This window comes from Oncorhynchus clarkii, chromosome 12 (assembly GCF_045791955.1).
Source record: "Oncorhynchus clarkii lewisi isolate Uvic-CL-2024 chromosome 12, UVic_Ocla_1.0, whole genome shotgun sequence".
NCBI lineage: Eukaryota > Metazoa > Chordata > Actinopteri > Salmoniformes > Salmonidae > Oncorhynchus > Oncorhynchus clarkii.
Genome location: NC_092158.1, coordinates 86,859,656 through 86,997,731, shown reverse-complemented (window position 1 = coordinate 86,997,731; position 138,076 = coordinate 86,859,656). Strand labels below are relative to the sequence as shown.

Below are 138,076 nucleotides of genomic sequence, written 5' to 3'. Positions count from 1 at the left end.
AAAATAAATACATTTGAACTTTTTTAGATAAATAGCTTCTGCTTGTTAGTTTATTGAAAATAGATGCCCTTTCTTTATTATTGAATTGTAATTTCAGTTTGCTTCCTGAACTGACTGCCTTCAATTCGAATTGACCACAACCCTGTTGTTAAGAATCTAATCGTCTTTTATCCAATGAAAAGTGAAAACATATTTATGACTTTTTTGTTTCTCAACAAAGAGACGTCAACATAGCTGTGATAGTGATACTAGTTGATGAAAGGTAAAGGAATGTTTTGTTGGTCTTTGTTGTCCCGGCAACATGTGCTAATATCTGGTCTGACTGACCTTTCCGTAGCTGTTGATGATCAAATGGTCTTAGCATGATGAAAACATCATGATCTTCTCCGGACACTGATACGTGGTTAGACTGATCTTTAACTGACCTAAGTTAACCTTTCCATAACTGTTAACCATCAAATGGTCTCTGTTGTCCCGGAAGCTCAGTCCACTGACATGGAGTTGAGGATCCTGGTGGTGGGGTCCAGTGGACCGTCTCAGTTCTCCCTGACCAACTCTATCCTGGGGAGGGAGGAGTTCTCCAAGGAAGTCACCAGCATCGTCCAGAGCAGGAAGAACCTGGGGGACCTGGCCGGGACGCGTGTTGCTGTGGTCAACGGACCCAACCTCTACGGGAAGCACCTGTCCCGCACCAAGATGAAGACGGAGATGAAGAGGTGGCCGTAATGTTGTGCTGTGTCTATGCTCTTCTGTGTCATGTATTCTGTAGTGTTAACGTCTGTACCCATAAGAAGAGGTGACGTTAACATGATTGATTCTTGCTCACAGTTGACAGAAAGTGCAGAAATGCTAAATGTAACATATTAATACTACAGGCCATTTAGCAGACACTTTTATCCAAAGCCACTTACAGTCATGCATGCAGACATCACATACGGGTGGTCCTGGGAATCTCACAATTCTGGAGTTGCAAGAGCCATGCTCTACCAACTGAGCTACAGATACGACACAATACAACACAATACAATACAATACAATACAATACAATACAATACAACACAATACAATACTATACAACACTATACGATACAACACAACACAATACAATACAACACAATACAACACTATACGATACAATACAACACAATACAACACTATACGATACAACACAATACAACACTATACGACACAACACAATACGATACAACACAATACAACATTATACGATACAACAAAATACAACACTATACGATACAACACAATACAACACAACACAATACAATACAATACAACACTATACGATACAACACAATACAACACAACACAATACAATACAATACAACACTATACGATACAACACAACACAATACAACACTATACGATACAACACAACACAATACAACACTATACGATACAACACAATACAACACTATACGACACAACACAATACAATACAACTGTTACGATCTACTAGGTGTGGTGGGTGGAATCAGGCGCAGAGAGCAGGGTTCAGTCGTTTTCCTCAGATTTATTCCCCAGCGCAACAAAAACAGTCACGCCAACACACAGGGCGTAAATACGTTGCTAGTCCAAAACAACAACAGGACTAAACAGTCCGGAGAATAAATACAATAATAAATCACACCAACAAAACACAGAGTAACAAAAACAAGCCCGCACAAATACCCAGCGGGCCTAGTGCCCCTAAATACCCTACAAACAAATCCTAATACAAAACAGGTGTACCCAATTAACCAATAACCCAAAACAAACGGAAAGGGAATCGATGGCAGCTAATAGGCCGGCGACGACGACCGCCGAGCACCGCCCGAACAGGAAGAGGCACCATCCTCGGCGAGGTTCGTGACAGTACCCCCCCCCTGACGCGCGGCTCCCGCAGCGCGCCGACCCCGGCCTCGAGGACGACCCGGAGGACGAGGCGCAGGGCGATCCGGGTGGAGGCGATGGAAATCCCTCAAGAGGGAAGGATCTAAAATGTCCCTCCCCGGTACCCAGCACCTCTCCTCCGGACCGTACCCCTCCCAGTCCACGAGGTACTGCAGGCCCCTCACCCGGCGTCTCGAGTCCAGAATAGCTCGTACTGTGTACGCCGGGGACCCCTCGATGTCCAGAGGGGGTGGAGGGACCTCCGGTACCTCACCGTCTTGTAGGGGACCAGCTACCACCGGCCTGAGGAGAGACACATGAAACGAGGGGTTAATACAATAATAAGAGGGAAGTTGTAATCTATAACACACCTCGTTTATCCTCCTCAGGACTTTAAATGGCCCCACACACTGCGGCCCCAGCTTCCGGCAGGGCAGGCGGAGGGACAGGTTTCGGGTCGAGAGCCAGACCCTGTCCCCTGGTGCGAACACCGGGGCCTCACTGCGGTGGCGGTCAGCGTCTCTCTTCTGCCGTTCACTGGCCTGCCTGAGAGAATCCTGGACTGCCCGCCAGGTCTCTCTAGAGCGCTGTACCCACTCCTCCACCGCAGGAGCCTCGGTCTGACTCTGATGCCACGGAGCCAGGACCGGCTGGTAACCCAGTACACATTCGAATGGCGACATATTCGTGGACGAATGCCGAAGAGAATTCTGGGCTAACTCTGCCCATGGGACGTACCTTGCCCATTCGCCTGGCCGGTCCTGGCAATACGACCTCAGAAACCTGCCCACTTCCTGGTTTACTCTCTCCACCTGCCCATTACTTTCGGGGTGATAACCAGAGGTAAGGCTGACCGAGATCCCCAGACGCTCCATAAACGCCTTCCAAACCCGAGATGTGAACTGGGGACCCCGATCGGAGACGATATCCTCTGGGACCCCATAGTGCCGGAAGACGTGGGTAAAAAGAGCCTCTGCAGTCTGTAGGGCCGTAGGGAGACCAGGCAATGGAAGGAGACGGCAGGACTTAGAGAACCGATCCACAACGACCAGAACGGTAGTGTTCCCCTGAGAAGGGGGAAGATCAGTAAGGAAATCTACCGAGAGATGGGACCATGGCCGTTGTGGAATCGGGAGGGGCTGTAACTTCCCTCTAGGAAGGTGCCTAGGAGCCTTACTCTGGGCGCATACCGAACAGGAAGAGACATAGAGCCTCACATCCCTAGCTAAGATGGGCCACCAGTATTTCCCTCTAAGACCCCGCACTGTCCTATCGATCCCCGGATGACCCGCAGACGGTAGTGTGTGAGCCCACCGAATCAACTTATCACGGACACCAAGCGGTACGTAACTTCTGCCAGTCGGACACTGTGCAGGCGCAGGTTCAACCCTCAACGCCCGCTCGATGTCCGCGTCCACCTCCCATACCACTGGGGCCACCAGCCGAGAAGCAGGAAGGATGGGAGTGGGTTCGATAGACCGGTCCTCGGTATCATAGAGACGGGACAGTGCGTCGGCCTTAGTGTTGAGGGAACCTGGTCTGTAAGAGATCGTAAATCTAAAACGTGTAAAGAACATGGCCCACCTAGCCTGGCGCGGATTCAGTCTCCTCGCTGCACGAATATACTCCAGATTACGGTGATCAGTCCAGATGAGAAAAGGGTGTTTAGCCCCCTCTAGCCAGTGTCTCCACACCTTCAGGGCCTTTACCATAGCTAGTAACTCCCGGTCCCCCACATCATAGTTCCGCTCTGCCGGACCCAGCTTCTTAGAAAAGAAAGCGCAGGGACGGAGCTTCGGTGGCGTACCCGAGCGCTGAGACAGCACGGCTCCAACCCCAGCCTCGGACGCATCCACCTCCACTATGAATGCTAACGAAGGGTCCGGATGCGCCAACACGGGAGCCCCAGTGAACAGTGCCTTCAACTGGTTGAAGGCTCCATCAGCCTCTGCTGACCACCGCAAACGCACCGGCCCTCCCTTCAGCAGTGAGGTAATGGGCGCCGCTACTTGGCCAAAACCCCGGATAAACCTCCGGTAGTAATTGGCAAACCCTAAAAACCGCTGCACCTCCTTTACCGTGGTCGGAGTCGGCCAATTACGCACGGCGTTAACGCGGTCACACTCCATCATCATCCCCGAGCTGGAAATGCGATAACCCAAGAAGGAAACGGCTGGTTTGGAGAACACACATTTCTCAGCCTTGACGTATAGGTCATGCTCCAGCAGTCGCCCAAGAACCTTGCGCACCAGGGAAACATGGGCGGCGCGTGTGGCAGAATAAATCAAGATGTCATCAATATAGACTACCACACCCTGCCCGTGCAAGTCCCTGAGAATCTCATCTACAAAGGATTGAAAGACGGCTGGAGCATTTTTCAACCCATACGGCATGACGAGGTACTCATAGTGGCCTGATGTGGTACTAAACGCTGTTTTCCACTCGTCTCCTCCCCGAATACGCACCAGATTATACGCGCTCCTGAGGTCCAGTTTTGTGAAGAAACGCGCTCCGTGGAATGATTCCACCGCCGTAGCGATGAGAGGTAGCGGATAACTAAAACCCACTGTGATCGAATTGAGACCTCGATAATCAATGCACGGACGCAGACCTCCCTCCTTTTTCCTCACAAAAAAGAAACTCGAGGAGACGGGTGACATGGAGGGCCGAATGTACCCCTGTCTCAGAGCTTCCGTGACATATGTTTCCATAGCCAGCGTCTCCTCCTGTGACAGTGGGTACACATGACTCCGGGGAAGTGCAGCGTTCTCCAGGAGGTTTATCACGCAATCCCACCGTCGATGGGGTGGTAATTTGGTCGCTTTCCTCTTACTAAAAGCGATAGCCAAATCGGCATATTCGGGGGGAATGCGCACGGTGGAAACCTGGTCTGGACTCTCCACCGTCGTGGCACCGATGGAAACTCCTAAACACCTCTCTGAACACTCGTCTGACCACCCCTTAAGAGCCCCCTGTTTCCAGGAAATAAGGGGATTGTGAATAGCCAGCCAGGGAACCCCCAACACCACCGGAAACCCAGGTGAATCAATAAGGTAGAAACTGATCCTCTCCCTATGATTCCCCTGCGTTACCATGTCCAGCGGAATCGTGGCCTCCCTGACCAGCCCTGACCCTAGCGGTCGGCTATCTAAGGAGTGCACGGGGACAGGTGGGTCTATCTGCACTAACGGAATACCCAATTTACGGGCGAGTCCACGATCCATAAAACTCACAGCTGCGCCTGAATCGACTAGCGCCTTATGCTGAAGAGAGGGGAAAAATGCAGGGAAAAAAATTAACAAAAACATGTGACCAACAGGGGGCTCTGGGTGAGTTTGGTGCTTACTCACCTGGGGTGGCCGAGGAGCGCTCTGCCGACCATCTCGACTCCCAGAGGGACTCCTCCAACACCGGTCCGAAGTGTGTCCTCTCCGTCCACAATAGGAGCAGGAGGAGCCCCCTCTGATCCCCCTAGATGCAGCTCCTCCCAACTCCATCGGAGTGGGAGTGGGAGAGCTGGACGGTGGAATTAACAGGACCCCTTCTGAACGCCCGCGGGCAGCTAGCAGGTTGTCCAATCGAATAGACATGTCTATTAGTTCATCCAGGGAGAAAGTTGTGTCCCTGCAAGCCAGCTCCCGGCCGACGTCCTCCCGGAGACTACACCGGTAATGGTCCATCAGGGCCCTGTCATTCCACCCAGCACCAGCAGCTAGGGTCCTAAACTCCAACGCGAAGTCCTGCGCGCTCCTCGTCTCCTGTCTGAGGTGGAACAGTCGCTCACCCGCCGCTTTACCCTCTGGTGGATGATCGAACACTACTCGGAAACGGCAGGTGAACTCCAGGTAGTTGTCCCGAGCTGAGTCTGGACTGTTCCAGACTGCGTTAGCCCAGTCCAGGGCCCTGCCCGTTAAACAGGAGACGAGGAGGCTCACACTCTCCTCACCCGAGGGAGCCGGACGCACGGTAAAAATCCCTGGCACCCAGCAGCCGCTCCATCGTACTCCCTCGGGGGGGAGAGACGTAGTGCGCCGGACCCAGAGGACGATGTAGGTGGAGTAGGTGGTGTCGGGAGTGGGGGAGCTGGGGTAGATGTCGGGAGACCACTCCTCTCCCATCATTCCATCCTCTCCATCATCTGGTCCATCGCGGTACCAATCCGATGGAGGACAGCTGTATGGTGATGAACGTGCTCCTCCATAGTGGGGAGAGGAGTGGTCGCTGCTCCTGCTGACTCCATTTCAATGGTGCGGGCTTCTGTTACGATCTACTAGGTGTGGTGGGTGGAATCAGGCGCAGAGAGCAGGGTTCAGTCGTTTTCCTCAGATTTATTCCCCAGCGCAACAAAAACAGTCACGCCAACACACAGGGCGTAAATACGTTGCTAGTCCAAAACAACAACAGGACTAAACAGTCCGGAGAATAAATACAATAATAAATCACACCAACAAAACACAGAGTAACAAAAACAAGCCCGCACAAATACCCAGCGGGCCTAGTGCCCCTAAATACCCTACAAACAAATCCTAATACAAAACAGGTGTACCCAATTAACCAATAACCCAAAACAAACGGAAAGGGAATCGATGGCAGCTAATAGGCCGGCGACGACGACCGCCGAGCACCGCCCGAACAGGAAGAAGCACCATCCTCGGCGAGGTTCGTGACAACAACAAAATACAATACAACACAACACAATACAACACTATACGATACAACACAATACAACACAACACAATACAATACAATACAATACAATACAACACAACACAATACAACACTATACGATACAACACAATACAACACTATACGATACAACACTATACGATACAACACAATACAACACTATACGATACAACACAATACAACACTATACGATACAACACTATACAACACTATACAACACAACACAATACAACACTATACGATACAACACTATACAACACTATACGATACAACACTATACAACACTATACGATACAACACTATACAACACTATACGATACAACACAATACAACACTATACGATACAACACTATACAACACAATACGATACAATACAACACAACACAATAAAAACATATTGTTCTTTCTGTATTGTCTCCCTGCAGGTGAAATTGTAAGTGTTTAGGCTGCACCTTTTCAGTAAGGTGTTTTGCAGCCTTTTCATGTGATGTAACACTGTAAATAACATGTGATTTTATTTAGGTGCAAGTGTCTGTCAGCCCCCGGCCCTCACGCTCTGCTCATGGCCTTTGACCTGGAGCAGATCTGCCCCAACGACGTCAAGACGCCCAAGCTGATGGTGAAGCGTTTCGGTGAAGATGCACTTTCCCACACCATAGTCCTCCTGGCCTACGAGGGGGACGTCGACATTCTGGCCCTGGAGAACCGGGTCAGCACCGACTGGCACCTCCGGGAGCTCGTTGAGCAGTGCGGCGGGCGCTACCACGTCTTCAACAAAAACTGGAGGGACCGTTCTCGAGACAAGGAGCTCCTCCAGAAGATTGAACGGATGCTGGCGACCCTGGGCGGGCAGCACTACACCAGCCGCTCTTACGGGCAGGCGGAGGAGAGCGTGAGGAAGGAAGAGAGGAAGCTGCTGAAGAAGAGAGCGGCGGAGACGGAGGAGGCGTGGAGGGAGCTGGAGCAGCAGTACCGCGGGGAGGCGCTGCGCTGGCAGATGGAAGCCTACAACAACAGCGTGGGAGCAGAGATCAGGGCTAAAGCCGAGATGGACAACGGATGGTTGAGGACGTCGCTCGCCGTAGGGGCGGGGTTGGGGCTGGCCGCGGGGGCCGCCATGGGGATGGCGATGGGGGCGGTGGCGGGGGCGATGGGGATGACGATGGGAGGGGCTTTCGGAGGGTTGATGGGCGGCTCGGCGGGTGGGACGGCCCAGGTAGCGATAGAACACCTGGAGGACAGAGTGGGACCACACGCTACTAACTTCAACACTGTTTTCATCAACCGCTTCTTCAGACCACCACGTTCATGACATGGAGGAAGTGTTAATGACTGGAACCTGGACACATACATAGGTAGTAGTTACTGGAACCTGGACAAATACATAGGTAGTAGTTACTGGAACCTGGACATAGGTAGTAGTTACTGGAACCTGGACAAATACATAGGTAGTAGTTACTGGAACCTGGACAAATACATAGGTAGTAGTTACTGGAACCAGGACATAGGTAGTAGTTACTGGAACCTGGACAAATACATAGGTAGTAGTTACTGGAACCTGGACAAATACATAGGTAGTAGTTACTGGAACCTGGACAAATACATAGGTAGTAGTTACTGGAACCTGGACAAATACATTGGTAGTAGTTACTGGAACCTGGACAAATACATAGGTAGTAGTTACTGGAACCTGGACAAATACATAGGTAGTAGTTACTGGAACCTGGACAAATACATAGGTAGTAGTTACTGGAACCTGGACAAATACATTGGTAGTAGTTACTGGAACCTGGACAAATACATTGGTAGTAGTTACTGGAACTTGGACAAATACATAGGTAGTAGTTACTGGAACCTGGACAAATACATAGGTAGTAGTTACTGGAACCTGGACAAATACATAGGTAGTAGTTACTGGAACCAGGACATAGGTAGTAGTTACTGGAACCAGGACATAGGTAGTAGTTACTGGAACCTGGACACATACATAGGTAGTAGTTACTGGAACCTGGACAAATACATAGGTAGTAGTTACTGGAACCTGGACAAATACATAGGTAGTAGTTACTGGAACCTGGACAAATACATAGGTAGTAGTTACTGGAACCAGGACATAGGTAGTAGTTACTGGAACCAGGACATAGGTAGTAGTTACTGGAACCTGGACACATACATAGGTAGTAGTTACTGGAACCTGGACAAATACATAGGTAGTAGTTACTGGAACCTGGACAAATACATAGGTAGTAGTTACTGGAACCTGGACATAGGTAGTAGTTACTGGAACCTGGACATAGGTAGTAGTTACTGGAACCAGGACAAATACATAGGTAGTAGTTACTGGAACCAGGACAAATACATAGGTAGTAGTTACTGGAACCTGGACATAGGTAGTAGTTACTGGAACCAGGACATTGGTAGTAGTTACTGGTACTGGTAGTGATTGTGTGATAGATTGTCTCTCTATCTGACTCAACTCTAAACCACTGCTGCAAAAATGCTGCATTTCGTGACGGAAACTCGGGAACCTAGGAGTGAACATTAACCTAAGTTTAACAGCCTGGTTAATTCTGATACTTTCCAAGTGGGAAACTCAGGTGTCATCTCTCTATGAGTTTTCAAGTACTAGTTACCTAGCAACAGTATGTGTGTGTACCTGTATAGAGAATATCCTCTTACCTCTTATCGCAAGTCAAGGTAGTATTTTAGGATTATACTGAGTAGATATAGGTTCACTAGAAATAGTTATACATGAGGCTATTTATTCAGTAGACTGCTCTATGGACAGGTTGAGGCTATTTATTCAGTAGACTGCTCTATGGACAGGTTGAGGCTATTTATTCAGTAGACTGCTCTATGGACAGGTTGAGGCTATTTATTCAGTAGACTGCTCTATGGACAGGTTGAGGCTATTTATTCAGTAGACTGCTCTATGGACAGGTTGAGGCTATTTATTCAGTAGACTGCTCTATGGACAGGTTGAGGCTATTTATTCAGTAGACTGCTCTATGGACAGGTTGAGGCTATTTATTCAGTAGACTGCTCTATGGACAGGTTGAGGCTATTTATTCAGTAGACTGCTCTATGGACAGGTTGAGACTATTTATTCAGTAGACTGCTCTATGGACAGGTTGAGGCTATTTATTCAGTAGACTGCTCTATGGACAGGTTGAGGCTATTTATTCAGTAGACTGCTCTATGGACAGGTTGAGGCTATTTATTCAGTAGACTGCTCTATGGACAGGTTGAGGCTATTTATTCAGTAGACTGCTCTATGGACAGGTTGAGGCTATTTATTCAGTAGACTGCTCTATGGACAGGTTGAGGCTATTTATTCAGTAGACTGCTCTATGGACAGGTTGAGACTATTTATTCAGTAGACTGCTCTATGGACAGGTTGAGGCTATTTATTCAGTAGACTGCTCTGTGGACAGGTTGAGGCTATTTATTCAGTAGACTGCTCTATGGACAGGTTGAGGCTATTTATTCAGTAGACTGCTCTATGGACAGGTTGTGGCTATTTATTCAGTAGCCAGCTATACTGCCTTCAGAAAGTATTCACACCCCTTGACTTTTTCCACATTTTGTTGTGTAACAAGGTGCGATTAAAATGGATTTAATTGTAATTTATTGTCAACGATCTACACAAAATACTCTGTAATGTTAAAGTGGAAGAAAAAATCTAACAATTGTAAAGAAATGATGGAAAATGAAACACTAATAGATCTTGCTTATTTAAGTGTTCAACCTCCTGAGTCAATACATGTTAGAATCACCTTTGGCAGCGATTACAGCTGTGAGTATTTCTGGGTGAGTCTCTCAGAGCTTTACACACCTGGATTGTGCAATATTTGCACATTATTCTTTCTAAAATTCTTCAAGCTCTGTCAAGTTGGTTGTTGATCATTGCTAGACAGTCATATTATAATCTTGTCATAGATTTTCAAGAAGATTTATGTCAAAACTATAACTAGGCCACTCAGGAACAGTCTATGTAATTTTGGTCAACAACTCCAGGGATTTTTTGGCCTTGTTTTTAAGGCTATTGTCCTGCTGAAAGGTGAATTTTTCTCTCTGTGTCTGTTGGAAAGCAAACTGAACAAGGTTTTCCTCTAAGATTGTACCTGTGCTTAGCTCTATTCCATTTATTTTTATTTAAAAAAAAACTTCCTAGTCCTTGCTGATGACAAGCATACTCTTAACATGATGCAGCCACCACCATTCTTCAAAATATGAAGAGTGGACCTCATCAAATCAAATTTCAACGGTCACATACACGTGTTTAGCAGATGTTATTGCGGGTGTAGCGAAATGCTTGTAATGACAATTTAAAGTTTGTATCTTTTAGAGACTGTATCCATAATATAGTGAGGTCATCAGAGTTGGGTTTTAGAGAAACTGGAGACATTATCCTGGTCCTCAATGAGGCCCTTCAAGGTTGAAGAGGAATCAAGAGAAATCTTCAATCACCAACATACATTGATACTTTTGCCTCTTAATTTTTGCCCCTTAATGTTATCATTAGACCATAGTGTTATCATTAGACCTTGATGTTATCATTAGACCTTGATGTTATCATTAGACCTTAATGTTATCATTAGACCTTGATGTTATCATTAGACCTTGGTGTTATCATTAGACCTTAATGTTATCATTAGACCGTAATGTTATCATTAGACCTTGATGTTATCATTAGACCGTAATGTTATCATTAGACCTTGATGTTATCATTAGACCTTGATGTTATCATTAGACTTTGGCGTTATCATTAGACCTTAATGTTATCATTAGACCGTAATGTTATCATTAGACCTTAATGTTATCATTAGACCTTGATGTTATCATTAGACCTTGATGTTATCATTAGACCTTGGTGTTATCATTAGACCTTAATGTTATCATTAGACCGTAATGTTATCATTAGACCTTGATGTTATCATTAGACCTTGATGTTATCATTAGACCGTTCTACTACAATGTTGTTGATCCATCCTCAGTTTTCTCCTGTCACAGCCATTAAACTCTGTAACTGTTTTAAAGTCACCATTGACCTCATGGTGAAATCCTTGAGCGGTTTCCTTCCTCTCCGGCAACTGAGTTAGAAAGGACGCCTGTATCTTTGTAGTGACTGGGTGTATTGATACACCATCCAAAGTGTAATTAATAACTTCACCATACTCAAAGGGATATACAATGTCTGTTTTTTTATTTATCCATCTACCAGTAGGTGCCCTTCTTTGTGAGTCTTTGGAAAACCTCCCTGGTCTTTGTGGTTGAATCTCTGAAATTCACTGCTCAACTTAGGGACCTTACAGATCATTGTATGTGTTGTGTACAGAGACGAGGTAGTCATACAAAAATCATATTAACCACTATTACGGCACACAGTGACTTATACAACCCATTATGTGAATTGTTAAGCAAATATTTACTCCTGAACTTATTTAGGTTTGCCATAACAAAGGGTTTGAATAATTATTGACTCAAGACATTTCAGCTTTTCAATTTTGTATTCATTTGTGAAAATGTGTAAAAACATAATTCCACTCTGACATTATGGGGGTATTGTGTCTAGGCCAGTGACACAACACCTACATTTCATGCATTCTAAATTCAGACTGTGACACAACATGTACATTTCATGCATTCTAAATTCAGACTGTGACACAACATGTACATTTCATCCATTCTAAATTCAGACTGTGACACAACAACACCTACATTTCATCCATTCTAAATTCAGACTGTGACACAACAACACCTACATTTCATCCATTCTAAATTCAGACTGTGACACAACAACACCTACATTTCATCCATTCTAAATTCAGACTGTGACACAACAACACCTACATTTCATCCATTCTAAATTCAGACTGTAACACAACAACACCTACATTTCATCCATTCTAAATTCAGACTGTGACACAACAACACCTACATTTCATCCATTCTAAATTCAGACTGTGACACAACACCTACATTTCATCCATTCTAAATGCAGACTGTGACACAGCATGTACATTTCATGCATTCTAAATTCAGACTGTGACACAACAACACCTACATTTCATGCATTCTAAATTCAGACTGTGACACAACAACACCTACATTTCATCCATTCTAAATTCAGACTGTGACACAACAACACCTACATTTCATCCATTCTAAATTCAGACTGTGACACAACAACACCTACATTTCATCCATTCTAAATTCAGACTGTGACACAACAACACCTACATTTCATCCATTCTAAATACAGACTGTAACACAACAACATGTACATTTCATCCATTCTAAATTCAGACTGTGACACAACAACACCTACATTTCATCCATTCTAAATTCAGACTGTGACACAACAACACCTACATTTCATCCATTCTAAATTCAGACTGTAACACAACAACACCTACATTTCATCCATTCTAAATTCAGACTGTAACACAACAACACCTACATTTCATCCATTCTAAATTCAGACTGTGACACAACAACACCTACATTTCATCCATTCTAAATTCAGACTGTAACACAACAACACCTACATTTCATCCATTCTAAATTCAGACTGTGACACAACAACACCTACATTTCATCCATTCTAAATTCAGACTGTGACACAACACCTACATTTCATCCATTCTAAATTCAGGCTGTGACACAACATGTACATTTCATGCATTCTAAATTCAGACTGTGACACAACAACACCTACATTTCATCCATTCTAAATTCAGACTGTGACACAACAACACCTACATTTCATCCATTCTAAATTCAGACTGTGACACAACAACACCTACATTTCATCCATTCTAAATTCAGACTGTGACACAACAACACCTACATTTCATCCATTCTAAATTCAGACTGTAACACAACAACACCTACATTTCATCCATTCTAAATTCAGACTGTGACACAACAACACCTACATTTCATCCATTCTAAATTCAGACTGTGACACAACAACACCTACATTTCATCCATTCTAAATTCAGACTGTAACACAACAACACCTACATTTCATCCATTCTAAATTCAGACTGTGACACAACACCTACATTTCATCCATTCTAAATTCAGACTGTAACACAACAGCACCTACATTTCATCCATTCTAAATTCAGACTGTGACACAACAACACCTACATTTCATCCATTCTAAATTCAGACTGTGACACAACACCTACATTTCATCCATTATAAATTCAGACTGTGACACAACACCTACATTTCATCCATTCTAAATTCAGACTGTGACACAACAACACCTACATTTCATCCATTCTAAATTCAGACTGTGACACAACAACACCTACATTTCATCCATTCTAAATTCAGACTGTGACACAACAACACCTACATTTCATCCGTTCTAAATTCAGACTGTGACACAACAACACCTACATTTCATCCATTCTAAATTCAGACTGTAACACAACAACACCTACATTTCATCCATTCTAAATTCAGACTGTGACACAACAACACCTACATTTCATCCATTCTAAATTCAGACTGTGACACAACAACACCTACATTTCATCCATTCTAAATTCAGACTGTGACACAACAACACCTACATTTCATCCATTCTAAATTCAGACTGTGACACAACAACACCTACATTTCATCCATTCTAAATTCAGACTGTAACACAACAACACCTACATTTCATCCATTCTAAATTCAGACTGTAACACAACAACACCTACATTTCATCCATTCTAAATTCAGACTGTGACACAACAACACCTACATTTCATCCATTCTAAATACAGACTGTAACACAACAACATGTACATTTCATCCATTCTAAATTCAGACTGTAACACAACAACACCTACATTTCATCCATTCTAAATTCAGACTGTGACACAACACCTACATTTCATCCATTCTAAATTCAGACTGTGACACAACAACATTTACATTTCATCCATTCTAAATTCAGACTGTGACACAACAACATTTACATTTCATCCATTCTAAATACAGACTGTAACACAACAACATGTACATTTCATCCATTCTAAATTCAGACTGTGACACAACAACACCTACATTTCTTCCATTCTAAATTCAGACTGTAACACAACAACACCTACATTTCTTCCATTCTAAATTCAGACTGTGACACAACAACATGTAGAACAATTCAAGGGGTGTAAAAACACTTTCTGTAGGCTCTGTCTACGGACAAGTTGGCTTTGTGATTCATACCGTTTATGTCCTACCAGTAGGTAGCTACAACAACGTCCTACCAGTAGATGTCACGCCAAGTCGTAGGTAGCTACAACAACGTCCTACCAGTAGCTGTCACACCAAGTCGTAGCTAGCTACAAAAATGTCATACCAAACATACAATTCCTAATAAAATGTACATATTTAGGAGTGTTTTTGTAAGATGTGAAACTGTAAGATCCCTATGGGGTTTCTGTTATGGATCTCCATTCAGTTCCTAATAAATTGCCTGACCATTTGCTGTACTATATTTATTGTGTTGAAACACAGATCTGATCTTCTACATACTAAACTGTACAGTCTCACAGACCGGTCAGCCAGGAGAGACTGACTCCCTAGCAACGTTGGAGTCTGTCTCTCCTGGTTGACCTGTCTGTGAGTCTGTCTCCATAGCAACGTAGGAGTCTGTCTCTCCTGGTTGACCTGTCTGTGAGACTGACTCCCTAGCAACGTTGGAGTCTGTCTCTCCTGGTTGACCTGTCTGTGAGACTGTCTCCCTAGCAACGTAGGAGTCTGTCTCTCCTGGTTGACCTGTCTGTGAGACTGACTTCCTAGCAACGTTGGAGTATGTCTCTCCAGGTTGGCCTGTCTGTGAGACTGACTCCTTAGCAACGAAGGAGTCTGTCTCTCCTGGTTGACCTGTCTGTGAGACTGACTCCCTAGCAACGTTGGAGTCTGTCTCTCCTGGTTGACCTGTCTGTGAGACTGACTCCCTAGCAGCGAAGTAGTCTGTCTCCCCTGGTTGACCTGTCTGTGAGACTGACTCCCTAGCAACAAAGGAGTCTGTCTCTCCTGGTTGACTTGTCTGTGAGACTGACTCCCTAGCAACGAAGGAGTCTGTCTCTCCTGGTTGACCTGTCTGTGAGACTGACTTTTTTTTGTCTGTCATGGGTTCTGCCACACAGTGTGTAAACACACAACTGGTTCTATCACACAGTGTGTAAACACACAACTGGTTCTATCACACAGTGTGTAAACACACAACTGGTTCTGCCACACAGTGTACACACAACTGGTTCTGCCACACAGTGTGTAAACACACAACTGGTTCTGCCACACAGTGTGTAAACACACACCTGGTTCTGTCACACAGTGTGTAAACACACAACTGGTTCTATCACACAGTGTGTAAACACAACTGGTTCTATCACACAGTGTGTAAACACAACTGGTTCTATCACACAGTGTGTAAACACAACTGGTTCTATCACACAGTGTGTAAACACACAACTGGTTCTGCCACACAGTGTGTAAACACACAACTGGTTCTGCCACACAGTGTGTAAACACAACTGGTTCTGCCACACAGTGTGTAAACACACAACTGGTTCTGCCACACAGTGTGTAAACACAACTGGTTCTATCACACAGTGTGTAAACACACAACTGGTTCTGCCACACAGTGTGTAAACACACAACTGGTTCTGCCACACAGTGTGTAAACACAACTGGTTCTATCACACAGTGTGTAAACACAACTGGTTCTATCACACAGTGTGTAAACACAACTGGTTCTATCACACAGTGTGTAAACACAACTGGTTCTATCACACAGTGTGTAAACACACAACTGGTTCTGCCACACAGTGTGTAAACACATAACTGGTTCTATCACACAGTGTGTAAACACACAACTGGTTCTGCCACACAGTGTGTAAACACATAACTGGTTCTACCACACAGTGTGTAAACAAACAACTGGTTCTGCCACACAGTGTGTAAACACACAACTGGTTATATCACACAGTGTGTAAACACACAACTGGTTCTGCCACACAGTGTGTAAACACAACTGGTTCTGCCACACAGTGTGTAAACACAACTGGCTCTATCACACAGTGTGTAAACACACAACTGGTTCTGCCACACAGTGTGTAAACACACAACTGGTTCTGCCACACAGTGTGTAAACACACAACTGGTTCTGCCAGCAGCAAATGTTTTATCGAACAAGGAAGGTCAGTTAATAACAAACTCTAATTTACAATGACAGCCTACCCCAGACATATTGTGCACCTCCCTCTGAGACCCCCAATCACAGCCAGATGGGATACAGCCTGGATTTGAACCAGGGAATGTAATGACATCTCCTGCACTCAGATGCAGTGCCTTAGACCGCTGGGCCACTCGGGAGCTCTAAAGGAAAAAACAAGGTGTCAAACACTTGGTGAGTTAACTTTTCTTGAGTGTAGATTGAACCAATGGAATAGTCTAAAATGAGTAAACTATGCACATCCGGGGAACCCGTAATGCATCCTGATTGGCTGATATCACTTTCGATTTGACTCTAAATTATAAAGTTGACGTTCTAAAGCCTACAGTTCAAACCGATTTGATCAGATTTGTATATGCCTATATCTTCTCATTTAAATTATATCGTGAACTGGATTATTATGCAACGATAAACGATATAGTTTGTTATTTTAGCGTGTGTGAATGAATAAAGTTTCGGAGCGCTCGACCGAACGACGTTGTTGACAGAAATGAAGACGTAGAATTCTCCAGTCGGCAAATTCCGTAAGTAATGGACGTACATGATTCCTGCGGTAAAACAGTTATTTCTATTGGTTGAATATTCCTGTCCACTTTATTATAATTATCCTATGTATATTGTTATATGTCATGTTTTTCTTTCTTTCTGTGAAGTACTTGTGATGGTTTCGGTGTTCAGTAACTGTACAAAGCGGTGCATCGTGCCCTTGGGCCTGTACACAAAGCCTTATGAGATATTCAAATATACGTTCTGATCACACTAATTATCAGGCTACTAATTTCCTGCACATTAACCATATACACACCGTTGTTTTAATAGGTTAAGCTGCACAACTATGGCATCCAATGAGCGTGAGTATCATTCCTTATTCGATACATTGTTGGATCCCATTGGGCACAGACGTCAAACCAACGTCCATTCCACCACGGTTCAATGTAATTTAATTGAAATAACGTGGGAAACAACGTTGATTCAACCAGTGTGTTCCCAGTGGGATATTGCAATTGTTATTGCTGAGTAGGTCTGTATGTAGTATATAAGTATTATAGTATATTATACTGTATTATAGTATATTATAGTGTGTTGTGTTTGTGTATGCTGACTTCTCTAAATTAATTTCCATGTAAATAACAACAAAGTATATTTAAGCAATAAGACCAGAGGAGGTGTGGTGTAATGTACTGTAGCTAAGGGCTGTTCGTACAGACGACGACGCAACACTGAGTGTCTGGACACAGCCCTTAGCAGTGGTAAATTGGCCATATACCACAAACTCAAAGGTGCCTCATTGCTATTATAAACTGGTTACCAATGTGATTAGAGCAGTCAAAATAAATGTTTTGTCATACCTGTGGTATACGGTCTGATATACCACGGCTGTCAGCCAATCAGCATTCAGGGCTCGAACCACCCAGTTTATAATATACTTTATATTATAGTGTGTTGTGTTTGTGTATTTGTTTGACTTCTCTAAATGAATTTTCCATGGAAATGGACAGTAGAGTATGTTGTATGGTATGTCAGGAAGGGATCTGGGTTTACAGTATATTTAGTAGGTCTGTAACTTAACATGTTTTCATAGGTTCTCAACCGAAAAGGAGGAGGAAGAGCAGCATGGAGGAGCCCCCTTATTGTGAGTTCTATACATTTTAGTTTTGTATTCATCTGTACATAAATAAATACTTGTGATGGCCAAGAGAATAGTGCATGCTGGTCTAATTGTGTACTTTTATTGACTGTTGGTTGTGTGTGTGTGTGTGTGTGTTTGTCAGTGTCAGGCGATGCAGAGTTTAGAGTCCTTCTCTTTGGGAGAAGTGGCCGCAGTCAATTTTCTCTGGCAAACTTCATTCTGGGGACAGATGTGTTCAGCGATGAGCTCTGCCACATTACAGAGAGTCAGAGACACAGGAGCGAGGCGTTCGAGAGAAAACTAGCTGTGGTCAACACTCCAAACCTCTCTGAGTACGAGGCATCCCAGAAAGAGCTGAGAAGAGTGTTCAAGTTGTCTGTGTGTATGTCCTCTCCTGGTCCCTACGTCGTTCTCTTTGCATTCGACCTGAACAACATCTCACCAAGTGCAGCAAGCATCCTGGAACTCGTCACAAAGCATTTTGGGGACAGCATCTTGAACCACATGATGGTTGTGGTGTGTCATGTAGAGGAGAAGGAGGATTCAGCTCTGGAGGAGAAAGTCCAGACTAACAGAGACTTCAGGGAGCTCCTGGAGAAGTGTGGCCGAAGGTATCACCTCTTCAATGAGAGGAAGGCCCGGAGAGATGAGAAGGTTTCCAGACAGCTCCTTGGGAAGATGGATGACATGGTGAGGGAAAACGGATGCAGATTCTACTCCAATCACCAATACCAGGAAGCAGAGGAGAGAATCCAGAAAGAGGAGCGTTTCATGATGAAAGGGAGAAAGAAAGAGATGCTGACAAAGAGGAAGGAGCTGGAGAGCAGGTACACAGGGGAAGGTCTTGAAAAGGAGCTGCTGCAGTTTGAGACCGGGATAAGAGTAGAGAACCGAGCGAAGGCTGAGAGGAAGATCTCAGAGGTACTGGGATTTACTCTCACAGCAGTTGACTATGCTGCTGCAGTAGGTAAAGGGGCAGCTCTAGGGGCTTTATGTGGAGCGGTCGTGGGGTTTGAGGGTATGGCGGTGGGAGCCGCTGTAGGTGCCGTCGTCGGGGGGGGCATAGGAGGTGCTGTCAGTGCGGCATGGGGTTACCTCACAAACACTGCTGCACAAATGAATAGACGTTGAGACAATGCTGCTTACATCGATGATGCATTGCACAGTTTAACAGATTGTGTCATTTTGGTGTCGTTCCTGCCCAGTTTAACAGATTGTGTCATTTTGGTGCCGTTCCTGCCCAGTTTAACAGATGGTGTCATTTTGGTGCCGTTCCTGCCCAGTTTAACAGATTGTGTCATTTTGGTGTCGTTCCTGCCCAGTTTAACAGATTGTGTCATTTTGGTGCCGTTCCTGCCCAGTTTAACAGATTGTGTCATTTTGATGCCGTTCCTGCCCAGTTTAACAGATGGTGTCATTTTGGTGCCGTTCCTGCCCAGTTTAACACCACTGTGTAGAGGTCTGAGGCCAATCAGTTCAGTAATACATTTTATTTGTCAGTGAGAAAATATTCAGAGATGTATGTTTTGTAGATATTAGACGCTGTTGATTTGTTTTTGGCTGCTGATCTGGTGATGGTTTCTAGTCGGTTATTTTAAACAGATTCATTGTTAAAATACGTAATCATGAATAAAGGGAAGATCCTTTAACGATGGAATATTTAAACACGTTATAAATGTACTGTTGTTTTTGATGTCTTTGGAATTCCCAATAAATCTGTGTACATTTAAATAGGAAATAAATATAAATATACATTCTAAATCCATTTTAAATAGGTATGTAAATATAAATATACATTCTAAATCCATTTTAAATAGGTATGTAAATATACATTCTAAATCCATTTAAATAGGAAATAAATATAAATATACATTCTAAATCCATTTAAATAGGAAATAAGTATAAATATACATTCTAAATCCATTTTAAATAGGTATGTAAATATAAATATACATTCTAAATCCATTTTAAATAGGTATGTAAATATACATTCTAAATCCATTTAAATAGGAAATAAATATAAATATACATTCTAAATCCATTTAAATAGGAAATAAATATACATTCTAAATCCATTTAAATAGGAAATAAATATACATTCTAAATCCATTTAAATAGGAAATAAATATAAATATACATTCTAAATCCATTTAAATAGGAAATAAATATAAATATACATTCTAAATCCATTTAAATAGGAAATAAATATACATTCTAAATCCATTTAAATAGGAAATAAATATACATTCTAAATCCATTTAAATAGGAAATAAATATAAATATACATTCTAAATCCATTTAAATAGGAAATAAATATACATTCTAAATCCATTTAAATAGGAAATAAATATAAATATACATTCTAAATCCATTTAAATAGGAAATAAATATGCATTCTAAATCCATTTAAATAGGAAATAAATATACATTCTAAATCCATTTATGAAAGTTACAGAGTTATTCTTTAATTTTATATTACTGCTGCTGTATATGTCTCTATTTTGCCTAATAAATTCCTTATTTAAAAAAAATTAAAATAAATCCCTGTTTTTGCTTCCCTGTGGTATTCGTATTGTGTTAAAGCACATATCTGATCTTCCATTGCATACTGTACTGAAACAGTCTGACAGACAGTTCAATCAGGAGAGACCAGTCTGTCTCCCTGTAGGTTCTCTTTGCTCTTTCAGCTTCAACTCTTCCATCTCAAAGACATTCCACTTCATCTTTCCACCAGCCGTCCCTCCAGCACTCCTTCACAGCTAAACTCCTACACGGCTAAACTCCCTCCAGCACTCCTTCACAGCTAAACTCCTGCACGGCTAAACTCCTACACGGCTAAACTCCTTCACGGCTAAACTCCTTCACGGCTAAACTCCTTCACGGCTAAACTCCTTCACGGCTAAACTCCTTCACGTCTAAACTCCTTCACAGCTAAACTCCTACACAGCTAAACTCTTTCACAGCTAAACTCCTTCACAGCTAAACTCCTTCACGGCTAAACCCCTACACTGCTGCACAAATCCACTCTAGCAGGGCTCTGGTGTCCAGCCTTCCACAATGACTACTGGATCTCTGGCTGCAGAACCTACTGATACTGTACTGCACAGTACCTCTCTCTCATCTCTCTGTCTCCTCTGTCTCTGTGTGTGGCAGTTGAGGCTGGGGACGAGGCTAGCCACCACATAGTCTCTTCCACAGGCTCAACTGATACAGTACAGAGAGACAGCGCAGGCTAGTGGACGAGACTAGCTACTACAGGGCTAGCTCTGGTCCAGGGTGTTAGTGAACCTTCAGGAAGGCTCAGCGTTAGCAAGCCACACTAACACACCCTGGACCAGAGCTACTGCAGAGCCCGGTGCTGCTGTTTGACAGCTCTAACACCCTGGACCAGAGCTGTTTGACAGCTCTAACACCCTGGACCAGAGCTACTGCAGGGCCTGGTGCTGCTGTTTGTCAGCTCTAACACCCTGGACCAGAGCTACTGCAGGGCCTGGTGCTGCTGTTTGTCAGCTCTAACACCCTGGACCAGAGCTACTGCAGGGCCCGGTGCTGCTGTTTGTCAGCTCTAACACCCTGGACCAGAGCTACTGCAGGGCCCAGTGCTGCTGTTTGTCAGCTCTAACAGGGTCTTACCTAAGATTTGCCCCTTCTCCCCAAGTGTGCACTTGTTAACTTCACTTTTACTTATTTTAAATGAATATAGGAAATACAGAAATACGTCCTCTAGCCTATAGTCCATGGCTCCACCAATCAAATGCTTTTAAGTTTGTGGGGAGTGGTGAAGTGCACACTTCAGGAGGAAGGAGAGATAATTGGGACGTAGCCAATGTCTAAGGTTACAGACTCCTCCCAAAGCAAACGCCTGATTGACTGACAACAGCTGAACACACCTGGATTAAACCCCACCCACAAGCACCTTTCTAGGAACTCACACCTGTCACCTGGTCTCTGAATACAGGAAGAGACTCAGACTGACTAGCGACCGAAGCTCTGAGCACCTGGAAAGGAATAAGTGGGACAGGTAGGTTTAACTTGTTAACATCGTACTAAACACAGGTTGTAAATATTGAACACAGCTTGGGAACAATAAAGCTTATTCTAATCAATCCTCCTTGTCAGGACGTCGGCTCTCTGTTCAGAACAGTACGTGAAACATCCGTTTTCTTTTATATCATGGTTACGACTGAACAGGTCAGGACGTCACTCTTCTCAGTTCAGGAAGTCCCAACTTTATAGGTACTACACTGTTTGTTTTTAACTGGTAAAAGAGAGAAAATACAATACCGCTTTGAGGTAAAACAAACAGTTGTGATTGTAGTGAGAATAACAGCTGGAAGAGGTCATGCAGGTGTTGAGTGTTGTGTTGATTCCTTCATTATGTAACAGAATACTTGGCGTTACCTGTTCTACTGCATACCAAGGAATTTTACACTCTCTGTCTCTCAAACACACAGACAGAGAGACAGACATACACAGACAGACAGACAGACAGACACAGACAAACAGAGAGACAGAGAGACAGAGACAGACAGACAGACACAGACAGACAGACAGACACAGACAGAAAGAAAGACAGACAGACAGACAGACAGAGAGACAGACAGAGACAGACAGACAGACAGAGACAGAAGGGGGGGAATAAGGGGGGAATAAGTGGGGGGGAATAGGTGACATCTACCCTCTTTCTACATGTCCTTGTTCTGTATGTCGTGTTTTGTAATATTTGTTTTGTACCCAGAACTCTGGGTCTTGTTGTTCCTGTCTGCTCTTTTAATAAACAATATTTGAACGAAAATATAGGCTGCATCCTAAATGGCACCCTATTCCCTATGGGGCCCTGGGTCAAAAGTAGTGCACTATCAAGGAAATAGGGGGGACTAAGTGGGGGAGATAAAGGGGGGGAATATGTTGGAGGGGCATAAAGGGGGTGAATATGTTGGGGGGGAATAAGTGGGGGATAAAGAGGGGGAATATGTTGGGCGGGGGGAATAAGTGGGGGGATAAAGGGGGGGAATATGTTGGGGGGGATAAAGGGGGGGAATATGTTGGGGGGGAATAAGTGGTGGGGGATAAAGGGGGGGAATATGTTGGGGGGGGAATAAGTGGGGGGATAAAGGGGGGGAATATGTTGGGGGGGAATAAGTGGGGGGGACAAGGGGGGAAATAAGTGGGGGGGTATTTATTCCCCCCTTATTCCCCCCTTGACCCCCCCCACGTACTCCCCCCCTTTACCCCCCCACTTATTCCCCCCCAACATATTCCCCCCTTTATCACCCCCTTTATCCCCCCCAACATATTCCCCCCCTTTATCCCCCCCACTTATTCCCCCCTATCCCCCTCCCCCCTCCCAACTGCTCAGGTGGCAGGACCATCACATGCTGCCCAAAGGTAGATTAAAATATTACAATTGAGAGTGCGTTAATAAATACAAATTCCCAGCGCCGACTCGTCCAAGTAGGAGAGGAAAGGCTGCCAGATTTGATCAAATGTTGATCATTTATTGTTCAGAATATATCTCATTCTTTTTAAGTGTACAGTGTTTGCCAATTCACTGAGCCATAATTTGGGCGCTTCCCTCATTTTCCAAAACAACAAGATTTTTTTTGTTGCAGAAATTAGACTAAGAGATGAGTTGTTTTTGTGGGTTGGATCCGTTTAGGGAATCAGACACTCCCAGGATTATCAGAAGCGGGTCTGGGTCTATTGAAGTCTCCAGAACTTCAGGATTATCAGAAGAGGGTCTGGGTCTATTGAAGTCTCCAGAACTTCAGGATTATCAGAAGAGGGTCTGGGTCTATTGAAGTCTCCAGAACTTCAGGATTATCAGAAGAGGGTCTGGGTCTATTGAAGTCTCCAGAACTTCAGGATTATCAGAAGAGGGTCTGGGTCTATTGAAGTCTCCAGAACTTCAGGATTATCAGAAGCGGGTCTGGGTCTATTGAAGTCTCCAGAACTTCAGGATTATCAGAAGCGGGTCTGGGTCTATTGAAGTCTCCAGAACGTCAGAGGGGATCCTAGATGCACACTATATTTAAGACAAAATACTGTATGTTCCCTCTAGTCAGTGTCAACATCTTAACTTCAGTAGCCCTCCACTGTCCTTGGGTTTCAGAACCGATGAGTTTTATAAACCTCTGTCCTTCTTCAGCTTGTTATTTATCAGCAAAATGGGAAAGAGGTTATTGAATGAATCAGTCTTTGTTATTTCACCTTGGAAAGTATGGTTGTATTATATTCCTTGCTGAGAGAAAACACTGCCTTAGGAAAGTATTTTTCGTTACAGCCTTATTCTAAAAGGAATTAAATAAATAAAAATCCTCAGCAATCTACACACAATACCCCATAGTGACATCACAATACCCCATAGTGACAAAGCACATTTTTGGGGGGGCAAATTTATTAAAATCTATGAACCGAAATACCTCATTTACTCAGACCCTTTTGCTATGAGACTCAAAATTGAGCTCAGGTGCATCCAGTTTCCATTGACCATCCTTGAGACGTTTCTACAACTTGATTGGAGTTCACCTGTGGTAAATTCAATCGATGAAAGGCACACACCTGTCTATATAAAGGTCCCACAGTTGACAGTGCATGTCAGAGAAATAACCAAGCCATGAGGTTGAAGGAATTGTCTGTAGAGCCCCGAGACAGGATTGTGTTGAGGCACATATCTGGTGAAGGGTACCAAAACATTTCTGCAGGTCACCAAGAACACAGTGGCCTCCATCATTCTTAGATGGAAGAAGTTTGGAACCACCAAGACTCTTCCTAGAGCTGGCCGCCCTGCCAAACTGAGCAATCAGGGGGAGAAGGGCCTTGGTCAGGGAGGTGACTAAGAACCCAATGGTCACTCTTGACAGAGCTCTAGAATTCCTCTGTGGAGATGGGAGAACCTTCCATAAGGACAGCCATCTCTGCAGCACGCCATAAATCAGGCCTTTTTGGCCAGATGGAAACCACTCCTCAGTAAAAGACACGACAGCCCGCATGGAGTTTGCCAAAGGGCACCTAAAGACTCTCAGACCGTGAGAAAAAAGATTCTCTAGTCTGATGAAACCAAGATTGATCTCTTTGGGATGAATGCCAAACGTTACGTCTGGAGGAAACCTGGCACCATCCCCACGGTGAAGCATGGTGGTGGCAGAATCCTGTTGTGGGGATGTTTTTCATTGGCATGGACTGGGAGACTAGTCAGCATCGAGGCAAAGATGAACATAGCAAAGTACAGAGATATCCTTGATGAAAACCTGCTTAAGAGCTCTCAGGTCCTCAGACTGGGGCGACGGTTCACCTTCCAACAGGACAACGACCCAAAGCACACAGCCAAGAGAATGCATGAATGGCTTCGTGACAAATCTCTGAATGTCCTTGAGTGGCCCAGCCAGAGTCCGGACTTGAACCCGATTGAACATCTCCGGAGAGACCTGAAAATAGCTGTGCAGCAACGCTCCCCATCCAACCTGACAGAGTTTGGGAGGATCTGCAGAGCAGAATGGGAGAAACTCCCCAAAAAGCAGGTGTGCCAAGCTTGTAGTGTCATTACTAAGAAGACTCAATGCTGTAATCTCTGGGGTCTAAATACCAATATTTAAGTTTTTTTGTTCTTAATAAATTTGCAAAAATGTCTAAACCTGTTTTTGCTTTGCTTTTCATTATGGGGAATTGTGTGTGTAGCTTGAGGGAGGGGGGGACGGGACAATTTAATCAATTTTAGAATAAGGCTGTAATCAAACAAAATGTGGAAAAAGTCAAGGGGTCTGAATACTTTCTGAAGGCAGTGTAACCCAACTGACTAGTTGATTAAGTTGAACATTGAAGCGAGTGAATACTGTGGCTTTTAACGCACACTCTCCTTCCATTGGGGAAAAATGAATGGGGGAAACCTTCAATAACTTGTTTAATTTTTTTTTATTTTTTTAAACTGTACCAGGGAACTCTGTCTGGCCAATCAAATGGAAGTGAGAAGAACATGAAGGTATTCCGAGAGACCTGACATTACATTTCATCTCTATATTGATATGTAATGGGGTGCAACTTTGGGTTTTTAGAAGTGAGGGGACGACAATGATAAAACTGGGGGGGGGCATGATATATATTTTCCAAACAGTCTACGCGACCGCTCGGAGACGTCCGCATGGTCCTAAAGCACACCGGTGCCTCGTTTTTGTATCACATTACAATGGTAATGGGCGGAGATAAAAATGCAATTTCAGAATGTGGGGTGGGGGGGCATGCCCCCAGTGAAAGTTGCTTCCCTGTTAATGAGAGACGGTACACTACAGGTTTCTGTTACTACAAAGTGTTTCATGCTCAATCTCGTAGTATGTTGAACTTGGACCTTTTAGAAAAAGGGGAATTGGAAAGGTCGAGAGATGGATCATAGGGGCAGAGGGAAAAGAGGGGTACGGAAAGGATGAGTTGATTGATTTCTATGGTGTTCTTCCAGGGCATGGCATCTACCATCTCTACCATCAGCCTCGTCTCCGAGAGGCACTTCCTGTGCCCGCTGTGTAAGGACATCTTCAGCAGTCCCGTGACTACTCCGTGTGGCCACAGTTTCTGTCAGGACTGCCTGTGTGGGTACGTCCCCCCTTTATCTTACGATTATAAAAAATTGAGGTCTAGGGTGTCTGATATCGTTTGTTGAACTTTATTGAAAGCATTGCAGAGGATCCGTACGTTGTTGTTCACTAGCTCTGAAGCTCAAATAGTGCATGAGTAAAACATGGACTGGAGTACTGAGAGCATCATCAGAATAATAAAAACATGGACTGGGCTCATTACAGGTACTGGACCCGGCACCGTTCAGACTACTGTCCCCTCTGCAAGAGGTTGTTCCATTCCAGGCCAGACCTTAGTATCAACCGCATCCTGGCTGACGTCTGTGACAACTACAGGAAGACACGGACTGAGAGCCCTGAGGAGAGCCATGACACGGTACTCTAGTGACCTTAGTGCAACATATTGTGACATTAAGAGGTTCAAGAGGCTACGGTGTACCTGTAATAGATACCTTGGTGTCATGATACCTTGATGTAATCCTCTTGATGGCATGATACCTTGGTGTAATCCTCTTGATGTTATGATACCTTGGTGTAATCCTCTTGATGTTATGATACCTTGATGTCATGATACCTTGGTGTAATCCTCTTGATGTTATGATACCTTGGTGTAATCCTCTTGATGTTATGATACCTTGGTGTAATCCTCTTGGTGGCATGATACCTTGGTGTAATCCTCTTGGTGTCGTGATACCTTGGTGTCATGTTACCTTGGTGTAATCATCTTGATGTCATGATACCTTGGTGTAATCCTCTTGGTGTCGTGATACCTTGGTGTAATCCTCTTGATGTTATGATACCTGGTGTAATCCTCTTGATGTTATGATACCTTGGTGTAATCCTCTTCTGCAGCCACAGGTTGTAGACATTGACCAGATGATCCAGGAGCGACTGAAGAAAGTCGACAGACTCAGACACTCCCTGCAGCTCCTCAAAGTGAGTCCCGATCCCAAATGGGCCCCTAGCTCCTACACCAGGGCTCTCCAAGCCTGTTCCTGGAGAGCTACCTAACTCCAACTCCAGTTATAACTAACCTGATTCAGTTTATCAACCAGCTAATTATTAGAATCAGGTGCGCTAGATTAGGGTTGTAGTGAAAACCTACAGGATGGTATCGCTCCAGGTACAGGGTTAGAGAGGTCCTACAGGATGGTATCTCTCCAGGTACAGGGTTAGAGAGGTCCTACAGGATGGTATCTCTCCAGGTACAGGGTTAGAGAGGTCCTACAGGATGGTATCTATCCAGGTACAGGTTTAGAGAGGTCCTACAGGATGGTATCTATCCAGGTACAGGGTTAGAGAGATCCTACAGGATGGTATCTCTCCAGGTACAGGGTTAGAGAGGCCTACAGGATGGTAGATCTCCTGGTACAGGGTTAGAGAGGCCCTACCAGATGGTATCTCTCCTGGTACAGGGTTAGAGAGGCCCTACAGGATGGTATCTCTCCAGGTGCAGGGTTAGAGAGGCCCTACAGGATGGTATCTCTCCAGGTACAGGGTTAGAGAGGTCCTACACCCTACGCCCTTATGTAGATCTAGATGAGTTAGACAAATCCACCACCCTTACCACATACATGTTTTGTCCAATCACACCTTATCATCTTAAAGTGATGTGAGATACAGACATGTATTTTATCCAATCAGAACTGATGTCTGAGATATTGACATGTCTCTTGTCCAATTAGAACTCGTCTGAGATATTGACATGTCTTTTGTCCAATCAGAACTCGTGTGTGAGGGAGGTGCGTGAGAGCCAAAAGGTGTTCTCTGCCCTTGTCAGTTCCATGGAGAAGAGCCACAAGGCCGTGGTGGCAGCCATTGAGGAGAGACAGGGGGAGGAGGAGGTCTGTAATGTACAGTAATACTCTGATTTATTTATGAATTTATAAACTTAGATTAAATATAATAACAGATTGGATTTCTTTACCTCCTTTCTTGTGAATGAGTTACAAAAAGCACTTTACATAGTAAGGGGAAAACTCACCTCATCCACCACCTATTGACAGAATACAATGTGATTATCAATATACCAAATGTAACAATGTTTGTGTTTCTTTAGAGGATTGTTGAGAAGCTGGTGAAGGAGCTGGAACAGGAGATTCTACAGCTGAGGAATGGAGACACTGACCTGAGGCCTTGTCATTCTCAGCAGAGCCATGATGAGCTCTGTGGTGGTGGTGGTGGTGGTCAGAAGAGTGTTGCAGTGGTAAGCATGGCGTAGGGTGAAGTCGCCCCTAGACGCTAGTTTTGGGCCAGTTTAGCATTTTCTCCAATAATGGTTAAGGTTTAGATTGAGGGAAAGGAAGCTGATCCTAGATCTGTACCTAGGGGAAACTTCACCCCAGAGCGGTAATCATATACTTAAGCAATAAGGCCCGAGGGAGTGTGGCATATAATCAATATACCAGAGCCAAGGGCTGTTCTTATGCACGACGCAAAGCAGAGTACGGACTGGATGCAGACCTTAGAACTGGTTACCAACGTCATTAGAACAGTACAAATACATGTTCTTTCATACCCGTGGTATACCACGACATTCAGCCAATCAGCATTCAGGTCTCGAACCACCCAGTTTATAATGTCTGATATACCTCGGATTTCAGCCAATCAGAATCCAGGACCCAAACTACCCGGTTTATAATGTAGATTAGGACACAGTAGGTCTACATGATGATCTTTACTTCATCATGTCTTCATTTCCATTAACAGAAACAGAGTTTCTTAATTATCATGACTTAATTTCCAAAAAACGTAACAGTTTCTATCATGACCACAGAAGAAAAGACTTGAACCCTTAAACTAGTCCCCCAACCACTTATATTTCATCTTAAAATATAATATAAAATATAAAAAATATTGTCCTCTATGAACGTTGCAGAGCACCACTTCCACCACCGGCTACTCTGAGAGGAGGGACTGGTCCAAGGTTTCCATGGAGACAGACCCCTGTATGGGCGTGACCAGGAGAGCAGTGTCAGACCTGATGGACGTGGTTAAAGGAGAGCTCCGTAGACTCTCTAAAGCTGGTCAGTATTTACACTACAGATACGATCATGTCATCCTGGATCCATCTCTTACTGTTCTACATCCACCCTCAACACTTTAGTAGACCACATGACTTGTGTTGATTAAACATCTGTCAGCATCTGCTAAATGATTACAGATCTGTTTGTCTTGGAAAAACTCTTATGGAACTGTTATCTTTAGGGTGAGTGAAATGTCAGATCTGTTTGTCTGGGAAGGATTCTTATGGAACTGTTATCTTTAGGGTGAGTGAAATGTCAGATCGGTTTGTCTGGGAAGGATTCTTATGGAACTGTTATCTTTAGGGTGAGTGAAATGTCAGATCGGTTTGTCTGGGAAGGATTCTTATGGAACTGTTATCTTTAGGGTGAGTGAAATGTCAGATCTGTTTGTCTGGGAAGGATTCTTATGGAACTGTTATCTTTTGCAGAGCTGAAGAAAATACAGAAATACACAGGTATGTCTCCACCTGCCCAAAGAGTTAGATACGCCATAATATCTATTTTTTTGTTGTTCTTAAAGGACCAGTGCAGTCAAAATTCAGTTTTTCTGTGTTTTATATCATATTGTACAACAGCTGATGAAACTAACACTGTAAAAGTGTGGGAAAGTGTTATTTCCTGACTGTATCTTAATCAGCAGGTGTGCGTGGGCGGAGGTTTAGGCTTTCCATTGTGACATCACAATGTGGTAAATTGGTTAATAGACTAATAAGAAAGAGAGTTCCAAACCTCTCTGCCAATAACAGCTAGTCTTCAGTTTTCCCCTCCCCCCCTCAGACCACTCCCAGACAGTCCTAGCCAAAATCTTGCTTGAGAAATACTTTTCAAATTTGTGCCCATTTTAATGGAAATACATAATTATTACTCAGAAAACAATTTGATATTGAATTAAGAATGGCGGCGTTGGGCCGTCAAAGTATTTGTTTTACCAAGGTGAGTTTTCTGTTGCCATGGCACTTATATGTTTCTCTCTCCATCCTCTACCCTAGTAGACATCTCCCTGAGTCCCAAGACGGCCCACGCCTTCCTCTCGGTCTCAGACGACCGGAAACAGGTGCGACACACAGACAAACACCAGGAGGTCCCAGACAACCCCAAGAGGTTTGACCGCGTGGCCAACGTCCTGGGAAGAGAATCCTTCAGCAGCGGCAGGTACTGTAATGTCCCTCTTTATACTGTTTGCCTATATAATAGAATTCTATATCTATGTATCTATAGTATCATAAAGATCTATGATCATATATCTATGGTTCTTAGAACGGCTGTCAGGCCGTCTGATATGGTTTGTTTGTTGAACTTTACTGAAACTATTCACTCATGACTCTTTACCTTAACTAGTGCTGTAGTAAAACATGGACTAGATTTCAATACTAAGCTCATCAGTTGTATTGATGAAAACATGGACTGGACTTCAATACTAAGTTCATCAGTTATAATGATGAAAACATGGACTGGATTTCAATACTAAGTTCATCAGTTATAATGATGAAAACCTGGACTGGACTAGAATACAAGGTTCATCAGTTATAATGATGAAAACATGGACTGGACTTCAATACTAAGTTCATCAGTTATAATGATGAAAACATGGACTGGATTTCAATACTAAGTTCATCAGTTATAATGATGAAAACATGGACTGGACTGAAATACAAGGTTCATCAGTTATAATGATGAAAACATGGACTGGATTTCAATACTAAGTTCATCAGTTATAATGATGAAAACCTGGACTGAACTAGAATACAAAGTTCATCAGTTAGAATGATGAAAACATTGATTCCATTCCAGGTACTACTGGACTAATGTTGATTCCATTCCAGGTACTACTGGACTAATGTTGACTCTATTCCAGGTACTACTGGACTAATGTTGATTCCATTCCAGGTACTACTGGACTAATGTTGACTCCATTCCAGGTACTAATGTTGATTCCATTCCAGGTACTAATGTTGATTCCATTCCAGGTACTAATGTTGATTCCATTCCAGGTACTACTGGACTAATGTTGACTCCATTCCAGGTACTAATGTTGATTCCATTCCAGGTACTACTGGACTAATGTTGACTCCATTCCAGGTACTACTGGACTAATGTTGACTCCATTCCAGGTACTACTGGACTAATGTTGATTCCATTCCAGGTACTACTGGACTAATGTTGACTCCATTCCAGGTACTAATGTTGATTCCATTCCAGGTACTACTGGACTAATGTTGATTCCATTCCAGGTACTACTGGACTAATGTTGATTCCATTCCAGGTACTACTGGACTAATGTTGACTCCATTCTAGGTACTAATGTTGACTCCATTCCAGGTACTACTGGACTAATGTTGACTCCATTCCAGGTACTACTGGACTAATGTTGACTCCATTCCAGGTACTACTGGACTAATGTTGACTCCATTCCAGGTACTAATGTTGACTCCATTCCAGGTACTAATGTTGACTCCATTCCAGATACTAATGTTGACTCCATTCCAGGTACTAATGTTGACTCCATTCCAGATACTAATGTTGACTCCATTCCAGATACTAATGTTGACTCCATTCCAGGTACTACTGGGAGGTGGAGGTGGGAGAGAAGATAGAGTGGAACCTGGGCGTGGCCAGACAGTCCATCAACAGGAAAGGGAAGTTTACAGTCAGCCCAGCCAATGGCTTCTGGACACTGAGCCTAAAGAGCGGGGGTCAATACGTAGCTAACACCTCCCCCACTGTCACCCCCGTGGGCCTGGAGCAGAAGCCCAGGAAGGTGGGGGTGTTTCTGGACTACGTGGAGGGCCGAGTGTCCTTCTACTGCGCGGAGACTGGGGTTCACATCCATACGTTTACAGATGGCTTCACTGATAGACTACATCCACTCTTTAGTCCTGGGAGGCAACATGGGGGCAGGAATATCGCTCCTCTGACTATTAGTACTGGCTTCTGTAGCATCTGAGCCCCCTGACTTAACCCCCACGCCTGGAATAGTCATTTAATCATGTCATTATGTAGCCTAATGTAGAATAAGGCTCACTCGGTCCTCTCTCACGTCTGCATTTTGAGTGGGATAAACCGGCTTCTTTCCTAATATTGAGTTAATGCAGTGTCTGTGTTATCAGGCAATGAGCTATAATTTATTTTAATTATAATTTATGACAGCATATATGACCCCTCAAATGTATATTTTTTACAAAGTGTTGACTTTTTAAAAATTCTGTGCATCATTAAAAAATCTGTAAATTATTCACATACATTCTAGTTCTAGAATGTCTGAGTCATTTCATAAACCATGCTGCAGGCCCTAACTATTTGTTTGATAACAAGAAACCTTGACCATTCATGTATCAACCTTGTCCAGTCATGCTACCTAGCTAACAGCGGGCCACCTAGCTGGCCACCTAGCTGGCTAACAGCTGGCTAACAGCGGGCCACCTAGCTGGCCACCTAGCTGGCTAACAGCTGGCTAACAGCTGGCTAACAGCTGGCTACCTAGCTGGCTGGCTAACAGCTGGCTACCTAGCTGGCTAACAGCTGGATAGATACTCCAGGTGATGTGCTTGAAAGGTAGGATCGATCATCTCTTTTTCTAGTTCCCCTGTGACTGTCTGGCGCTCCTAACTTCTTAAAGGTCCAATGCAGACATTTTGATTTAAATGTCAAATCATTTCTGGGTAACAATGAAGTGCCTAACTGTGATTGTTTTCATTTGAAATGGTCAAAGAGAAACCAAAAAATTAGCTTCTAAAAAAAAAGAGCAATTTCTCAAACAATAATTTTGCTAGGACTGTCTGGGAGTGGTCTGAGTAGGGGAGGGGGAAACTGAAAACTAGGTTTGGAACTCTCTTTCTTATTGGTCTACCACCAATTTATGAGCTGGTGATGTCACCAGGCAGGCCAAAAATCCATCCCACCAGAACAGGCTGTCATTTCAGACCGGCTTTTTAAACAGCTCGTACACTACAAGGGCGTTATCAGAAATTTCACAAATTGCACAGATTTATTCCAACCTCATAGTGTGGAAATATATATAAACACAGAAAGGTCTAGTTTTTGATTGAACTGGGCCTTTAAAGTTGTCAGCACTACACATGCTCCCACCCACTACAAGACTATCCACTACAATACCATCCATCCACTACAAGACCATCCATCCACTACAAGACCATCCATCCACTACAAGACCAGCTATCTACTACAAGACCATGGTGTTTACCTACGGAGCAGCAAGGTGAACTGCCCCTCCTTGCCTTCAGGCTCAAACCCTACACCCCAACCTCCCGAGTGGCGCAGCGGTCTAAGGCATTGCATCTCAGTGCTAGAGGCATCACTACAGACCCTGGTTTGATTCCAGGCTGTATCACAACCGGCCGTGATTGGGAGTCCCATAGGGTGGCGCACAATTGGCTCACAGTCGTCCGGGTTAGGGTTTGGTTAAATAAAAAAATAAAAAACCCTGAGTACTCCGTTCTGGTGTCTTGGTCCTCCCACCCCTAGGGGAGGGCAGCTCCCACTCAGCCCAGTCAAAGCTCTTCTCTGTCCTGGCACCCCAATGGTGGAACGAGCTTCCTCATGAAGCAGCAGAGTCCCTGTCCATCTTCTGAAAACGTGTGTACCTCTTCAAAGAGTATCTTAAATAAGACATCCCAGTCTTATTTCCCCTCCAACTTAAATTAAACTTCTCTTTTCCTACAAGCACTGACCTTGCTGATAACTACTTCAGTGAGTTGAGTGTCCCACCTTGCTATTTTAAGATGAATGCTCCGACTGTAAGTCACTCTGGATAAGAGCGTCTGGTAAATTACTTAAATGTAAATCGTAAAGAAAGTTTTATTTCGATCCCTGTCTGTTCTCCCAGTACTTCCTGTTTCTTTCGTGGGTTAGTTGAATTCCCGTCGTTGATCAGCATGGTTAACGGGTTGATGGTTGGTTACCACAGCTACAACGGTCCTTTCGTAACTTCCAAAGGTCAAGTTAAAGGCAGGTCTTTAGGAGACAGGAGACATGTGAACAGGAGGTAGAATAAAGGGAGAGAACTGAACTAGAGCCCTCTGTGACCCGCCTCAGTCACCAACTTCAGTTGAACACATAAAACATTAGAAACAGGGAGATGAAAAGAATGGAGCACATCAAAGAACAAGCGAGGCGAAAAGATGAAAAAGAAGACAGAATGGCTTGTTGGCCTGGATGGATGGAGGAATGAATGGATGATGGTGTGGGGGTGTCGGAGAGAGAGAACAGCAGTGGAGAACAGAGTGTCATTGTACTTGAACACCAGGCACTGGGAGACACACACACACACACACACAAACACGGCTACACACACTGTCACACACGCTTACACAGACACACTGACAGACACACAAGCGTATGCTTCTACCCACTGCCACACAGACTTGCACTAGCTGGCATCTCAGAGGGCAGCCCTCTCTCCAGTCCTGTCCTGTCCTGGGTGTTGAAGCTAGCTGGATGTTGAAGCTCTTCGCCCCTCTGCAGAAGCCAACCTGACCTCTCAGGTCCTCGTTCGTACCTGTGGACTGAGCTGAACCTTCAAGGCCTCTGTCTCTGCCTCCCCCTGAACCAGCCAACCGGTTACCTACATCCACCTCTGACCTATACAACCACAGCTCCACAGGACTGCTGAAGAACACGCTGCTTCTCCAACGACTGCTTGGAAGAGGAGAGGAGATCCATCACACTCCATCTGAGGTGACTAATGTACTCTAATGTATTGTTTGTGTATTGAAAATACTACGGCATTAGTAGAGTCAACAAAAGCATTGTGGTATTGAAACCTTCCACCTCAAGGTTAAGAATGTGCATTCCGTAGCTTGTTGGACCTGTCTGTGTCAGGATCTCACTGTCTATTATACTAATGTGTTTATTCTCTTTTAGGATCTCACTGTCTATTATACTAATGTGTTTATTCTCTTTTAGGATCTCACTGTCTATTATACTAATGTGTTTATTCTCTTTTAGGATCTCACTGTTTATTATACTAATGTGTTTATTCTCTTTTAGGATCTCACTGTCTATTATACTAATGTGTTTATTCTCTTTTAGGATCTCACTGTCTATTATACTAATGTGTTTATTCTCTTTTAGGATCTCACTGTCTATTATACTAATGTGTTTATTCTCTTTTAGGATCTCACTGTCTATTATACTAATGTGTTTATTCTCTTTTAGGATCTCACTGTCTATTATACTAATGTGTTTATTCTCTTTTAGGATCTCACTGTCTATTATACTAATGTGTTTATTCTCTTTTAGGATCTCACTGTCTATTATACTAATGTGTTTATTCTCTTTTAGGATCTCACTGTCTATTATACTAATGTGTTTATTCTCTTTTAGGATCTCACTGTCTATTATACTAATGTGTTTATTCTCTTTTAGGATCTCACTGTCTATTATACTAATGTGTTTATTCTCTTTTAGGATCTCACTGTCTATTATACTAATGTGTTTATTCTCTTTTAGGATCTCACTGTCTATTATACTAATGTGTTTATTCTCTTTTAGGATCTCACTGTCTATTATACTAATGTGTTTATTCTCTTTTAGGATCTCACTGTCTATTATACTAATGTGTTTATTCTCTTTAATCATTAGTATGATACTGTAATTTATAAACTAGGTGGTTCAAGCCCTGAATGTTGATTGGCTGAGAACCGTGGTGTACCGTATACCACGGGTACGACAAATCATTTCTTTCTACTGCTCTATTTACGTTGGTAACCAGTTTATAATGGCAATAAGGCACCTCGGGGGTGTGTGGCATATAGTCAATATACCATGACTAAGGGCTGTAATCCAGGCACTCTGCGTTGTGTCGTGCTTAAGAACAGCCCTTAGCTGTGGTATATTGGCCATATACCACATCCCCCCCAGGCCTTATTGCTTAAGTATCTGATGCCTATTCTTTTTTTAAACAATGTGGCATGAAACTAGAGAGGGGAAACTAAAGATAAAGGTCCATCCCCTGTTAGACAATATGTTAATCATAGTCTTATTTCATCACCCCACTGGGCACAGACGTCAGTTCAATGTCAAGTTTGGATTTACATTTGGTTGAGTTGTCAACTAACCGTGAATTCAACTTGAAATGAACAACAGATGTCACCATGTCATTGGGTTTGGGTTAAAATACTTTTTGATCCGATAAGTTTTCCACGTTGATTCAACGTCATCACGTAGATTTTTTGTTGTTGTTGAAATGACGTGGAAACAACGATGATTCAACCAATTTTTGCCCAGCGGGTTAACCTCTATCAATTTTGCCGATACAAGTAGTGATTGATCCATCTATTGTATCAGTCCAGCTGTTATTTCTCCCTGTGTAATTAAGAACAGAGTTAAACCGAGCTGGGTCCTCAGTCAACAGAGCCTGGGCCCACTGTACCAGTCCTGTATGAAAGCCCTGCTGTGTTCCGATCCTCCTCATGTTTTTCTGAGATAACCCAGTGTTCAGGCCAGGCAGTCGTAGCAGCTCGTAGCTCCAACACCCACAGCAGCACAGTCAATGGAAACCGTTCTCTCTCTGCTCCTTCGGGTCCACACTGGAATCCAGTCACTCTCAGCCCCCCCCCCCCCCCCCTGCCTGTTTACAAATAGTTATGATAAACATTAGTTACAGTAGCTAAACACTGGGATTATTTGGACTTTTAAATGTTTATTAATGCTATGCTAATCTGTGTAGGATTCAGTAGACTGGGTGAATGGTACTTATGACTGACAACACAGCTCTTATCTCTCTCAGTAGATGCCTACTGGACAACACAGCTCTTAGCTCCCTCAGTAGATGCCTACTGGACAACACAGCTCTTAGCTCCCTCAGTAGATGCCTACTGGACAACACAGCTCTTAGCTCCCTCAGTAGATGCCTACTGGACAACACAGCTCTTAGCTCTCTCAGTAGATGCCTACTGGATAACTTTTATTTGTATTGCTTTGAATCTTTTTAAGGAATTTATCTTATCAACACTTTTTTCTAGCTAGCTATTTGTGTAGGTAGCTATCAAGTAAACACAATGATTCATGATATGATTTGCTATTATTCTGGTGGTTTAGAAGTTCATTTGCATAAGTGCAGTTCAGAAATGTCCTCAACTGGATCACTATACTAACCACTGCTTTTATTTCATCTGGTTGTTAGGACGTTCGGCCTCGTCTGTCCCCAGTTGGCCTCCACATCAACCAGAGAGAAGGAGAGGGGCAAGAAGAAGAGGAGGAGGAAGACATCTGTTTTTCAAGATTTCGGGGGTGCATAGACTTTCCACGGCTTGGGACTATTTTAGTGAGACAAAGAGAAAGGACTTTAACATCCCAGTAACAACCAACGTGGTACAAATACTTACGAAAATCCAGCCAAATACCGGTAGACATCGTCAACCGTCACCACAACCGTTACTACTGCCACAACAACAACAGCCTGACACCTTAACCATGGCAACCACCGGCATGCAGCTCCTGGGCCTGATCTTGTCTCTGGTTGGCTGGGTGGGCGGCTTCCTGGTATGCTCTGTTCCGCTGTGGCGCGTCACTGCCTTCATCGGCAACAACATCGTGACGGCTCAGATCATCTGGGAGGGGCTGTGGATGACCTGCATCGTCCAATCAACGGGCCAGATCCAGTGCAAGGTGTACGACAGTCTCTTGGCCCTGCCCAGCGACATGCAGGCGGCCCGGGGCCTCACCGTGCTCTCCGTCCTCCTCTGTGGCCTGGCCCTGGCTCTAGGTGTGGTGGGGGTAAAGTGCACCAAGTGTATTGGTCAGAATAGTCTGAAGGCTCGTATTGCAAGGATCTCCGGCTTTCTGTTCGGCATCGCTGGGTTTCTCTACCTGGTTCCTATCTGCTGGACGGCCCACTCCATTATCAGGGACTTCTATGATCCCCACGTGGCCGCGCCGCACAAGAGAGAGCTAGGCCCCGCCCTATACCTAGGCTGGGGGGCGTCGGCCTTGCTCCTGATTGGTGGGTCGCTGCTGTATGCGGGGTCGAGTCCTCCCGGCATCCCCGGGTCTCCGACCTTCAGCAGCGACAGCAGCCCCCGTAGAGGACCTGCTGCTCAGGTCAAAGGTTATGTCTGATCGGAATGCCACAAAACCCCATGATTCCATGATTCCGAGATTCTATGATTCCATGATTCCGCCCTGACAACATGAAAAACCCTCCTCTCTTAGTATTTATACTTTTTAATACTTTGGAATGTTAATGTTGTTATTATTATTCGGTGGTGCTTTTTGTCATTCTTTCAAAAGATGCACTAGGAGGTTATGAAGGGAATTGTGAAATCATTTTGCTATTTCATGTGTCCCTGTTGTCCTCCGATAACCCTATTGTCTGTCAGTCTGTCTGTCTGTCAGTGTAAAACCCAATAAAATCATCAGCCTTTCATTTCCTCTCTGGGAAACTCCTCTGTGTGAATTCATCTATTCTGGGATACAGTAGCCTGTATTCGCCTCAAACCAAAGGATTAGGATGGTCACCAAGAGTAAATGTCTTGGCATTGTAGTGGGCCAATGGAACATGTTGTCATGTCGTCACCATTGTGACCTGTGAGTGGTGGTGCAGATTGGAACGGAACAATGGAACAATGGGGAACTGTGTATGTGTGTACGTCTGTGAGTGTGTGGTGTAGCGCTGATGGAGAGAGCACCAGCCAAGGGCCTTTTTCCCAACCAGCTACCACTCATCCTCCATCTCCCATCAGGTCATCACTACAGACTGTACAGTTATCTCCATGTTTCAATGTCTCCAGTCCAGTCTAGATATCAAAACTGGGCTCCTGTCCTCAGTTCTTCGGGGACACTGCCTGCGTCCCAAATACCACCCCATTCCCTATACAGTTCCATGCTTTTGATGGAAGCATAGAGCTCTGGTTTAAAACTAGTGCACTACAATGGGCTCTGATCAAACAAAGTGCACTATATAGGGAATAGGGTTCAATATAATTTAAGACTCAGACTCCAGTCCAGTCCAGTCCAGCAGAACCAGGCTCCTCACAAATGATTGGCTGACAATGACATCATCGGGTGATGATGTCATTGTTATCGTTGCCATACACCGTAAGACAGGGTTCGTCAGCAAGGGGTGTTTGCCTCGGGGCCCAAAAGGTTTTCAGAGCTAATGGTTGGCGGGCCGGAACACAATTAGCATATAACAGGAGCAAAGTTAATAGAGGCATACAGCACAAATGGAACAACGTTGTTTCTGAACACATGATTCATACGTAATACATTTAATGACAATAACATAATCATTTTGAATTGATTAAACTCCTAAAATCACCAATGTCTTCTTTATTCAGTTGTTATTGTTGTGTATGTCTCTGTGCGTTGATTGGCAGGGGAAAAACAGCTCTAAGAATAGTCTACTGGAGGCTACGCTAGTTTTATTGGCAGGGAAAAACAGCTCTAGAATAGTCTACTGGAGGCTACGCTAGTTTTATTGGCAGGGAAAAACAGCTCTAGAATAGTCTACTGGAAACTACGCTAGTTTTATTGGCAGGGAAAAACAGCTCTAGAATAGTCTACTGGAGGCTACGCTAGTTTTATTGGCAGGGAAAAACAGCTCTAGAATAGTCTACTGTAGGCTACGCTAGTTTTATTGGCAGGGAAAAACAGCCCTAGAATAGTCTACTGGAGGCTACGCTAGTTTTATTGGCAGGGAAAAACAGCCCTAGAATAGTCTACTGTAGGCTACGCTAGTTTGATTTACGTCAACATTCCTTCAGAACAATTACCTTCCATCTACTGGAAGATCTGATGTCAAATCTCCAAACTGTTGATTGAGTACATTAGAAGAAATGACAAACATCTCTCCATTCAAACGGTAAGTGTGTGTGTGTGTGTGTGTGTGTGTGTGTGTGTGTGTGTGTGTGTGTGTGTGTGTGTGTGGGATGTGTGGAGCGCCAGTAATAACTATTGTATTCATGAGACATAGTTGACATCCTTCAGATTCTACAGTTGCAACGCTGTTATAGCTACTTTAATTATGATAAGACATTTCATAAGATCTATCCATCTTATAAATGTGACAACCCATCCAGCCCTACCAGCTAACAGTAGAGACTAGTAGAGACAGAGACACAATGTCACTGTATGGAGCATCAGCAGCACAGCCACAACAATGGCCTCCAGTGTTGTGAGTGCCAGGTAGTGACTCATACATAGAAATATAATCCACAGAAAAGGGCTTGGAACCTCTAACCCTGGAAATTTGACTGGTATATGGATGGGTACACTCACATTGGCTGCCAGTCCACCCATAATGCCATCATTGACTTGAATGGGGTGGGTCGTTCTATGCATTCTGCTTCTATGTACTCATCTATGACCTAAGTAGACCTATGTATACCAGTGTAGGGAGGAGGAGAGTGTGATGAAATATAGCAAGGCAGTTCCTCTTATTCCTCATAACAATGTGATGGAATGGATAGATGGCTGGATAGGGCCTGATCAATACTTGATGACGTAGGCCAATACCACAGGAGGCTGCTGACGGAAGGATGGCTCATAATAATGGCCGTGATTGCGCAAATGGAATGGCAGCAACCAAATGGAAACCATGGAAACCATGTGTTCTATGTATTTGCTACCCGTCCACCCCAACTAAAGTGCCACCAACCTCCTGTGGCCTAGACACATAGAAGGCTGCAGCTCCAACACTTAACGATCCCTCTCTTCTCTTGAACAAATTTCATGTCGATTAAATTGGCTCACACAGATAGACTGTGAATGGGCTTCCGATTTGTTCTCTAATTTAAATGTCTCCCTGTATTTCACTGTATCAAACTGAGTAGAATTTAGGCGAACCAGCTGATCAGAAAACCGCCATTGCTGAGGATTTATTGAGTACCCAGTAAGGCTAGCTTGTTGCACCGTCATAAAAATGTTCCTCTGTCAAACGTAATGTTATGGAACCCATGTCCACTTGAATGAACTGTACACAACCAAGTCCCCCTGTACAATCCCCTCTTCAGACTCTAGGAGGCAACGTCACAATACCGTTAGGAATAGACGGACTTCACCACCGAACCACAGAGTTTCTAAACCCGAAACAGGAAGTAGGAAGTAGCAAATAACTTTACAGCTGGCTAGCGATCTATACAGTGGATGTGTTAAAATAATTTTTGGATTGACCCCAAAAAAATAACGTTCTCGTCAGCTAGCCTGCGTCATTGGATCAGCCATGGGAAAGGGTGGTGGTACATTTGAGAGGCTTCTTGGTAAGATATGAGTATCTAAACATTTTACACCGGTGATTGTTTTTTTGCGTATTGTTTTGGCAGTCGTTTGGGGCTGTGACACAGCCCTGCTAACAAGCTAACATTAGCTAACGTTACCTAGCTAAACTTGGCATTGTCTGTGTTCGGTTCGACGATAGGCCGAGGCCTCTAATCGAGTATCGTCTTTTCTATCGAGTATTGCATTGTAACTGCTTATCAATAACATGTCATTTAATCTACCAAAAACTATGCTTTACATCCCAGGCATTTTGTCTAGCCTAGGTTAGCTTGGCTAGCTAGCATGCTAGCAACGCAATCAGAGGATGTTGTGTGGGTGCGCTGCGCCCCGATTTTCCCGACATAAAATAAAAAAATACAAACATATTTGTTTAGTTGGATATCCCCGATCGTCAGACATAAATAATTGTTTTTATAATTTGCATAACTTTCATTATTTGCCATCCAGCTAGCTAGTTGTTCTAGATATATTAGCTCGTTTGCTAGTAGTAGCTTAGTTGGCTATCAATCCAGCTCACCCCACTGCGCCAGACAACGACACCAGACATATGTTCTTATCAGTCTCATCGTAGACTAACTTCAACCCCTAAACAGTTTAGACAACTCGCTGACAACTGTAATCATCAGTAGATTGCTTCAAGTGCTCTGATGTTATTGAGGGTGCCAGTGCCTATTGTTGAGCCCTGTGTTGGCATAATAATGTAAGGCCAACACATCATAAACTGGCCTACAGAAAAGGCCGAAGGTTTGTGTCAATCATAATAACATACAGGCTCATTCCCGGTTACCGACGTTTCCTCTTAGTTTTGCAACAGCCGCAAGCTAGTTATTTACTGTGTAAATGCATTCCATAACAACATACCTTGATCCACTCACTATTAATCACCAACTAGGCCTACCCCATCCCCATCATTTCCTGAATGGAGAAGTCATCTGTTTCATACCTACAGTGATCGAATAACATATTATTATTATTAGGATCAGTTACATTTGTATAGTCCCACACGCCATGCCTGGAAATGTTCATGTTGTAGTCTAAATTGTGATGTGGGAAAGGCTGCTTTCTCAGTCATTAATGGTTTTGAATAGGCGCTAGTCACAATCAATTTCACCTGCTCACAAGCAAACACACAACTCCACTGTTTAGAGAAATAGCCTATGCTTTCAGGTGTAAGGTTTTGTCTTATCCACCCTGGTTAAAAGACCCTCACACTTCTCTTCTCTTACTAACACTGACTTAGCTGATAGCTACTTTATTGAGGGAAAGTGTACTTGCTACGACTGTGATATGTGGTTGTCTCACCAAGCTATTTTAAGATGAACGCAGTGACTGTATGTTGCTCTGGATAACGTTGTCTGCTGAATGACGTAAATGTTTATGATAATCTTGAATGAAAGACATGTGAGACACTGAACCCTCTCCTCTCTGTCTGCAGATAAAGCAACCAGTCAGCTGCTGCTGGAGACAGACTGGGAGTCCATCCTGCAGATCTGTGATCTCATTCGTCAAGGAGACACACAGTGAGTAGTAGAGTGCCGAGTACACCACAGCCCTGATCAAATACTTAGAATCCTTCCTTCCTTCTGGTAATCACTAGCCTAATCTCTGTGATTGGATAATTGCAGTGGAGAGGTCCTTAAGTGTTTCCGTGACGAGGCCTAGGAAGGAAGGAAGGAAGGAAGGAACCATTTGAAAAATAATTGGAACTAGCCCCATGTTTCTCCACACGATAGAAGTGTGTCTGGTCTGATCAGTTTTTCTCTTCCTGCAGGGCGAAGTATGCCATCGGAGCCATTAAGAAGAAGCTGATGGATAAGAACCCGCATGTGGCCCTTTATGGTCTTGAGGTGGGTTACGAGACTGACCAATGCTGCGTGGATCTACGCTGAACCACTCCCCACTTGTGATGACACAATCATAACCTTCTAGTGCTGCTTTACAGGACGGCTCATCAATTATTCAAATTGGGCCATATTCAGATGTTTTGAATAGTAAATGCGTTAAGGAAATGTTATCCAGATATGTATATACGCCTCGATCACACCGTCAGCGTGATTCCATTTGGATACACCAGGGGTACGTTAGTTTCCAGTGGAACGCTGTGTTTGCCTTGCAGCATTGCAGAGGCAGTGCGTTCTGTGTGATGTAGAGGTTGGATTTATGGAACGTAAGCATCAAACTGTATGTGTCAACGGCTTGACAGAAATGGTAGCGAAAAGGTGAATGTTGAACTTCTGTTGCCCACATATTTATTTATTTATTTAACCTTTATTTAACTAGGCAAGTCAGTTAAGATGATTCTTATTTACAGTGACGGTGTAGGAACAGTGGGTTAACTGCCTGTTCAGGGGCAGAACGACCCCTTGTCAGCTCGGGGGTTTGAACTTGCAACCTTCCGGTTACTAGTCCAACGCTCTTAACCAACTGCGTAACATTTTGCGTAATGATGCTGTCGGTGTAACCACGGTGACAGGCTAGTTCCTTAGTGAAAGGTCTGATGTGAGGCGTAAATCAGAATAATTGGGCCTCTGTGTTGTGAAGTGTGATTGAGTGTTTCTTCCCCCTGTCAGGTGTTGGAGTCAGTGGTGAAGAACTGTGGTCAGACGGTCCATGATGAGGTGGCCTGTAAGACCACCATGGAGGAGCTGAAGGATCTACTGAAGGTGACCCTGTCTTGATTCACCCCCTCTATACCTCCTTCACCCCCTCTACACCCCCTTCACCCCCTCTATACCTCCTTAACCCCCTCTATACCTCCTTAACCCCCTCTACACCCCCTTCAGCCCCTCTACAACACCCCCTCTACACCTCCTTCACCCCCTCTACACCTCCTTCACCCCCTCTATACCTCCTTCACCCCCTCTATACCTCCTTCAGCCCCTCTACACCTCCTTCAGCCCCTCTACACCTCCTTCACCCCCTCTATACCTCCTTCACCCCCTCTACACCTCCTTCACCCCCTCTACACCTCCTTCACCCCCTCTACACCTCCTTCAGCCCCTCTACACCTCCTTCAGCCCCTCTACAACACCCCCTCTACACCTCCTTCAGCCCCTCTACAACACCCCCTCTACACCTCCTTCAGCCCCTCTACAACACCCCCTCTACCCCTCCTTCAGCCCCTCTACCCCTCCTTCACCCCCTCTATACCCCCTTCACCCCCTCTACACCCCCTTCACCCCCTCTATACCTCCTTCAGCCCCTCTACCCCTCCTTCAGCCCCTCTACACCCCCTTCAGCTCCTCTTCACCCCCTCTACACCCCCTTCACCCCTCTACACCCCCTTCACCCCCTCTATACCCCCTTCACCCCCTCTATACCTCCTTCACCCCCTCTACCCCTCCTTCAGCCCCTCTACCCCTCCTTCACCCCCTCTACCCCTCCTTCACCCCCTCTACCCCTCCTTCAGCCCCTCTACCCCTCCTTCAGCCCCTCTACACCTCCTTCAGCCCCTCTACCCCTCCTTCAGCCCCTCTACCTCTCCTTCAGCCCCTCTACACCTTCCTTTCACCCCTGTCATGCGCCATCTTTCTTAGCATCATAGCAGAGAGATACTCTTAATGATCGGCTATGGAAAGCCAACTGACATTTACTCCTGAGGTGGTGACTTGCTGCACCCTCGACAACTACTACTATTATTATTGTTACAACATCAAGAGCCTCTTAAACCAAAAGTTTCAATTGAAACCAACTGAAGCCAAATCATTTTAAGCAGGTTACTTAGATGTTTCTCTCTCTCACCCTCCCACTCTCCACTTGCCCAGTTCCACTCCAGGGAAGCTCCATTGAGACCTGGATGACCCCGTTCTGATGGGTCATTCCTTAAAACAAGTGGAGTCAGACCTAATGGTGTCACGTCCTAACCTTTACCTCCACTCCTTGTTGTATAGGAGTGTTACTCTAGAGTGAACTAGTCTGCTGTGGTCTTCTACAGGCCTACATCCCATCAATCTCCTCCTTGTTGTATAGGAGTGTTACTCTAGAGTGGACTGGTCTGCTGTGGTCTTCTACAGGCCTACATCCCATCAATCTCCTCCTTGTTGTATAGGAGTGTTACTCTAGAGTGAACTAGTCTGCTCTGGTCTTCTACAGGCCTACATCCCATCAATCTCCTTCTTGGGTTACTTCCATTCAGACAACTCTCATAATGCCAGTTATGTTTGTGGTGAGCCAAGAGGATGAAGGGACAGGAACAGTTATGTTTGTGGTGAGCCAAGAGGATGAAGGGACAGGAACATTAATGTTTGTGGTGAGCCAAGAGGATGAAGGGACAGGAACATTAATGTTTGTGGTGAGCCAAGAGAATGAAGGGACAGGAACATTAATGTTTGTGGTGAGCCAAGAGAATGAAGGGACAGGAACATTAATGTTTGTGGTGAGCCAAGAGGATGAAGGGACAGGAACATTAATGTTTGTGGTGAGCCAAGAGAATGGACAGGAACAGTTATGTTTGTGGTGAGCCAAGAGAATGAAGGGACAGGAACTACACATTAGAATAATAAAAACATGTTAGCATTTCAATTTAGGTCAGAAAAGGAATGTCTTGGTTTTTATGTCGACTGTCAGTTTTACAAGATACAACTTATTGTGATCTCAGTGTAGAAACTGGGAGTGTTAGGCTGCAGCACTGAAGTACTAATCCAATCACGTGAGGATTTCTTCTGGATGAGGGGGAAGTTCTCCCTAGACACTGATCTTGGGTCAGTTTTGCACCGCCCCCCCCCCCCCTACTAATGGTTAAGGTTTGGAGTGGGGGATGGGAAGCTGACCCTAGATCTGAACCTAGAGGAAACTTCAGCCCAGAGTGCTCCTTGTGGAAGGAATGCCCTCTCTTTCTCTGGAGCTCTTGTGGTTGAGTTGGGTAAAGGAGGGAAGCTAAGACTAGGCTGTGACCCAGTCAGCTGACATGGGCTTCGCTTCCCAAATTACACCCTGTTTCCTAGTGCGCTACTTTTGACCAGGGCCCGTATAGGACTCTGGTATAAAGTAGTGCACTATGTAGGGAATAGGGTGCCGTTTGGGACGTAACCATGGCGATCACAGCACACCAGAACGGCTGTAATAACACAGCAGACACCTCTCCCTCTGCTCTGATTTCTCCACCGTGTCTAGATGGCAGACGTATTCGTGGTCCCTCTACTACTGAAATCAGCTTCATGGCCAGCTACAGTTTGTACTAGTTTTTACACACACAGTGTGATCTGTCTGGGGGATATGTCTGAGCCTTGTGCTGCACACTCCAATCCTTATGACCTTTTCACCCTGCGTCTTAGCCTCATAATCACCCACTGGGGCTGTAGTGAACTGCAGACCTGGGTTCAAATAGGGTTCGAAGTCTTTCAAATATTTCTGGTGTTTTGCTTAAACCTGTCTGGAGTGCCAGACTCTGCAGGGTTTACCGTTGCATTGCTCCAGGTGAGCGAAATCAAGCCTTGATCAAGTCTTTCAAATGATTTTAAAATAGTATTTGAACCCAACCTGGGAGCTGGCCAGAGGTCATTCAGTTTTCCACATAGAAATGTAGCCTAATGAGTGTAGTTGACACGATTTCTTACAGGACTGTCTGTATGTATGCATTTCTATCTGCAATGTTCAGAACAAGATAGATATTTTATGAATAAAACTGAAATCAGTCTATTTTTTTATATTTATTTTTAACCTTTTAACCTTAACCAGCAAGTCAGAACAAATTCTTATTTTCAATGATGGCCTAGAGGCAGAATGACAGATTTGTACCTTGTCAGCTCGGGGATTCGAACTCACGACCTTTCGGTTACTGGTCCAACGCTCTAACCACTAGGCTACGCTGCCGCCCCTATTCTACCTGACAGTTATATCTGTTCTACGCATATCTATCTGATTTGTGAATGGTATGTTAAGGGTGCCACCCTCTTGAACAGTTCATTTGGATACACTATACAGCATGACATTGCAGTCTTTTAAATTGGCTCCCCACCCTTGTCATGTGACCTTCTGTTGACTTCCTGATGGTGATGTCATAGCTTGGTCACACGCTGATTCAGGTCAGACCGACTGAGGGACTTCCCAGCACAAGTCTCTACTCTGTGAGAGAACACTCTGAACACTCTGAACATGTAGTCTCTGAAGTGACGTCTGGAATGGGATTATTTAGGGGGGAAAGGACTGAAGGCAAGACAACACTCTGAACATGTAGTCTCTGAAGTGACGTCTGGAATGGGATTATTTAGGGGGGAAAGGACTGAAGGAAAGACAACACTCTGAACATGTAGTCTCTGAAGTGACGTCTGGAATGGGATTATTTAGGGGGGAAAGGACTGAAGGCAAGACAACACTCTGGACATGTAGTCTCTGAAGTGACGTCTGGAATGGGATTATTTAGGGGGGAAAGGACTGAAGGCAAGACAACACTCTGAACATGTAGTCTCTGAAGTGACGTCTGGAATGGGATTACAGTGTCTTGCGAAAGTATTCGGCCCCCTTGAACTTTGCGACCTTTTGCCACATTTCAGGCTTCAAACATAAAGATAGAAAACTGTATTTTTTTGTGAAGAATCAACAACAAGCAGGACACAATCATGAAGTGGAACGACATTTATTGGATATTTCAAACCTTTTTAACAAATCAAAAACTGAAAAATTGGGCGTGCAAAATTATTCAGCCCCTTTACTTTCAGTGCAGCAAACTCTCTCCAGAAGTTCAGTGAGGATCTCTGAATGATCCAATGTTGACCTAAATGACTAATGATGATAAATACAATCCACCTGTGTGTAATCAAGTCTCCGTATAAATGCACCTGCACTGTGATAGTCTCAGAGGTCCGTTAAAAGCGCAGAGAGCATCATGAAGAACAAGGAACACACCAGGCAGGTCCGAGATACTGTTGTGAAGAAGTTTAAAGCCGGATTTGGATACAAAAAGATTTCCCAAGCTTTAAACATCCCAAGGAGCACTGTGCAAGCGATAATATTGAAATGGAAGGAGTATCAGACCACTGCAAATCTACCAAGACCTGGCCGTCCCTCTAAACTTTCAGCTCATACAAGGAGAAGACTGATCAGAGATGCAGCCAAGAGGCCCATGATCACTCTGGATGAACTGCAGAGATCTACAGCTGAGGTGGGAGACTCTGTCCATAGGACAACAATCAGTTGTATATTGCACAAATCTGGCCTTTATGGAAGAGTGGCAAGAAGAAAGCCATTTCTTAAAGATATCCATAAAAAGTGTCGTTTAAAGTTTGCCACAAGCCACCTGGGAGACACACCAAACATGTGGAAGAAGGTGCTCTGGTCAGATGAAACCAAAATTGAACTTTTTGGCAACAATGCAAAACGTTATGTTGGCGTAAAAGCAACACAGCTGAACACACCATCCCCACTGTCAAACATGGTGGTGGCAGCATCATGGTTTGGGCCTGCTTTTCTTCAGCAGGGACAGGGAAGATGGTTAAAATTGATGGGAAGATGGATGGAGCCAAATACAGGACCATTCTGGAAGAACTTGGAAGAAATTTTTCAGTTTTTGATTTGTTAAAAAAGTTTGAAATATCCAATAAATGTCGTTCCACTTAATGATTGTGTCCAACTTGTTGTTGATTCTTCACAAAAAAATACAGTTTTATATCTTTATTTTTGAAGCCTGAAATGTGGCAAAAGGTCGCAAAGTTCAAGGGGGCCGAATACTTTCGCAAGGCACTGTATTTAGTGGGGGAAAGGACTAAAGGAAACCTTTAAGTTTGAAGTATTTCTATAGAGACTTGTTGGTCTGGTAAAACAAGTCTCTCTACCTAGAGTAGAACCTTGTTTCAGTCTAGGTGTATTCATATCATATTATTATAAGTATAGCCTAGCCTATCTTCTATTCTGGAAGAAGGAAGTGTTGTGTTTGTCAGGGGACTTAGGTGCCCAGTTTTTTGTGTTTTCTTTGCACTTAATATAGAGTAGTGTTTTTAAATGCAGTTTATCTGTCTAAAAGTTGTTCTTGGGAAGTTGTACATAACCACTCACTGAGTACTACAGTGTATCTGTGACTGTAACTCAGTGAGTGGTGATGTACTACAGTGTATCTGTGACTGTAACTCAGTGAGTGGTGATGTACTACAGTGTATCTGTGACTGTAACTCAGTGAGTGGTGATGTACTACAGTGTATCTGTGACTCAGTGAGTGGTGATGTACTACAGTGTATCTGTGACTCAGTGAGTGGTGATGTACTACAGTGTATCTGTAACTCAGTGAGTGGTGATGTACTACAGTGTATCTGTAACTCAGTGAGTGGTGATGTACTACAGTGTATCTGTAACTCAGTGAGTGGTGATGTACTACAGTGTATCTGTGACTCAGTGAGTGGTGATGTACTACAGTGTATCTGTAACTCAGTGAGTGGTGATGTACTACAGTGTATCTGTGACTGTAACTCAGTGAGTGGTGATGTACTACAGTGTATCTGTGACTCAGTGAGTGGTGATGTACTACAGTGTATCTGTGACTGTAACTCAGTGAGTGGTGATGTACTACAGTGTATCTGTGACTCAGTGAGTGGTGATGTACTACAGTGTATCTGTGACTGTAACTCATTGAGTGGTGATGTACTACTGTGTATCTGTGACTGTAACTCAGTGAGTGGTGATGTATTGCCCCTTGTAACAGACGGAGCCCAACGTGAGGAATAAGATCCTTTACCTGATCCAGGCCTGGGCCCACGCCTTCCGCAACGAGCCCAAATACAAGGTGGTTCAGGACACGTACCAGATCATGAAGGTGGAGGGTAAGTCAGATCCCAGATCAGCCCCTAGCCCCCTAGACACTCCTGAAGACCTGAGAAGATTGGCTCGGTGGAGGAAACATAGTGGCAGCTGTCATCCCTTCCTCTCAGGTGTCCTCAGGTTTTCCATAGTGTCTGGAGGTTGGCTATGATCTGGGATTCAGACACAGTCACTAACACACAGTAAAACAGAACAGTGTCACAGTAAATATTGATCTTGTATTAAAAAAGCTTTATCCTGCATTGTTGGACATCTTGTATCTCCTGTTGTTCCAGGTCACGTGTTTCCAGAGTTCAAGGAGAGTGACGCCATGTTTGCTGCAGAGAGAGTAAGAGTCTTCCTCTCACTGATGTTGTTCTGGTTCGATACATCCTTACTACTGAATGTTCTCAGCTTGTTAGGAGGACCTCTAATCTCTCTGTCTCTCTCTCTCTCTGTGTTCAGGCTCCAGATTGGGTGGATGCGGAGGAGTGTCATCGCTGCCGGGTTCAGTTTGGAGTGATGACTAGAAAGGTAAGGTAGCATGGCAGACTAGCAGAATGACAGACTGGCGGAATGGCAGACTGGAGGAATGGCAGGCTGGCGGGAGGGAGGACGGACTGGCGGGAGGGGGGGAAGGACTGGCGGGAGGGGGGGAAGGACTGGCGGGAGGGAGGACGGACTGGCGGGAGGGGGGGAAGGACTAGCGGGAGGGGGGGAAGGACTAGCGGGAGGGGGGGGGAGGACTGGCGGGAGGGGGGGGAAGGACTGGCGGGAGGGGGGGAAGGACTGGCGGGAGGGAGGACGGACTGGCGGGAGGGGGGGGGGGGGACTGGCGGGAGGGAGGACGGACTGGCGGGAGGGGGGGGGGGGACTGGCGGGAAGGAGGACGGACTGGCGGGAGGGAGGGAGGGAGGACGGACTGGCGGGAGGGAGGGAGGACGGACTGGCGGGAGGGAGGGAGGGAGGACGGACTGGAGGGAGGGAGGGAGGACGGACGGACGGACGGACTGGCGGGAGGGAGGGAGGGAGGACGGACTGGCGGGAGGGAGGACGGACTGGAGGGAGGGAGGGAGGGAGGGAGGACTGGCGGAATGACGGGCAGGAGGCCAGACTAACAGCAGCAGTGGTTTGTGTGGAAATGTGTTCTTTCCTTCCTCCTCCAGTAACACATTGTGTAAGTAAAAGGGAGAGAATGATATGACTTTGTATCTGTTTGGATTATTCTGTCTGTCTGTCTGACATTCTCTCCCTCCTGTTGCAGCACCACTGTAGAGCCTGTGGTCAGATCTGTCTGCCTGCCTGTCTGTCTTCTGTCTGTCTGACATTCTCTCCCTCCTGTTACAGCACCACTGTAGAGCCTGTGGTCAGATCTGTCTGCCTGCCTGTCTGTCTTCTGTCTGTCTGACATTCTCTCCCTCCTGTTGCAGCACCACTGTAGAGCCTGTGGTCAGATCTGTCTGCCTGCCTGTCTGTCTTCTGTCTGTCTGACATTCTCTCCCTCCTGTTACAGCACCACTGTAGAGCCTGTGGTCAGATCTTCTGTCTGTCTGACATTCTCTCCCTCCTGTTACAGCACCACTGTAGAGCCTGTGGTCAGATCTTCTGTCTGTCTGACATTCTCTCCCTCCTGTTGCAGCACCACTGTAGAGCCTGTGGTCAGATCTTCTGTCTGTCTGACATTCTCTCCCTCCTGTTACAGCACCACTGTAGAGCCTGTGGTCAGATCTTCTGTCTGTCTGACATTCTCTCCCTCCTGTTGCAGCACCACTGTAGAGCCTGTGGTCAGATCTTCTGTCTGTCTGACATTCTCTCCCTCCTGTTACAGCACCACTGTAGAGCCTGTGGTCAGATCTTCTGTCTGTCTGACATTCTCTCCCTCCTGTTGCAGCACCACTGTAGAGCCTGTGGTCAGATCTTCTGTGGGAAGTGTTCCTCCAAGTACTCCACCATCCCCAAGTTTGGCATCGAGAAGGAAGTGCGTGTGTGTGAGCCCTGCCACGAGCTGCTCAACAAGTGAGTTACCGAGAGTTAGTGAGTTACCCAGAGTGTTAGTGAGTTACCCAGAGTGTTAGTGAGTTACCCAGAGTGTTAGTGAGTCACCGAGAGTGTTAGTGAGTCACCGAGAGTGTTAGTGAGTCACCGAGAGTGTTAGTGAGTCACCGAGAGTGTTAGTGAGTCACCGAGAGTGTTAGTGAGTCACCGAGAGTGTTAGTGAGTCACCGAGAGTGTTAGTGAGTCACTGAGAGTGTTAGTGAGTCACCGAGAGTGTTAGTGAGTCACCGAGAGTGTTAGTGAGTCACTGAGAGTGTTAGTGAGTCACCGAGAGTGTTAGTGAGTCACCGAGAGTGTTAGTGAGTCACTGAGAGTGTTAGTGAGTCACTGAGAGTGTTAGTGAGTCACCGAGAGTGTGAGAGAGAATATGTTACCTGGCTAGAGAGAGAGAGAGAGAGAGAGGCTCAGTCAAAACCACCCTCAATTCCATTTCATCAGCATGTATATTTAAAATGTCCCACTTCAGCCTTCATAGAGCATTTCATCAGCCTGTAGAAGTTGTTGTTCTAGTGGTATAATTTCATGTGGTGGGTAGGTACAGTTAACGAATGATCTGTATGGATACTTGTGATCTTCTACTGTAAATACCATTCTGCTGCTCAGTTCCCAGTCGGTTTCCATCCATCCAGTTTATTGTCCATGTCCAACAACCTCTGACTCACCAAGTTGTGTGTCTGACCCCTGACCTCCCTTCTGACCCCTCTCCTCACCAGCCACCCTTCCCTCTCTCCCCCGCCTAGGAAAGCTGAAGGGGGTAAACCCGTCGGGACATCCACGTCCGTGGCCCCAGGCCCGGCAGAGCTGCCCCCAGAGTACCTGACCAGCCCCCTGTCCCAGCAGTCTCAGGTAGTGGTCCAGGAAACAGTAAGTGAATGTATGGCCTAAGAGACGACCCCCCCCTGGTGGTGATAGCCAGGGTTAAGGTGTCTACGTCCCAAATGGCACCCCTATTCCCTACATAGTGCACTACTTTGGGCTGTGACCACCAGAGCTCTATGGTAGTGCACTACTTTGGGCTGTGACCACCAGAGCTCTATGGTAGTGCACTACATAGGGAGTAGGGTTTCACTTCAAGTGCAGACCCAGACAGTCTCATCCTCCCCCAATAGAGACGATGTATGGGGGATCAGTTTAACATGCCATAAACTACAACGTGGGAGTTGTAGTTCGATGAGCCTTTTTGGGGGAGGAGGGGGGGGGGGGGGTGTAGTTTGACGTGGTAAAATGATTCCCAATGATCACCAATCATCTCCCTCCCCCGTTCGAACACACAGAAAACAAGTCTTTGTTATTAGATTATTATAAGGCCCTCCTGCTGTCTCCCGTTTGTCTTTGTCCTAACTCTCCCTCCCCCCCTCGAACACACAGAAAACAAGTCTTTGTTATTAGATTCTTATCAGGCCCTCCTACTGTCTCCCGTTTGTCTTTGTCCTAACTCTCCCTCCCCCCCTCGAACACACAGAAAACAAGTCTTTGTTATTAGATTCTTATCAGGCCCTCCTGCTGTCTCCCGTTTGTCTTTGTCCTAACTCTCCCCGCCTCCTTGACCGCGGTGGGGTTCCAGGTTGTCTGTGTTTGCAGTGAGGCTGCTCCTCAATTCATGCCCCTTGGTTGGAGAGCGAGGCGGCAGCAGTGTTCCCTTCCCTCTGATGATCAGATCTCACAACGTCTGTCGGACTGTTTTCAAGTTAACCATCAATCCTGGAACCGCAACAATATGATAAAAAGCAATATTCTGAGAAGTGAAGCACAACTGCATTGAAGACCACCTGGAACGCAGCCATTGGCTTGGCTTATTACCCAATGCCCACCCTGCTTTACCTTCCCTGGTGTTTCTCCTCTAACCTTCCCCTCCCTGGTCCTCTCTCCTCCCTGGTCCTCTCTCCTCCCTGGTCCACTCTCCTCCCTGGTCCACTCTCCTCCCTGGTCCACTCTCCTCCCTGTTCCACTCTCCTCCCTGGTCCTCTCTCCTCCCTGGTCCACTCTCCTCCCTGGTCCTCTCTCCTCCCTGGTCCACTCTCCTCCCTGGTCCTCTCTCCTCCCTGGCCCTTTCCCCTGGGGTCCTCCCTGGCCCTCTCCCCTGGGGGCCTCCCTGGTCCTCTCTCCTCCCTGGTCCTCTCTCCTCCCTGGTCCTTTCCCCTGGGGGCCTCCCTGGTCCTCTCTCCTCCCTGGTCCTCTCTCCTCCCTGGTCCTTTCCCCTCCCTGGTCCTTTCCCCTGGGGGCCTCCCTGGTCCTCTCTCCTCCCTGGTCCTTTCCCTGGAACCCTCCCTGGTACTCTCTCCTCCCTGGCCCTTCCCCGTGTGGGCCTTCCTGTTCCTCCCCGGCCCGCTCCCCTCCGGGCCTCCCTCCCCTGTAAGTTTCATCTCTCTTCCCTGTCTCACCAGGTGCCGCCCAAACGGGACGAGGCGGCCCTGCAGGAGGAGGAGGAGCTTCAGCTGGCCATCGCCCTATCACAGAGCGAGGCTGAGGAGAAGGAGAGGATGGTGGGTAGTGCTGTATATAAATCATGGGACTGTAGCTCCACAGTGGGAATGGAAAGACACTGATACATGTTGTGTGTCTACAGAGACAGAAGAACTCGTACGGGGTCTACCCCAAAGCTGACCCCACCCCAGTCACCTCCTCAGCCCCGCCCGTCAACTCACTCTACTCCTCTCCTGTGGTAAGACTTACTCTCATCCACTCCCTCCATCCTCTCTCTCTCTCTATAGATGTACTCTGTCTTCACACCATCCTCTCTCTCTCTATAGATGTACTCTGTGTTCACACCATCCTCTCTCTCTATAGATGTACTCTGTGTTCACACCATCCTCTCTCGCTATAGATGTACTCTGTGTTCACACCATCCTCTCTCTCTATAATGTACTCTGTGTTCACACCATCCTCTCTCTCTATAGATGTACTCTGTGTTAACACCATCCTCTCTCTCTATAGATGTACTCTGTGTTCACACCATCCTCTCTCTATAGATGTACTCTGTGTTCACACCATCCTCCCTCTCTCTATAGATGTACTCTGTGTTCACACCATCCTCTCTCGCTATAGATGTACTCTGTGTTCACACCATCCGCTCTCTCTATAGATGTACTCTGTGTTCACACCATCCTCCCTCTCTCTCTATAGATGTACTCTGTGTTCACACATCCTCCCTCTCTCTATAGATGTACTCTGTGTTCACACCATCCTCCCTCTCTCTCTATAGATGTACTCTGTGTTCACACATCCTCCCTCTCTCTATAGATGTACTCTGTGTTAACACCATCCTCTCTCTCTATAGATGTACTCTGTGTTCACACCATCCTCTCTCTCTCTCTCTCTCTCTATAGATGTACTCTGTGTTCACACCATCCTCTCTCTCTCTCTCTCTCTCTCTATAGATGTACTCTATGTTAACACCATCCTCTCTCTCTATAGATGTACTCTGTGTTCACACCATCCTCTCTCTCTATAGATGTACTCTGTGTTCACACCATCCCCTCTCTCTATAGATGTACTCTGTGTTCACACCATCTTCTCTCTCTCTCTCTCTCTCTCTCTCTCTCTCTCTATAGATGTACTCTATGTTAACACCATCCTCTCTCTCTATAGATGTACTCTGTGTTCACACCATCCTCTCTCTCTCTCTCTCTATAGATGTACTCTGTATTAACTCCATCCTCTCTCTCTATAGATGTACTCTGTGTTCACACCATCCTCTCTCTCTCTCTCTCTCTATAGATGTACTCTGTATTAACTCCATCCTCTCTCTCTATAGATGTACTCTGTGTTCACACCATCCTCTCTCTCTATAGATGTACTCTGTGTCACACCATACTCTCTCTCTCTATAGATCTACTCTGTGTTCACACCATCCTCTCTCTATAGATGTTCTCTGTGTTAACACCATCCTCTCTCTCTATATATGTACTCTGTGTTCACACCATCCTCTCTCTATAGATGTTCTCTGTGTTAACACCATACTCTCTCTCTATAGATGTACTCTGTGTTCACACCATCCTCTCTCTCTCTATAGATGTACTCTGTGTTCACACCATCCTCTCTCTCTCTCTATAGATGTACTCTGTGTTCACACCATCCTCTCTCTCTATAGATGTACTCTGTGTTCACACCATCTTCTATACACCTTCTATACACCTATACACCTGTAATTACTATGCCGGGGGCACATACACCTGTAATTACTATGCAGGGGGCCCATGCACCTGTAATTACTATGCCGGGGGCACATACACCTGTAATTACTATGCAGGGGGCCCATGCACCTGTAATTACTATGCCGGGGGCCCATGCACCTGTAATTACTATGCCGGGGGCCCATGCACCTGTAATTACTATGCCGGGGGCCCATGCACCTGTAATTACTATGCAGGGGGCCCATGCACCTGTAATTACTATGCAGGGGGCCCATGCACCTGTAATTACTATGCAGGGGGCCCATGCACCTGTAATTACTATGCAGGGGGCCCATGCACCTGTAATTACTATGCCGGTGGCCCATGCACCTGTATTTGTAATGCCGGGGGCCCATGCACCTGTAATTACTATGCCGGAGGCCCATGCACCTGTAATTACTATGCCGGGGGCCCATGCACCTGTAATTACTATGCCGGGGGCCCATGCACCTGTAATTACTATGCCGGGGGCCCATGCACCTGTAATTACTATGCCGGGGGCCCATGCACCTGTAATTACTATGCCGGGGGCCCATGCACCTGTAATTACTATGCCGGGGGTCCATGCACCTGTAATTACTATGCCGGGGGGCCCATGCACCTGTAATTACTATGCCGGGGCCCCATGCACCTGTAATTACTATGCAGGAACTTAACCATGTATGGGCTCTGTTGTGATGTATAATGTGTGTGTTCTCCACAGAACTCCTCTGCTCCCTCAGCTGAAGATGTCGACCCTGAGGTAAGACACATGTCAACTCTGACACTCTTGAGCTGTCTACTGAGCTGTCTCTGAGCTGTCTCTGAGCTGTCTACGTGCTGTCTACGTGCTGTCTACGTGCTGTCTACGTGCTGTCTACGTGCTGTCTACGTGCTGTCTACGTGTTGTCTCTGTGCTGTCTCTGTGCTGTCTCTGTTGTCTACTGAGCTGTCTACTGAGCTGTCTACTGAGCTGTCTACTGAGCTGTCTACTGAGCTGTCTCTGAGCTGTCTACTGAGCTGTCTCTGAGCTGTCTCTGAGCTGTCTCTGAGCTGTCTCTGAGCTGTCTCTGAGCTGTCTACTGAGCTGTCTACTGAGCTGTCTCTGAGCTGTCTACTGAGCTGTCTCTGAGCTGTCTACTGAGCTGTCTCTGAGCTGTCTACTGAGCTGTCTCTGAGCTGTCTACTGAGCTGTCTCTGAGCTGTCTACTGAGCTGTCTACTGAGCTGTCTCTGTGCTGTCTACTGAGCTGTCTCTGTGCTGTCTACTGAGCTGTCTCTGTGCTGTCTACTGAGCTGTCTCTGTGCTGTCTACTGAGCTGTCTACTGAGCTGTCTACTGAGCTGTCTACTGAGCTGTCTCTGTGCTGTCTACTGAGCTGTCTACTGAGCTGTCTACTGAGCTGTCTCTGAGCTGTCTCTGAGCTGTCTACTGTGCTGTCTACTGTGCTGTCTACTGTGCTGTCTACTGTGCTGTCTACTGAGCTGTCTCTGAGCTGTCTCTGAGCTGTCTACTGAGCTGTCTACTGAGCTGTCTACTGAGCTGTCTCTGAGCTGTCTACTGAGCTGTCTATGAGCTGTCTACTGAGCTGTCTCTGAGCTGTCTACTGAGCTGTCTACTGAGCTGTCTACTGAGCTGTCTACTGTGCTGTCTACTGTGCTGTCTACTGTGCTGTCTACTGAGCTGTCTCTGAGCTGTCTACTGTGCTGTCTACTGTGCTGTCTACTGAGCTGTCTCTGAGCTGTCTACTGTGCTGTCTACTGTGCTGTCTACTGAGCTGTCTCTGAGCTGTCTACTGTGCTGTCTACTGTGCTGTCTACTGAGCTGTCTCTGAGCTGTCTACTGAGCTGTCTAGAATTCTCATTTGATACGGTTACATTTACAGCTCAGACTGCACTATAGTGTAAATGAACTATATACTGGGGTGAGTTTCCCAGAAACATAAAGGTGATTACTAGATCACTGGTTGTCCATTGCCCACCTATGGATGTATGATCTTACTGCTGAAGACGATCTTTATGTGTTTGGGAAACTGGTCCCAGGTCAGTATGTCTAGTCATGTTTTGGTTGAGAGGACATTCCTGAACTATAATGGTCTTCTCTCCAGCTGGCTCGCTACCTGAACAGAACGTACTGGGAGAAGAAACAGGAAGAGGCACGCAAGAGTCCCACCCCCTCTGCCCCTGCCCCCGTACCATTGGCTACTGAGCCCCTGCCAATCAGCCAGCCCCAGCCAGTGGAAACTGTCGCACCACTCCCAGCACAAGTCGTCATGGCCCCGCCTCCAGTCAACATAGTGGAGGTTAGTTGTACACTGCTGTGTTATGAGAGATGGAAGACAAACAGATTTTCTTATTTGTTCAGGTGAATATTCATGCATAGCAGCAGAGATTCAAGTAGATTTAGATTAGAAATGACTACATGCTCTTTGTCATTAGCTGTTTGTTCCTCCTGATTGACTTTCCCTCCTCTCCTTTCTCTTCCCCCCCCCCCGTCTTTCCTTTCTCCTCTCCTCTTCCTCCCTTTCTCCTCTCCTCTTCCTCCATTTCTCCTCTTCCTCCATTTCTCCTCTCCTCTTCCTCCCTTTCTCCTCTCCTCTTCCTCCCTTTCTCCTCCCTTTCTCCTCTTCCTCCCTTTCGCCTCTCCTCTTCCTCCCTTTCTCCTCTCCTCTTCCTTCCTTTCTCCTCTCCTCTTCCTCCCTTTCTCCTTTCCTCTTCCTCCCTTTCTCCTCTCCTCTTCCTCCCTTTCTCCTCTCCCCTCTCTTCTTCCCCACCCCCAGCAGCAGTATCAGAACGGTGAGTCGGAGGAGAACCACGATGCGTTCCTGAAGGCTCTGCAGAACGCGGTCACCACCTTCCTGAACCGTATGAAGAGTAACCACATGCGTGGTCGCAGCATCACCAACGACAGCGCCGTGCTCTCCCTCTTCCAGTCCATCAACACCATGCACCCCCAGCTACTGGACATCCTCAATCAGCTGGACGAGAAGAGACGTGAGTTAGGGGGAGATTTGGTTCTGAGTGTGTGTGGGGGGGTGGTTCTGTGTGTGTGTGGGGGGGGGGTGGTTCTGTGTGTGTGTGGGGGGGGGTGGTTCTGTGTGTGTGTGTGGGGGGGTGGTTCTGAGTGTGTGTGTGGGGGGGTGGTTCTGAGTGTGTGTGGGGGGGTGGTTCTGAGTGTGTGTGTGTGGGGGGGTGGTTCTGAGTGTGTGTGTGTGGGGGGGTGGTTCTGAGTGTGTGTGTGTGGGGGGGTGGTTCTGAGTGTGTGTGTGGGGGGGTGGTTCTGAGTGTGTGTGTGTGGGGGGGTGGTTCTGAGTGTGTGTGTGTGTGGGGAGGTGGTTCTGAGTGTGTGTGTGTGTGGGGAGGTGGTTCTGAGTGTGTGTGTGTGTGGGGAGGTGGTTCTGAGTGTGTGTGTGTGGGGGGTGGTTCTGAGTGTGTGTGTGTGGGGGGTGGTTCTGAGTGTGTGTGTGTGGGGGGTGGTTCTGAGTGTGTGTGTGTGTGTGTGTGTGACTTTGTTTCAGTGTTTGTTTATGTAAGAGAGATTCTCAGAAGCCGGGATTCAATCTGATCGCGCTTTGTCTGCAATGTATGTTTTAAAAACTACGTTCCCATGTGTGGAGACCACATTCACTGTAAACAATATGTCTCAATCAGGAATATCCTATCAATGGCATATTGTCCAAATATGTGATTGGATTCAATCCCGGCCTCACTCTTGCTCAAACCGTGAGCATGTCTGTCTGCTTGTTGGTTTACCATGTTTGTTGTGTTGGTCCTGTACAGTTTAACCACTGTCTAACTAAACATCTCCATGTCTGTCTGCTTGTTGGTTTACCATGTTTGTTGTCTTGGTCCTGTACAGTTTAACCACTGTCTAACTAAACATCTCCATGTCTGTCTGCTTGTTGGTTTACCATGTTTGTTGTCTTGGTCCTGTACAGTCTAACCACTGTCTAACTAAACATCTCCATGTCTGTCTGCTTGTTGGTTTACCATGTTTGTTGTGTTGGTCCTGTACAGTTTAACCACTGTCTAACTAAACATCTCCATGTCTGTCTGCTTGTTGGTTTACCATGTTTGTTGTCTTGGTCCTGTACAGTCTAACCACTGTCTAACTAAACATCTCCATGTCTGTCTGCTTGTTGGTTTACCATGTTTGTTGTCTTGGTCCTGTACAGTTTAACCACTGTCTAACTAAACATCTCCATGTCTGTCTGCTTGTTGGTTTACCATGTTTGTTGTCTTGGTCCTGTACAGTCTAACCACTGTCTAACTAAACATCTCCATGTCTGTCTGCTTGTTGGTTTACCATGTTTGTTGTGTTGGTCCTGTACAGTTTAACCACTGTCTAACTAAACATCTCCATGTCTGTCTGCTTGTTGGTTTACCATGTTTGTTGTCTTGGTCCTGTACAGTCTAACCACTGTCTAACTAAACATCTCCATGTCTGTCTGCTTGTTGGTTTACCATGTTTGTTGTGTTGGTCCTGTACAGTTTAACCACTGTCTAACTAAACATCTCCATGTCTGTCTGCTTGTTGGTTTACCATGTTTGTTGTGTTGGTCCTGTACAGTTTAACCACTGTCTAACTAAACATCTCCATGTCTGTCTGCCAGTGTACTACGAGGGTCTGCAGGACAAGCTGGCCCAGGTGCGTGATGCGAGAGCCGCCCTGAACGCCCTACGAGACGAGCACAGAGAGAAGCTGCGTCGTGCTGCCGAGGAGGCGGAGAGACAGAGACAGATCCAGCTGGCCCAGAAACTAGAGATCATGAGACAGAAGAAACAGGTGACAGAACTGGGGAACAACAGGACTGGGAGTCTGTTTAGGAGGGGTGCTATGTTATAGATAATAACAGGGCTGGGAGTCTGTTTAGGAGGGGTGCTATGTTATAATAACAGGGCTGGGAGTCTGTTTAGGAGGGGTGCTATGTTATAGATAATAACAGGACTGGGAGTCTGTTTAGGAGGGGTGCTATGTTATAGATAATAACAGGGCTGGGAGTCTGTTTAGGAGGGGTGCTATGTTATAATAACAGGTGACAGACTGGGGAACAACAGGACTGGGAGTCTGTTTAGGAGGGGTGCTATGTTATAGATAATAACAGGGCTGGGAGTCTGTTTAGGAGGGGTGCTATGTTATAATAACAGGGCTGGGAGTCTGTTTAGGAGGGGTGCTATGTTATAATAACAGGTGACAGACTGGGGAACAACAGGGCTGGGAGTCTGTTTAGGAGGGGTGCTGTGTTATAATAACAGGGCTGGGAGTCTGTTTAGGAGGGGTGCTATGTTATAATAACAGGTGACAGACTGGGGAACAACAGGGCTGGGAGTCTGTTTAGGAGGGGTGCTGTGTTATAATAACAGGGCTGGGAGTCTGTTTAGGAGGGGTGCTATGTTATAATAACAGGTGACAGACTGGGGAACAACAGGGCTGGGAGTCTGTTTAGGAGGGGTGCTATGTTATAGATAATAACAGGTGACAGACTGGGGAACAACAGGACTGGGAGTCTGTTTAGGAGGGGTGCTATGTTATAGATAATAACAGGTGACAGACTGGGGAACAACAGGACTGGGAGTCTGTTTAGGAGGGGTGCTATGTTATAGATAATAACAGGTGACAGACTGGGGAACAACAGGACTGGGAGTCTGTTTAGGAGAGGTGCTATGTTATAGATAATAACAGGGCTGGGAGTCTGTTTAGGAGGGGTGCTATGTTATAGATAATAACAGGTGACAGACTGGGGAACAACAGGGCTGGGAGTCTGTTTAGGAGGGGTGCTATGTTATAATAACAGGTGACAGACTGGGGAACAACAGGGCTGGGAGTCTGTTTAGGAGGGGTGCTATGTTATAGATAATTACAGGTGACAGACTGGGGAACAACAGGGCTGGGAGTCTGTTTAGGAGGGGTGCTGTGTTATAGATAATAACAGGTTACAGACTGGGGAACAACAGGACTGGGAGTCTGTTTAGGAGGGGTGCTGTGTTATAATAACAGGGCTGGGAGTCTGTTTAGGAGAGGTGCTATGTTATAGATAATAACATGGCTGGGAGTCTGTTTAGATATATTGTGTAGAACAGATCAGCTGTAGTGTTTAAAGGCCCAGTGCAGTGAAAAACGTGATTTCCCTGTTATTCACATGATGAGGTATGGCTGGTTCTGCGGTAGGGCGTTAGTCACGTGATGAGGTATGGGTTGTTATCCAGTAGGGGTTAGTCACATGATGAGGTATGGGTTGTTATCCAGTAGGGGGTTAGTCACATGATGAGGTATGGGTTGTTATGCAGTAGGGGTTAGTCACATGATGAGGTATGGGTTGTTATCCAGTAAGGGGTTAGTCACATGAGGTATGGGTTGTTCTACGGTAGGGGGTTAGTCACATGATGAGGTATGGGTTGTTATCCAGTAGGGGGTTAGTCACATGATGAGGTATGGGTTGTTCTGCGGTAGGGGGTTAGTCACATGATGAGGTATGGGTTGTTATGCAGTAGGGGTTAGTCACATGATGAGGTATATGGTGTCTGATGTGGTGACTGTTTCAGGAGTACCTAGAGATGCAGCGTTAGCCTGTTAGGTGGTATATGGTGTCTGATGTTGTGACTATGTTTCAGGAGTACCTAGAGATGCAGCGTCAGCCTGTTAGGTGGTATATGGTGTCTGATGTGGTGTCTGATGTGGTGACTGTGTTTCAGGAGTACCTAGAGATGCAGCGTCAGCCTGTTAGGTGGTATATGGTGTCTGATGTTGTGACTATGTTTCAGGAGTACCTAGAGATGCAGCGTCAGCCTGTTAGGTGGTATATGGTGTCTGATGTGGTGTCTGATGTGATGTCTGATGTGGTGACTGTGTTTCAGGAGTACCTGGAGATGCAGCGTCAGCTGGCCATCCAGCGGCTCCAGGAGCAGGAGAAGGAGAGACAGATGAGGCTGGAGCAACAGAAACACACCATCCAGATGAGAGCCCAGATGCCTGCCTTCCCCATGCCCTACCCACAGGTAGACACTATACTATACCCTACCCACAGGTAGACACTATACTACACCCTACCCACAGGTAGACACTATACTATACCCTACCCACAGGTAGACACTATACTATACCCTACCCACAGGTAGACACTATACTATACCCTACCCACAGGTAGACACTATACTATACCATGCCCACAGGTAGACACTATACTATACCATACCCACAGGTAGACACTATACTATACCCTACCCACAGGTAGACACTATACTATACCATGCCCACAGGTAGACACTATACTATACCCTACCCACAGGTAGACACTATACTATACCCTACCCACAGGTAGACACTATACCAAGCCCACAGGTAGACACTATACCAAGCCCTACCCACAGGTAGACACTATACTATACCATGCCCACAGGTAGACACTATACTATACCATGCCCACAGGTAGACACTATACTATACCATGCCCACAGGTAGACACTATACTATACCATGCCCACAGGTAGACACTATACTATACCATGCCCACAGGTAGACACTATACCAAGCCCTACCCACAGGTAGACACTATACCCTACCCACAGATACACTATACTATACCCTACCCACAGGTAGACACTATACGATACCATGCCCACAGGTAGACACTATACTATACCCTACCCACAGGTAGACACTATACTATACCATGCCCACAGGTAGACACTATACTATACCTTTACCCACAGGTAGACACTATACTATACCTTTACCCACAGGTAGACACTACACTATAACCTACCCACAGGTAGACACTATACCAAGCCCTACCCACAGGTAGACACTATACTATACCCTACCCACAGGTAGACACTATACCAAGCCCTACCCACAGGTAGACACTATACTATACCATGCCCACAGGTAGACACTATACTATACCCTACCCACAGGTAGACACTATACTATACCCTACCCACAGGTAGACACTATACTATACCATGCCCACAGGTAGACACTATACTTATACCCTACCCACAGGTAGACACTATACTATACCCTACCCACAGGTAGACACTATACCAAGCCCTACCCACAGGTAGACACTATACTATACCATGCCCACAGGTAGACACTATACTATACCCTTACCCACAGGTAGACACTATACTATACCATGCCCACAGGTAGACACTATACTATACCATGCCCACAGGTAGACACTACACTCTACCCTACCCACAGGTAGACACTACACTATACCCTACCCACAGGTAGACACTACACTATACCCTACCCACAGGTAGACACTACACTATACCATGCCCACAGGTAGACACTACACTATACCATGCCCACAGGTAGACACTATACTATACCATGCCCACAGGTAGACACTATACCCTACCCACAGGTAGACACTGTCTGGCCGGCACACGGGGGAGGCCTTCTCTCTGGCCGGCACACGGGGGAGGCCCTCTCTCTGGCCGGCACACGGGGGAGGCCCTCTCTCTGGCCGGCACACGGGGGAGGCCCTCTCTCTGGCCGGCACACGGGGGAGGCCCTCTCTCTGGCCGGCACACGGGGGAGTTAGTCTTCAAGCAGATCCTTGGGGAAGGCGTGTCACGACACGGTTAGTCTACAGAGGTTCTGTGTAAATGATTGCTGCAGGAGTTTCACCTGGCATTTACCTTAGTGGCTGTTCTTTTTGTCCAGCTCTTGTGTAAATTCCTCTCCTTTTCACCCTAGATGCAGTCTTTGCCCCCCAACGTGGCAGGAGGGGTGGTGTACGGGCAGCCGGGGGGACCCCCCAGTTACCCAGGCACCTTTAGCCCCTCAGGGTCAGTGGAGGGGTCGCCCATGCACAACGTCTACATGAACCAGCCTGGACCAGGACAGTACCAGGCCATGCCTCCAGGTTAGTACAGACCCCAATGAGTCAAATGTTTGTGTCTAGTTGAATAGCATGGTAGTTAGTCTAGGGGCCAGCATGTCTAGTTGAATAGCATGGTAGTTAGTCTAGGGGCCAGCATGTCTAGTTGAATAGCATGGTAGTTAGTCTAGGGGCCAGCATGTCTAGTTGAATAGCATGGTAGTTAGTCTAGGGGCCAGCATGTCTAGTTGAATAGCATGGTAGTTAGTCTAGGGGCCAGCATGGTAGTTAGTCTAGGGGCCAGCATGGTAGTTAGTCTAGGGGCCAGCATGGTAGTTAGTCTGGGGGCCAGCATGTCTAGTTGAATAGCATGGTAGTTAGTCTAGGGGCCAGCATGGTAGTTAGTCTAGGGGCCAGCATGGTAGTTAGTCTAGGGGCCAGCATGTCTAGTTGAATAGCATGGTAGTTAGTCTAGGGGCCAGCATGGTAGTTAGTCTAGGGGCCAGCATGTCTAGTTGAATAGCATGGTAGTTAGTCTAGGGGCCAGCATGGTAGTTAGTCTAGGGGCCAGCATGTCTTGTTGAATAGCATGGTAGTTAGTCTGGGGGCCAGCATGTCTAGTTGAATAGCATGGTAGTTAGTCTAGGGGCCAGCATGGTAGTTAGTCTAGGGGCCAGCATGTCTAGTTGAATAGCATGGTAGTTAGTCTAGGGGCCAGCATGGTAGTTAGTCTAGGGGCCAGCATGGTAGTTAGTCTAGGGGCCAGCATGGTAGTTAGTCTAGGGGCCAGCATGTCTAGTTGAATAGCATGGTAGTTAGTCTAGGGGCCAGCATGGTAGTTAGTCTAGGGGCCAGCATGTCTAGTTGAATAGCATGGTAGTTAGTCTGGGGGCCAGTATGTCTTGTTGAATATGTCTAGTTGACATGTCTAGTTGAATAGCATGGTAGTTAGTCTAGGGGCCAGCATGGTAGTTAGTCTAGGGGCCAGCATGGTAGTTAGTCTAGGGGCCAGCATGGTAGTTAGTCTAGGGCCCAGCGTGTCTAGTTGAATAGCATGGTAGTTAGTCTAGGGGCCAGCATGGTAGTTAGTCTAGGGGCCAGCATGGTAGTTAGTCTAGGGGCCATTATGTCTAGTTGAATAGCATGGTAGTTAGTCTAGGGGCCAGCATGGTAGTTAGTCTAGGGGCCAGCATGTCTTGTTGAATAGCATGGTAGTTAGTCTAGGGGCCAGCATGGTAGTTAGTCTAGGGGCCAGCATGGTAGTTAGTCTAGGGGCCAGCATGTCTAGTTGAATAGCATGGTAGTTAGTCTAGGGGTCAGCATGGTAGTTAGTCTAGGGGCCAGCATGGTAGCTTCTGTATGGACCTGGCTTTGTGCTCTTGTCATGCTGAAACAGGAAAGGGCCTTCCTCAAACTGTTGCCACCATTATTCCTCCTTCACTAAACTTCCTCCTTCATGACAGTTGGCACTCTCCATTGGACCTGTTATCATTCTCCTGGTATCCTCCAACCCCATTGAGCATAGTGATCTTAGTCTTGTGTGCGGCTGCTCGGCCATGGAAACCCATTGAGCATAGTGATCTTAGTCTTGTGTGCGGCTGCTCGGCCATGGAAACCCATTGAGCGTGGTGATCTTAGTCTTGTGTGCGGCTGCTCGGCCATGGAAACCCATTGAGCGTGGTGATCTTAGTCTTGTGTGCGGCTGCTCGGCCATGGAAACCCATTGAGCGTGGTGATCATAGTCTTGTGTGCGGCTGCTCGGCCATGGAAACCCATTGAGCGTGGTGATCTTAGTCTTGTGTGCGGCTGCTCGACCATGGAAACCCATTGAGCATAGTGATCTTAGTCTTGTGTGCGGCTGCTCGGCCATGGAAACCCATTGAGCGTGGTGATCTTAGTCTTGTGTGCGGCTGCTCGGCCATGGAAACCCATTGAGCGTGGTGATCTTAGTCTTGTGTGCGGCTGCTCGGCCATGGAAACCCATTGAGCGTGGTGATCTTAGTCTTGTGTGCGGCTGCTCGGCCATGGAAACCCATTGAGCGTGGTGATCTTAGTCTTGTGTGCGGCTGCTCGGCCATGGAAACCCATTGAGCGTGGTGATCTTAGTCTTGTGTGCGGCTGCTCGCCCATGGAAACCCATTGAGCGTGGTGATCTTAGTCTTGTGTGCGGCTGCTCGGCCATGGAAACCCATTGAGCGTGGTGATCTTAGTCTTGTGTGCGGCTGCTCGGCCATGGAAACCCATTGAGCGTGGTGATCTTAGTCTTGTGTGCGGCTGCTCGGCCATGGAAACCCATTTCAAGTTCTTGTGCTGACGTTGCTTCCAGAGGCAGTTTGGAACTCGGTAGTGAGTCTTGCAATCGAGGATAGATGATTTTTACATGCTTCAGCACTCAGCTTTCCCGTTCTGTGAGCTTGACCTCCTAGACGTTTCCACTTCACAATAACAGCACTTACAGTTGACTGGGGGAACTCTAGCAGGGCAGAAATGTGACAAACTGACTTGTTGGAAAGGTGGCATCCTATGACGGTGCCACGTTGAAAGTCACTGAGCTCTTCAGTACGGGCCATTCTACTGCCAATGTTTGTCTATGGAGATTGCATGGCTGTGTGCTTGATTTTATACACCTGTCAGCAGCAGTTGTGGCTGAAATAGCTGAATCCACTAATTTGAAGGGGTGTCCACATACTTCTGTATATATTGTGTACATTGACCTTCTGTAACGTGACTCTCCTGTGTTTGCCTCCCTGCTCCAGACCCCAACATGTACATGTACCAGCCTGCAGGAACCAATGGGCAGCCTGCACCCCCTGGCCAGGCCCCGCCCACTACTAGCCCCGCCTACTCTAACTACCAGCCCACACCCACACAGGGATACCAGGTGAGAACAGAGGGAGGAAGGTCATGCCTGTTACAAAACTATTGGTGTTGAAATGAAAACGTGCTCGTGGACTTCCTCATGCTGAGTTTGTCGTCTAGGTAACTAGGTTTCCTCCTTAATGTGAACCACATGATGTACTGCCTGATGTCAAGTCCCAATGAGAGGCTCAGCAATACACCTGTCAGATCAAATCAAATGCTGTTTGTCACATGAGCCCGAAGCCAACAGGTGTAGAGACCTTACAGTGAAATGCTTACTGACAAGCCCTTAACCAACAGGTGTAGAGACCTTACAGTGAAATGCTTACTGACAAGCCCTTAACCAACAGGTGTAGAGACCTTACAGTGAAATGCTTACTGACAAGCCCTTAACCAACAGGTGTAGAGACCTTACAGTGAAATGCTTACTGACAAGCCCTTAACCAACAGGTGTAGAGACCTTACAGTGAAATGCTTACTGACAAGCCCTTAACCAACAGGTGTAGAGACCTTAGTGAAATGCTTACTGACAAGCCCTTAACCAACAGGTGTAGAGACCTTAGTGAAATGCTTTACTGACAAGCCCTTAACCAACAGGTGTAGAGACCTTACAGTGAAATGCTTTACTGACAAGCCCTTAACCAACAGGTGTAGAGACCTTATAGTGAAATGCTTATTTAAAGCCCTTAATTATTTTCTTAACTGCATTGATGGTTAAGTGTTAAGTAAAACAATAGAAAATAAAAGTAACAAATAATTAAAGAGCAGTAAGATAATAGTAGTGAGGTTATATACAGGGGGTACTGGTACAGAGTCAATGTGGAGGCTATATACAGGGGGTACTGGTACAGAGTCAATGTGGAGGCTATATACAGGGGGTACAGGTACAGAGTCAATGTGGAGGCTATATACAGGGTGTTACGGTACAGAGTCAATGTGGAGGCTATATACAGGGTGTTACGGTACAGAGTCAATGTGGAGGCTATATACAGGGGGTACCAGTACAGAGTCAATGTGGAGGCTATATACAGGGGGTACTGGTACAGAGTCAATGTGGAGGCTATATACAGGGGGTACTGGTACAGAGTCAATGTGGAGGCTATATACAGGGGGTACCGGTACAGAGTCAATGTGGAGGCTATATACAGGGGGTACTGGTACAGAGTCAATGTGGAGGCTATATACAGGGGGTACTGGTACAGAGTCAATGTGGAGGCTATATACAGGGGGTACTGGTACAGAGTCAATGTGGAGGCTTTATACAGAGGGTACCGGTACAGAGTCAATGAGCGGGGGCACGGTTAGCTGAGGTAATATGTACACGTAGGTAGAGTTAAAGTGACTATGCATAGATAATAAACAGAGAGTAGCAGCAGTGTTAAAGAGGGTCTGGGTAGCCCTTTGATTAGCTGGTCAGGAGTCTTATGGCTTGGGGGTAGAAGCTGTTAAGAAGCCTCTTGGTACACCGTCCCCAACGGTGTGCTCGGGGGCGTTGTCATGCTGAAACAGGAAAGGGCCTTCCTCATACTGTTGCCACCATTATTCCTCCTTCACTAAACTTCCTCCTTCATGACCGTTGGCACTCTCCATTGGGACCTGGTGCTCCGGTACCACTGACCTGGACTCCTTTTAAAATGGGCTTCAGGTTTCATGTCCCTCTTTCATTTTGTGTCCCTGGTCCTCACTGACTTTCCAAAGCTCTTCCTCCTCTTCCTCCTCCTCCTCATTTAGCATCATAATGTGATGTTTATAAAGGGAGTCAAAGCTCAACGTAGCTCCTCCTCCTCTTCCTCCTCATTTAGCATCATAATGTGATGATGTTTATAAAGGGAGTCAAAGCTCCTCCTCTTCCTCCTCTTCCTCTTCCTCCTCCTCCTCTTCCTCCTCCTCCTCATTTAGCATCATAATGTGATGATGTTTATAAAGGGAGTCAAAGCTCAACGTGGCTCCTCTTCCTCCTCCTCTTCCTCCTCATTTAGCATCATAATGTGATGATGTTTATAAAGGGAGTCAAAGCTCCTCCTCTTCCTCCTCTTCCTCTTCCTCTTCCTCCTCCTCTTCCTCTTCCTCTTCCTCCTCTTCCTCCTCCTCCTCCTCATTTAGCATCATAATGTGATGATGTTTATAAAGGGAGTGAAGCGGCTCATGACTAGTGTTATAATAGATTATAACCACATCATAATACATTCTACATGTAGGCTTTAAATCATCTGTTAGCGACGTCTTCCTCCTCCTCCTCTTCCTCCTCATTTAGCATCATAATGTGATGATGTTTATAAAGGGAGTGAAGCGGCTCATGACTAGTGTTATAATAGATTATAACCACATCATAATACATTCTACATGTAGGCTTTAAATCATCTGTTAGCAACGTCTTCCTCCTCCTCCTCTTCCTCCTCCTCTTCCTCTTCCTCCTCCCCCTCCTCCTCCTCCTCCTCCTCATTTAGCATCATAATGTGATGATGTTTATAAAGGGAGTGAAGCGGCTCATGACTAGTGTTATAATAGATTATAACCATCATAATACATTCTACATGTAGGCTTTAAATCATCTGTTAGCGACGTCTTCCTCCTCCTCCTCCTCCTCCTCCTCATTTAGCATCATAATGTGATGATGTTTATAAAGGGAGTCAAACGGCTCATGACTAGTGTTATAATAGATTATAACCACATCATAATACATTCTACATGTAGGCTTTAAATCATCTGTTAGCAACGTCTTCCTCCTCCTCCTCTTCCTCCTCATTTAGCATCATAATGTGATGATGTTTATAAAGGGAGTGAAGCGGCTCATGACTAGTGTTATAATAGATTATAACCACATCATAATACATTCTACATGTAGGCTTTAAATCATCTGTTAGCGACGTCTTCCTCTTCCTCCTCCTCTTCCTCCTCCTCCTCATTTAGCATCATAATGTGATTTTTTTTTTTAATTTTTTTTTTAATGTTTATAAAGGGAGTGAAGCGGCTCATGACTAGTGTTATAATAGATTATAACCACATCATAATACATTCTACATGTAGGCCTTAAATCATCTGTTAGCAACGTCTTCCTCCTCCTCCTCTTCCTCCTCCTCCTCATTTAGCATCATAATGTGATGATGTTTATAAAGGCAGTGAAGCGGCTCATGACTAGTGTTATAATAGATTATAACCACATCATAATACATTCTACATGTAGGCTTTAAATCATCTGTTAGCAACGTCTTCCTCCTCCTCCTCTTCCTCCTCCTCCTCATTTAGCATCATAATGTGATGATGTTTATAAAGGGAGTGAAGCGGCTCATGACTAGTGTTATAATAGATTATAACCATCATAATACATTCTACATGTAGGCTTTAAATCATCTGTTAGCAACGTCTTCCTCCTCCTCCTCTTCCTCCTCCTCCTCCTCATTTAGCATCATAATGTGATGATGTTTATAAAGGGAGTGAAGCGGCTCATGACTAGTGTTATAATAGATTATAACCACATCATAATACATTCTACATGTAGGCTTTAAATCATCTGTTAGCAACGTCTTCCTCCTCCTCCTCTTCCTCCTCCTCCTCATTTAGCATCATAATGTGATGATGTTTATAAAGGGAGTCAAACGGCTCATGACTAGTGTTATAATAGATTATAACCACATCATAATACATTCTACATGTAGACTTTAAATCATCTGTTAGCAACGTCTTCCTCCTCCTCCTCCTCCTCATTTAGCATCATAATGTGATGATGTTTATAAAGGGAGTGAAGCGGCTCATGACTAGTGTTATAATAGATTATAACCACATCATAATACATTCTACATGTAGGCTTTAAATCATCTGTTAGCGACGTCTTCCTCCTCCTCCTCCTCCTCCTCCTCCTTCTCCTCCTCATTTAGCATCATAATGTGATGATGTTTATAAAGGGAGTGAAGCGGCTCATGACTAGTGTTATAATAGATTATAACCACATCATAATACATTCTACATGTAGGCTTTAAATCATCTGTTAGCGACGTCTTCCTCCTCCTCCTCCTCCTCATTTAGCATCATAATGTGATGATGTTTATAAAGGGAGTGAAGCGACTCATGACTAGTGTTATAATAGATTATAACCATCATAATACATTCTACATGTAGGCTTTAAATCATCTGTTAGCAACGTCTTCCTCCTCCTCCTCTTCCTCCTCCTCCTCCTCCTCATTTAGCATCATAATGTGATGATGTTTATAAAGGGAGTGAAGCGGCTCATGACTAGTGTTATAATAGATTATAACCACATCATAATACATTCTACATGTAGGCTTTAAATCATCTGGTAGCAACGTCTTCCTCCTCCTCTTCCTCTTCCTCTTCCTCTTCCTCTTCCTCTTCCTCCTCCTCCTCCTCCTCCTCATTTAGCATCATAATGTGATGATGTTTATAAAGGGAGTCAAACGACTCATGACTAGTGTTATAATAGATTATAACCACATCATAATACATTCTACATGTAGGCTTTAAATCATCTGTTAGCGACGTCTTCCTCCTCCTCCTCTTCCTCCTCATTTAGCATCATAATGTGATGATGTTTATAAAGGGAGTGAAGCGGCTCATGACTAGTGTTATAATAGATTATAACCACATCGTAATACATTCTACATGTAGGCTTTAAATCATCTGTTAGCGACGTCTTCCTCCTCCTCCTCCTCCTCCTCCTCATTTAGCATCATAATGTGATGATGTTTATAAAGGGAGTGAAGCGGCTCATGACTAGTGTTATAATAGATTATAACCACATCATAATACATTCTACATGTAGGCTTTAAATCATCTGTTAGCAACGTCTTCCTCCTCCTCCTCTTCCTCCTCCTCCTCATTTAGCATCATAATGTGATGATGTTTATAAAGGGAGTGAAGCGGCTCATGACTAGTGTTATAATAGATTATAACCACATCATAATACATTCTACATGTAGGCTTTAAATCATCTGTTAGCGACGTCTGTAATGTTAATGTTTTCTTGTCATCGGTCTCAGCAGAACGTGGTGTCCCAGGCCCAGTCTCTGCCCCCCATGTCCCAGCCTCCTCCCACTAACGGTATGTCCTACGTGGCCTACCCTCCACCCTACGCCATGCAGAGTATGATGGCAGCCCTACCTGGGCAGGACCCCAACATGCCCCCACAACAACCCTACATGCAGGGCCCAGGACAACAGCCCATGTACCAACAGGTAGGAGTTCTTGGTTTCTCTCTCTTCCCCCTCTCTTCTTCCTCTCTCTCCCTCCTATCTTCCTCTCTCTCCCTCCTCTCTTCCTCTCTCTCTCTCCTCTCTTCCTCTCTCTCCCTCTCTTCCTCTCTCCCTCCTCTCTTCCTCACTCTCCCTCCTCTCTTCCTCACTCTCCCTCCTCTCTTCCTCTCTCTCCCTCCTCTCTCCCTCCTCTCTTCCTCTCTCTTCCTCCTCTCTTCCTCTCTTCCTCTCTCCCTCCTCTCTTCCTCTCTCTCCTCTCTTCCTCTCTCTCTCCTCTCTTCCTCTCTCTCTCCTCTCTCGCCCTCTTCCCTTCCTCTCTCTCTCTCTCTCTCTCCCCCTCTCTCCCCCTCTCGCTCTCTCTCTCTGCATAGTGTTACCTGTCTATAGGGGGACTTCTGATTCTGTATGTCAGAGGCTTGTTTGTTCTATGTAGTGGGAGTTGCAGTGAGGGATTGATGGTAATCTCATCTCTCTCACACTACTTCTGTCTCTCTCTGTGTAGATGGCTCCCCCTGGTGGCCCGCAGCAGCAGGTTCAGCAGCAGCAGCCTCCGCAGGTCCATCCAGGCAGCGAGGCACAGCTCATCTCCTTCGACTGATCCATCCACCTGGCTAGCTCAGCTTAACATTACCACCTGCTGCTGGCAGGGTTCAACACACTACACCCTCTCTCTCCTCTTCTGTCCTCACCTCTCTTCTGTCCTCACCTCTCTTCTGTCCTCACCTCTCTTCTGTCCTCACCTCTCTTCTGTCCTCACCTCTCTTCTGTCCTCACCTCTCTTCTGTCCTCACCTCTCTTCTGTCCTCACCTCTCTTCTGTCCTCACCTCTCTCCTCCTCTTCTGTCCTCACCTCTCTTCTCCTCTGTGTTCTCCTCTCTCTCTCTGCTGGGCTCGTGGCCTGGATTCCCCAACAAACACACGTTTCTCACAATGTTTCTGTTTCGTTACGGCAATGTTGTGAAATATTATAGTTGTGTAACAGACATGTTACCTCTCCTCCTAGCCATCCTCTCTCCCCCAGCTGACATAGAGGATGAGAGGAGTGAGGAGGGGGTTAGGTAGTGTTACTATGCACCATGCGTACCCCAGGGTTGTATTCACTAGGAACCTAGACGGGGAGGGACTACCTGAGCTTATAAGAAACACTCCCCCTTTTAATGCATTTTGCTACAGTGTTCTGTCCTCACCTCTCTCTGTCTCTGTCCTCACCTTTCTCTGTCCTCACCTTTCTCTGTCCTCACCTCTCTCTGTCCTCACCTCTCTCTGTCCTCACCTCTCTCTGTCCTCACCTCTCTCTGTCCTCACCTCTCTCTGTCCTCACCTCTCTCTGTCCTCACCTCTCTCTGTCCTCACCTCTCTCTGTCCTCACCTCTCTCTGTCCTCACTTCTCTCTGTCCTCACCTCTCTCTGTCTCTCTCTCTCTCTGTCTCTCTCTGTCTCTCTCTCTCTCTCTGTCTCTCTCTCTCTCTCTCTGATAATGTATGTAGTCTTTCTCTTCTGAAACTAATATCTGAAGCTCATCTAGTCAGTGGTATAATAAAGGAACAAATCAAATATGACAGGAATCAATGGAATCTAAGACAAGACCATGACCATCCTTTCTCATATTTGAATAAGCTAGTTTGCATGTTAAAGTCGTTATTTCCATGGACATGTCAGGTGTTACAGCAGTAACTGTTCTGGGGTCATATTGTGGTGATTGGACATTGGTTCATACTGCCTGCTTGGTTGACAGGGGCTGTGAGAGTTAATGGAGAGGTGAGTGAAGGAAGATGTAGGACGGAGCACAGAAAAGCACCTCTAGCAGGTCCCAGGGTTCTAGTGAGAGTGTCAGAGACACACAGAGCTCATTTTAAAGTATAGATGAGCCGTCTTGTGTTGCTACGGCTTGGTAGTGTTTTTCACTAAAGCTTTTTGAGTTGATTGAGAACATGGGAGAAAGGAAGTACCTTTTTTATTCGGTTTTACACTTCCTATATCGTCTCACCAATCAGACTGGCTGAGGGGAAGCAGTATGGGACTACAATAGAACACTTACATCCAGCATGGAACTACAATTCCCAATATTCACAGCTCCAGAGACCGATTACCACCATCACTCTCTCAAGGTGTCCCGTGTCACAACTGTTGACATAATGGGTCTCTCCCAACAACTCCATTAACCACAATGCCTTGCATCACACTCCGGGAGGAACTAGTGTGAATATAACTTAAGATTACACATGTAGTTCCATTGCCAAATATTAACTAGCAGTTATCCAGAGGGTTGCAGTCGGGTCTATATGGCTGTTTACACAGGCAGTCCCATTCTGATCTTTTGACCAATTAGTGGTTAAAGATCTGACCTGATTGGTCAAAAGATCAATTAGTGGCAACACCCCCAGAATGAGTCTGCCTGTGTAAACACAGCCAATGAGCGAGTTGAGAGACCCTCTGACTGGGTGTGTCCTAAACAGCACTCTTTTTCCTATATAGTGCACTACTTTTGACAAAAGCCCTATAGGTGTGTATCTGTGGGTGATGAGGTGTAGAGTTATCTGAGTTATCTGTAGAGGGGGACTCTACATTAGATGGGCATCCATTTTGTTTCTGGTGCTAGTTTCAGTAAAGTTCGGTTTAATCACAAAACCAATTCCTCGTTTCCTTTCCTTGGTTCTTCTCTAATTCTTTGCCTGCTTCCGTCTGATGTTTTGAGGAGGAGAGAGAGAGAGAGGACGTAGGGGAGGGAATCAGGAAAATACCTGTTGAGATCCACCCTTTCAGAGTGTCTTTCAGAACCCTGTGGGCCGGGAGTGGAGAGGTGGTGGGAGTCAGTTCTTCAGGGTATGTGCATGTGATGTAACGTGTGATGTAACATGTGATGTAACATCCACCCAATCAGTGACTTCTTATGTAACCCCCTTTGACGGCCATCTTTAAACTTCTTTACTTCACCATTAATGATCTTCTTTCTGTCTGACTTCTTTAAAGTCATTTTCAGATTATATTGAATAAATATCTTGTTCTTCTCTTGTCCACCTGCTTTGTGTGTTTTCTGTCATATTATCTTTGGAGGCGGAGTGCCAGTCTGTTGTCATGCCAACTCCTTGTCACTCATTGCCATGCAGTTGGTAGTACATTAACGTACTTTATTTACATAATAAATACATGTTTAAAACACGGGTCATTGGGATGTCTGTTCAGATGCAGAAGAAGCCCTGTTTCCATGGCAACGTTTCCTCAAGACCAGGTATGTATTATCCTGTTCCCTCTCTATCTGGGGAAACAAATGACTTGATCCTAAACATCCTGATAGACCAGGTATGTATTATCCTGTTCCCTCTCTATCTGGGGAAACAAATGGAGACTTGATCCTAAACATCCTGATAGACCAGGTATGTATTATCCTGTTCCCTCTCTATCTGGGGAAACAAATGGAGACTTGGTCCTAAACATCCTTATAGACCAGGTATGTATTATCCTGTTCCCTCTCTATCTGGGGAAACAAATGACTTGATCCTAAACATCCTGATAGACCAGGTATTTATTATCCTGTTCCCTCTCTATCTGGGGAAACAAATGACTTGATCCTAAACATCCTGATAGACCAGGTATTTATTATCCTGTTCCCTCTCTATCTGGGGAAACAAATGAAGACTTGGTCCTAAACATCCTGATAGACCAGGTATTTATTATCCTGTTCCCTCTCTATCTGGGGAAACAAATGAAGACTTGGTCCTAAACATCCTGATAGACCAGGTATTTATTATCCTGTTCCCTCTCTATCTGGGAAAACAAATGAAGACTTGATCCTAAACATCCTGATAGACCAGGTATTTATTATCCTGTTCCCTCTCTATCTGGGGAAACAAATGACTTGATCCTAAACATCCTGATAGACCAGGTATTTATTATCCTCTCTATCTGGGGAAACAAATGACTTGATCCTAAACATCCTGATAGACCAGGTATTTATTATCCTCTCTATCTGGGGAAACAAATGACTTGGTCCTAAACATCCTGATAGACCAGGTATTTATTATCCTGTTCCCTCTCTATCTGGGGAAACAAATGAAGACTTGGTCCTAAACATCCTGATAGACCAGGTATTTATTATCCTGTTCCCTCTCTATCTGGGAAAACAAATGGAGACTTGATCCTAAACATCCTGATAGACCAGGTATTTATTATCCTGTTCCCTCTCTATCTGGGGAAACAAATGACTTGGTCCTAAACATCCTGATAGACCAGGTATTTATTATCCTGTTCCCTCTCTATCTGGGGAAACAAATGAAGACTTGATCCTAAACATCCTGATAGACCAGGTATTTATTATCCTGTTCCCTCTCTATCTGGGGAAACAAATGGAGACTTTGTCCTAAACATCCTGATAGACCAGGTATTTATTATCCTCTCTATCTGGGGAAACAAATGAAGACTTGGTCCTAAACATCCTGATAGACCAGGTATTTATTATCCTGTTCCCTCTCTATCTGGGGAAACAAATGAAGACTTGATCCTAAACATCCTGATAGACCAGGTATTTATTATCCTCTCTATCTGGGGAAACAAATGAAGACTTGGTCCTAAACATCCTTATAGACCAGGTATTTATTATCCTGTTCCCTCTCTATCTGGGGAAACAAATGACTTGGTCCTAAACATCCTTATAGACCAGGTATTTATTATCCTGTTCCCTCTCTATCTGGGGAAACAAATGAAGACTTGGTCCTAAACATCCTGATAGACCAGGTATTTATTATCCTGTTCCCTCTCTATCTGGGGAAACAAATGACTTGGTCCTAAACATCCTGATAGACCAGGTATGTATTATCCTCTCTATCTGGGGAAACAAATGACTTGATCCTAAACATCCTGATAGACCAGGTATTTATTATCCTGTTCCCTCTCTATCTGGGGAAACAAATGAAGACTTGGTCCTAAACATCCTGATAGACCAGGTATTTATTATCCTGTTCCCTCTCTATCTGGGGAAACAAATGACTTGATCCTAAACATCCTGATAGACCAGGTATTTATTATCCTGTTCCCTCTCTATCTGGGGAAACAAATGACTTGATCCTAAACATCCTGATAGACCAGGTATTTATTATCCTGTTCCCTCTCTATCTGGGGAAACAAATGAAGACTTGATCCTAAACATCCTGATAGACCAGGTATTTATTATCCTGTTCCCTCTCTATCTGGGGAAACAAATGACTTGATCCTAAACATCCTTATAGAAGGACTGAGCTAGTAGCAGATATACCTTCTGTTACATATTCTGAAGGCTTGATCCTAAACATCCTTATAGAAGGACTGACTAAACAGCAGATATACCTTCTGTTACATATTCTGAAGGCTTGATCCTAAACATCCTTACAGAAGGACTGAGCTAGCAGCAGATATACCTTCTGTTACATATTCTGAAGGCTTGGTCCTAAACATCCTTATAGAAGGACTGAGCTGGTAGCAGATATACCTTCTGTTACATATTCTGAAGGCTTGGTCCTAAACATCCTTATAGAAGGACTGAGCTAGTAGCAGATATACCTTCTGTTACATATTCTGAAGGCTTGGTCCTAAACATCCTTATAGAAGGACTGAGGTTAGCAGCAGACACCCATGTTACATATTCTGTGTGTACAGTATAGTCCATCCTTATAGAAGGACTGGGCTAGCAGCAGACACCCATGTTACAGTAGCTCCGCATTGGCCAGCTCCTCTCTTATGATGTTATAACTCACATCTGTCGTAGTTCCTGGTCCAAGTCCTCCATACAGCTGGGGGTGATGGTGCCGTTAAAGGCGTAGGGCTGGGGAGCGAGAGAGAGAGGTGTCTGGCGTTAAAAAAAACATCTCTTTCCTCCCCCCCTCTCCATCCATGATACCTACCCCATGTGTGATCAAGAGACCATGTTGTCTGAGGATCTGTCCTGATCCTTTGACGACGCCCTGGGGAGAGAAACAGAGACCCAGACTCTGGCGCTTCACACTGGCTATAAGTGACTGACACATCTTCACTCATACATTCATAAAGCTTCACAGTCAAATATGATGCGTATAATGCTGACCTGACGTGTAAGGCCTACCTCTACGGTGTCGAAAGAGCTGCACTGAAGCAGGTTAATGGCCACGATGACATCACAGGCCCCGCGTGGAAGGCCCGCCCACTTCTCCCAGGGTTCACTGGCGTCCAGGTGCCCAGGCTGCAGCACGGTCTTCACTTTGGTCGCCGCTATGTAGGATCTGACACTGCGAAATAACACCACACCCACTGGAGCCATGACCCCATAGGTTCCATAGACAGTATGCCATGTTGGAGCCATGACCCCATAGGTTCCATAGACAGTATGACATGTTGGAGCCATGACCCCATAGGTTCCATAGACAGTATGACATGTTGGAGCCATGACCCCATAGGTTCCATAGACAGTATGAAATGTTGGAGCCCATGACCCCATAGGTTCCATAGACAGTATGAAATGTTGGAGCCATAACCCCATAGGTTCCATAGACAGTATGACATGTTGGAGCCATAACCCCATAGGTTCCATAGACAGTATGAAATGTTGGAGCCAGTGCAGCCCGGCAAAATATGACATCTTATGTCTTGACGCTCGTGGTCAGACAATAGCCTTGTTATTACATTGTAATTACCTTATTGAAAATGTAGTTACAATGTGAGCCTGTTTAGTGCGTCGGGAAATAAGATGGACATGAGAAATGCAAGAAAGCATCTGCCAACAACCAACGAACATATATCTTGTATACAGTTGAAGTTAACATACACCTTAGCCAAATACATTTACACTTTATCACAATTTCTGAAATGTAATCCTTTGTAAAAATTCCCTGTCTTAGGTCAGTTAGGATCACCACTTTATTTTAAGAATGTGAAATGTCAGAATAGACAGAATAATTTATTTCAGCTTATATTTCTTTCATCACATTCCCAGCGGGTCAGAAGTTTACATACATTCAATTAGTATTTGGTAGCATTGCCTTTAAATAGTTTAACTTGGGTCAAATGTTTTGGGTAGCCTTCCACAAGCTTCCCACAATTAGTTGGGTGAATTTTGGCCCATTCCTCCTGACAGAGTTGGTGTAACTGAGTCAGGTTTGTAGGCCTCCTTGCTCGCACACACTTTTTCAGTTCTGCCCATAAATGTTCTATAGGATTGAGGTCAGGGCTTTGTGTTGGCCACTCCAATATCTTGACTTTGTTGTCCTTAAGTCAATTTGCCACAACTTTGGAAGCATGCTTGGGGTCATTGTCCATTTGGAAGACCCATTTGCGACCAAGTTTTAACTTCCTGACTGATGTCTTGAGATGTTGCTTCAATATATCCACACAATGTTCCTGCCTCATGATGTCATCTAGTATGTGAAGTGCACCAGTCCCTCTTGCAGCAAAGCACCTCCACAACATGATGCTGCCACCCACGTGCTTCACAGTTGGGATGGTGTTCTTCAGCTTGCAAGCCCCTCCCCCTTTTTCCTCCAAACATATCGATGGTCATTATGGACATTTTTGTTTCATCAGACCAGAGGACATTTCTCCAACAAAATACGATCTTTGTCCCCATGTGCATTTGCAAACCGTAGTCTGGCTTTTTATGGCGGTTTTGGAGCAGTGACTTCTTCCTTGCTGAGGGGCCTTTCAGGTTATGTCGATATAGGACTCGTTTTACTGTGGATATAGATACTTTGTACCTGTTTCCTCCAGCATCTTCACAAGGTCCTTTGCTGTTGTTCTGGGTTTGAATTGCACTTTTCGCACCAAAGTACGTTCATCTCTAGGAGACAGAACGCATCTCCTTCCTGAGTGGTATGACGGCTGCGTGGTCCCATGGTGTTTATACTTGCGTACTATTGTTTGTACAGATGAACGTGGTACCTTCAGGTGTTTGGAAATTGCTCCCAAGGATGAACCAGACTTGTGGAGGTCTACAATAATTTTTCTGAGGTTTTGGAGGATTTCTTTAGATTTCCCCATGATGTCAAGCAAAGAGGCACTCAAGTTAGGCTTTGAAATACATCCACAGGCTCACCTCAAATTGACTCAACTGATGTGAATTAGCCTATCAGAAGCTTCTAAAGCCCTGACATCATTTGCTGGAATTTCCAAGCTGTTTAAAGGCACAGTCAACTTAGTATATGTGAACTTCTGACCCACTGGAATGGTGATACAGTGAATTATAAGTGAAATAATCTGTCTGTAAACAATTGTTGGAAAAATTACTTGTGTCATGCACAAAGTAGATGTCCTAACCAACTTCAAAAACTACAGTTTGCTAACAACAAATTTGTGGAGTGGTTGAAAAACAAGTTTTAATGACTCCAACCTTAGTGTGTGTAAACTTCCGACTTCAAAGACTTTATACAGTTCTAGCATCTAGAGTGAGGGAAAAAAGTATTTGATCCCCTGCTGATTTTGTACGTTTGCCCACTGACAAAGAAATGATCAGTCTATAATTTTAATGGTAGGTTTATTTGAACAGTGAGAGACAGAATAACAACAAAAAAATACAGAGAAACGCATGTCAAAAATGTTATAAATTGATTTGCATTTTAATGAGGGAAATAAGTATTTGACCCCTCTGCAAAACATGATTTAGTACTTGGTGGCATTATTATTATGTTATTCTGTCTGTCGCTGTTCAAATAAACCTACCGTTAAAATGATATAATTGTGTGAGTGGACTCCAGGTTAGCTGACTCCTGACTCCAATTAGCTTTTGGAGAAGTCATTAGCCTAGGGGTTCACATACTTCATCAGTTCATGGTAAGACAAATTGTCTATAACACTTGTATTTTCATCAACCAAATATATACTGTATTTGGTCCAGGCAGGGCCCACCTGTCACGGGACTCCTCTTTGATGTCTGATGGTTGCCAGGTGATGAAGGGCGTTGCCAGGTGATGAAGGGCGTTGCCAGGTGATGAAGGGCGTTGCCATGGCGAAGTTGACCACATGCTGTCCGGCGCCAGAGCCCAGCTCTAAGGCAAACAGTTCCCTGTGAGACTGCTCCTCCAACACATCACACAACACTGAACACAACTCCTTCTGGTTCCTGTCTGCTAGAGGAGAGATTAGCATGGTCTCGAGGGGGGAGAGAGCGAGACAGATAGAGGGGGGAAGATAGAGAGAGAAAGGTTATAACGCATAGACTATCAACCACACAGTCCAATCTGTGCTACACGAGCGAGAGAGGAAGGGAAAGAGAACCTACAACAATTACAGACTAATGTATATCATCATTATAAAATTGTTATGGTGTAAATAGTACTGTTTTACACTCACCTTTTCTTGAGCTGAACTGAAGAGGCTAAGGACATGACATATTGGTGTAGGCTGGGACTGGGAGGTGGATGATGGGTAATAGCCTATAGGGCAGATGGGTCATGTGATTTCTTGGTTAAGAGGATTCTTAAAGCACTAGTGAACAACACTCCTCTTCCTAAATGGGCGATCTTTCTAGACAGAAGGGTGTAACTTTGAGCACTCCGGGAGGGAGGGAGGGAGGGAGGGAGAGAGAGAGAGAGAGAGACAAAAACCTATGGCCAATGACTTCTTATGGCTGGGGGCAGTATTGAATAACTTGGATGAATAAGGTGCCCAGAGTAAACTGCCTGCTCCTCAGTCCCAGGTACTAATACGTTTCTAAAACTGTTTGAATGATGTCTGTGAGAATAACATAACTCATATGGCAGGCAAAAACCTGAGAAAAAATCCAACCAGGAAGTGAGAAATCTGAGGTTGGTTGATTTTCAACTCATTCCCTATTGAAGATACATTTGGATATTGGTCATGTTGCATTTCCTAAGGCTTCCACTAGATGTCAGCTGTCTTTAGAGGCTTCTACTGTTAAGGAGGGGCTCATAAGGGCTCTTTGAGTCAGTGGTCTGGTAGAGTGCCACGAGCTGGTCACGCGCATTCACATGAGAGGTAGCTCGCACTCCATTGCTTTTCAACAGACAAAGGAATTATCCGGTTGGAACATTATTGAAGATTTATGTTAAAAACATCCTAAAGATTGAGTCTATACATCGTTTGACATGTTTCTACGGACTGTAACGGAACTTTTTGACATTTCGTCTGCTCCTAGTGAACGCGCTTCGTGACTTTGGATTTGTTTACAAAACGCTCTAACAAAAGTAGCTATTTGGACATAAATGATGGACATTATCGAACAAATCAAACATTTATTGTGGAACTGGGAATGTTTTTGGCTTGTTTGGGCTCTGAGCGCTGTACTCAGATTATTGCATGGTTTGCTTTTTCCGTAAAGCTTTTTTGAAATCTGACACAGCCGTTGCATTAAGGAGAAGTGTATCTAAAGTTCCATGTATAAGACTTGTATTGTCATCAACATTTATAATGAGTATTTCTTTAAATTGATGTGGCTCTCTGCAAAATCACTGAATGTTTTGGAACTACTGAAAATAACGCGCCAATGTATACTGAGATTTTTTAAATATAAACTTTATCGAACAAAACATACATGTATTGTGTAACATGAAGTCCTATAAGTGTCATCTGATGAAGATCATCAAAGGTTAGTGATTAATTTTATCTCTATTTCTGCTTTTTGTGACTCCACTCTTTGGCTGGAAAAATGGCTGTGTTTTTCTGTGACTTTGCTCTGACCTAACATAATCGTTTGTGGTGCTTTCGCTGTAAAGCCTATTTGAAATCGGACACTGTGGTGGGATTAAAAACAAGATTACCTTGAAAATGGAATAAAACACTTGTATGTTTGAGGAATTTTAATTCTGAGATTTCTGTTGTTTTGAATTTGGCGCCCTGCACTTTCACTGGCTGTTGTCATATCGATCCCGTTAACGGGATCTCAGCCCTAAGAAGTTTTAACCAAAAAACAAACAAATATAATGATATTCCAAAAAAGGCCAGGAAATCAGGATGACAAATAGAAATTATATTTTGAAACAGTTCTATTAAGAACACACCAAAAACTACACATATCTAGGACTAAATATCAGCAACACAATTAGCTTTCACAGGGCTGTGAATGAGCTGAGACAAAGCAAGAAGAGCATTCTATGCCATTAAAAGGAACATCAAAATCGAAATTCCAATTAGAATCTGGCTCAAAATGTTCCAATCAGTTATAGAACCAATTGCTCTATATGGCAGTGAAGTCTGGGGTCCAATCTCTAACAATGAATTTACCAAATGGGACAAACATCCAATCGAAATACTGCATGCAGAGTTTTGTGAAAAGTGCAAAGAAAAACTCAAAATGACGCATGTAGAGCAGAATTGGGCCAATACCCCCTCCTCATTCAAATAGAAAAAATAGCCATCAAATTTTACAACCATCTAAAAACAAGTGACCCTCAAACATTCCATCACACAGCTCTACAATGTCAAGAGATGAAACAAGAGAAGAGTCCCCTCAGCCAGCTGGTTCTGAGGCTCAGTTCACTAACCCAAACCAACCAATAGAGCCTCAGCACAGCACTCAGAATATCTGGCCCAACCAAATCACCACAAAACAAAAAGAAAAATATATCACCTATTGGAAAGACACCACATACAATCAAAGTAAACTTCAATGCTATTTGGCTCTAAACAGACCGTACTTGGTGGCAGACTATCTGACCACTGTGACTGATAGAAAACTGAGGAAAACACTGACTAGGTACAGACTCAGTGAGCACAGTCTGGCTATAGAGACCGGTCGTCACAGACAAACCTGGCTGCCCAGAGAGGACAGGCTGTGCTCACTCTGCTCCAGGGGAGAGGTAGAGACAGAGCTGCATTTCCTATTACACTGTGACAAATACTCAGACCTAAGAGAATATTTATTTCACAAAATTATAATTCAATACAAAGAATATGAAACTATTTAAGATGAAGAAAAAATCTAATATTTATTGGGTGAAAAGCCAAAATGTGCAGTTTTGGCAGCCAAATGTGTCCTTCTGCCACAACCTGATGGACAGCCAGTGTAAAGAGCAATGTAATGTCCATAATATTTCCCATCTTGTTTTGTTTTGTCTTTCATACCATGTCTTCTCAGTCATGTTGACACTGGTCTACTGCCATTGCTTTAATGTATTGTTGTTCTCATTAATATTGTTGTTGTAGTTGTTGTTAATGGTAATCCCATGTCCACCACTACTATTATTATTGCTGTTGGTCCCACCATTTATTTATATATAAATATGTATAAATATATAAAATATAGATTTATATTTTTCTATATGTGTACTTTGACAATGTAAGTAATAATGAACTTGCCATGTCGAGAGAGAGAGAGAGAGAGAGAGAGAGAGATTGACAAAATGTACTTTGTTAATAAAGTTATTTAGTCGGACTACAACTCGTTTGTGGCGCAATGCATTGTGGGTAGGTCAGTAACAGAGAGTGGAGGACGCCATGTGCTATTGAGGGAGAAGGACCAGGACTAACAGGCAACGCTGTGACTCTGTGAATTGGAAATATCTGGAGGAGATCCGGGGGCACAAATAATAAACATGTACTGCACAAGACACTGCATTCGGACCGCACTGCGAATCGCCGCAAAGACGCATCGGTAAGCGGGTGTCATAACCGGGGATCGTAGCTGCTTGTGTAAATTCTACAACAGTGGGACACAGGAGCTAGATGGTTTGCTAACGCTAAACGCGTCAAGGGCAGAGAATTGCTAGCTAATTTGCCATGCATTAACCATTTATGTGCCCCAAATAGTCGGAATCACATAGAACTATTAACATAATAACCCTGGGCTCATTCAGTTGCTTTGTGAAGAACGGATTTTATGATCAACCGGCTAGCTAGCCAACCGCAATGCCACCTATTCCTCGTTAGCTAGCTAGTGAGGAACAATCTTGCAGCCAAATGGATTAATCCGTCACGGGGAATGTGTTGTAAAACCAGCTAACTAACTTGTAATCTAGAGCGAGAAGGCTCAGCAGTAAATAACGTTAGCCAGTTCCACGGACCTAATGTTCCTTCCTTATGAGATGTGCCAGTCAAGGTCATGTGTTTCTTGTATGGCGTTTGTGTTTAACTTTGACAAATGGTTGTCATATCCTGTATCTTGCTAGAGCTTCCCTACTGGTTCTGATTGGTGATTTGAATAGATTTTCACCATTGTATAATGAATGATCTTGTCAACCTTACCGTGGCAGTTGTACAACTGATTCAGAGGGGTTGGGTTAAATGCGGATGACACATTTTGGTTGAATGCATTCAGTTGTGCAACTGACTAAGTATTCCCTTTCCCAACTGAACCAGGTGGAAAATTAGGATGAGAAATAGCAGCTAACTAGCTACTGCTATATTACTAACTGGTGGGGGATTTGAATAATCTTTGAGAGATCTGTGACAGCATTGAATCAGTCATTCCCTCGGCCTAGAGGGGTTTTACAGATGAGACTCAAAAGGCCTCTAAAGTCATATCCAGGAGCCTAAATCTAATTCTTTAGTGCATAGTTAATTCATTTGCACCAAAACTGTCAATTTAAACCAATAGAAACCAAACTATTTTAGGTGGACGGGTTGCACGCTCTACAGAGAAAACACTGGATTGAATATAGAGGTCGACCGATTATGATTTTTCAACGGGGTACTGATTATTGGAGGACCAAAGGAAGCCGATACCGATTAATCGGCTAATAGTGACAATTACAACAACATTGAAAGAACACTTTTTAAAAATGTTAACTTAATTACATAAATAAAATCAATTTAGTCTCAAATAAATTATGAAACATGTTCAATTTGGTTTAAATAATGCAAAAACAAAGTGTTGGAGAAGTAAAAGTGCAATATGTGCCATGTAAGAAAGCTAACGTTTCAGTTCCTTGCTCAGAACATGAGAACATATGAAAGCTGGTGGTTCCTTTTAACATGAGTCTTCAATATTCCCAGGTAAGAAGTTTTAGGTTGTAGTTATTATAGGACTATTTCTCTCTACCATTTGTATTTCATATACCTTCGACTATTGGATGTTCTTATAGGCACTTTAGTATTGCCAGCCTAATCTCGGGAGTTGACAGGCTTGAAGTCATAAACAGCGCAATGCTTGAAGCACAGCGAAGAGCTGCTGGCAAATGCAGGAAAGTGAAGTTTGAATGAATACTTACGAGCCTGCTGCTGCCTACCATCGCTCAGTCAGACTGCTCTATCAAATATCAAATCATAGACCTAATTATAATTAACACACAGAAATACGAGCCTTTGGTCATTAATTTGGTCAAATCCAGTAACTCCTTTAGAAAACAACAAGTTTATTCTTTCAGTGAAATACGGAACCGTCTGGCAACGGATGGCATCCTTAAGTGTAAATATTGCTGTTACATTGTACAACCTTCAATGTCATGTCATAATTATCTAAAATTCTGGCAAACTTTGTAAGGAAGAAATGGTCTTCACACAGTTCGCAACGAGCCAGGCGGCCCAAACTGCTGCATATACCCTGACTCTGTTGCACAGAACGCAACGAGCCTGGCGGCCCAAACTGCTGCATATAGCCTGACTCTGTTGCACAGTTCCCAACGAGCCAGGCGGCCCAAACTGCTGCATATAGCCTGACTCTGTTGCACAGTTCCCAACGAGCCTAGCGGCCCAAACTGCTGCATATACCCTGACTCTGTTACACAGAACGCAAGAGAAGTGACACAATTTCCTGAGTTTAAAAAAATGAATGTTAGCAGGCAATATTAACTAAATATGCAGGTTTAAAAATATGTACTTGTCTATTGGTTTTAAGAAAGACATTGATGTTTATGGTTAGGTACATTGGTGCAACGACAGTGCTTTTTTCGCGAATGCGCTTGTTAAATCATCACGCGTTTGGCGAAGTAGGCTCTGATTCGATGATAAATTAACAGGCACCACATCTATTATATGCAACGCAGGACAAGCTAGATAAACTAGTAATATCATCAACCATGTGTAGTTAACTAGTGATTATGTGAAGATTTGTTTTTTTATAAGATACGTTTAATGCTAGCTAGCACCTGACCTTGTATCTCAGTGCATGAGGCGTCACTGCAGTACCTGGTTCGAATCCAGGCTGCATCACATCCGGCCGTGATTGGGGAGTCCCGTAGGGAGGCGACACAATTGGTCCAGCGTCGTCCGGGTTTGTGAATGAGAATGTTTTCTTAACTGACCTGCCTAGTTAGTTAAATAAAGGTTCAATAAAATAATACATTAACTGTGTGCTTTGTTTCCCCAGGCAGGAGCTCCAGACACCAACGTCATGTGCCCTCCGAACACTCGGGACCAGCCCAGCCAGCCTTTCTGCTGTCATCGCCGCCCCCCCTCTGGATGGAGCCCCCAAACAGTACCCCCCCAAAATCACCCAGCTGGTACACGACATCACCAGCCTCACCTTGTTAGAGGTGTCAGACCTCAATGAGCTCCTCAAGGTATGGAACTGGAACATGTAGACTGTGTAGATTAACATAAGGAGACGTGGGCATCTGAGTCATTTAGCAGACGCTCGTATCCAGTGCCACACAGTCAGTGTCATAAATTATAGCACATTGTCCTATATATAACACACATTATATAGCACATTGTCCTATATATATCACATAGTACTTAGCCATAGCACATTGTCCTATATATATCACATAGTACTTAGCCATAGCACATTGTCCTATATATAACACACATTACACAGCACATTGTCCTATATATAACACACAGTACATAGCACATTGTCGTATAGATAACACACATTATATAGCACATTGTCCTATATAAATCACATAGTACTTAGCCATAGCACATTGTCCTATATATAACACACATTACACAGCACATTGTCCTATATATATCACATAGTACATAGCACATTGTCCTATATATAACACACAGCACATTGTCCTATATATACAGTGCCTTGCGAAAGTATTCGGCCCCCTTGAACTTTGCGACCTTTTGCCACATTTCAGGCTTCAAACATAAAGATATAAAACTGTATTTTTTTGTGAAGAATCAACAACAAGTGGGACACAATCATGAAGTGGAACGACATTTATTGGATATTTCAAACTTTTTTAACAAATCAAAAACTGAAAAATTGGGCGTGCAAAATTATTCAGCCCCCTTAAGTTAATACTTTGTAGCGCCACCTTTTGCTGCGATTACAGCTGTAAGTCACTTGGGGTATGTCTCTATCAGTTTTGCACATCGAGAGACTGAAATTTTTTCCCATTCCTCCTTGCAAAACAGCTCAAGCTCAGTGAGGTTGGATGGAGAGCATTTGTGAACAGCAGTTTTCAGTTCTTTCCACAGATTCTCGATTGGATTCAGGTCTGGACTTTGACTTGGCCATTCTAACACCTGGATATGTTTATTTTTGAACCATTCCATTGTAGATTTTGCTTTATGTTTTGGATCATTGTCTTGTTGGAAGACAAATCTCCGTCCCAGTCTCAAGTATTTTGCAGACTCCATCAGGTTTTCTTCCAGAATGGTCCTGTATTTGGCTCCATCCATCTTCCCATCAATTTTAACCATCTTCCCTGTCCCTGCTGAAGAAAAGCAGGCCCAAACCATGATGCTGCCACCACCATGTTTGACAGTGGGGATGGTGTGTTCAGCTGTGTTGCTTTTATGCCAAACATAACGTTTTGCATTGTTGCCAAAAAGTTCAATTTTGGTTTCATCTGACCAGAGCACCTTCTTCCACATGTTTGGTGTGTCTCCCAGGTGGCTTGTGGCAAACTTTAAACAACACTTTTTATGGATATCCTTAAGAAATGGCTTTCTTCTTGCCACTCTTCCATAAAGGCCAGATTTGTGCAATATACAAATCGATTATTGTCCTATGGACAGAGTCTCCCACCTCAGCTGTAGATCTCTACAGTTCATCCAGAGTGATCATGGGCCTCTTGGCTGCATCTCTGATCAGTCTTCTCCTTGTATGAGCTGAAAGTTTAGAGGGACGGCCAGGTCTTGGTAGATTTGCAGTGGTCTGATACTCCTTCCATTTCAATATTATCGCTTGCACAGTGCTCCTTGGGATGTTTAAAGCTTGGGAAATATTTTTGTATCCAAATCCGGCTTTAAACTTCTTCACAACAGTGCCTTGGACCTGCCTGGTGTGTTCCTTGTTCTTCATGATGCTCTCTGCGCTTTTAACGGACCTCTGAGACTATCACAGTGCAGGTGCATTTATACGGAGACTTGATTACACACAGATGGATTGTATTTATCATCATTAGTCATTTAGGTCAACATTGGATCATTCAGAGATCCCCACTGAACTCCTGGAGAGAGTTTGCTGCACTGAAAGTAAAGGGGCTGAATAATTTTGCACGCCCAATTTTTCAGTTTTTGATTTGTTAAAAAAGTTTGAAATATCGTTCCACTTCATGATTGTGTCCCACTTGGTGTTGATTCTTCACAAACAAATACAGTTTTATATCTTTATGTTTGAAGCCTGAAATGTGGCAAAAGGTCGCAAAGTTCAAGGGGGCCGAATACTTTCGCAAGGCACTGTAACACACAGCACATTGTCCTATATATAACACACAGCACATTGTCCTATATATAACACACAGCACATTGTCCTACATATAACACACAGTACATAGCACTTGTCCTATATATATCACATAGTACTTAGCACATTGTCCTACATATAACACACAGTACATAGCACATTGTCCTATACAGTGGGGCAAAAAAGTATTTAGTCAGCCACCAATTGTGCAAGTTCTCCCACTTAAAAAGATAAGAGGCCTGTAATTTTCATCATAGGTACACTTCAACTATGACAATCAAACTGAGGGAAAAAAATCCAGAAAATCACATTGTGGGATTTTTAATGAATTTATTTGCAAATTATGGTGGAAAATAAGTATTATACAAGTATACAGAGCTCCTGCCTGTGGAAACAAATCATACAGTTCATGTATTTTTATAATTTAACCTTTATTTAACTAGGCAAGTCAGTTAAGAACACATTCTTATTTACAATGACGGCCTGGGTTAACTGCCTTGTTCAGGGGCAGAATGGCAGATTTGTACCTTGTCAGCTCAGGGATTCAAACTTGCAACCTTTTGGTTACAGGTCCAACACTCTAACCACTAGACTACCTGCCGCCCCTACACCCTAACCACTAGTCTACCTGCCTCCCCTACACTCTAACCACTAGGCTACCTGCCCCCCCCCTACACTCTAACCACTAGACTACCTGCCTCCCCTACACTCTAACCACTAGACTACCTGCCGCCCCTACACCCTAACCACTAGTCTACCTGCCTCCCCTACACTCTAACAACTAGGCTACCTGCCCCCCCCTACACCCTAACCACTAGGCTACCTGCCGCCCCTACACTCTAACCACTAGGCTACCTGCCTCCCCTACACTCTAACCACTAGGCTACCTGCCTCCCCTACACTCTAACCACTAGACTACCTGCCGCCCCTACACTCTAACCATTAGGCTACCTGCCGCCCCTACACTCTAACCACTAGGCTACCTGCATCTCCTACACTCTAACCACTAGGCTACCTGCCTCCCCTACACTCTAACCACTAGGCTACGCTGCCGCCCCTACACTCTAACCATTAGACTACCTGCCGCCCCTACACTCTAACCACTACACTACCTGCCGCCCCTACACCCTAACCACTAGTCTACCTGCCGCCCCTACACCCTAACCACTAGTCTACCTGCCTCCCCTACACTCTAACCACTAGGCTACCTGCCGCCCCTACACCCTAACCTCTAGGTTACCTGCCTCCCCTACACCCTAACCACTAGTCTACCTGCCTCCCCTACACCCTAACCACTAGGCTACCTGCCTCCCCTACACCCTAACCACTAGGCTACCTGCCTCCCCTACACTCTAACCACTAGTCTACCTGCCTCCCCTACACCCTAACCACTAGGCTACCTGCCTCCCCTACACCCTAACCACTAGGCTACCTGCCTCCCCTACACCCTAACCACTAGGCTACCTGCCTCCCCTACACCCTAACCACTAGTCTACCTGCCTCCCCTACACCCTAACCACTAGTCTACCTGCCTCCCCTACACCCTAACCACTAGTCTACCTGCCGCCCCTACACTCTAACCACTAGGTTACCTGCCGCCCCTACACTCTAACCACTAGGTTACCTGCCTCCCCTACACTCTAACCACTAGGCTACCTGCCGCCCCTACACTCTAACCACTAGACTACCTGCCGCCCCTACACCCTAACCACTAGTCTACCTGCCTCCTCTACACTCTAACCACTAGGCTACCTGCCGCCCCTACACTCTAACCACTAGACTACCTGCCGCCCCTACACCCTAACCACTAGTCTACCTGCCTCCTCTACACTCTAACCACTAGGTTACCTGCCTCCCCTACACTCTAACCACTAGGCTACCTGCCTCCCCTACACCCTAACCACTAGACTACCTGCCCCCCCTTCACTCTAACCACTAGTCTACCTGCCTCCCCTACACTCTAACCACTAGTCTACCTGCATCTCCTACACTCTAACCACTAGTCTACCTGCCTCCCCTACACTCTAACCACTAGGCTACCTGCCTCCTCTACACTCTAACCACTAGGCTACCTGCCGCCCCTACACTCTAACCACTAGACTACCTGCCGCCCCTACACCCTAACCACTAGTCTACCTGCCTCCTCTACACTCTAACCACTAGGTTACCTGCCTCCCCTACACTCTAACCACTAGGCCACCTGCCTCCCCTACACTCTAACCACTAGTCTACCTGCCTCCCCTACACTCTAACCACTAGGCTACCTGCCTCCTCTACACTCTAACCACTAGGCTACCTGCCGCCCCTACACTCTAACCACTAGACTACCTGCCGCCCCTACACCCTAACCACTAGTCTACCTGCCTCCTCTACACTCTAACCACTAGGTTACCTGCCTCCCCTACACTCTAACCACTAGACTACCTGCCGCCCCTACACTCTAACCACTAGGCTACCTGCCGCCCCTACACTCTAACCACTAGACTACCTGCCGTCCCTACACTCTAACCACTAGGCTACCTGCCGCCCCTACACCCTAACCACTAGGCTACCTGCCGCCCCTACACCCTAACCACTAGGCTACCTGCCTCCCCTACACTCTAACCACTAGACTACCTGCCTCCCCTACACTCTAACCACTAGACTACCTGCCTCCCCTACACTCTAACCACTAGACTACCTGCCTCCCCTACACTCTAACCACTAGTCTACCTGCCGCCCCTACACTCTAACCACTAGTCTACCTGCCGCCCCTACACCCTAACCACTAGGCTACCTGCCTCCCCTACACTCTAACCACTAGACTACCTGCCTCCCCTACACTCTAACCACTAGACTACCTGCCTCCCCTACACTCTAACCACTAGACTACCTGCCTCCCCTACACTCTAACCACTAGTCTACCTGCCGCCCCTACACTCTAACCACTAGTCTACCTGCCTCCCCTACACTCTAACCACTAGTCTACCTGCCGCCCCTACACTCTAACCACTAGGCTACCTGCCGCCCCTACACTCTAACCACTAGGCTACCTGCCGCCCCTACACTCTAACCACTAGACTACCTGCCGCCCCTACACTCTAACCACTAGTCTACCTGCCTCCCCTACACCCTAACCACTAGTCTACCTGCCGCCCCTACACTCTAACCACTAGACTACCTGCTGCCCCTACACTCTAACCACTAGGCTACCTGCCTCCCCTACACTCTAACCACTAGTCTACCTGCCTCCCCTACACTCTAACCACTAGACTACCTGCCTCCCCTACACTCTAACCACTAGTCTACCTGCCTCCCCTACACTCTAACCACTAGACTACCTGCCTCCCCTACACTCTAACCACTAGTCTACCTGCCGCCCCTACACTCTAACCACTAGACTACCTGCTGCCCCTACACTCTAACCACTAGGCTACCTGCCTCCCCTACACTCTAACCACTAGTCTACCTGCCGCCCCTACACTCTAACCACTAGACTACCTGCTGCCCCTACACTCTAACCACTAGGCTACCTGCCTCCCCTACACTCTAACCACTAGTCTACCTGCCTCCCCTACACTCTAACCACTAGGCTACCTGCCTCCCCTACACTCTAACCACTAGTCTACCTGCCTCCCCTACACTCTAACCACTAGACTACCTGCCTCCCCTACACTCTAACCACTAGACTACCTGCCGTCCCTACACTCTAACCACTAGGCTACCTGCCGCCCCTACACCCTAACCACTAGGCTACCTGCCTCCCCTACACCCTAACCACTAGGCTACCTGCCTCCTCTACACCCTAACCACTAGTCTACCTGCCGCCCCTACACTCTAACCACTAGACTACCTGCTGCCCCTACACTCTAACCACTAGGCTACCTGCCTCCCCTACACTCTAACCACTAGGCTACCTGCCTCCCCTACACTCTAACCACTAGGCTACCTGCCTCCCCTACACTCTAACCACTAGACTACCTGCCGCCCCTACACTCTAACCACTAGTCTACCTGCCTCCCCTACACCCTAACCACTAGTCTACCTGCCGCCCCTACACTCTAACCACTAGTCTACCTGCCGCCCCTACACTCTAACCACTAGGCTACCTGCCTCCCCTACACTCTAACCACTAGTCTACCTGCCTCCCCTACACTCTAACCACTAGACTACCTGCCGCCCCTACACTCTAACCACTAGGCTACCTGCCGCCCCTACACTCTAACCACTAGTCTACCTGCCTCCCCTACACTCTAACCACTAGACTACCTGCCGTCCCTACACTCTAACCACTAGTCTACCTGCCTCCCCTACACTCTAACCACTAGACTACCTGCCTCCCCTACACTCTAACCACTAGACTACCTGCCGCCCCAACGCTGCTGCTACTGTTTATCTGCCACGTTGTTCCTAGTTATATGTACTGGTACCCCGTATATGTGTTCATTACATGTTATCGTTACTCATTGTGTGTTTATTATTACTATTATTTGTTTTTACTTTTCTATTATTTCTACTCTCTTTCTCTCTGTATTGCTGGGAAGGTCTAAGTCAGCGTTTCACTGTTGGTCTACACCTGTTGTTAACGAGGCATGTGATGAGTAACATTTTTGATTTGCTCAATGACTTCTCCAATAAAGTATGTTTTTTAATTGTTTTGTCCCAGAAAACCCTGAATATCCAGGATGTTGGGATGATGCCAATGGGAGCCATGACTGCAGCAGCAACACCTGCAGCTCTGGTAAGACGGGGATTGTTTCACTGTGTTTCTGTGTTTTATTTAATGCGTTTATCAAGATCCTTTACCTGTGTTGGTTACCCTGCCCTTACACGACGCCCCGTGGTTACCCCTTACGCGATGCCCCGTGGTTACCCCTTACACGACGCCCCGTGGTTACCCCTTACGCGATGCCCCGTGGTTACCCCTTACGCGATGCCCCGTGGTTACCCCTTACACGACGCCCCGTGGTTACCCCTTACACGACGCCCGTGGTCACCCCTTACACGACGCCCCGTGGTTACCCCTTACACGACGCCCCGTGGTCACCCCTTACACGACGCCCCGTGGTCACCCCTTACACGACGCCCCGTGGTTACCCCTTACACGACGCCCCGTGGTTACCCCTTACACGACGCCCCGTGGTTACCCCTTACACGACGCCCCGTGGTTACCCCTTACACGACGCCCCGTGGTTACCCCTTACACGACGCCCCGTGGTTACCCCTTACACGACGCCCCGTGGTTACCCCTTACACGACGCCCCGTGGTTACCCCTTACACGACGCCCCGTGGTCACCTTTTACACGACGCCCCGTGGTTACCCCGCCCTTACACGACGCCCCGTGGTTACCCCGCCCTTACACGACGCCCCGTGGTTACCCCGCCCTTACACGACGCCCCGTGGTTACCCCGCCCTTACACGACGCCCCGTGGTTACCCCGCCCTTACACGACGCCCAGTGGTTACCCCTTACCCCACATGACTTGATCTAGGAGGTACCCCTGCAGAGCTCTATCTATAAACGCCCCTTCTATCTATAAAGGCTTTAACCTCGTTTAGTTTCAATGCCCAATGTAAGCCTCTTGTAAGCCTCTGCAATTGTTGTGCTTGACTGTACACATCAACATGTCATGTAGTGTCCTCAGGGCATAGATGGAGCATGTTCTAATCTAGCATGGTATTCGTTCTGCTCCTACAGGCAGTGGAAGAGGACGCGGCACCAGTCAAGAAAGAGAAGACTCACTTCACAGTGAAACTGACAGAACTGAAGGCAGCAGAGAAAGTGAAACTCATAAAAGAAGTGAAGAACTGCATCCAAGGCTTGAACCTGGTGCAGGTCAGATGGTCTGTTTGTCTCTCTGTGATGTCACAGCCATCCAAGGCTTGAACCTGGTGCAGGTCAGATGGTCTGTTTGTCTCTCTGTGATGTCACAGCCATCCAAGGCTTGAACCTGGTGCAGGTCAGATGGTCTGTTTGTCTCTCTGTGATGTCACAGCCATCCAAGGCTTGAACCTGGTGCAGGTCAGATGGTCTGTTTGTCTCTCTGTGATGTCACAGCCATCCAAGGCTTGAACCTGGTGCAGGTCAGATGGTCTGTTTGTCTCTCTGTGATGTCACAGCCAGACAAGGATTCTTTAGTTCTTTCCTGTCTTTGTGATCATTTGTCCATTCCATCTCTGACCACACATGTTCCAGTGTCCACACTTAAAGGACACACAGTCAAATCAGTCTGAGACATAGGAAAGCTCTGGGTTGGAGGCCTTTCACTCTCTGGTACTGCTCTCTGTATGTATATAGTAGGTTAAGAAGTTGGAGACCTTTCACTCTGTGGTCCTGCTCTCTGTATGTATATAGTAGGTTAAGAAGTTGGAGGCCTTTCACTCTGTGGTCCTGCTCTCTGTATGTATATAGTAGGTTAAGAAGTTGGAGGCCTTTCACTCTGTGGTCCTGCTCTCTGTATGTATATAGTAGGTTAAGAAGTTGGAGGCCTTTCACTCTGATACTGCTCTCTGTATGTATATAGTAGGTTAAGAAGTTGGAGGCCTTTCACTCTGTGGTCCTGCTCTCTGTATGTATATAGTAGGTTAAGAAGTTGGAGGCCTTTCACTCTGTGGTACTGCTCTCTGTATGTATATAGTAGGTTAAGAAGTTGGAGACCTTTCACTCTGTGGTACTGCTCTCTGTATGTATATAGTAGGTTAAGAAGTTGGAGGCCTTTCACTCTGTGGTCCTGCTCTCTGTATGTATATAGTAGGTTAAGAAGTTGGAGGCCTTTCACTCTGTGGTACTGCTCTCTGTATGTATATAGTAGGTTAAGAAGTTGGAGACCTTTCACTCTGTGGTACTGCTCTCTGTATGTATATAGTAGGTTAAGAAGTTGGAGACCTTTCACTCTGATACTGCTCTCTGTATGTATATAGTAGGTTAAGAAGTTGGAGACCTTTCACTCTGTGGTACTGCTCTCTGTATGCATATAGTAGGTTAAGAAGTTGGAGACCTTTCACTCTGTGGTACTGCTCTCTGTATGTATATAGTAGGTTAAGAAGTTGGAGACCTTTCACTCTGTGGTCCTGCTCTCTGTATGTATATAGTAGGTTAAGAAGTTGGAGACCTTTCACTCTGATACTGCTCTCTGTATGTATATAGTAGGTTAAGAAGTTGGAGACCTTCTTTGTTCTCTCTGTATAATCCTCCTTCTGTTTCTTACTCTGAAAGACATACAATCATGTCTGTCTAGGAGGTTGCTTTGTGTTAATGTTACTATGGATCCTCTGTCCTCTACCAGGCTAAGAAGTTGGTTGCTTTGTGTTATTGTTACTGTAGATCACTGATCTCCTCTGTCCTCTACCAGGCTAAGAAGTTGGTTGAGTCCCTCCCCCAGGAGATCAGAGCCAATGTGTCCAAAGAGGAGGCGGAGAAGCTGAAGACAGCCCTGGAGACAGCAGGAGGCACTGTGGTGCTGGAGTAGACTGTCCCTCCTCTCTCCATCCCTCCACCCGACTGACCCCACCGACCGTCTGGCTGCTGTTACGCCAGTCTTCTATCTTTCTGTTGTATACAGCAGTAGAAGAACAAAGGAACCAATGCCTTGGAAAAGGAAACTAAAACCTAGCCTTTTTGACAACGTTGCTGTACTAGCTACCAACTGGACGGTGTAAGGCGGGAGAAACTAACTCAGACTGAACTCCTCAGGCTCAGAGCCTGAACGCACCCGCCCACCGCCCGGCCGCTCGTCAGTTTCCTCGCCCATTTGTCTTGTTCGTCTGTCTGGCTCTGTCCCGATTCTCCACCCTTCTCCCGAAGTGTGCACTTCTCTTGGGTTCTTTCTCACATTGATTTAACAACGGTGGAAACTCAAAACTCCCTCAAAGCCAATGTTTACATCAGCCCCCTGTTTAAAAGTCCACGACTGGGAATATGAGGGTACAGTACAGGAGAAGGGTGGATAATGGGTACTTTTGCCCATCTATCAGTCTGGTACTTTTGCCCATTGGTCTGCATTAAAGCTGGACTTGGCCTCCTGTCTGTATTCGTCTGGGGGTGAGTTTCCCTGAAAGCCTCGTAGTTAACGTAACTAATGTGGCATGTTATTTCTCCTGACAACCCAGCCTCCACGGTGACCATTGAAATATCTACGTTTGACTGTCTGTATTCTCCAGAGGAGGCTGGTGGGAGGAGCCTATAGGAGGACAGGCTCATTGTCATGGCTGGAATGGAATTATGGAATGGAGTCAAACAGGTGGTTTCCATTTGATGCCATTCCATTAATTCCATGTCAGCCATTACAATAAGCCTGTCCTCCTATAGCTCCTCCCACCAGCCTCCGCTGGTATTTTATGTGCGTTAATGAACCAAATTCGTCAAATGGACATGTTGCTGTTTGTTCTATGAGTGGTGTGAGTGTGTCATCAAGAGGACTGAGGTACCACGTTGGCAACCAAGCTTTTTTAGAAACCCTCCCCCTGACTGGTAAGACTGCCGTGTTCTCTAGAACCAGGAGAACGGAGCTGTGTCCTCATTACGGGTTGGAACCGGAACAGAACTGAAAATAACGTCATTTTTCAAGTAGCAGAAACAGAACCTGGAACGAAAGTGATCCATACTGTTCCGTAACAGAACCACTATTTTAAAAGCATGGGAACCGGTTAATAACGTTCTTTTACATTCCGGGCGTTGTTTCTACTCTCACAAAAAAACGCAACAAAGTGCCAAGGCAACGCCCTCACTCTGTCACTCAGAAACATATTCCAGTATCTGCCTGCAAGTTGAAACTCTTTACCAGTGTGTGTGTGTGCATGTTTAGGCTACCCCCCCATCCCTCTATCCCCACTGATTGGTGAAGTCATTTAATTAGCTAAATGTGAAGGGAGGGGGGAATTGATTTTAAAGGTTAAAAAAGGAATAGAGAGGAATGCTATAAACCGGTACCTTTGTTTGGTTTGAACCGGTTCAGAACTTTGATTTGCTGGTCGGAACAGTGGAACCTAACAGTTACATTAGCATTTTCCTGTTCAGAACGAAACGATTGGAAAAAATAATGTTGGTTCCAACCCCTGGTCTTTATACTGTATGGCTGATATAGGATCAATGATGAAGTGATTAAAATAAATTAAAAAAAATACAAGTTACATTTCTTTGGTTGGTTGAATATAATCTTACATTGGATCACATTTTGACAGATTAGATTGTGCTGTAAAGACTACCTATGTGAAATATATTCATAATGATGTGATTACATATTCATATTTTATGTAAACCTATGTTTGGTGTTTAACATCCTATATTTTGAATTCATTAGAATTTGAAACAAAGTGCATTTTAATATGTAAAAGAGCCACTGGGGGCAGAAGAGAGCGGTGCTGATTCTCCCAGACCAGGACAACTGGCAGCCCCGCCTGATTCTGTCGGCCCATGGATCAATCCCTCCCCCAAAAGGTAAATCCTATGGGATCTCAACTTACTGTTGACAGTTATAATAGTAGAATACACCAAGGTGCAATTTAGAAACGTGGTTTTATATCAGCAGCTTTTCTCTTTGTGTCGGCCACTGACAGTCACTCAATTAGCCATGTCAACTAAACAATTAGATTGGTAAATGAGTCTAGAGGCCAGCTAGCAATCATGGGCAAATCATGGGTTGGCAGCGTAGCCTAGTGGTTAGAGTGTTGGTAGTAACCAAAAGGTTGCAAGTTCAAATCCCCGAGCTGACAAGGTACAAATCTGTCGTTCTGCCCCTGAACAGGCAGTTAACCCACTGACGGTAGGCCGTCATTGAAAATAAGAATTTGTTCTTAACTGACTTGCCTAGTTAAATAAAGGTCAAATGAAAAATTGCCAACTGGGGACGGCAAACATTTCTCTCCACCCTATGGCAAAATGTGTAGAACTGTAGGAAATTAGCTTTTAAAAAGGCACATTTTTCTCTCCAGCTTGGGCTGTTGTGTTGACCATATTACCGCCACACCAGCAGTCACGAGTCAACGAGACCACAGTCACATTCTATGTGAGTCACAGTAATCTCCTCTTGTGCACTCTGGACATGCCTTGGTAGTACCCAAAACATGGTCCTTGTCGATGTTGTTTCAACACCTTAATACAGCATTGCTTTCTAAGGTGATGACTCATTAAAAACACCCATAAGCATGTTAGAGCTTATAGATATGCCTATAAAACCCCCACACAAGACAATGAATTAAAGTAATGATGTATACAATACATAGCCTACTGCATAATTACTAAAGGCAGAAAAACATTACAAAACGTTTATGTAAGATGTCTTTGCTACATCATTGGTCGGGCCTTTACAGAGGCTGGTGATGGCCTTTTGAGTGATTGTATTATGATGAGTACTGGATGGACTGGTTACCTTATAATACGCTCCAGACACCCTGTCTATCAGTCTGGGAGAGAACGTATAGGTGATGCCGTTGGATGGACTGGTTACCTTATGATACGCTCCAGACTGTCTATCTATGAGTTTGGGAGAGAACGTATAGGTGATGCTGTTGGAGTGACTGGTTACCTTATGATACACTCCAGACATCCTCTCTATCAGTCTGTTAGAGAACGGATAGGTGATGCTGTTGGATGGACTGGTTACCTAATGATACACTCCAGACATCCTCTCTATCAGTCTGGGAGAGAACGTATAGGTGATGATGTTGGAGGGACTGGTTACCTTCTGATACACTCCAGACATCCTCTCTATCAGTCTGGGAGAGAACGTATAGGTGATGATGTTGGAGGGACTGGTTACCTTCTGATACACTCCAGACATCCTCTCTATCAGTCTGGGAGAGAACGTTTAGGCTATGCTGTTGATTCATTGATTGTGCAGGCTGGCTTACAGAGTTAGCCTACAATTATTGTGAATTTCTATTTGATTTTATAATAGCCTAGTTATAGGGTATTTTATGATACGTTCATAATTAATAGGCTGACATCACCTTTTAACTATAGAATATCTCACCGCCGTGTGTTTCCATCTCCTCTTCTTCGTTGCTTTTTTCAGCTCGCAGAGAGAGGGGTTGTCAACAGTTTAATTAATTATGTTTTGTGAAAACATTTTTACTTATCGATGTTCTTGAACAGATTCCACTTGGTTTTCCTAATGAAGCACTGGGTAGTTTCAGGAACAACGTTAGAGAACCCGTGGAGTGACCTAACCGGAGGAGCGAACCAGGCACGATTGAAAAGGAACCAGCGGGAAACGGCCTCCCATTTACCTCTTCCAGTACATACAGATGATATCTATTTCCCCCTGTTCCTGCCCATTTCATAATGGGCCATTCTAAATCTAAACTAACTTGAAATATTAGCAAAAGCAAGATTAAATTGAGAATAGTCTGACGGGTGAAAATATGATCACTTGATTAGAGAAGAGGGTGTGTAGCCTGATGCGCGGAAACTGAGTGCAAGACCTTCTCAAATCGTCAGTATCCTGGAGTCGCATCACGCAGCCCGTTTGTGTTGATTTCTAACACATTCTAAGGTTTGTATCATTCACCACTAAAGTTGCCAAATAACTCTAAATCTAATGTATAGGAATGATCACTTTTACGCTCAACATAGCCACTTCATATATATACACCTCCTCTGGAATGTAGAACATATTCAGTAATATTATTTTTACCATAAAATGGTATAATATAAAATGACATTATAAGCCTATCCTGTCAGATAAATGAACAGGCCTACAGCCTGTGGTATGGAGCAGAGGACTCATATTCTGTTCCTCTGAAATACATTTTCTTCATGTGTTTCTTTAGACCAGCCCCCCCCAGGCTAGGAGGAGGAGGAGGAGGGGGGGGGGGGGGGGGGGGGGTGTCACTGCTCTTCATGCAGTGACAGTCAGTGGAGGGAGAGAAGGTGTGGGTGTCAGACAGTCAGTGGAGGGAGAGAAGAAGTGGGTGTCAGACAGTCAGTGGAGGGAGAGAAGGAGTGGGTGTCAGACAGTCAGTGGAGGGAGAGAAGGTGTGGGTGTCAGACAGTCAGTGGTGGGAGAGAAGGAGTGGGTGTCAGACAGTCAGTGGAGGGAGAGAAGGAGTGGGTGTCAGACAGTCAGTGGAGGGAGAGAAGGTGTGGGTGTCAGACAGCCAGTGGAGGGAGAGAAGGAGTGGGTGTCAGACAGTCAGTGGAGGGAGAGAAGGAGTGGGTGTCAGACAGTCAGTGGAGGGAGAGAAGGAGTGGGTGTCAGACAGTCAGTGGAGGGAGAGAAGGAGTGGGTGTCAGACAGTCAGTGGAGGGAGAGAAGGAGTGGGTGTCAGACAGTCAGTGGAGGGAGAGAAGGAGTGGGTGTCAGACAGTCAGTGGAGGGAGAGAAGGAGTGGGTGTCTCCTTACGATCTCTTGCACCATGTGTTTCTGTGTATCTTCTCTGTCTGCTGCCCTGTTACCTCACATACCACTGACAGCTTATGAAAACCATGCTGGTCTTAACCAGATGGGCTCCAGGCCCAGTTCAACACGGATCCATGACATGTTGCACTTGTGTTATATCTCAACACAATATAATCATAGCTGTGTAATAACGTGAGAAATGAAGCTGTTGTTGTTTGTGAAAACCTTTGTCCATCTGACCTCTGTCAAGCCGGGTTCTGAATGTTTTTCTAAACCCTCGACATCTTCGGGTCCACTGTCTGCCAGTCTGACCGGAAACCAAAATGGGTTCCTAGGTTTATGTTCTATTGAAGCCCTCTTACAGGTCAGAGCCCAGTACCGTAGGTCATCTACAGCTATGTAGAGGGCAGCTGTATTCCACAACACTACAGTAAGCAGGGAGGGGTCTTGGCTACTATTTTTACATCAGTCACGTAGGCCACACTTCCACTCAGGGTGGAACCAGCTGCGTCCAGTCTTGGCACGAGATGGTAGAGCAAAGTAGAATTCTCTCCCACCCTCAAGACACATGGGTAATGTTTGACCAGCAGACGTATCCTCCTGCACAGTAAAGAACATTCTGATCTAGTGTCTATTCTAACAACTATTTGTACATAGGAATATTTATTACAGAGTAGTTGAGAAAACCTCCAGATACTCGTATAACCTTGTCTACTGAGTTTGATCAGAACTGGTCAGTGGCCATCATGAGGCACAACACGTTCAGTGACGTGCAGTTGTTTTCCATGCTGGGAAGATTGGCACAAAACAAAAGCCTATTTTCCTGGTTATTTTGGCAGTGTTGGCTGGGCCCATGCTGTATATCAAAGTTGTGGAAAGACTACGTGCCTACGTCGAATCATGTTTCCAGTGCGGCTAGTTTCTAAAAAGAGCACACCCACTTGAACACCAGCTGACAAGGCAAATTAGACTGCTATTACACAGGCAGCCCAATTCTGATCGTTTGACAATTATTTGCATATCTGATACATATCTGGTCTTTACCTTAATGTGTAAACAGCAACAAAACACATGGAATCTCATCTTTTGACTTCCGATTTATACCTGCGTTTACACAAGCAGCCCAAATTCTGACATTTTTTCCCACTAAGTGGTCTTTTGACCAATCAGATAAGCTCTGAAAAAGATCTGATGTGATTGGTCAAAAGACCAATTAGTCGGCTTCCCGAGTGGTGCAGCGGTCTGTTGAGGCATCACTACAGCCTGGGATTCAATCCCAGACTGTGTCATTATTGGCTGTGACCAGGACTCCTATAGGCCGGCGCACAATTGGCCCAGCGTCGTCCGGGTTAGGGGAAGGTTTGGCCCAGCGTCGTCCGGGTTAGGGGAGAGTTTGGCCCAGCGTCGTCCGGGTTAGGGGAGAGTTTGGCCCAGCGTCGTCCGGGTTAGGGGAGAGTTTGGCCCAGCGTCGTCCGGGTTAGGGGAGGGTTTGGCCCAGCGTCGTCCGGGTTAGGGGAGGGTTTGGCCCAGCGTCGTCCGGGTTAGGGGAGAGTTTGGCCCAGCGTCGTCCGGGTTAGGGGAGAGTTTGGCCCAGCGTCGTCCGGGTTAGGGGAGAGTTTGGCCCAGCGTCGTCCGGGTTAGGGGAGAGTTTGGCCCAGCGTCGTCCGGGTTAGGGGAGAGCTTGGCTGGGGGGACTTTACTTGGCTCGTCGCGCTCTAGCGACTCCTTGTGGCGGGCCGGGTGTCTGCAGGCTGATTCGATCGTCAACACAGCTGTTGCGAAACGAGATACCGGGCAGATTCGATTATGCTGAGCCGCGGGGCACCGGTCTATGGCAATCATCTGCACAGCTCGAGCATGTCCACAATGCAGCATTTGGCATCAGCTAGAAACATGCATCCCTTTTCCATTAAATATATGTTCTAATTTTCGGAAGGCAGATTAAGCGTTTTTTCAAAAGCAATCACTTTTGCATGTGCAAATACTGTTAACTCCACGTGCTAAATACGTCACTTTTTGTTTTGAGACGATTTAGTCGTGGGCTTTGAACAGGGCACCTGGCTCAGCCCGGTTCCAAAAGGAATGCAATCAACTTTCTCCCGGTGGAAAACACGCTTACCCGGGCCAGATTAATCGAATCGCCTCATTGGTCTAGCTGTATGTTCGTTCCGTAGTAGGTCCATACTAGTTTAAAATACTTTGGTGCAGCCTGCTAACACTAAACTCGTGAGTTGCGTCAACCAGGCTAGCAGTCTTCATATATAATATTGGCAACGTTTTGCCATGCGTTTTGTATGAAATGCCGCGGAAAGAACGGTGCAAGAACCGGGAAACATTTTCCACCAATCGCCAGTCACCAGTTTTGGACATTATCTGACACATGCCAATAATTCTCTAGCTAGGGAGTTGAAATAAGGTAGTGTGAGTCCAAGCAGGTGTCACTGGATAGGCTAACACAAGACGGCCCAGACAAGGTTTCTCGGGTTTGATTAACCAACAGGACACTTGGAAACATGTCGGAGAAACGCCGGTCGCGATGGTATTTCGGTGGACTTTCCTCAAGTGCTGCCGCCTGTATTACACACCCCTTAGATCTGATTAAGGTAAGATATGTAGAGGGGATATGATCAAGGTAAGATATGTAGAGGGGATATGATCAAGGTAAGATATGTAGAGGGGATATGATCAAGGTAAGATATGTAGAGGGGATCTGATCAAGGTAAGATATGTAGAGGGGATATGATCAAGGTAAGATATGTAGAGGGGATATGATCAAGGTAAGATATGTAGAGGGGATATGATCAAGGTAAGATATGTAGAGGGGATATGATCAAGGTAAGATATGTAGAGGGGATATGATCAAGGTAAGATATGTAGAGGGGATATGATCAAGGTAAGATATGTAGAGGGGATATGATCAAGGTAAGATATGTAGAGGGGATATGATCAAGGTAAGATATGTAGAGGGGATATGATCAAGGTAAGATATGTAGAGGGGATATGATCAAGGTAAGATATGTAGAGGGGATCTGATCAGGGCAAGATATTGTAATGAAACATGCAATGAGTGATTCTGTCCCGAAGCCCAGTGCGCAGTTGACTTTGCCACTAAAGTATGCTTGATTTGCGGAGTCAATATCTGCATTTATAGAGCCCCACAGTGGAGGCGTCATAATACCCATCAAAAATAATTTTTCCACCATGAATTTTTCCCCATGGGGGATTTTAGAATCACTTAAAATAAGTGCTGTGATTCGTGTAGGTTTACCCTGGCGTAAAGTTAAGATAACCATGTAAACCTCTCTCTCGGACAAGGTGACTTTTGTTAATATATTCGCCTCTATTTACTCTCAGATTTGAACATGCTAATTAGCATCAAAGTAGACTTCATGCAAGACTACTAATCCCTACAAGTTTCTGCATGTCTTCTCTAGCTGACACATTTGCTAACAGGTTGTAACTTGTACAAGACAGTTCACAGCAGGGTCTATTCACAGAAATGTAGCCAATTTATTCATTGCATCATTTTGCTAACATTAGACAGTTAATCCAGAGATTCTTACCTTTATCTCGATTCGTCAGTCTGGTCCAGATCATCATGGTATTTGTAGTTCTTTTAAGATAGCCACATTAGCTGCTAAAAAGCATATTCTTTTTTGGGGGAGGGTAAATACAGGTGAATGATGTGATTGTTTTTGATAAAGCTGCGTTTGAATGCCAGAGCCTGTGAGTGGACCAATCAGAGCTATCAGTTTGACTACTTCAGATTCTGACTCTTATCCACGTTTCTCCAAACATCACATTAGGAAGTGTTTTTGGACAGCCTGGGTTGCTCCTCCTGCTCAGCAGCATTCTTCATTCATTCTAAATGGTTAATTTAAGGGTTAAGGTTTTGGATAGGGTTAAAACATGATATATATATATATATATATATATATATATATATATATATGTGTATGTATATGTGTGTGTCTACATCTGGGATTGAACACACAACCTCCTATGCTGAGCACCCGGATCAACCCCATTAGAAAACATATCGTTTGGAGCAACGTCAGTAAACATCAAAATCTGAAGTAAAATTTGTAAAATCGTGAGATTTTGCTTTAGGCTATCAAATAACTGTCGATAAATAATCATATCAATGGATGGAATCAGTAAATGAATGGCTGCAACAACGGCCTGACGAGCACAGCTGACAACTGGCACTGCATAACAAATTAGGCCTAATAGTTCACTTCATCGGCTCTCCTACTAGCCCAATATTTAATACTAGTGAATTATACAGTTCACTTCACTGGTTGTAATATTTGTGTTGAGTCTTCTTGATGGTTCCTTATCTCGGTGGTGGAGAAAGTGGGAGTTGGGACTCTGACATCATCACGTCCACCAGTCATGTAAACATTTAGACCTTGGTCTTTGACTGTTGTTGTTCTGTGTGAACTTTGACTTCCAGTTTATGCATTATCAGCATCACAATGTAGCTATTTATTCATTTTTAAACAGTAATACTAAAACCTTACATTGACATTGACTCCTCTCTACTGTGTCACTTCCTGGTTTTTGATATCTGTTCTCCTCCAGGTGCACCTCCAGACACAGCACGAGGTGAGGATGAGGATGGTGGGAATGACCATGAGTGTGGTGCAGAGAGAAGGTGTTCTGGCTCTCTACAGCGGCCTCAGCGCCTCCCTCTGTAGACAGGTGGGTAGATACGCACACCGCCATCGCCTCCAAGAGCGTTATGTTAAAAACACTTCTTGTCATATTCTATATGTTCTAATGTCTCTATGATCAATAGTCAGTGGCACTAGCATCAAATAGTCCCCGTGATATGCAACTTTTCAGGGAAGTCGGGAACCAATACACGCAGTCAGTTAGGAAAGCAAAGGCTAGCTTTTTCAAACACAGATTTGCATCCTGTAGCTGTAACTCCAAAAAGTTTTGGGACACTGGAAAGTCCATGGAGAATAAGAGCACCTCCTCCTCCCAGCTGCCCACTGCACTGAGGCGAGGAAACACTCACTCCCGATTATCGTGGATTTATCGGTGATTTCAATAAGCATTTCTCTATGTCTGGCTGTGCTTTCCTCCTAGCTACCCCGGCCAACAGCTCCACACCCCCCGTAGCTACTTGCCCAAGCCTCCCCAGCTTCTCCTTCACCCAAATCCAGATAGCAGATGTTCTGAAAGAGCTGCAAAACCTGGACCTGTACAAGTCTAGACAATCTGGACCTTCTTTCTAAAATTATCCGCCGCCATTGTTACATCCCCTATTACCAGTCTGTTCAACCTCTCTTTCGTATCACCCGAGATCTCTAAAGATTGGAAAGCTGTCGCGGTCATCCCCCTCTTCAAAGGGGGTGGCACTCTAGACCCAAACTGTTACAGATCTATATCTATCCTGCCCTGCCTTTTTAAAGTCTTCAAAAGCCAAGTTAACAGATCACTGACCATTTCAAATCCCACCATACCTTCTCTGCTGTGCAATCCGGTTTCCGAGCTGGTCACGGGTACACCTCAGCCACGCTCAAGGTACTAAATGATATCATAACCGCCATCGATAAAAGACAGTACTGTGCAGCCATCTTCATCGACCTGGCCAAGGCTTTCGAATCTGTCAATCACCGTATTATTATCGGCAGACTCAAATGACTGCCTTGCCTGGTTCACCAACTACTTCTCAGATAGAGTTCAGTGTGTCAAATCGGAGGGCCTGTTGTCTGGACCTCTGACAGTCTCTATGGGTGTGCCACAGGGTTCAATTCTCGGGCCGACTCTTTTCTCTGTATATATCAACGATGTCGCTCTTGCTGTGGGTGATTCCTTGATCCACTTCTATGCAGGCGACACCATTCTGAATACATCTGGCCCTTCTTTGTACACTGTGTTAACAAACCTCCAAACGAGCTTCAATGCCATACAGCACTCCTTCCGTGGCCTCCAACTGCTCTTAAACGCTAGTAAAACTGCGACCTGTATGCTCTCGTCGGCTGGCCCTCGCTACATATTCGTCGCCAGACCCACTGGCTCCAGGCCATCTATAAGTCTCTGCTAGGTAAAGCTCTGCCTTATCTCAGCTCACTGGTTACCATAACAACACCCACCCGTAGCACGCGCTCCAGCAGGTATATCTCACTGGTCATCCCCAAAGCCAACACCTACTTTGGCCGCCTTTCCTTCCAGTTCTCTGCTGCCAATGACTGGAACGAATTGCAAAAATCCCTGAAGTTGGAGACTTCTATCTCCCTCACTAACTTTAAGCATCCGCTATCTGAGCAGCTTACTGATCGCTGCAGCTGTACACAGCCCATCTGTAAATAGCCCATCCAACTACCTCATCCTCATATGGGTTTCATTGACTTTTTTTGCTCTTTTGCACACCAGTATTTCTACTTCCTCATCATCATCTGCACATCCATCACTCCAGTGTTAATTTGCTAAATTGTATTTACGTCCTCACTGTGGCCTATTTATTGCCTTACCTCCTTATGCCATTTGCCTTTAATATAGACTTTTTCTATTGTGTTATTGACTGTACGTTTGTTTATTCCATGTGTAACTCTGTGTTGTTGTTTGTGTCGGACTGCTTTGCTTTATCTTGCCCAGGTTGCAGTTGTAAATGAGAACTTGTTCTCAACTAGCCTACCTGGTTAAATAAAGGTGAATTAATAAAATATTATCTCTGTCCCCCCCCAGATGACGTATTCTCTGTCCCGCTTCGCCATCTATGAGACAGTGAGTGATCAGATGAAGGACAGGACCCATGGTCCCATGCCCTTCTACCAGAAGGTCCTTCTGGGGTTGGTTGGAGGTACACACACTGTCTTCACACTGTGTTTTAACCACAATGTTATCTGTTGCTACACAGACCTAAACCCAGCTGGCTCTAATGACAACATGATTAGTTCTGTAATGCTCTGTCGTACACTTTTCACACTACCGAACTTGGCCAAGATTACACATCCACTATAGTTGCTGGAACCGTGCTGGATGGAACGTATCACAGGAGGCTGCTGAGGGGAGGACGACTCATAATAAAGTCTGGAACGGAGTAAATGGAATGGCATCAAACAACTGGAAAACGGTTTGATATAATTCCACTAATTCCGCTCCAGCCATTACTGCGAGCCTGTCCTCCCCAATTAAGGTGCCAGCACTGTACAGGTCACCACACTACTGTGTATAAGTCTCTCACCTGTGTCTGTGGATGTATAGTGACCCCAGCAGTATGGTTCATATCTGTCTGTCTGTCTGTAGGATTTGCCGGGGGATTCATTGGGACCCCAGCAGACATGGTTAATGTCAGGTGAGTCAAATCTAGAAATAAGATTACTGAATTGTATATTTTAAGAATTGTATTGCAGTTGTCCATGGTTGATAATGTCCACTAGATGTCGGTGATGACATGCAGTATACAGTGGCTTGTGAAAGTATTCACCCCCCCTTGGCATTTTTCCTATTTTGTTGCCTTACAACCATCATTTGATTTACACAACACACCTACCACTTTTGAAGATTCATAATATTTTTTGTGAAACAAACAAGAAATAAGACAAAAACAGAACTTGAGCGTGCATAACTATTCACCCCCCCCCAATTATGTCAATTATTTGTAAAGCCACGTTTAGTAGCAATTACAGCTGCAAGTCTCTTGGGGTATGTTTCTATAAGCTTGACACATCTAGCCACTGGGACTTTTGCTCATTCTTCAAGGCAAAACTGCTCCAGCTCCTTCAAGTTGGATGGGTTCCGCTGGTGTACAGCAATCTTTAAGTCATACCACAGATTCTCAATTTGATTGAGGTCTGGGCTTTGACTAGGCCATTCCAAGACATTTAAATGTTTCCCCTTAAACCACTTGAGTGTTGCTTTAGCAGTATGCTTAGGGTCATTGGCCTGCTGGAAGGTGAACCTCTGTCCCAGTCTCAAATCTCTTGAAGACTGAAACAGGTTTCCCTCAAGAATTTACCTGTCATTCAATTCTGACCAGTTTCCCAGTCCCTGCCGATGGAAAAACGTACCCACAGCATGATCCTGCCACCACCATGCTTCACTGTGGGGATGGTGTTCTTGGGGTGATGAGAGGTTTGCGCCAGACATAGTGTTTTCCTTGATGGACAAAAATCTAAATTTTATTCTCATCTAACCAGAATACCTTCTTCCATAAGTTTGGGGAGTCTCCCACATGCCTTTTGGCGAACACCAAATGTGTTTGCTTATTTTTTTTTTTTAAGCAATGGCTTTTTTTCGGGCCACTCTTCCGTAAAGCCCAGCTGTGTGGAGTGTACGGCTTAGTGGTGCTATGGACAGATACTCCAATCTCCGCTGTGGACGTTTGCAGGTTCTTCAGGGTTATCTTTGGTCTCTTTGTTGCCCCTCTGATTAATGCCCTCCTTGCCTGTTCCATGAGTTTTGGTGGGCGGCCCTCTCTTGGCAGGCTTGTTGTGGTCCATATTCTTTCCATTTTTTAATAATGGATTTAATGGTGCTCTGTGGGATGTTAAAAGTTTCTGATATTTTTTTATAACCCAACCCTGATCTGTACTTCTCCACAACTTTGTCCCTGACCTGTTTGGAGAGCTCCTTGGTCTTCATGGTGCCCCTTGCTTGGTGGTGCCCCTTGTCTATATATAGGGTGTGCAAATGGCATAAGGAGGTAAGGCAATAAATAGGCCACAGTAAGGAAGTAAATACAATTTAGCAAATTAACACTGGAGTGATAGATGTGCAGATAATGATGTTGAAGTAGAAATACAGGTGTATATATACTGAGATCATGTGACAGATCATGTGACACTTAGATTGCACACAGGTGGACTTTATTTAACTAATTCTGTGACTTCTGAAGGTAATTGGCTGCACCAGATCTTATTAAGGGGCTTCATAGTAAAGGGGGTGAATACATATACACAAACCACTTTTCCATTTTTTTTTTTTCATTTTTTTTTTAAACAAGTACTTTTTAAAATGTCACTTCACCAATTTGGACTATTTTGTGTCCATTACATGAAATCCAAATAAAAATCCATTTAAATTACAGGTTGTAATGCAACAAAATAGGAAAAACACCAAGGTGGGTGAATTATTTTACAAGGCTCTGTATTGCTTTACTCAACCATTCAATAGATCAGGACTGGACAACAGCCCTCAGGGAGACTGGAGTGGTTTCACACTGTTCCCCCATCATCCTTAGCAAACACAGCTGATTAAACTGATTGCGTTCTAAACTGAAGATCATGATTAGTTGATTATTGGAGTCAGATGTGTTACCCGGGGACAAAATATGACACCAATCAGGCCCCAGAGAACTGGAGTTGCCCGTCCTTTCAACTCAGTAAACAAATGTACAGGACAAAACATTCATACTTCCCACATTTCCCCCCCCGATCCAGAATGCAGAATGACGTTAAAGTACCACTAGAACTCAGGAGAAAGTGAGTATGTGAGTTAAGTATAGTAAAATAATATGATACCTTTACATATCGCTGTTAAGGATCATCTTCGGAGAGATGTTGACCTTCATAAGTGTTGTTTTTCTCCATCTCTTCCAGTTATGCTCATGCACTAGATGGACTGTTCCGGGTATGGAAAGAGGGTAAGTAAAGGGTTGATTGATGGTGGATCGTTGGGATCAGGGCGAGGTTGAAGTCACTGGACGATTCGAAGGGACACAGTTGCACTCATGACACAGTATTTCTCCATAGAGGGAATGAAGAAGCTGTTCTCTGGAGCCACAATGGCATCTTCTAGAGGAGCACTGGTCACTGTTGGACAGGTAAGGTCCTATGGTGGGTTTGTATCTGTGGGGGGAGGGTGTTAACATGTGTGTCTTTGTCCAAAATGTATCAGCTAGATTTAACTTCCTATTTTATTTCTCTGTAGCTGGCCTGTTATGATCAGGCCAAGCAGCTGGTTCTGGGGACTGGAGCCATGCAAGACAACATTCTAACTCACTTCCTGGCCAGCCTCATCGCAGTGAGTGTCCAGTCTACACATTAGAAAGGCAACGAGACAGGGGCTGTGGGTTAGTGGTGTGGAGACAGGAGCTGTGGGTTAGTGGTGTGGAGACAGGAGCTGTGGGTTAGTGGTGTGGAGACAGGAGCTGTGGGTTAGTGGTGTGTGGAGACAGGAGCTGTGGGTTAGTGGTGTGTGGAGACAGGAGCTGTGGGTTAGTGGTGTGGAGACAGGAGCTGTGGGTTAGTGGTGTGGAGACAGGAGCTGTGGGTTAGTGGTGTGGAGACAGGAGCTGTGGGTTAGTGGTGTGTGGAGACAGGAGCTGTGGGTTAGTGGTGTGTGGAGACAGGAGCTGTGGGTTAGTGGTGTGGAGACACAGGAGCTGTGGGTTAGTGGTGTGGAGACACAGGAGCTCTGGGTTAGTGGTGTGGAGACACAGGAGCTCTGGGTTAGTGGTGTGGAGACACAGGAGCTCTGGGTTAGTGGTGTGGAGACACAGGAGCTCTGGGTTAGTGGTGTGGAGACACAGGAGCTCTGGGTTAGTGGTGTGGAGACAGGAGCTGTGGGTTAGTGGTGTGGAGACAGGAGCTGTGGGTTAGTGGTGTGTGGAGACAGGAGCTGTGGGTTAGTGGTGTGTGGAGACAGGAGCTGTGGGTTAGTGGTGTGGAGACAGGAGCTGTGGGTTAGTGGTGTGGAGACAGGAGCTGTGGGTTAGTGGTGTGGAGACAGGAGCTGTGGGTTAGTGGTGTGGAGACAGGAGCTGTGGGTTAGTGGTGTGTGGAGACAGGAGCTGTGGGTTAGTGGTGTGTGGAGACAGGAGCTGTGGGTTAGTGGTGTGTGGAGACAGGAGCTGTGGGTTAGTGGTGTGGAGACACAGGAGCTCTGGGTTAGTGGTGTGGAGACACAGGAGCTCTGGGTTAGTGGTGTGGAGACACAGGAGCTCTGGGTTAGTGGTGTGGAGACACAGGAGCTCTGGGTTAGTGGTGTGGAGACACAGGAGCTCTGGGTTAGTGGTGTGGAGACACAGGAGCTCTGGGTTAGTGGTGTGGAGACACAGGAGCTCTGGGTTAGTGGTGTGGAGAGACAGGAGCTCTGGGTTAGTGGTGTGGAGAGACAGGAGCTCTGGGTTAGTGGTGTGGAGAGACAGGAGCTGTGGGTTAGTGGTGTGGAGACACAGGAGCTGTGGGTTAGTGGTGTGGAGACACGGGGGCTGTGGGTTAGTGGTGTGGAGACACGGGGGCTGTGGGTTAGTGGTGTGGAGACACGGGGGCTGTGGGTTAGTGGTGTGGAGACAGGACCTGTGGGTTAGTGGTGTATAATGCCCTCTGCTTCTCTGTGTAGGGAGGCTGTGCCACTGTCCTGTGCCAACCACTGGATGTCTTGAAGACCAGGCTGATGAACTCAAAAGGGGAATATGTGGTAAGTGTGTGTGTGTGTGTGTGTGTACTGTAGATCAGGGCTTGTCAGTTCCAGTCCTAGGTATTTGCAGGACTGTAGCCTAACACTGTACCACCCTTGATACAACTAGTTAAGGGCTAGATGATTCATTGAATCAGGGGTGTTGCTACAGGGATAGAGTTAACATGTGTATTCACGGTGGGTTCTGACTCCCCAGGACTGAGGACAATGCCAGTGTAGATGTTGTTTAGGGATATCACTGTGAACTGGTATGACTCTTTTTTTACCTCATTAAATCTAACCCTTCTCCACCTGTGGCCTCTGTGTTGCTGTTCTGATGTCGTCAGGTCCATGGAGGCTTTTATCTGTCAGGCTGCTGCTTGTCATTGCTCTGACAGTTCTGTTGTTGATGGTCAGGGAGGGAGGGACGGAGGGCAAATGAGGGCCGGAGGGCAAATGAGGGCCGGAGGGCAAATGAGGGCCGGAGGGCAAATGAGGGCCGGAGGGCAAATTAGTGTAAATGAGGGCCGGAGGGCAAATCAGGGCCGGAGGGCAATTGAGTGTAAATGAGGGCAAATGAGGGACAGAGGGCAAATTAGGGTAATTGGGGGCCTGGGGGCAAATGAGGGCCGGAGGGCAAATGAGAGACGGAGGGTAAATGAAGGACGGAGGGTAAATGAGGGTAAATGAGGGCAAATGAGGGTAAATGAGGGCAAATGAGGGACGGAGGGCAAATGAGGGACGGAGGGCAAATGAGGGCAAATGAGGGACGGAGGGCAAATGAGGGACGGAGGGTAAATGAGGGACGGAGGGTAAATGAGGGACGGAGGGCAAATGAGGGACGGAGGGCAAATGAGGGTAAATGAGAGATGGAGGGTAAATGAGAGATGGGGGACAAATGAGGGACACAGGGCAAATGAGGGTAAATGAGAGATGGAGGGTAAATGAGGGACGGAGGGTAAATCAGTGTAAATGAGGGCCGGAGGGTAAATGAGGGCCGGAGGGTAAATGAGGGCCGGGGGGGGGCAAATGAGGGCCGGGGGGGGGGGGGGGGGAATGAGGGCCGGAGGGCAAATGAGGGACGGAGGGTAAATGAGGGACGGAGGGTAAATGAGGGTGAATGAGGGCCGGAGGGCAAATGAGGGCCGGAGGGAAAATGAGGGCCGGAGGGCAAATGAAGGACAGAGGGCAAATGAAGGACAGAGGGCAAATGAAGGACAGAGGGCAAATGAAGGACCGAGGGCAAATGAAGGACCGAGGGCAAATGAAGGACCGAGGGCAAATGAAGGACCGAGGGCAAATGAAGGACCGGAGGGCAAATGAGGGCCGGAGGGCAAATGAGGGCCGGAGGGCAAATGAGGGCCGGAGGGTAAATGAGGGTAAATGATGGACAGAGGGTAAATGAGGGTAAATGAGGGCCGGAGGGTAAATGAGGGTAAATGAGGGCCGGGGGGCAAATGAGGGCCGGGGGGCAAATGAGGGCCGGGGGGCAAATGAGGGCCGGGGGGCAAATAAGGGCCGGAGGGTAAATTAGTGTTTGTGTTTCTTCTGTTCCAGGGTCTGCTACACTGTGTGAGAGATACAGCTAAACTGGGACCCAATGCCTTCTACAAGGTAACTGTTGTTAAATATCATTGACAATAAAGTAGCGTAGTTGACATAGCCTTAAACCAGCGGTGTTCAACCCCTTCTACTTGAGAGCCATCCTCCTGCAGGATGTTGTTATTTAGTTAATTTAACACCTGGTTCTGCTTGCCAGCTGGAGTTTATAGGGATAATACAAATCAGGAACTCCTGTCAGATTGGTGTCTTCTCTCAGTGTTGTAGGCGTACTCTTTTAATGTTGCTGCCAAGCTTGTTATGACGACAAAATGAAACATTTGTTTACAATAAATATTGTTCTCATTATTTAACGCTGTAAATCATAGGAATTGTTGTTTTTTTGGTAGATTATTTGCGTTAGCGCGAGAGAAGTGAGTTCGGGACAAACTGAAAGTATACAAAGCATGTAAACGTTTAAATCAAACTATTATATTAATCTGACTATTCACAATAATCATATTATTGTGTGCCTACTCATGTGCCGGCCGTGTTCCTATTGGTCAGTCACCGGGATTGGCTCGTAACACCAGCCACACTGCACGATAAAGAACTTTGTCGGCGCCTACGACCGCACGTAGTGGTACTGAATCAGCAGATCTAGACCGCCTGTCTCACTGAACGAGCCAAGACCTAGTGGTACTGAATCAGCAGATCTAGACCCTGTCACACTGAACCAGCCAAGACCTAGTGGTACTGAATCAGCAGACCTAGTGGTACTGAATCAGCAGACCTAGACCCTGTCACGCTGAACGAGCCAACCCCTAGTGGTACTGAATCAGCAGATCTAGACCCTGTCACACTGAACCAGCCAAGACCTAGTGGTACTGAATCAGCAGATCTAGACCCTGTCACGCTGAACGAGCCAAGACCTAGTGGTACTGAATCAGCAGACCTAGACCCTGTCACACTGAACGAGCCAAGACCTAGTGGTACTGAATCAGCAGACCTAGTGGTACTGAATCAGCAGGCCTAGACCCTGTCACGCTGAACGAGCCAAGACCTAGTGGTACTGAATCAGCAGACCTAGACCCTGTCACACTGAACGAGCCAAGACTTAGTGGTACTGAATCAGCAGACCTAGTGGTACTGAATCAGCAGGCCTAGACCCTGTCACGCTGAACGAGCCAAGACCTAGTGGTACTGAATCAGCAGACCTAGTGGTACTGAATCAGCAGGCCTAGACCCTGTCACACTGAACGAGCCAAGACCTAGTGGTACTGAATCAGCAGACCTAGTGGTACTGAATCAGCAGACCTAGTGGTACTGAATCAGCAGACCTAGTGGTACTGAATCAGCAGACCTAGTGGTACTGAATCAGCAGATCTAGACCCTGTCACGCTGAACGAGCCAAGACCTAGTGGTACTGAATCAGCAGACCTAGACCCTGTCACGCTGAACGAGCCAAGACCTAGTGGTACTGAATCAGCAGACCTAGACCCTGTCACGCTGAACGAGCCAAGACCTAGTGGTACTGAATCAGCAGACCTAGACCCTGTCACGCTGAACGAGCCAAGACCTAGTGGTACTGAATCAGCAGACCTAGTGGTACTGAATCAGCAGACCTAGTGGTACTGAATCAGCAGACCTAGTGGTACTGAATCAGCAGACCTAGTGGTACTGAATCAGCAGACCTAGACCCTGTCACACTGAACGAGCCAAGACCTAGTGGTACTGAATCAGCAGACCTAGTGGTACTGAATCAGCAGACCTAGTGGTACTGAATCAGCAGACCTAGTGGTACTGAATCAGCAGACCTAGACCCTGTCACACTGAACGAGCCAAGACCTAGTGGTACTGAATCAGCAGACCTAGACCCTGTCACACTGAACGAGCCAAGACCTAGTGGTACTGAATCAGCAGATCTAGACCCTGTCACGCTGAACGAGCCAAGACCTAGTGGTACTTAATCAGCAGACCTAGTGGTACTGAATCAGCAGACCTAGTGGTACTGAATCAGCAGACCTAGACCCTGTCACACTGAACGAGCCAAGACCTAGTGGTACTGAATCAGCAGACCTAGACCCTGTCACACTGAACGAGCCAAGACCTAGTGGTACTGAATCAGCAGATCTAGACCCTGTCACACTGAACGAGCATAGACCTAGTGGTACTGAATCAGCAGACCTAGTGGTACTGAATCAGCAGACCTAGTGGTACTGAATCAGCAGACCTAGACCCTGTCACACTGAACGAGCCAAGACCTAGTGGTACTGAATCAGCAGACCTAGTGGTACTGAATCAGCAGACCTAGTGGTACTGAATCAGCAGACCTAGTGGTACTGAATCAGCAGACCTAGACCCCCTGTCACACTGAACGAGCCAAGACGTAGTGGTACTGAATCAGCAGACCTAGACCCCCCTGTCACACTGAACGAGCCAAGACATCCGACAATCGTTTACCGCCGAAGAATTTGCCCACGACGTGAACATTTTTGTATGAAACGGCTGCAATCGCACAGTCTGTGGTGGGGTTTATGACATTGACTGACCTGAATCAGGAGTGTCACAGCAAAGACTGGAGACAAAGCCCTTATAACCCCCTAGTCTCTCCTTTAGGAGGAGAGCTGGTCTCTACATTAAACACAATGCTCAGCTTGAAAAAACACACACAGTGCACCACTTTAAAGACTGGAGACAAAGCCCTTATAACCCCCTAGTCGCTCCTCTAGGAGGAGAGCTGGTCTCTACATTAAACACAACGCTCAGCTTGAAAAAACACACATAGTGCACCACTTTAAAGACTGGAGACAAAGCCCTTAACCCCCAGTCGCTCCTCTAGGAGGAGAGCTGGTCTCTACATTAAACACAACGCTCAGTTTGAAAAAACACACATAGTGCACCACTTTAAAGACTGGAGACAAAGCCCTTAACTCCCAGTCACTCTTTAGGAGGAGAGCTGGTCTCTACATTAAACACAATGCTCAGCTTGAAAAAAAACACCACTTTAATTCCACCTGCCATACAGACTGGTAAACCTATGGTCTCTCTCCTCTTTAGGGTCTGGTTCCAGCAGGCATCCGTCTCATCCCTCACACGGTCCTTACGTTCATCTTCCTGGAGCAGCTCAGAACCTGCTGCGGCATCAGGATCGTCACCTGAGAGGGGTCAGGGGTCACCACCTGATCACCTATTGAGTAGTCTGAAATGTGACCTCTGTGTCAGGACTGCCAGGCCACGCCCATTCCCTTTGTTCCCTGCTCTGTTCTATGTGAGCAGGAAACTTTAATCCACCTGCAACCTCCCCCATCCTAAACCCCACCTTCTGGATACAGACTAGTGACTGACTGAAGGAGGGGTTCTGGATACAGACTAGTTACTGACTGAAGGAGGGGGGGGGTTCTGGATACAGACTAGTGACTGACTGAATGGGGGGTTCTGGATACAGCCTACTGACTGACTGAATGGGGGGTTCTGGATACAGACTAGTGACTGACTGAATGGGGGGTTCTGGATACAGCCTACTGACTGACTGAATGGGGGGTTCTGGATACAGACTAGTGACTGACTGAATGGGGGGTTCTGGATACAGACTAGTGACTGACTGAATGGGGGGTTCTGGATACAGCCTAGTGACTGACTGAAGGGGGGTTCTGGATACAGACTAGTGACTGACTGAATGGGGGGTTCTGGATACAGACTAGTGACTGACTGAAGGGGGGTTCTGGATACAGACTAGTGACTGACTGAAGGGGGGTTCTGGATACAGACTAGTGACTGCCTGAAGGGGGGGGGGGGGAGTTCTGGATACAGCCTAGTTACTGACTGATGGGGGGGGTTCTGGATACAGCCTACTGACTGACTGAAGGGGGGGTTCTGGATACAGACTAGTGACTGACTGAAGGGGGTGTTCTGGATATAGTGGAATACTATATTGACCAGAGCCCAGTGCCCTATTCCCTATGTAGTGCACTACTTTTGACCAGAGCCCAGTGCCCTATAGAGGGAATAGACTGCCATTTGGGATACCGATTTAAGTAATCCATCTGAACGTGGAACAGCCTCTGTAGAATGAACCTTGACCCACATGTCTTTAGTTATGGTAATGGCTGCTAGAGGGCGCTGTTACACTGTGGTTATGATGTAGGCCTACTCTGCAGACGGCCACGGTCGCTGTACCAGGTCTTAACGTGTAAAAGTGGGTTGGTTGCATGGGAGCGTGCCACTTAATGTGGAGGTTATTGTTATTCACGCCACTGCTGAAGGTCCATATGTTTTTTTTGTATTGTGGATGACATATTTTACATTGATGATGGCTACTTCCTGTTTCATTGACTGTCAAAACGACAACGGCACGGAATAATGTTTCATTGGGCTAACGAATGGACTGATGAATAAATGATTACCTGTAAAGTGATCAATACCAATATGTCCATAAATATGCTTGTTACAGAGATGATTTAATGTCTGCCTCCCTCCTGCCTGCCTCTGTTCTATATGGTAATAGCTTTCCCTCTCGTACTCAGTGACTGTATAAGTCTCCCACAAGGTTAGGTGTCTGGCTGCGTTTTAATGTTCTCTGTTTTACATTACCCACTGATGTCATTTCATAGTTCTCCAACTCTTTCAAACACTGGCATCTCTGGACTGGATCAACACTTCAGTGACGGACAGCTTGCAACACCTAGTTACCTGGATAGTCAAGTCCCTTTAATTTCTCTTGTTGTTATAATAAATGTAGAGAGCTTCAGAGGTGATTTTCAAACTTGATGCTGAATGTTGTGGTTCTATTTCCTTTTCTGCCAACATTCTCAGCTGTAAGACCGTGTTCTAATTCCTGTGTGTGTGTGTGGGAGGTGGGGTGGGGTGGGGGTGGGGGGGGGGGGGGGGGGGGGTCTGGATATGGTTTTGCAGTGTGTGTGCACTATATAGAGTTCTGCTGTCAGATGGTGTTGATAATTTGCCATCCCACATATTTAACCTGCAGCTCTGCCTCGGTCTAGCTGGCTCTGGGCTTCTGCCGTACAGGACTATACAAGGCTGACTGAACGTCAAACGCCTGGCCTGGTGCTTCTGCCGTACAGGACTATACAAGGCTTACTGAACGTCAAACGCCTGGCTTGGTGCTTCTGCCGTACAGGACTATACGGGGCTAGAAGACTACACGCTACGGGGCTAGAAGACTACACGCTACGGGGCTAGAAGACTACATGCTACGGGGCTAGAAGACTACATGCTATGGGGGCTAGAAGACTGCACCCTACGGGGGCTAGAAGACTACACCCTACGGGGGCTAGAAGACTACACCCTACGGGGGCTAGAAGACTACACCCTACGGGGGCTAGAAGACTACACCCTACGGGGCCTAGAAGATTACATGCTACGGGGGCTAGAAGACTACACCCTACGGGGCCTAGAAGACTACACCCTACGGGGCTAGAAGACAACACGCTACGGGGGCTAGAAGACTACACGCTATGGTGGCTAGAAGAATACATGCTGTGGTGGCTAGAAGACTACACGCTACGGGGGCTAGAAGACTACACGCTACGGGGCTAGAAGAATACATGCTATGGTGGCTAGAAGACTACACGCTACGGGGGCTAGAAGACTACACGCTATGGGGGCTAGAAGATTACATGCTACGGGGGCTAGAAGACTACACCCTACGGGGCCTAGAAGATTACATGCTACGGGGGCTAGAAGACTACACCCTACGGGGCCTAGAAGACTACACCCTACGGGGCTAGAAGACTACACGCTACGGGGGCTAGAAGACTACACGCTATGGTGGCTAGAAGAATACATGCTGTGGTGGCTAGAAGACTACACGCTACGGGGGCTAGAAGACTACACGCTACGGGGCTAGAAGAATACATGCTATGGTGGCTAGAAGACTACACGCTACGGGGGCTAGAAGACTACACGCTATGGGGCTAGAAGACTACACGCTACGGGGGCTAGAAGACTACATGCTACGGGGCTAGAAAACTACACGCTACGGGGCTAGAAGACTACACGCTACGGGGCTAGAAAACTACACGCTACGGGGCTAGAAGACTACAGGCTATGGGGGCTAGAAGACTACAGGCTATGGGGCTAGAAGACTACAGGCTATGGGGGCTAGAAGACTACATGCTACGGGGCTAGAAGACTACACGCTACGGGGCTAGAAGACTACAGGCTATGGGGGCTAGAAGACTACACACTACGGGGCTAGAAGACTACAGGCTATGGGGGCTAGAAGACTACAGGCTATGGGGGCTAGTAGACTACATGCTACGGGGGCTAGAAGACTACATGCTACGGGGGCTAAGTAAATGTCAAACAGTCAAATCTCTGGAGTGCATGTTGACTCAACACTGAGATGGTGTTAAGGGAGGGTTAGCCTGCCTTGCCCATTACTGTGCATTCCGTTCACATTAGCATGCTCTGTTCGGTGGTGTAACAGGGTCGACATGAACCAACGCTCTGTTCGGTGGTGCAACAGGGTCGACATGAACGAACGCTCTGTTTGGTGGTGTAACAGGGTCGACGTGAACCAACGCTCTGTTCGGTGGTGTAACGGTCGACATGAACCAACGCTCTGTTCGCTGGTGTAACAGGCGTCACTGTGCAGTATAGCCTCCTTCTCAGTCCCTTTGCAGGGCTCTGACTAGGAATCCTCTGCCTCGCAAGCATACGGGACCACGTGACGATACACAGTATACACAGTATTGTAGCCGGCAGTAGCACCGGTCTATAGTTCTGTCATCTGCAGTCCAGCCTACCGAGTCAATGCCCGGGGAAAACTGAGTACCCTCCCCAAGTGAGGGTTAAGGAAAGGGTCAGATTTTGGCTAGTTGGGTTGTCAATGGGATGCAGGCCAGAGAAGTCCTCCTAGTCTCTCTTGAGGCCCAATTAGATGAGATTGTGGCTGGGATTAAATCAATGTTAGACAGTGGAGGGGTTCCATGTTTCCAGGTCTCTCAGAAGTCCATTTAATTCCCAGCAGCATAGAGGGAGTTATCACTTGATTTAGAAACTTTAAGTCCCATGGCGTGACCTGTTCAGTTCTGGTTGAGAACTCATACAGTGCACACAAGACTGACATTTTCAATATCAACTGTCAACTCCCTCCACCCAGGACGTACAACGATGTTGAATTGTACTGGGGTAAAAAAATGAAAAACATGTTGTTCAAATCAAACACTTCTGAAAGAGCTTTCTGGAAAGTAACAATTGGATCATGGCCTGATTAAATCCATCTGCTGTTTCTCCCCAGAGCCTGGTCACTGAGACAGTTGATTGCTGGCCTGATTTAAATCCATCTGCTGTTTCTCCTTGGAGCCTGGTCACTGAGACAGTTGATTCCTGGTCTGATTAAATCCATCTGCTGTTTCTCCTTGGAGCCTGGCCACTGAGACAGTTGATTACTGGCCTGATTTAAATCCATCTGCTGTTTCTCCTTGGAGCCTGGTCACTGAGACAGTTGATTCCTGGTCTGATTAAATCCATCTGCTGTTTCTCCTTGGAGCCTGGTCACTGAGACTGTTGATTCCTGGTCTGATTAAATCCATCTGCTGTTTCTCCTTGGAGCCTGGTCACTGAGACAGTTGATTCCTGGTCTGATTAAATCCATCTTCTGTTTCTCCTTGGAGCCTGGTCACTGAGACAGTTGATTCCTGGTCTGATTAAATCCATCTGCTGTTTCTCCTTGGAGCCTGGTCACTGAGACAGTTGATTACTGGCCTGATGACTGATCTGCTCCTTCTCTCCAGAGCCTGGCCACTGACAGAGTTGATTCATGGCCTGATTAAATCCATCTGCTGTTTCTCCTTGGAGCCTGGTCACTGAGACAGTTGATTGCTGGCCTGATTTAAATCCATCTGCTGTTTCTCCTTGGAGCCTGGTCACTGAGACAGTTGATTCCTGGTCTGATTAAATCCATCTGCTGTTTCTCTTTGGAGCCTGGTCACTGAGACAGTTGATTACTGGCCTGATGACTGATCTGCTCCTTCTCTCCAGAGCCTGGCCACTGACAGAGTTGATTCATGGCCTGATTAAATCCATCTGCTGTTTCTCCTTGGAGCCTGGTCACTGAGACAGTTGATTGCTGGCCTGATTAAAATCCATCTGCTGTTTCTCCTTGGAGCCTGGTCACTGAGACAGTTGATTACTGGCCTGATGACTGATCTGCTCCTTCTCTCCAGAGCCTGGCCACTGACAGAGTTGATTCATGGCCTGATTTAAATCCATCTGCTGTTTCTCCTTGGAGCCTGGTCACTGAGACAGTTGATTCCTGGTCTGATTAAATCCATCTGCTGTTTCTCCTTGGAGCCTGGTCACTGAGACAGTTGATTCCTGGTCTGATTAAATCCATCTGCTGTTTCTCCTTGGAGCCTGGTCACTGAGACAGTTGATTCCTGGTCTGATTAAATCCATCTGCTGTTTCTCCTTGGAGCCTGGTCACTGAGACAGTTGATTACTGGCCTGATGACTGATCTGCTCCTTCTCTCCAGAGCCTGGCCACTGACAGAGTTGATTCATGGCCTGATTAAGTCCATCTGCTGTTTCTCCTTGGAGCCTGGTCACTGAGACAGTTGATTGCTGGCCTGATTTAAATCCATCTGCTGTTTCTCCTTGGAGCCTGGTCACTGAGACAGTTGATTCCTGGTCTGATTAAATCCATCTGCTGTTTCTCCTTTTGAGCCTGGTCACTGAGACAGTTGATTACTGGCCTGATGACTGATCTGCTCCTTCTCTCCAGAGCCTGGCCACTGACAGAGTTGATTCATGGCCTGATTTAAATCCATCTGCTGTTTCTCCTTGGAGCCTGGTCACTGAGACAGTTGATTCCTGGTCTGATTAAATCCATCTGCTGTTTCTCCTTGGAGCCTGGTCACTGAGACAGTTGATTCCTGGTCTGATTGAATCCATCTGCTGTTTCTCCTTGGAGCCTGGTCACTGAGACAGTTGATTCCTGGTCTGATTAAATCCATCTGCTGTTTCTCCTTGGAGCCTGGTCACTGAGACAGTTGATTCCTGGTCTGATTAAATCCATCTGCTGTTTCTCCTTTTGAGCCTGGTCACTGAGACAGTTGATTACTGGCCTGATGACTGATCTGCTCCTTCTCCCCAGAGCCTGGTCACTGAGACAGTTGATTGCTGGCCTGATTTAAATCCATCTGCTGTTTCTCCTTGGAGCCTGGTCACTGAGACAGTTGATTCCTGGTCTGATTAAATCCATCTGCTGTTTCTCCTTGGAGCCTGGTCACTGAGACAGTTGATTCCTGGTCTGATTAAATCCATCTGCTGTTTCTCCTTGGAGCCTGGTCACTGAGACAGTTGATTCCTGGTCTGATTAAATCCATCTGCTGTTTCTCCTTGGAGCCTGGTCACTGAGACAGTTGATTCCTGGTCTGATTAAATCCATCTGCTGTTTCTCCTTTTGAGCCTGGTCACTGAGACAGTTGATTGCTGGCCTGATTTAAATCCATCTGCTGTTTCTCCTTGGAGCCTGGTCACTGAGACAGTTGATTCCTGGTCTGATTAAATCCATCTGCTGTTTCTCCTTGGAGCCTGGTCACTGAGACAGTTGATTACTGGCCTGATGACTGATCTGCTCCTTCTCCCCAGAGCCTGGCCACTGAGACAGTTGATTACTGGCCTGATGACTGATCTGCTCCTCCTCCCCAGAGCCTGGCCACTGAGACAGTTGATTGCTGGCCTGATTAAATCCATCTGCTGTTTCTCCTTGGAGCCTGGCCACTGAGACAGTTGATTGCTGGCCTGATTAAGTCCATCTGCTGTTTCTCCTTTGAGCCTGGTCACTGAGACAGTTGATTCATGGCCTGATGACTGATCTGCTGTTTCTCCTTGGAGCCTGGCCACTGAGACAGTTGATTCATGGCCTGATGACTGATCTGCTGTTTCTCCTTGGAGCCTGGCCACTGAGACAGTTGATTCCTGGTCTGATTAAATCCATCTGCTGTTTCTCCTTGGAGCCTGGCCACTGAGACAGTTGATTCCTGGCCTGATGACTGATCTGCTCCTTCTCCCCAGAGCCTGGCCACTGAGGCTTGTGTTTTACGGGAGTGGGGGCTTGATATAGAAACCCGCAGTAGTCCCACGGTGTGACTCAGATCTGAGGGGAGAAAATCTGACTGAGCATGTTAGCAGATACACATAGACTTCCAGTCACTGTGCTAACTCTGGTTAGCATTGGATCACGAAACTACCTCTAACTTTCTTCATACTGGACACAAAGACATAGAAATGGTATTCACACGTTCATCTGACTCAGGGGAAGTAGATAACGTGCCTCATTGGCAAAATTCACAAGTATCCTTTTTCATAATTGGTCAAAAGATCAGAATTGGGCTGACTGTTTAAACACAACCACTGCTGTGTCAATTAAATATACTTCTGAAATCAGCGATCCACAATTCATTGAATCCCAGGGTTTATATTCATTCATTCCCCAAATCCCAGTCACAGTGAAGCAGGTTCTTATTTGTGGTTTGTATTTTATCAAGCACTCTATGGCAAATAAAATACATGAGAATGTCCAAAGTTGAATTTGGATACAAAATACCACAGAGGTCTTGCGTCTCTTTTTTTCTTTCAATACAGACCTGGACATGGAAATATGGCTGGAGAATGAGAGTGTCATGTATTGTCATGTTGTGTCTTGTTTCTGTCCTTTCTCTTCACCCTGTCTCCCTCTGCTGGTCGTTTTAGGTTACCTTTTCTCCCCCTCTTTCCCCCAGCTGTTCCTTGTCTCCTCCTAACTACCTCGTCACCCCTTTTCCCACCTGTTCCCTTTTTCCCTCTGATTAGTCCTCTATATCTCTCTCTGTTTTTGTTTCTGTCTTTGTCGGATTCTTGTTTGTGTTATTCATGCCTGAACCAGACTATCGTCATGTTTGCTGCAACCTTGTCCTGTCCTGTCGGAATCTGCCGGTCCATCTGAGCCTACCTATGTTTTGTTATTAAAGAAGCTCTGTTTACGTTAATTCGCTTTTGGGTCCTCATTCACGCACCGTAACAGAAGAATCCGACCTCGTTCACCTTTTACACCTGTTGTTTTGGGCCATCCCTGGCTAGTTTGTCATAATCCTTCCATTAATTGGTCTAGTAATTCTATCCTCTCCTGGAACGTCTCTTGTCATGTGAAATGTTTAATGTCTGCTATCCCTCCTGTTTCCTCTGTCTCTTCTTCACAGGAGGAGCCTGGTGATTTGACAGGGGTGCCGGAGGAATATCACGATCTGCGCACGGTGTTCAGTCGGTCCAGGGCCTCTCTTCCTCCACACCGGTCGTATGATTGTAGTATTGATCTCCTTCCGGGAACCACTCCCCCCCGGGGTAGACTATACTCTCTGTCGGCTCCCGAACGTAAGGCTCTCGAAGATTATTTGTCTGTAGCTCTTGCCGCCGGTACCATAGTCCCCTCCTCCTCTCCCGCCGGAGCGGGGGTTTTTTTTGTTAAGAAGAAGGACGGGTCCCTGCGCCCCTGCATAGATTATCGAGGGCTGAATGACATAACAGTGAAGAATCGTTATCCGCTTCCTCTTATGTCTTCAGCCTTCGAGATCCTGCAGGGAGCCAGGTTTTTCACTAAGTTGGACCTTCGTAACGCTTACCATCTCGTGCGCATCAGGGAGGGGGACGAGTGGAAGACGGCGTTTAACACTCCGTTAGGGCACTTTGAATACCGGGTTCTTCCTTTCGGCCTCGCTAACGCTCCAGCTGTCTTTCAGGCATTAGTCAATGATGTCCTGAGAGACATGCTGAACATCTTTGTTTTCGTTTACCTTGACGATATCCTGATTTTTTCACCGTCACTCCAGATTCATGTTCAGCACGTTCGACGTGTCCTCCAGCGCCTTTTAGAGAATTGTCTTTTTGTGAAGGCTGAGAAGTGCTCTTTTCATGCCTCCTCCGTCACATTTCTCGGTTCTGTTATTTCCGCTGAAGGCATTAAGATGGATCCCGCTAAGGTCCAAGCTGTCATTGATTGGCCCGTCCCTAAGTCACGCGTCGAGTTGCAGCGCTTTCTCGGCTTCGCGAATTTCTATCGTCGTTTCATCCGTAATTTCGGTCAGGTGGCAGCCCCTCTCACAGCCCTTACTTCTGTCAAGACGTGCTTTAAGTGGTCCGTTTCCGCCCAGGGAGCTTTTGATCTCCTCAAGAATCGTTTTACATCCGCACCTATCCTTGTTACACCTGACGTCTCTAGACAGTTCATTGTCGAGGTTGACGCGTCAGAGGTGGGCGTGGGAGCCATTCTTTCTCAGCGCTCCTTCTCTGACAAGGTCCACCCTTGCGCGTATTTTTCTCATCGCCTGTCGCCGTCGGAACGTAACTATGATGTGGGAAACCGCGAACTGCTCGCCATCCGCTTAGCCCTAGGCGAATGGCGACAGTGGTTGGAGGGGGCGACCGTTCCTTTTGTCGTTTGGACCGACCATAGGAACCTTGAGTACATCCGTTCTGCCAAACGACTTAATGTGCGTCAGGCGCGCTGGGCGCTGTTTTTCGCTCGTTTCGAGTTCGTGATTTCTTATCGTCCGGGCTCTAAGAACACCAAGCCTGATGCTTTATCTCGTCTCTTCAGTTCTTCAGTAGCCTCCACTGACCCCGAGGGGATTCTCCCTGAGGGGCGTGTTGTCGGGTTGACTGTCTGGGGAATTGAGAGGCAGGTAAAGCAAGCACTCACTCAAACTCCGTCGCCGCGCGCTTGTCCCAGGAACCTTCTTTTCGTTCCCGTTCCTACTCGTCTGGCCGTTCTTCAGTGGGCTCACTCTGCCAAGTTAGCCGGCCACCCTGGCGTTCGGGGTACGCTTGCTTCCATTCGCCAGCGCTTTTGGTGGCCCACCCGGGAGCATGACACGCGTCGCTTCGTGGCTGCTTGTTCGGTCTGCGCGCAGACTAAGTCCGGTAACTCTCCTCCTGCCGGCCGTCTCAGGCCGCTTCCCATTCCCTCTCGACCGTGGTCTCACATCGCCTTAGATTTTGTCACCGGACTGCCTTCGTCAGCGGGGAAGACTGTTATTCTTACGGTTGTCGACAGGTTCTCTAAGGCGGCTCATTTTATTCCCCTTGCTAAGCTTCCTTCTGCTAAAGAGACGGCACAAATCATCATCGAGAATGTTTTCAGAATTCATGGCCTTCCGTCAGACGTCGTTTCGGACAGAGGTCCGCAATTCACGTCTCAATTTTGGAGGGAGTTTTGCCGTTTGATTGGGGCTTCCGTCAGTCTCTCTTCCGGCTTTCACCCCCAGTCTAACGGTCAAGCAGAACGGGCCAATCAGACTATTGGTCGCATCTTACGCAGTCTTTCTTTTCGCAACCCTGCGTCTTGGTCAGAACAGCTCCCCTGGGCAGAATACGCCCACAGCCCGGTCGCAGACGAAGGAAGCGAGTTATCTCCTTTTCAGAGTAGCCTCGGGTACCAGCCTCCGCTGTTCTCATCTCAGTTCGCCGAGTCCAGCGTCCCCTCCGCTCAGGCTTTTGTCCAACGTTGCGAGCGCACCTGGAAGAGGGTCAGGTCTGCACTTTGCCGTTATAGGGCGCAGACTGTGAGGGCTGCTAATAAGCGTAGAACTAAGAGTCCTAGATATTGTCGCGGTCAGAGAGTTTGGCTCTCCACTCAGAACCTTCCCCTCAAGACCGCTTCTCGCAAGTTGACCCCGCGGTTCATTGGTCCTTTCCGCATTTCTCAGATCATTAATCCTGTCGCAGTGCGACTTCTTCTTCCGCGATATCTTCGTCGCGTCCACCCGGTCTTCCATGTCTCCTGTGTCAAGCCCGTTCTTCGCACCCCCGCTCGTCTTCCCCCCCCCCCCCCCCCCCCCATCCTTGTCGAGGGCGCACCCATCTACAGGGTCCGTAGGATTTTGGACATGCGTCCTCGGGGCCGTGGTCATCAGTACCTAGTAGATTGGGAGGGGTACGGTCCTGAGGAGAGGAGTTGGGTTCCCTCTCGGGACGTGCTAGACCGTGCGCTGATCGATGATTTCCTCCGTTGCCGCCAGGTTTCCTCCTCGAGTGCGCCAGGAGGCGCTCGGTGAGTGGGGGGGTACTGTCATGTATTGTCATGTTGTGTCTTGTTTCTGTCCTTTCTCTTCACCCTGTCTCCCTCTGCTGGTCGTTTTAGGTTACCTTTTCTCCCCCTCTTTCCCCCAGCTGTTCCTTGTCTCCTCCTAACTACCTCGTCACCCCTTTTCCCACCTGTTCCCTTTTTCCCTCTGATTAGTCCTCTATATCTCTCTCTGTTTTTGTTTCTGTCTTTGTCGGATTCTTGTTTGTGTTATTCATGCCTGAACCAGACTATCGTCATGTTTGCTGCAACCTTGTCCTGTCCTGTCGGAATCTGCCGGTCCATCTGAGCCTACCTATGTTTTGTTATTAAAGAAGCTCTGTTTACGTTAATTCGCTTTTGGGTCCTCATTCACGCACCGTAACAGAGAGAACCTCTATCTCTCTATGTTCGTGGTGTGTGGTCTGGTCTTCACAATTCAGAGATAATACATGGGAGCACAATCACATTAGTATTAACCCCAGACTGGAGGGTAATCACATTAGTATTAACCCCAGACTGGAGGGTAATCACATTAATATTAACCCCCAGACTGGAGGGTAATCACGTTAATATTAACCCCAGACTGGAGGGTAATCACATTAATATTAACCCCAGACTGGAGGGTAATCACATTAGTATTAACCCCAGACTGGAGGGTAATCACATTAGTATTAACCCCAGACTGGAGGGTAATCACATTAGTATTAACCCCAGACTGGAGGGTAATCACATTAGTATTAACCCCAGACTGGAGGGTAATCACATGAATATTAAACCCAGACTGGAGGGTAATCACATTAATATTAACCCCAGACTGGAGGGTAATCACATTAATATTAACCCCAGACTGGAAGGTAATCACATTAGTATTAACCCCAGACTGGAGGGTAATCACATTAATATTAACCCCAGACTGGAGGGTAATCACATTAATATTAACCCCAGACTGGAGGGTAATCACATTAATATTAACCCCAGACTGGAGGGTAATCACATTAATATTAACCCCAGACTGGAGGGTAATCACATTAATATTAACCCCAGACTGGAGGGTAATCACATTAATATTAACCCCAGACTGGAGGGTAATCACATTGGTATTAACCCCAGACTGGAGGGTAATCACATTAATATTAACCCCAGACTGGAGGGTAATCACATTAATATTAACCCCAGACTGGAGGGTAATCACATTAATATTAACCCCAGACTGGAGGGTAATCACATTAATATTAACCCCAGACTGGAGGGTAATCACATTAATATTGACCCCAGACTGGAGGGTAATCACATTAATATTGACCCCAGACTGGAGGGTAATCACATTAATATTAACCCCAGACTGGAGGGCAATCACATTAATATTAACCCCAGACTGGAGGGTAATCACATTAATATTAACCCCAGACTGGAGGGTAATCACATTAGTATTAACCCCAGACTGGAGGGTAATCACATTAATATTAACCCCAGACTGGAGGGTAATCACATTAGTATTAACCCCAGACTGGAGGGTAATCACATTAATATTAACCCCAGACTGGAGGGTAATCACATTAATATTAACCCCAGACTGGAGGGTAATCACATTATTATTAGCTTTTGGGGAAGTCATTAGCCTAGGGGTTCACATACTTTTCCCACCCTGCACTGTGATTGTTTACATGGTGTGTTCAATAAAGTCATGAAAATGTATAATTGTTTGTGTGTTATTAGTTTTAAGCAGACTGTGTTTGTCAATTGTCGTTTCCAACACATTTCTCTCACACAGCCAATCCACAGAACACACAGAAAGAAAGAAACTGTTTGAGGAGAAACACACAGCTTCGCATATGCGAAGGCTATGAATGTTTTAAGAAATAGCAACAGTTAAAATGAAAATTCAGTTCAAATGAAAACAAAGGAAGTGTTCTGAATTCTGGGATGTGGAGAGACAGAAGGAGGAGCTTTGTGACAGATGCTCCCTCTATTGGTCCCTATGGAGCAGTTATACCCTCTATCAAGCTTTATGGTGATGCTGATGTGCCCTCTATCAATCTCTATGTTCCACTGTAAAAGACACAGGCACTTTTTTCTATTCAAATCAAATCAAACTTTATTTGTCACATGTGCCTTAATACAAGTGTAGACTTTACAGTGAAATGCTTACTTACAAGCCCTTAACCAACAGTGTAGACTTTACAGTGAAATGCTTACTTACAAGCCCTTAACCAACAGTGTAGACTTTACAGTGAAATGCTTACTTACAAGCCCTTAACCAACAGTGTAGACCTTACCATGAAATGCTTACTTACAAGCCCTTAACCAACAGTGCAGTTCAAGAAGAGTTAAGAAAATATTCACCAAATAAACTAAATTAAAAGTTATAATTAAAAAGTAACACAATTAGAATAACAATAATGAAATGATGTACAGGGGCTACCGGTACCTAGTCAGAGTGCAGGGCTACCGGTACCTAGTCAGTGTGCAGGGCTACCGGTACCTAGTCAGTGTGCAGGGCTACCGGTACCTAGTCAGTGTGCAGGGCTACCGGTACCTAGTCAGTGTGCAGGGCTACCGGTACCTAGTCAGAGTGCAGGGTTACCGGTACCTAGTCAGTGTGCAGGGCTACCGGTACCTAGTCAGTGTGCAGGGCTACCGGTACCTAGTCAGTGTGCAGGGCTACCGGTACCTAGTCAGAGTGCAGGGCTACCGGTACCTAGTCAGTGTGCAGGGCTACCGGTACCTAGTCAGTGTACAGGGGCTACCGGTACCTAGTCAGTGTGCAGGGCTACCGGTACCTAGTCAGTGTGCAGGGCTACCAGTACCTAGTCAGTGTGCAGGGCTACCGGTACCTAGTCAGTGTGCAGGGCTACCAGTACCTAGTCAGTGTGCAGGGCTACCGGTACCTAGCCAGTGTACAGGGCTACCGGTACCTAGTCAGTGTACAGGGCTACCGGTACCTAGTCAGTGTGCAGGGCTACCGGTACCTAGTCAGTGTGCAGGGCTACCGGTACCTAGTCAGTGTGCAGGGCTACCGGTACCTAGTCAGTGTGCAGGGCTACCGGTACCTAGTCAGTGTACAGGGGCTACCGGTACCTAGTCAGTGTGCAGGGCTACCGGTACCTAGTCAGTGTGCAGGGCTACCGGTACCTAGCCAGTGTACAGGGCTACCGGTACCTAGTCAGTGTACAGGGCTACCGGTACCTAGTCAGTGTGCAGGGCTACCGGTACCTAGTCAGTGTGCAGGGCTACCGGTACCTAGTCAGTGTGCAGGGCTACCGGTACCTAGTCAGAGTGCAGGGCTACCGGTACCTAGTCAGTGTGCAGGGCTACCGGTACCTAGTCAGTGTGCAGGGCTACCGGTACCTAGTCAGTGTGCAGGGCTACCGGTACCTAGTCAGAGTGCAGGGCTACCGGTACCTAGTCAGTGTGCAGGGCTACCGGTACCTAGTCAGTGTACAGGGGCTACCGGTACCTAGTCAGTGTGCAGGGCTACCGGTACCTAGTCAGTGTGCAGGGCTACCAGTACCTAGTCAGTGTGCAGGGCTACCGGTACCTAGTCAGTGTGCAGGGCTACCGGTACCTAGTCAGTGTGCAGGGCTACCGGTACCTAGCCAGTGTACAGGGCTACCGGTACCTAGTCAGTGCACAGGGCTACCGGTACCTAGTCAGTGTGCAGGGCTACCGGTCCCTAGTCAGTGTGCAGGGCTACCGGTACCTAGTCAGTGTGCAGGGCTACTGGTACCTAGTCAGTGTGCAGGGCTACCGGTACCTAGTCAGTGTACAGGGGCTACCGGTACCTAGTCAGTGTGCAGGGCTACCGGTACCTAGTCAGTGTGCAGGGCTACCGGTACCTAGCCAGTGTACAGGGCTACCGGTACCTAGTCAGTGTACAGGGCTACCGGTACCTAGTCAGTGTGCAGGGCTACCGGTACCTAGTCAGTGTGCAGGGCTACCGGTACCTAGTCAGTGTGCAGGGCTACCGGTACCTAGTCAGTGTGCAGGGCTACCGGTACCTAGTCAGTGTGCAGGGCTACCGGTACCTAGTCAGTGTGCAGGGCTACCGGTACCTAGTCAGTGTGCAGGGCTACCGGTACCTAGTCAGTGTGCAGGGCTACCGGTACCTAGTCAGTGTACAGGGCTACCGGTACCTAGTCAGTGTGCAGGGCTACCGGTACCTAGTCAGTGTGCAGGGCTACCGGTACCTAGTCAGTGTGCAGGGCTACCGGTACCTAGTCAGTGTGCAGGGCTACCGGTACCTAGTCAGTGTGCAGGGCTACCGGTACCTAGTCAGTGTGCAGGGCTACCGGTACCTAGTCAGTGTGCAGGGCTACCGGTACCTAGTCAGTGTGCAGGGCTACCGGTACCTAGTCAGTGTGCAGGGCTACCGGTACCTAGTCAGTGTGCAGGGCTACCGGTACCTAGTCAGTGTGCAGGGCTACCGGTACCTAGTCAGTGTGCAGGGGTACAGGTACTTAGTCAGTGTGCAGGGCTTCCGCTACCTAGTCAGTGTGCAGGGCTACCGGTACCTAGTCAGTGTGCAGGGCTACAGGTACAGTGGGGGCTGTGCTTTGGCAAAGTGGTTGGGGTTATATCCTTCCTGTTTGGCCCTGTCCGCTGGTGTCCTCGGATGGGGCCACAGTGTCTCCTGACCCCTCCTGTCTCAGCCTCCAGTATTTATGCTGCAGTAGTTTATGTGTCGGGGGGCTAGGGTCAGTTTGTTATATCTGGAGTACTTCTCCTGTCCTATTCGGTGTCCTGTGTGAATTTAAGTGTGCTCTCTCTAATTCTCTCTTTCTCTCTCTCTTTCTCTCTCTCGGAAGACCTGAGCCCTAGGACCATGCCTCAGGACTACCTGACATGATGACTCCTTGCTGTCCCCATTCCACCTGGCTGTGCTGCTGCTCCAGTTTCAACTGTTCTGCCTTATTATTATTGGACCATGCGGGTCATTTATGAACATTTGAACATCTTGGCCATGTTCTGTTATAATCTCCACCCGGCACAGCCAGAAGAGGACTGGCCACCCCACATAGCCTGATTCCTCTCTAGGTTTCTTCCTAGGTTTTGGCCTTTCTAGGGAGTTTTTCCTAGCCACCCTGCTTCTACACCTGCATTGCTTGCTATTTGGGGTTTTAGGCTGGGTTTCTGGACAGCACTTTGAGATATCAGCTGATGTAAGAAGGGCTATATAAATAAATTTGATTTGATTTGAGGTACCTAGTCAGTGTGCAGGGCTACCGGTACCTAGTCAGTGTGCAGGGGTACAGGTTAGTTGAGGTCATTTGTACATGTAGGTGGGGGTGAAGTGACTATGCATAGACAATAAACAGCAAGTAGCAGCAGTGTACAAATAGGGGGCGGTCAATGTAAATTGTCCGGTGGCGATTTTATGAATTGTTCAGCAGTCTTATGGCTTGGGGGGTAGAAGCTGTTGAGGAGCCTCTTGGTCCTAGACTTGGTGCTCTGGTTCTGCTTGCCGTGCGGAGGCAGAGAGAACAGTCCATAACTTGGGTGATTGGAGTCTCTAACAATTTTATGGTCTTTCCTCTGACACCGCCTATTATATAGGTCCTGGATGGCAGGAAGCTTGGCCCCAGTGATGTACTGGGCCATATGCACTACCCTCTGTAGCGCCTTACGGTCAGATGCCGAGCAGTTGCCATAACAGGCGGTGATGCAACCTGTCAGGATGCTCTCGATGGTCCAGCTGTAGAACCTTTTGAGGATCTGAGAACCCATGCCAAATCTTTTCAGTCTCCTGAGGGGGAATAGGTTTTTGTCGTGCCCTCTTCACGACTGTCTTGGTGTGTTTGGACCATGATAGATCGTTGGTGATGTGGACACCAATGAACTTGAAACTCTCAACCCGCTCCACTACAGCCCCGTCGATGTTAATGGGGGCCTGTTCGGCCTGCCTTTTCCTGTAGTCCACGATCAGCTCCTTAGTCTTGCTCACAGAGTGAGAGGTCGTTGTCCTGGCACCACACTGCCAGTTCTCTGACCTCCTCCATATAGGCCATCTCATCGTTGTCTGTGATCAGGCCTACCACTGTTGTGTCGTCAGTAAACTTAATGATGGTGTTGGATTTGTTTTTGGCCGCGCAGTTGTGGGTGAACAGGGAGTACAGGAGGGGACTAAGTACACACCCCTGAGAGGCCCCAGTGTTAAGGATCAGTGTGGCAGACGTGGGCACTATGGTGTTGAACGCTGAGCTGTAGTCAATGAACAGCATTCTCACATAGGTGTTCCTTTTGTACAGGTGAGAAATGGCAGTGTGGAGTGCGATTGAGATTGCATCATCTGTGGATCTGTTGGGGCGGAATGCGAATCGAGTGGGTCTAGGGTGTCCGGGAGGATGCTGTTGATGTGAGCCATGACCAGCCTTTCAAAGCACTTCATGGCTACCGATGTGAGTGCCACGGGGCGGTAATCATTTAGGAAGGTTACCATTCGCTTCCTTGGGCACAGGGACTATGGTGTTCTGCTTGAAACATGTTTGTATTACAGACTCGGTCAGGGAGAGGTTGAAAATGTCAGGGAAGACACTTGCCAGTTGGTCCTCGCAAGTGAGGATGAGGTTAGGTAGAAACACTAGTGAGGATGAGGTAGAAACACTAATGAGGATGAGGTTTGGTTAGAAACACTAGTAAGTTTGAGGTAGAACCACTAGTGTGGATGAGGTAGAAACACTAGTGAGGATGAGGTAGAAACACTAGTGAGGATGAGGTAGAAACACTAGTAAGGATGAGGTAGAACTACTAGTGAGGATGAGGTAGAACCACTAGTGAGGATGAGGTAGAACCACTAGTGAGGATGAGGTAGAAACACTAGTGAGGATGAGGATGAGGTAGAAACACTAGTGAGGAGGAGGTAGAAACACTATTGGGGATGAGGTTAGGTAGAAACACTAGTGGGGATGAGGTTAGGTTGAAACACTAGTGGGGATGAGGTTAGGTAGAAATATGTCATTGTGTGTGTGTCTTTGTCATTGATGATCAATATTTTCCCAATAAGTCATTGTGTCTTCTTGTGTTGTTGTTGATGTGAGAAGAACACTGAGAAGTCTTTCACCTTCCATTTAGACTCGTTCCTCCTCTCCACATCTCTTTTTTAAACACACAGCCTCTCTTCCCCCAGTCTATCTCACTATTGAGTGGGTCATTCTAGGTCTACAGAGTCTCTGATCCTTCTTGATGGAAGAAGAGTGGTCTCCTAGGTCAATCCCTGTT

The 138,076-nt window shown here is 46.1% G+C and overlaps 8 protein-coding genes across 21 annotated transcripts in view; 7 read left to right on the top strand and 1 right to left on the bottom strand.

The window, feature by feature from the left end:
• Positions 1-7,976, top strand: part of LOC139422334 (GTPase IMAP family member 9-like) — a 9,666-nt gene extending 1,690 nt beyond the window's left edge. Inside the window, exons 2-3 of the mRNA XM_071173533.1 lie at positions 482-716; positions 7,096-7,976. Coding sequence (XP_071029634.1) covers positions 482-716; positions 7,096-7,885 — 1,025 coding nt within the window. The 3' untranslated portion in view covers positions 7,886-7,976. The remainder of the gene's footprint in view (positions 1-481; positions 717-7,095) is intronic.
• A 9,122-nt stretch (positions 7,977-17,098) lies between these two features.
• Positions 17,099-21,005, top strand: LOC139422333 (GTPase IMAP family member 9-like). 3 transcript variants are annotated; one of them, XM_071173530.1, is made up of 5 exons: positions 17,099-17,343; positions 17,639-17,670; positions 18,402-18,452; positions 18,592-20,224; positions 20,648-21,005. In XM_071173530.1, the coding sequence occupies exons 2-4, from the start codon at positions 17,655-17,657 to the stop codon at positions 19,578-19,580; spliced, it is 1,056 nt and encodes a 351-aa protein (XP_071029631.1). In that variant the 5' UTR covers positions 17,099-17,343; positions 17,639-17,654; the 3' UTR covers positions 19,581-20,224; positions 20,648-21,005. The 3 variants fall into 3 exon arrangements, with proteins under 3 accessions (XP_071029631.1, XP_071029632.1, XP_071029633.1); XM_071173531.1 differs by having other exon boundaries at positions 20,790-21,004; XM_071173532.1 differs by having other exon boundaries at positions 18,592-20,270; positions 20,864-20,979.
• Positions 21,006-22,003: 998 nt separating this feature from the next.
• On the top strand, positions 22,004-32,995 carry LOC139422332 (E3 ubiquitin-protein ligase TRIM39-like). Its single transcript, XM_071173529.1, has 10 exons — positions 22,004-22,470; positions 26,899-27,032; positions 27,239-27,389; positions 27,866-27,949; positions 28,738-28,857; positions 29,073-29,219; positions 29,892-30,039; positions 30,468-30,494; positions 31,029-31,191; positions 32,599-32,995. Exons 2-10 carry the CDS (start codon positions 26,902-26,904, stop codon positions 32,981-32,983), a joined length of 1,356 nt encoding a protein of 451 aa, XP_071029630.1. The 5' UTR covers positions 22,004-22,470; positions 26,899-26,901; the 3' UTR covers positions 32,984-32,995.
• Positions 32,996-35,413: 2,418 nt separating this feature from the next.
• Positions 35,414-39,424, top strand: LOC139422331 (claudin-6-like). Its single transcript, XM_071173527.1, has 2 exons — positions 35,414-35,733; positions 38,183-39,424. Exon 2 carries the CDS (start codon positions 38,473-38,475, stop codon positions 39,115-39,117), a length of 645 nt encoding a protein of 214 aa, XP_071029628.1. The 5' UTR covers positions 35,414-35,733; positions 38,183-38,472; the 3' UTR covers positions 39,118-39,424.
• A 2,665-nt stretch (positions 39,425-42,089) lies between these two features.
• Positions 42,090-76,638, top strand: LOC139421575 (hepatocyte growth factor-regulated tyrosine kinase substrate-like). Of its 10 annotated transcripts, XR_011635645.1 has the most exons (21): positions 42,090-42,257; positions 43,712-43,796; positions 44,048-44,123; positions 44,847-44,939; positions 50,906-51,023; positions 51,297-51,349; positions 51,466-51,534; positions 52,892-53,016; positions 53,769-53,919; positions 55,440-55,538; positions 55,622-55,717; positions 57,931-57,969; positions 59,313-59,507; positions 59,985-60,198; positions 61,818-61,990; positions 64,060-64,200; positions 65,915-66,083; positions 68,795-68,919; positions 73,892-74,086; positions 74,607-74,810; positions 75,346-76,638. XR_011635645.1 is itself a non-coding variant. In XM_071172611.1 (20 exons), exons 1-20 carry the CDS (start codon positions 42,221-42,223, stop codon positions 74,700-74,702), a joined length of 2,298 nt encoding a protein of 765 aa, XP_071028712.1. In that variant the 5' UTR covers positions 42,090-42,220; the 3' UTR covers positions 74,703-75,232. The 10 variants fall into 10 exon arrangements, 9 of the variants coding, with proteins under 9 accessions (XP_071028712.1, XP_071028706.1, XP_071028709.1 ...); XM_071172611.1 differs by lacking the exon at positions 75,346-76,638 and having other exon boundaries at positions 53,796-53,901; positions 59,988-60,198; positions 73,895-74,086; positions 74,607-75,232; XM_071172605.1 differs by lacking the exon at positions 75,346-76,638 and having other exon boundaries at positions 59,988-60,198; positions 74,607-75,232.
• Positions 76,639-79,826: 3,188 nt separating this feature from the next.
• Positions 79,827-83,185, bottom strand: LOC139422581 (methyltransferase-like 26 B). The gene is made up of 5 exons (XM_071173724.1): positions 83,045-83,185; positions 82,946-83,004; positions 80,175-80,337; positions 79,978-80,037; positions 79,827-79,898 (listed from the first exon to the last, which is right to left on the bottom strand). The coding sequence occupies exons 1-5, from the start codon at positions 83,183-83,185 to the stop codon at positions 79,827-79,829; spliced, it is 495 nt and encodes a 164-aa protein (XP_071029825.1).
• Positions 83,186-86,412: 3,227 nt separating this feature from the next.
• On the top strand, positions 86,413-100,763 carry LOC139421574 (large ribosomal subunit protein bL12m-like). 3 transcript variants are annotated; one of them, XR_011635644.1, is made up of 6 exons: positions 86,436-86,648; positions 89,301-89,493; positions 96,226-96,300; positions 97,259-97,396; positions 98,913-99,587; positions 99,869-100,695. XR_011635644.1 is itself a non-coding variant. In XM_071172602.1 (5 exons), the coding sequence occupies exons 1-5, from the start codon at positions 86,590-86,592 to the stop codon at positions 99,027-99,029; spliced, it is 582 nt and encodes a 193-aa protein (XP_071028703.1). In that variant the 5' UTR covers positions 86,413-86,589; the 3' UTR covers positions 99,030-100,763. The 3 variants fall into 3 exon arrangements, 2 of the variants coding, with proteins under 2 accessions (XP_071028703.1, XP_071028702.1); XM_071172602.1 differs by having other exon boundaries at positions 86,413-86,648; positions 98,913-100,763; XM_071172601.1 differs by lacking the exon at positions 98,913-99,587 and having other exon boundaries at positions 97,259-97,412; positions 99,869-100,763.
• A 5,337-nt stretch (positions 100,764-106,100) lies between these two features.
• On the top strand, positions 106,101-121,563 carry LOC139422330 (mitochondrial dicarboxylate carrier-like). Its single transcript, XM_071173526.1, has 11 exons — positions 106,101-106,502; positions 108,484-108,603; positions 110,599-110,713; positions 111,160-111,208; positions 113,295-113,336; positions 113,454-113,497; positions 113,607-113,677; positions 113,785-113,877; positions 115,198-115,275; positions 116,812-116,868; positions 119,854-121,563. The coding sequence occupies exons 1-11, from the start codon at positions 106,413-106,415 to the stop codon at positions 119,953-119,955; spliced, it is 861 nt and encodes a 286-aa protein (XP_071029627.1). The 5' UTR covers positions 106,101-106,412; the 3' UTR covers positions 119,956-121,563.
• The last annotated feature ends 16,513 nt before the right edge of the window (positions 121,564-138,076 follow it).

Excerpts from the sequence above, each read along its gene's own strand:
- LOC139421574 (XM_071172601.1), top strand. The coding sequence starts at position 86,590 with ATGTACTGCACAAGACACTGCATTCGGACCGCACTGCGAATCGCCGCA. Across the intron at positions 86,649-89,300 it reads ATCGCCGCAAAGACGCATCG|GCAGGAGCTCCAGACACCAA; the intron begins GTAAGCGGGTGT and ends TTGTTTCCCCAG. Across the intron at positions 96,301-97,258 it reads CAGCAACACCTGCAGCTCTG|GCAGTGGAAGAGGACGCGGC; the intron begins GTAAGACGGGGA and ends CTGCTCCTACAG.
- LOC139422333 (XM_071173530.1), top strand. Across the intron at positions 18,453-18,591 it reads CATGGAGGAGCCCCCTTATT|TGTCAGGCGATGCAGAGTTT; the intron begins GTGAGTTCTATA and ends TGTGTTTGTCAG.
- LOC139422330 (XM_071173526.1), top strand. The coding sequence starts at position 106,413 with ATGTCGGAGAAACGCCGGTCGCGATGGTATTTCGGTGGACTTTCCTCA. Across the intron at positions 113,337-113,453 it reads CCACTAGAACTCAGGAGAAA|TTATGCTCATGCACTAGATG; the intron begins GTGAGTATGTGA and ends CATCTCTTCCAG. Across the intron at positions 115,276-116,811 it reads ACTCAAAAGGGGAATATGTG|GGTCTGCTACACTGTGTGAG; the intron begins GTAAGTGTGTGT and ends CTTCTGTTCCAG.
- LOC139422332 (XM_071173529.1), top strand. The coding sequence starts at position 26,902 with ATGGCATCTACCATCTCTACCATCAGCCTCGTCTCCGAGAGGCACTTC. Across the intron at positions 30,040-30,467 it reads CCGTAGACTCTCTAAAGCTG|AGCTGAAGAAAATACAGAAA; the intron begins GTCAGTATTTAC and ends TATCTTTTGCAG. Across the intron at positions 31,192-32,598 it reads GAATCCTTCAGCAGCGGCAG|GTACTACTGGGAGGTGGAGG; the intron begins GTACTGTAATGT and ends ACTCCATTCCAG.
- LOC139422331 (XM_071173527.1), top strand. The coding sequence starts at position 38,473 with ATGGCAACCACCGGCATGCAGCTCCTGGGCCTGATCTTGTCTCTGGTT.
- LOC139422581 (XM_071173724.1), bottom strand. The coding sequence starts at position 83,185 with ATGCTAATCTCTCCTCTAGCAGACAGGAACCAGAAGGAGTTGTGTTCA. Across the intron at positions 83,005-83,044 it reads AGCATGTGGTCAACTTCGCC|CTGGCAACGCCCTTCATCAC; the intron begins ATGGCAACGCCC and ends GCCCTTCATCAC. Across the intron at positions 80,038-80,174 it reads GCTCTTTCGACACCGTAGAG|GGCGTCGTCAAAGGATCAGG; the intron begins GTAGGCCTTACA and ends TTCTCTCCCCAG.
- LOC139421575 (XM_071172604.1), top strand. The coding sequence starts at position 42,221 with ATGGGAAAGGGTGGTGGTACATTTGAGAGGCTTCTTG. Across the intron at positions 43,797-44,047 it reads ATTCGTCAAGGAGACACACA|GGCGAAGTATGCCATCGGAG; the intron begins GTGAGTAGTAGA and ends CTCTTCCTGCAG. Across the intron at positions 44,124-44,846 it reads TGGCCCTTTATGGTCTTGAG|GTGTTGGAGTCAGTGGTGAA; the intron begins GTGGGTTACGAG and ends TCCCCCTGTCAG.